Below are 144179 nucleotides of genomic sequence, written 5' to 3'. Positions count from 1 at the left end.
AAATACTAAAAAGTCAGATATGCATATAACTCTACCCCTACAAATAATCAAAACTAGCCACGCAAGTCCAGTGATACTCGATGATTATGTTTCTAGAAGCTGCTCTGAGATCCGGATTGGAGCTCATTCAGATCACTCTCTCATGCTAAGGTATAGTTTGTAAAGAATGATATAGTGCCAGAGTGGTTGCACTCAGGGACTTAAAACCTCAGCTGTAACCTCAGTGCCAGCCCCCTACATAAACAGTCAGACCATTGTGTTTATCCATGGATGCCACAAAGGCCTCCACTTCCCTCCAGATGCTTTCCTCTTAAGAACCTGGAGAATTATCTTTCCAGAGGACATGAATTAGAAGCTTTCCATCCCATTATGGAGGTTCCAAAAATATTGAGGGAAAAGAGGTCCTGAGCCTAATTGTTTTCTTCCTAAAAAGCTCCTTGAGCATGTTGGCAAAGGTGCCTATAGTTTAGTGTTCAGCACTCCCGATCCAAGCGTATTTAGAGAGACTAGCGCCTTCACTGGCCTACAAATGTATTGTTAGTTTGTTCTACAGGGAAATGAGTGGTTACTTGCTTTACATTTGCACAGCTATAAAAAAGGCCATTCAGCAAGCAGTTAACTCTGTGTAAGGAAAGGGTGGGCCTTGCTCTGGTCTGCTCTTTACGGAGAAACGGTGTCTCTCTCCTGTTGTTCCCTTATATCATTATGACAAAATAACTGAGAAGACCTGGAAACAGAACTTTATTTTAATTTTAATTTTATTTAAAATTTTTTTTGGCTGCACCGTGCATCTTGCGGGATCTTACTTCCCCCACCAGGGATCGAACCCGTGCCCCCTGCAGTGGAAGTGCAGAGTCCTAACCACTGGACCACCAGGGAAGTCCCCAGAGCTTTATTTTTTTAAATAGCTACTACATTTTGATATCTTAATTCAAATATTCTTAACATTAACTCTAACACTTGGTTGAAAATATGTGTATGAGAGTAAAGATTAAGGTTTAGATCAGGCTTATTAACAAAGCAGAAACTAAAATATGTTGAAAATATTTCTTTAAATTTCATGCAATTCAATGATCATAATTACTACAAAGCTGCATACACTATGAAAGAGAAAAACCAAAATTGTCTATTAACACTGAGACTCCTCCCAACTATAGCTAATATTTATTCTAAACAAAATTGTTATTGAAAACTTTAAGTTGCTTGGAATTTTATAAGATGCCTCCAACGAGCATCAGACTGGAATGGCTGTATTTTATTTCATCTGTGCCTCTTTGTTTTTGGTGGAAAAGGCCTTTGAATTATTCTGATTTGAAGATGAACCCAGTGGCTTAAATTCTTACAATATTTCTGAAGGTACAAACAAATTATGTTATTTCAAGTTAAAGCAGTAGAGTCATTTCCAAGTTCTCCCTCATAATGAGTTTATTTCAGAGAGAGAGCACAAAGAAATAAGAAAACAAAAGCATTTTTCAGGAATTACAGATGCAGGCTTTACCAACAACTTCAGTTCAGGTATCAAATTGGGGCTCCTGTCCTGGTGACACCCCCATCTTACCAAGCCAGCTCTCTCCTCCGTCTGTCTCTCTCCCCTCCTCCTAGGCTCAGTACTGATTCTACTGCCTTGCTTCTGGGCTTTCTCTCTGGGTATTATATTTGAAACTCCCAATCAGAGAGGATGTGGTTAAACTGTTTTGTCACTATCAAATTGAGATCATCCCTATCGGGTAAGTGTGTGTTTGGGCTCGACATTATCACACTAATATATATATATATATAATAGATAACTAATAAGGAGCTACTGTATAGCACAGAACTCAGTTCTCATCATTTCTGTCTCCTCGATGCCTAGTATGTGCTTCACATATAGTTGACACAATAAATGTTTGTCAGAGATGTTAGTTTCAATATAATTATTATGAGGTTCAAAGTAGACTAGAAACCTGTATAAACAAATACAGACATAACTGAATACAACAATTGTGTTAGACCAGAGAATGGGCAGAAAGAAGACTTTAATAAAACATTTTAAAATCGAGATATAATTGACATATAACATTATAGATTTGTGTCGTGTACAACATAATGGTTAGATCTTTGTATATATTGTAAAATGGTCACCACAATGAGTCTAGTTGATGTCCATCTTCATACATAGTTACAATTTCTTTCCTTATGATGAGAACATTTAGAATCTACTCTCTTAGCAGCTTTCAAATATTCAGTAGCGTATTATTAACTATAGTCACCATGTTGTATGTTGCATCCCCTCGACTTATTTATTCTATAACTGGAAGTTTGTGCCTCTTGACCCCCTTCACCCATTTCACCCCCTGTCAACCTGCCTCTGGCGACCACCAATCTGTTCTCTGCATCTATGAGCTCAGTTTTTGTGTGTGTGGGGGGGGGGGGTATTTTATTTTATTTTTATAGACTTCACATATAAGTGAGATTATGGAGTATTTGTCTTTTTCTGTCTGACTTACTTCACTTGACCTAATGCCCTCAAAGTCCATCCATGCTGTTGCAAATGGCAAGATACCCTTTTCTTATGGCTGAATTATAGTCCATTGTATATATATATATATATGCCAACACAGTTTTCTAGTGAAGGAAAACATTTTCATTAACAGAAGAAGTTCATTGCAGTCAATAATTATTATAACATCAGTAAGAAAATGTTGATTTGACAAGTAACATACATTTTTGTATTTGTAAAAGTTTTAACAAATTAATTTTTACTTTTATGTAAGTGCAAATTGATAATGCCTATGATACAGTGGGTCTCTTTCTAAACCAGACCCTTATACAGTAGATGCCATTTTGACAGGCTGGTGTACTGTGACTTAACCGTCCCTGGACTTACGTGCCTTTGAAATCTGAAGGAGTCCTTGAGCAATTTTTATAAGACCAAGATCTTCCCTGGTTCCCTTCTAAGATGGTGGGGTGGCAGTGCAGTTTTCCCAGTTCTTATGGGGCCTTTCCAATATTGCACAGAAACAGGGAATGTTAAGGAAACCCATGCTTTAAAATGTCTCGGCACAATACAATAATTTTTAATCAAATAATATGTCAGGGCTTCCCTGGTGGCGCAGTGGTTGAGAGTCCACCTGCCGATGCAGGGGACACGGGTTCGTGCCGCGGTCCGGGAAGATCCCACGTGCCGCAGAGCGGCTGGGCCCGTGAGCCATGGCCGCTGAGCCTGTGCGTCCGGAGCCTGTGCTCCGCAACGGGAGAGGCCACAACAGTGAGAGGCCCGCGTACCACAAAAAAAAAAAAAAAAGAAAGAAAGAAAATAATAAAATAATAAAATAAAATGCCTTAAAATATGATAAAATAATGTATCCTAATATACTAATCAATATAAATTTCCTTATAGTATATATCCTATTACTAACAATGAATTTAAGTCTTAATGATTATGTATTTCTTCCAGCAATTTGTTCTAAATTGTATTCTGAATAAAAATCCAGCTTCAAAAAACAGTGGTTAGTTAACTAACTTCTGAAATTCTTAAAGATCTCAATTAGCATTTTCCCTTATTCCAAAGTAAATACATAGAGATAGGCATTTAAAACCTAATGTAGAAAAAAATAATTTTTTGACATATATAAAATCAGTGAATGAATCCAAAGCAGTCCATTTCATTCTGCTACAAATTGATGAAAAGCAAACTGGCATAAACAGTAATTACATTTCAGGCAATGTTCTGCAAGGCATGTTCAGCTTCTGAAGAATAGAGTAGCTGTTTGTAAAATGTGACAATCTCTTCCACTTAAGAGAGGAGCAGAAAAGTCTCATAAAAGCAGAAAATCACATGAATGGAATAAGTGTTTATTCTTTTAAATCTATGGATGGATAATAAACTTTAACTTGAATAAGCAGGAAAAAATGTAATACTGGTTTCTACATGAATATTATAGAATGTTAGTATTTTCATTATTTCTTCTTATAAATTTTCAGATATAGCACAAATCATTCAGATATTTTAGAAACTGTAAACTCTATGTTTTATGCTATCTGTCACAAAATGTAATCTCAGAGTAGATGATATTCAACATAAAATCTGAAACCATTCCTGATACAGCTCCATAGGTAATGCTCACAAGTCGTTAAACTGATTTTCAGATTAAATCTGCTACAACAGTTTCAAAATTAAGTACCATATCTGAAATCTTAGCACATCTTTTATTTGAACTGAAACTACTTCAAACTGAGTCAATTTTCTCTGCTTAAAGCCTTGGCAACCCCCAATGAGAGCTTGCTTTTAACATGTCAGTTCACAGACTTCAAGAATTCTACTTTTTCTAAAGTTCACTCAGGAGTTAGCAAATAATTTTCAGATTTCAATTCAGGGGAGAAATGGTACCCAGAGGACCTATTTAAGGATGACAAGTTTTCCCCCTATTCACTACTCCCTGTTGAAAAACTTGTAAATATAAAAATTACAAACAAGTATGATTCAGAGGAGTTTTTCAAACTGGATTTGACTAACCCATCTAGTCTTCTGATGCCAAGATAAAGTAAGGATGCCACCACCAAAATAAAGTAGCCTAGCATAAGTTTCTCATAATTTCTGGTATTTCCCCTTTTTGCAGAAAAAACAGTAATTTCCTACACCATTTTAAAGTGCAACTAACAGAGTGAGGAAACTTGCTTAAAATCCAGCATCGGAATCTAAACACTTGACTCTAAGGAGGATTCCCCATGATGGTTATTCAGAATTTATTTACTTTTTTACTTACAAAACATGAATAACAGCTTTCTTGTAAGGCAGAAAGCACAAAAAACAAATTTAAATAGGATGTTTTGTAAAATCAGAGATAACTACAAGGATGGAAATGGGCAAGTACAGTTTTTCAGTATAACACCATCAGGTCAAAATGATAACCTCAATTATCAAAAGGGTGCCACTTCTACATTTTATTTAAGAAAGCAAGGAGGCACACACTAAATGATTTAGAAATATTTCAAAAATTGCTAATTTTTAGACTGTCATCAGCGGGAAATGGGCAGAAGTATTTACAACAGCAACAAACAAGAATGTTACTTCATCCTTACGGTTGCTTTTTAAATGAGCAGTGATTCCCTGTGGGAGATACCTTCTTGGAAAAGTTTGTGTTCTTAAGTAACCTATGGGATATTTAGGTCGTAAAGAGCATGGCTTTAGTGCATGTGAACCAGACTAATAATAAGAAATAATATCAATAACATATTACTCCCTTAGATCATTAATTTAGTCACTAGTCAACTGTAAATTGGGTTGATTTCTCCCACTTTGTAGAAGTACTTGAACCAAGAGATGAATAATTTCCTGGAATGGATTAAGTTAATTAAAATATCTCTTTTTGGTAATTTGGCATTTAAAATATAAAGCAGTGAAATTCAAACAAGTAGAGCTCAAATTGTGAGTAAGATACCCAATATATTTTCCAGTTTAAATAGATTTAGTCATAGTAGAAAGAGAAAAAAATGTCCTTTTTCCTACTTCCTTTCTCTACCTGCCATTACAACTGCTGGTCTCCAGTTTGGCTCCAAAAGAAGCTGCCAGTTCACAGTGGCAAGTTAATCAAGGCAATTTGATGAATATATAAACACAGAACACAAGTGTACCTTTGTACCACTAGCCAGGGCTTTAACTTTTAAGCACATTGTGGGTAAGTTTAAGAATGCCTGATTTTCAAAACTTAGAACCCAGGAAGGCAGAATCAGTGACTCAACACTTTAGTAACATTCATCACCCCATATAGTTACAAAATTTTTTCTTGTGATGAGAACTTATTAATTTATAAAATTATGATCTCCTGATATCTCAAAACAGAGGAGTCATAATATCAAGATTAATAACTGTCTCAGGGTATATTCTCTGTTCATCAAAAGAAGAATATTTGTAGCTACATGTTTTTCTTTTGGAAGCAAATGTTCCAAGTAAGATTCTTTTTTTAAATTAATTTTTACTGGCGTATAGTTGATTTACAATGTTGTGTTAGTTTCTACTGTGCAGCAAAGTGAATCAGTTATACATATACATATATCCACTCTTTTAGTCTATTCCCATATAGGTCATTACAGAGTATTGAATAGAGTGGGATTCATGCTTTGTACATATTGAAGAAAAGAAGATTCTGCATTGCTTTAAAAATTCAGTGAAACCTAAGTAACAATAACGTTAAGAATTACACATTCTAAAGTGAAAATAGTTTTTGACCTTCTACAACGTTGTCAGATTTTCTGTATCAGGAAGAGATCATTCTTCTCAGCAGGGTACCATATATATTGCAAAGTGCAGTGTCCAAATCATTTTTTAGAAAACAATTTTGTCAAATTATGTGCTTAGCCCTCAAATTAGCCCTTTGAGATGGAAAAAACTTTGGCTTATGAGTTAACCCTTCGTTCACTTGGATTCTAAATCAAAAGTGAATGTGGAAAAGAGTGAGAATAATAGAACTTCATAAAATTCTGAGAAGCCAAATGAATTTCTTCAGTGTGGAAAGTATCTTGAAAAGAACAAAGCACTACAAAATAGCTTCACTTTGTGACGATGATCACTAACAATGATTAAAAAAAGTGTTTTCTTCATGATTTTTACTATTGCAAGACATGGCCAATTTTCAGAACTTTAACAGTTACAAGACTATCTGAAAATATCAAGATGTTTAAAAGGAACAATTCACTTCACTACAGCCAACACGTAATGATCAGGCTCCCAAGAATCGGCATCGTGAATTAAATCATATTTAACACAAAATAAAGGTAACAAGAGATACATCAAGTAAGATAAAACAACTTTCAAGTTTTTTTTTCATATTGCAGTAACATAAGCAATTAAAAATTTTAGGAACTATATATAAATTTACATATGCAATAACAAAATGATTCATTGCAATGTTGTATTTAAACTCTGATGGTATTAAGTACATAATATCCCAATTTACCTAGACTTATAGAGGCCTTTAAGAAAACATGTTTGCCTTCATCCATGATGTCACAGAATTCATGCTCTCTTTGACCTAGAAGACATTCTTATATTTTATTAAGTGTATATTATTTGAGCAGTCATCAGTTTTCTTTTGAATGTGTTTAATTTAATGTACATATTTATGTGGCAGGCAGCCTCTAAGTTGATCCCTGATGATCCCAGGCACCTGGTATGGTATGGGTTCGTTGTACTGACCAGAACAGAAAAGAGTAGAATATGGTGCAAGTGATGGGGTGTCACTTCTGAGATTATGTTACAAAAAGACTGTAGCTTCTGCCTTGGGTGTTCTCTCTTACTCTCTTGCTTGCTCTGAAGGAAGTCAGCTGCCGTGCTGTGAGTTGCCCTGCTGAGTAGCTGCCCCGGCTGAGTACAAGGGTTGGAGTGCTGATCAAGGACAAGACAGTCAAACACTTGACTAGTATGCTCCCAAAGGTACTTCATCAAGGTCATGGAGAGCAAGAAAAGACTTAAAACTCGTCATCGAGGAGCCTGAGAAGACATGGTGACTAAATGCCATGTGATATCCTGGATTTGATACTAGAATAGAAAAAGGGCTTTAGCGGAAAAACTGCTGAAATCCAAAGAAAGTGTACAGTGTAGTTTAGAGTAATAGGCCAATGTTCCCACTTGAGTTTTGACAAAGGTACCATGGTTATGGAAAAAAATAGCATTTGGGGAAATTTGATAAAGTGTAAATAGGAACACTGTACATATTGTCTTTGCTACTTCCCTGTAAATCTGAGTATACATTATGTGTTATACCTATAATACATACTGCATATACCATAAAATTAGAAAGAGAGAACACTTGGACAATTAAGGTTTATTAAATGTCAGCTACTTATCAATTTTAAGAGAATGCTATAACTGTCCTTAATAAAATGTACTTTATGTCTCTTAAAGATTAATTCGTGAAATATTCTTCCATGGGGATTTCTCCATTTTAATTTGAACTATGATAACTGATTTTAGTCCTGGGATAAATCTGCTTCAACTCTATGTACTTTTAAATAGTTTTTATATGTAGAAGCTCATTTTATCTTAAAAGTACCTTGTTATATCAGCAGCAGATGTTTTAATAAGTCCATTTTAAATATAATAAAACTGAGGCCAAGAGATTTATAAGAAATAAAGACCTTTATGTGCATCCTCCTATTTCAGTATTCTCTCCTCTATGGCAGTGACTTAGGAGTTCTCTTCTTTAAAGCCTAGGGCTATACATGGGGTACAGAGACACTGATAAGCATGTTTTGTGTCTCTGATTACCCCTGATTATAATGTAGATGTATCATGAAACTTTGCTTTTAGATGATTGATGCATTTCAAGATGACTAGGATTAAAAGAGTTTGTTTAGTATTTTACTGAAATTTAAAATAAATACATGCTTAATTAGCTTCTGTCAGCTACAGGATTGGAACTGTAAGTATATTTTGTGTAAATATTCATAAAGATTTTTGACAGAGAACCATCCCTTTGAGTCCTACCTAACTTTCAGCACAGACTTAAATGATGATATTGTTTATTCATGTTTCATTCATTCTTTATACTTCACTGCCTTTAAATATGCAGGGAATCACGGAGTTGAATTGTCTTGATAGACTTATACTAATTGCCCTATTGCAGATTTGTTGAGTATGGATACATATACAAATAGGATGCTGTTGGGGAGTTTAACTATAATTAACTATATGGCATATAAATAGAGAAAATATGCTAAATATTATATTATAATATATTAAATAATCCTTATATGCATATATATATATATCTGAAATGCAAATATATCCATATATATTATATATAGTGTATATGAAATTGATAATTGATACTGATAAATATCAATTGTATAGCTTGCTATAGATTTATATAGTAAAATACAAATTTCCATAAAATGTGTGCTCTTATACTCATTACTTTGGAATAAATTTCACATTTTCTTTTATGCTCAGAAGTAAAGGAAAAATATTGATACAAAAATCTAAAGATACTCATTTCATTTTGTTTGAAATCATATTATCTTATTCAAGAAAATGTCATAGATAAAGGATATGCAATTTTTCATGGTCCTTAGTATTCTAACAAAAAGAAAGGTAAGTAAGGCTCCTTGATACTCAATAGTGAATAGATTCAGAAGAATGGAAATACTGAACAGGTCATGAGGCGTGACTTGGGATCTAACCTATACATAGTACTGACTCCTAACTACAGCATCCATGAAACACTTTGTATATGTCATGATCAAGTTCAGACAGAGACCCCTTTGTCACTCATAATTCAAGGATTATTTAGAATTGTGTTGGGAGATCCCTGGGACAGAAGATTTTTGATATGCATGGTGGTTAAAGTAGTTTTGAAAAAAGTGTGTGGGAAAGGAGATAACAAAAAGTTAAAGAATATTTTTTATAAAATATTTTAAGCATACCATTTCATTTCAGATTTCAGAATTAGAGAATATTATTAGAATAAAACTGAAATCCCAAACAACTAAAAGCAGTATAAAAAGGTCAAAAAAAGAATGTTTTGATCAATAAATCAAAAGTTTTTAGTGTATATTAGAGAATAACTTTGAAGCATAATTGGTCAAATTGCAATAGGCAAGTTTTTTGGTCTGTTTTCAAGCTCAGGTACAAAGTTCTGAGTAATTCCAAATGAATTAACCAGTTAGTTAGGAACTATGAGGATCAGCATGAATGCTTCACATGTTTCCTGTACAAATATAGTTCAGAAGCTTGGATAAGAGAGATTCAGAGAGAAATAAAATAATTACCTTTCTTTATGATACTACTGACAAGGATATAAAGCTTTATATACTTATAAATAATTTGCCCAAAGCCCAAAACATAATAATTGCTAAAGTCACTTCAAGAAAAATAAGGAACTCTAAATCATTTAACTTTCAAAAAATATAGGTCATCTAAGTAAGCGTAAAAGACAGTGTGATGGAATAAAACAAATGTGAGAGAGTCGGGGTGGGGTGGGGAGGTGTGTGAATTTCAGACTGAAATTTGATTTTTAGAGTTTGATTTTTAGTTTCTCTACTTATTTATGTGGCACTAGGAAAAGTATTTACTTTCTTTGGGACACAGGTTTTTCCTCTCTAAAATAGTATTGAGAATACTACTTTGTAATATTGTTGTAGGCATTCATGTTAGATGTAAAGTCCCTTGCTCAGTGCTTTCTCACATAGAAAGACTTGATAAATGCTATCAATTATTTTGAACATAGAAAATTACTGGAAAAAAAAACTAAATAGTAAACTTAGGAGATTTTCAATTCTTAAACACTCAATTATGTAATCATTTGCATTTAGGAAAATCTTGCTTATGATTGATTTATCTCCTCAATGACCAGGGAGATAATTTAGAAAGCCATAAATAATATTCTTTTGTCAAATATTTTCTGAATGTTTCATACCCATAGGAAATATAAATACTAAGGCAAGATAAAGTACAAGACGTGTCACATGGCAAAACTGCATATGGTTACTATCTACACTTAGGTACTCATAAGTTCCATAGTAATTTAGAATTTTTAAAGATGGTTTCACTGTATGTGTAGAATGATCACATAGTACAGTTCTGATATGCTTCTATTCTTCCTTTTGCTTCCCTCACCCACATATACGCTATTCCAGTCTTATAAATAATATTTCACTCTGAACACCCCAAGTTATTTCACAACTTGTGCCTTTAGTTACGCTCTTCCCTTGGCCAGGGATTCCTATCTTTACTATAGACTGTAAGCTACAAATGCGCCAGAATTGTCCTCTCCTTTGTAGGGCTCTACGTTCGCTATATGTCTAATAGTTGTATCATAAAATGAATGTCCCTCCAGAGAATCCCTCCTGATTTCTCAAGACTCGTCTCAAGACAAGGTTAAACGTCTTCACTGCCAAATCCTTCTCTCCTACATTTTTACAGCTCACTGTAGAATTATATACCTTATCCTTTGAGCTTTTAAAACATCCCATGTTTGCAACTAGTATAAAATTTAAGATCAACAGAATCTATTCAGAAGTGAGGATAGGAAGGGAGAAACATCATTAACCTCTTAGAACTCTCTCTAAAATAATTTTTAGTGATACACACAGCAGTTCTCAGATTCATAATTCTGTAGCCCTGAAGATGTAGTACTGTGTTGTTGACCTGTCTTTAATAAATCATGATCCTCCTTGAATTAAAGTCCATGTAAGGTAAATTATAAAAATATACCAGAATGTTTCTACATAGCTTTTGATGAAACCACACTTTTATAATAAATTGTAATAATTTAAATAGACCAGTTACTGTAGAATCCAAACAATAAAAACAGAATTATTACCCATGGAGTTTGAGCACTGCCATCTCCAAGTATCACAGATTTTCATGATTTTTTTAAAAAAGAAAATACCACCTAGTGTCCATCAACAGATGAATGGATAAAGATGTGGCACATATATACAATGGAATATTACTCAGCTGTAAAAAGAAATGAAATTGAGTTATTTGCAACGAGGTGGATGGACCTAGAGTCTGTCATACAGAGTGAAGTAAGTCAGAAAGAGAAAAGCAAATATCGTATGCTAACACATATATATAGAATCTAAAAAACAAACAACCAAAAAAACTGGTCATGAAGAACCTAGGGGCAAGACGGGAATAAAGACACAGACCTACTAGAGAATGGACTTGAGGACACGGGGAGGGGGAAGGGTAAGCTGGGACAACATGAGAGAGCGGCATGGACATATATACACTACCAAATGTAAAATAGATAGCTAGTAGGAAGCAGCTGCATAGCACAGGGAGATCAGCTTGGTGCTTTGTGACCACCTAGAGGGGTGGGATAGGGAGGGTGGGAGGGAGGGAGACGCCAGAGGGAAGGGATATGGGGATATGAGTATATGTATAACTGATTCACTTTGTTATAAAGCAGAAACTAACTCACCATTGTAAAGCAATTATACTCCAATAAAGATGTTAAAAATAAAAAATAAAAAGAAAAAAAGAAAATACATAGCCAGTTAATGATTGCAAGTTGAGTTATTAGTAGGAAAAAGAAAATCCAGAGATTATAGAAATTCATCTAGTGAAAGGAAAATAGCAAAACAACGAAATTAACTAACTTACAATGTAATAGCAAACTGCTTAAAGTTTATTTTAAGCAGAATTTACAACAGAACAACAAATCTCGATGTTTTCTGTTTTTCTAGAAGTGTCATTAAAAAAAAACATAACTTAATGCTTTTCTAGGTATTGAAAATGGGTCAAAAGTAGTTCTTTTGAAATTTATGGACATCACACATTTTGCAAATAGACCTGCTATTTCCCACTTGAGAGTAGAAAATGGAAGTAAAAATTCCTGGCTCTTGAAATCCTCTCATTCATTCTCTTTGGTTTTGTTCTTGACTGCATTAGCAACACGTCCCAGTTTATTATCGTCAGCTTCTATTTTTAAGATCATGTTGGTCAGAGTTTGTCACCGCTGGTCTCGGGGTTTTCTAAAGTGATTTACATCATATTTTCTTCCCTCCTCTGACTTTTATGGTTGTCTCACTCTCTCACTGTGACTTTTCCAGCCTGTGTAGGAAACAGCCTCAAAATAGTTTGAGAAGTTGTACTTCTAGAGGATTAGTGGGTCATCATAGCCATGTTTTCCTTCTTTGCCTGAAATTATATTTTTGACTGTAAACCTGTGGACATGGTGATAGGGATGACAGGAGAGAAGAGCCAATATTTATCAAAAACTGTCTGTGATACACACGACTTTTCCTTGGAGCCTCTCTTGATTTTCCATGTGAAAACAACTTTTCTTTTATGGAAGTGAATATTATAGTTTGAAAACTGTAGCAAATCCCAGATCTGTTCAATTCAATAAGGTCCTAAGCTTGGCTGTTCCTGAATAATTTTTTATTTAGTCCACTAGTGCACAAACTTTACACCATTACAGCAATTTCCCTTACTGTTTAAAACACTAAACTTTAACTATCAGCTAGTGTCCTATACCTTATATATTTTCTATAATTGATGCTATATGCTGTAAGTATTAAAATATAGAGTCAGCTAATTGGATAACAGTGTTACATTCGTTTAGTATTTCTTTTTTTACTTCAGTTTTGATTTTTTTTTTGTTTTTGCTTTTTCTTTCCATCTCAAATTTTCTATTTGTTTTTGTTTTGTTTTGTTTTGTTTGTGATGGGTATTATGGCTTTGATGCTAATAGATAAAACTGGAATGGACTTGATATTGATAACTACAAATGATTTTATGCTTGCCATGAGCTAAATTTAGCCAAGCTGATTGATCATGGATATCAACTAGTTACGAGAAGACAATAATTGGTAAACACAAATAACTTTTAAATCAAGTCCTAAATTATTATACCACTGTAATCGTTAGCAAAAGACTATGTTCCCCAAGTCAATCATTCATTCATTTATTCATTCATTTTTTCATTGAATAAACATGCTTTGAGCGATTTGACCAGTCACTGTGTCTTTGAGTAATGGCCTGAAAAGAATTTTATTTCACTCATTTATCTCTACCCTAAATTTAGTATTTTAATATGTGCAAAGTTTAGAATAGCAATTTCTTATTTTTATATGAAATGCCTAAATATTTAGGGTTGCATTAAGTAAGGGTTTACTACAATACACGATAGGCACTCATAGTTTACATCACTTTTTTTTTTTTTTTACAGAAGATGTTGGGCCTAGGAGTTTATTAATTAATTTATTTATTTTCGCTGTGTTGGGTCTCCATTTCTGTGCGAGGGCTTTCTCTAGTTGTGGCAAACGGGGGCCACTTTCATCGCGGTACATGGGCCTCTCACTATCTCAGCCTCTCTTGTTGCCGAGCACAGGTTCCAGATGCGCAGGCTCAGTAGTTGTGGCTCACGGGCCTAGTTGCTCCGCGGCATGTGGGATCCTCCCAGACCAGGGCTCGAACCCGTGTCCCCTGCATTAGCAGGCAGATTCTCAACCACTGCGCCACCAGGGAAGCCCGTTTGCATCACTTTTGTGTTGCCATAGTATTAACCTAATAATCTAGACGTTTTTAAACTCATTAGACTTAAATTAAGTCCCCCAAACTAATCAGCTATTTCTTATTTGTACTCATAGCTTATATTCAGGCAGTCTTACTCACGTTATATCCATTAATCTAATTTTTCTTTAATGATACTTTTATTCTTGATTTTTAACTCTGAAATTTTCTTATAAATATAGAAGTTTTGACAGGAAACCAGAAGAAAATTTAAATATCTGCAATCTCATGTACTAGACGTAAAACACATCTGTATAGATGCCCAGCATATGTTAGTATTTTGCTTACTCATAAAAATTTATTCTGCCAGGCAAAACAGTGAACATTTAGATGCATCCCTTTATGAGAATTTCACTACCCATAAATAAGCATATATATATAAAATTAAAAATTGGCATCCTCTTACATGTAGATAATCTGATGTCTACATCTTAGTATTAACATTATAATAATATAATTAATATATAATGTTATTATAATATATAGTATATATGATATAATAATATAATGATTGTGAGCACTTTCCAATTCACTAAACATTCTTTGAAAAGATTTCATTATCACCATAATACTAGTGTCCTGTACTCTAAGTGCATCTGTCCAAATTTTATTACAATTTTTATATAAAAACCTTTGCACCCATCTTTGTCCACAGTTCTGATTATTTCCTAGTTTTGTCTATGATAATATATTGGGTTAAAAGTGTAACTTTAAAAGCTTTGGTAGGTATTGTAAGAATAATTTCAAGTTATTCCTATTGTTTGTGCCACACTGAACAGTTTCCTTTCTCACATTTCATGATACAACAGTAAAATGCTTATAAGTTTCCCATATATCTTGCTATGTTTTTTCTTTGGATTTTTCCCTCCTTAAATTTTATTCAATAATCAAAATTTAATTCAAGAGTTACTCCAGAAAACTTTACTTAACATCCCCAGGCTGGGCGAGATGGTCTTTATTGACTCTCATAATAGTCTGTGCATATCCCAAAGTAAGACTTGTGTATCTGTGCGTATTTGTGTCTCACTTAAGAATGATGATCATATCTCTCTTTGTAGCGCCTGTGACCAGCACAATGCCTGGCCCATGGTTGACATCAAATAATTTTTTTAATTAAATAATCATCTGACTGATATACTATTCAATCAATAAATTTGATTCTCACAACAAACTTTTCATGTGGGCAAGTACTATTTTCCACTTCATATTGAGCAAAGAAATATAAAATGGATTACTTTCCTGGAGTCAGCCAACTAGAAAATGTATGCAGTGTGTTTCTGGAGCCAGAAACAGACTTTATGAATCCTATTATACTATTATATTAATTTTCTCAAATGTGACACAGGAAATCTATGATGGAAATAGCCAAAAGAACTGGAAAATCAGCTTGACAGTTAGGAAGTGTTAGGTTACAATAAATATCATTATTTTTGCCCATATGATATTAATAGTGGATTTATATTACCTTTTCCATCGTTTTTTATTTCCACATTTTAAATGTCTTTGTAATAAAAAAAACATGAACTGACTGTCATTAAATAATGTATGACATGATAAATCATTCTTAGTAATTTTTCATATAGGAATCTATTTAAAGAGAGAGGATATGAGACTTACAGTGTGATTTATAAACGTGCATCATTAAAATATTTGAAATATGTTTTTTCAAAAACATCTGGTAAGCATTTTATGTAAAATTGTCCTTTTTCTTTTAACTTGGCCTCAGCTAGAGGAGTATATCTAGGAAGTCCATTTTTTCCCACCACAATAACCTACATTGCTTTAAAACAGCATTCTTTATCGGTAAAATGGCAGAGTAGAAATAGCATGAGCTTTGGAATCAAACATACCATATGTTTGAGCCCCAGGTCACCCCACTTCAGGATGTATGATGTTAGGAAACTTATTTCACTTTCTGATCCTCATTGTAAAATGGAAATAGAAATAAATGTCCTGATAATAAACATCAGAGTCATATATTGTGAATATTCAGTATATGTAAGTTTCACTTTGTTTCCATCTCTCTAGGAGGAAAGATGGTGTTGCTGGACAAAAGGCTGGGGAAATAAATGTTGGGTCTTTTATACCCCATATAAGGAGTTTTCCTTCAGATGGTAATCAGATTTACAATAGAAGATTCTAGGGCCTTAATTTTGCTATGAATATGTAAGGTTGGTTTGACCTTTGAATAGGTGTGATTGATTGGTTGCGGTATAAAGCAGTGAATTAGCTGGGCCTGTTTAGAGGCAGCTGATAAAATCCACAGCTTTACCGAGTTTGCCTCACAAAGTTGCTTGTCTTCCAAACTGACTACTGGCCGAAAAGTTCTCTCTCTTCTGACTAGGGAAAGAGTAGTTCTTGGCAACTGAAGTGAGCTGCAGGCTGCTAAAATGAGTTCCAATTATTCTATAGTTTGTTGAGATTTCATGGGGCCAAAAAATAATATCATATAGGCTTACCGAAGCCCAAACACACTGAGATAAACACAGTAGTAAACTAAATATCAGTGTTATTACTCAAAAACAGGATTGGAGGATGTGGTGAAGATAAGGAGTCCCAACGGGCTTCCGCATCATACTCTCAGAATTAGACTTGCTCACGGAGTCACTGGCAGTCCTGGGAAATCACCGACCACTTCTCACAACGGCAAACAGCCGACTTCAAGGCCATGAGCAGACCAGAATGTTCCCAGTCTGCAGGCTGGCAGAGCCACAGGAATGAGAGCAGAGAACGGCTTTAGGAAGGTCAATTCCTTCTACCAGTTTCTGCAACCAGGTAAGTTATTTTTCTTTCCTTAGGAAGGAGTTTCCGAGAGGTGTGAACTGAGGCAAAGAGTATTATAGTAAAGCAATAGTTCTCGAAACGTGGTCCCCAGATAAGCAGCATCAACATCACTGGGAACTTAATGGAAAGGGAATTTCTCAGGTCCTGCCTCAAACCTATAGAATTAGAGACTCAGGATACAGAACCCAGCAATCTGTTGTTTGTTTGTTTGTTTGTTTTTTGCAGTACGCGGGTCTCACACTGCTGTGGCCTCTCCTGTTGAGGAGCACAGGCTCCGGACGCGCAGGCTCAGCGGCCATGGCTCACAGGCCCAGCCGCTCAGCGGCATGTGGGATCCTCCCAGACCGGGGCACAAACCCGTGTCCCCTGCATCGGCAGACGTACTCTCAACCACTGCGCCACCAGGGAAGCCCCAGCAGTTTGTATTTTAACAAGTTAGACAGGTGATTCTGAGATGTTAAAGTTTGAGAACCATTGAATAGAGGAAGTCTCCTGTGCTAATTTCCTATTTATTTCTCTATAACAAATTACCACCAATTTAACAGCTTATAACAACACCTATTCAATATCTGATGCTCCACAGGTCAGAAGTCTAGGTGGACTTAACTGTTTTCTTTTCTATGGGATTCAAAAGGCCAAAATGAAGGTGTGAACCAGGCCAGCATCTTATGTGGAGGATCTGTGGGTTGGGGGCAGGTATCTGATTCCAAATTCAGTTGGGTTTTTAACAAAATCCAATTCCTTGCTGTTCGTTTCCTACAGCCTGAGGTCCTCATTCTGTTGCAGGCTGTTGGCTGAGGGTTCCTCTCTGCTCATAGGACCAGCGCTCAGGTCCTTCCCATCTTACCTCTTCCATCTGAAAAGCTGACAATGGAATATCCTCTCATGCCAAAATTTTCTCACACTTCCAATCTCTTTGATTTCTCCTTCTGTTACCAGCCAAAGGAAACTCCTTGCTTTTAAAGAGCCCATGTGATTAGATTACATCAACCTGAATATCTAGTACCTTTTATTTCTGCATTTTAAAATAATTTTCTGCATTTCTCAAACTTTCTATAATCAACATATTTATCTTCTAATAAAAAAAAACACAAATTCTTGTTTTGGAACAGAGTTTGGTCTTACTTTGTATAATTTTTAATTGGGCATTTAAATGAACAAAACCTTATTATTCCTGTGTAGCAAGAGAAAACTGATAATTTTGTAGACGCCCATCACATGAACTACTACTTAGATGCATGAAACTGTCCCACTATCCAGGGCTTGTTGAGAGACAAATATTTCAGCTACTTAATTTCTTAGCACCCACCTGGAGATAGACAGTTGCACCGAACTTAGGCTCACATTATCAGATGCCCTGCCCTAGATATTATATCCAAATATCTAACATTTTTAAAGCTAATTATGGAGAGATAGAATAGATATTTCACTCTGGCAACACAGTATTAACAGCAACATCTAGTCTCCAAATAATCAGATGTAACAGCAACTCCCCAATTTTCTCCCCAAAGTGTGACAGTTTTAGAAAAGTAATATCAAAGAATTTCTGTAGAACCAGTTCAATGAACAGGGATTTTACTACCATTATGACTATATGAAAATCATTTCTCCAAATATAACACCTAAAAACTCTTCACAAGATTTTTATAAATTGCCTGAAAATACTTTTCAGTAACCATAGCCATTCTAGTGAAGAGTGGAAATTCTGGAAAACAGAAAGGACAAGATGGTGAAACCCAAAATACGTCAAACTCTGATGATACTAACATCCATATTAGCAAATCAGTCCCTATAGAGTAATTTCAGATGCTTATCAAAGAATGGAGTTATTTAATATCACAAATTTTATTTAAAATAGGATATTAAATATTAGAATTGTTCAAATGAGCCTGTAATTATTGAATTAAAGTCTAACTTCAAAAGTCACAAGCAATCAGAGTATTTCTATAGCTAGTTCTCACATTTTTTTCTTTTTTCCCTGTTAATGGTAACTTTTACATTTTATTTTTCACTGAACTCTCTGTCTCCCCTGTTGGAAGCCACTGACTCTGTCCTATCTCTTCTCCTGCAAGTACAATTTGGTCTAAAAATGCCTCGAGTATTTGTTGATGTAAAGTCAACTTTACTGAAATTTCTTCTTAATATGAAGTAAATGAAATTTGGAAAAAAAATACCCTGGATTTAGGTTTTCTTTGTCTTCACACTGAGCTGTGTAATATTAATTGGGATGCCTTACCTGTCAAATTTTACTCCGTCATAAAATGGGAATTAAAACAGCCATTCCACAAGCTCACTGTAATATTAAATATATATGTCAAATGTTTTTGTACGATAAAACAATTTTTGCCTACAACAGACTCCTATTTGCCATTGTGTTATTTGATTTTAAATGACTTTGACTAACCGAGTGGACAGCAATTGCTTATTTCAACCTGAGTAATAATCCTACGACTTAAATATTGTGCTTTCCTATTTAGGAGTGAATGATGAAGAACCACACTAGTTTATCAGGATTCAATTCACAGGGTTCATTTACCTTACAGTTTTAAAATTGCAGCCTTTTCGCCATACTGAACACCAAATAGGAAATGTTCTTAAATAAATTATTTAGATCTCTAAAGAAGTTTCATGTCAATTCTTAGAATATTTGTAAAAGAAAAGAACCGACTATCTGAACTGAATTGTTCACCTCCTGATATGTCTTTATGAATAGGTTAAATCTTCATTTTTAACCTTCTTAGAGATATCTTTACCTCCGTTTAATATTAAATAGATGTAAGATGTATTATTCCTACAATTTTAGCATGGTTACAGTTTTTAAAACAAAACTATAATTCTCTGGTCTGGAAACATGAATAAATTGTGAAAACACTTCTTTAACATGACCATAGTTACATTCAAGAAGTTAGCTTTATATATATATTTTTTAAATTTTTGCTTCATTCATCATAATTGTTTTAACAAGTAATATTATTGACAAATATATATTTCCTATAAGGTGACTACAGGTTGCAGTATTAGCTGACCTAATAGCATTTTGAACTCAGAGAGTTATCCCATATTATTCTAGATCAAGTGAAATCATAGTTCTAAGTATCCACACACCACTCCTAGATGAAAAGCACATTATCACAGTTCTATCTACGAGTGAACAGGATTCTGTTCCTACTGTTTGGAATAGACCTCCTGCAGTTAATGATTCTACACAGGCATTAATCACATCCTCTATCAAGTAGCCTAATGATGCTGAGGAGGTGGAATCATTATGATGCTAAATTATATTTTGCCTGACAGGGAATGAAAATTCTCTTTTAGTAATTATTAAAGAGATTGGTAATAAGAACAAGAAAATGACATGTCAGAAGTATTATTTTAATTTTTCTTTAGAGAAAAAGAAATTATTTACAAAAAGTGAGCTGTCCTTTTCATCACTTTTCCCTTATTTCTTGTCAAGTTATTACATTGTCTATGTTACCAAAGTTACCTGTCCTGTTTGGAATATGTTGGAGTATTATACTTTTCTTACACTAAGCATCACTTGTAAAACTTAACTGGGTCATATCCTCGTAACAAAGGAATATTTTACTGTTTTATATATGTGAAAGGCTCTCAGAGCTACAAAGCCCTGTATAACTCATCTGGAACTCACTGCCAATTTTAAATTTTACCTCACAAGTAACTGAAGCCTGGTTATAAAAAAAATAACAACCAAGAGAAATAAATTAACTAAAATAGTCTTCAGAAGAATGTTATTCAGAAGAGGATGAATACTGCAGATTAAGAGTTCTGGGAGATAATTATAAGTGGGAATTAGCAATAGGTTGTCTTTGCTTTAAAGTGAAAGAATAGTAAAGCTTCTATTTTAAAATCCAATTAATTATGGGAGGATGGTAGAGTTTTATGTCTTCCTTTTTTTTCCCCTACATCCAATATACAATCATTTACCAACCCTTGTTAATCTTACTGCTTTTCATCCTTCAAACCATCCACATAGTCCTCTCCACCAAAACAAGAACAACCCAGTTTATCTCTATCATCTCTGATCTTTATTCATTCATCCTCCTCCTAGTGACATGTCCACCTTCATCCGTGCTCTCTTTCCGATGTCCTTCCATTCTCCAAAGATATCTTCTGAAACACAGGACTCATCTTGCCACTCTCCTGATTAGAAATTCAACATGACAGTTAATTTTATATGTCAGCCTTCTAGGATATAGTGCTCAACTGTTTAGTCAAACAATAATCTAGATCTTGCTGTGAATGTCTACTTAAAGATGTGTTTAACATCTAAATCAGGAGACTTTGAGTAAAGCAGTTTATCCTCCATAGCCTGGGTGGGATTCATCCCATCAGTTGAAGGCAAAGACAGATTTCCTGAAGAAAAGCAATTCTCAAGACTTTAATATAGAAAACTTGCCTGCAATCATAGGATTAAAAAGAACAACTTCTCTTTGAAAAAGAACTTTTCCAATTTCTTAAATCTATGTTTTAAATGGCAAAAGAACCACATGTTCATTGTAATAAGTCTGAAAATATAGACTATATATATATATATATATATATATATATATATATATAAAATACAAATAGCATCCCCATCTCCTACAACAAAGTTATACATGTTAGTAATGTGTTCTGCAGGGTTCCATACCTTTCCTCTAGTATATTTTCAATGTTGCACTCTGTAATTAGATTTGTGATTGTCCAGATTGTGACTGGTAGATCATTTCCAGATCATTTGCTACATTTTTACAGCAATCAATACTCGCAGAATTAGTACTTGTACAGTAGTATTCATGATAGTCGAAATATTTCTAAGATGATAATTTTCTAAGAGGATGGTGTTGATAAGTAGTAGCAATAATCACAGGTCCATAGGTCCTAGTGAGCAGAAATTTTCTGATGCCAACAGCAATCATCCAAGACTGTGGCTAAGTATGTCATGTGGTGCCTTTTTGCAACTAGAAACTGAACCGGCAGATGACCCAGAAGAATACTTGGAATCTTTTCTATATAATAAATGATAATTTCTTGAAAAGCCCTGTCATTCTCTTCTGAAATGGAGTAATACAATTTTTGAAAATTATTAACTCAAGAAAATACTTTGGACACTCAATAAATTATCCATTTAGCCAAGTGATTTTTGAAACTCTATCACAAATGAGAAGGTTTGGACTACTAGAGAAATCAAAGATGAGATTTAGAATAAAATATATATTAGATGCTCAATAAATGAATTTTGATGTCATGAATAAATGTATATGGACCAGAATAATGAGTAAAGATTTTAGCTATCATGTCATCAAAATCATACCTTTTATTTTGAAGGTATAAGCAAGAAACAAATACTTGCTAGCTTAAAAAAAATCAGAGATGGAGGCAAAATGGGAAACGCATTAGTTAGGGTTTAGTTTCGTGATATATATCAAAATAAAAATGACTGCTGGGTTGAATTTTTACCAAGTATATTAATTTCTAAGGTGGCTGTAACAAAATGCCACAAATGACAGAAATTGTATTCCCTCATGGTCTGGAGCCTAGAAGTCTGAAATCAAGGTGTCAGCAGAGCCATGCTTCTTCCGAAGGCTCTAGGGACAATCTGTTCTATGCCTCTCTCCCAGCTTCTGGTTGTTGCTGACAATTCTTGGCATTTCTATCTGTATCACTCCAGTCACTGCCTCTGACATCACACGGCCTATTTGCCTCTGTTTGTGTCTGTATCTCTGTGTTCAAATTTCCCTCTTCTTATAAAGACACCAGCCATTAGACTTAGGGCCCATGCTAATTCAGTATGACCTCATCTTAACTAATCACATCTGCAAAGACCCTTGCAAACAAGGTCACATTCACAGATCCTGCACGGACATGAATTTTGGGGGCACACTGTTCAGTGCAGCACCCCAAGTCTACCTTGTAAATAGACAGTGGTTTTCAACTGGACTCTATTACCAAAGTTCCTTTTAGGAGCATTTTGTTGTCAATAGTGTTTCTTTACAACATAAACTAGGTATATTTTAAAACTGTTGAAACTCTTTTTCTGTTTCTTATGTTTAAATGCTTTCCTCTGTTAATTCAAGTGAGGTTTATTCATCACAAGTAAATCGAAGACATATTATTTGTTAATTTTAAGTTACTAGTTATATAAGGATTATGTGTGTGTGTGTGTGTGTGTGTGTGTGTGTGTGTATTTCTTTTCTTTTTAGTGTCTTTATGGTAACTCTTAGACAATAACTCATGTCCTCCTTTCTTTGTAAGTAGATAATTTTGTTCAAATTGCAGCCTCATTTTCCCCCAAAGTTTTTAATACTACATCATCTTCAGATGATTTGAGTATTTTTCTTCTTTTATATTGATCCATCTTTAAAATAATGTGCTTTTCAGAGTGCTGGAAACCATGACTTCTACCGCAGCCCTACATTTTCTATGACTGATAATGGATGTGCAGTTGGGAATAACTTTTTTAAAAGATTTGAAGCTACTGTCTCTCATTATTATTGCTTTTTTTCTCATTCTATTTCTAGAGAGAGGAAGCTGGAATGTGTTAACGCAAACTTATTTTTACTGATTTTAGTAAGATGATAGAAGTAATACTTAGAGAGTCTCATAGTCTTGTCTGTGGCATTTTTAACAAAATGTTCAATAGTAATACATTAATTTCTTTTGGAAAATGTAAAGGCTTTTAAATGTATAACTGATCTTAAACTAAAATTCTTACTTCATTATTACTGTATGAAAATAAAAGACCCTTTTTCATTTTAGGTATTTTTCTGTATACCCAGTAGTTATTTTAATTTTTTAAAATGTCTTAAAATGCATGTCTTTTTATGGCTTGATAGCTTATTTCCCTTTAGTGCTGAACAATATTCCATTGTTTAGATATACCACGGTTTATTTATCTAGTCACCTACTGAAGGACATCTTGGCTGCTTTCAAATTTTAGCTATTATGAATAAAGTTACTATAAACATCTGTGTGCAGGTTTTTGTGTGGACATACATTTTCATCTCTTTTGGATAAATACCAAGCAGTGCAATTGCAGGATTTAATGGTAAGAATATGTTTAGTGTTGTCAGAAACAACAATTTTGCAAAATTTTTAATTTTAATGAAGTCCATGGATTGTGCCTTTGGTGCTGTATCTAAAAAGTCATCGCCATAACCAAGGTCATCTTGGTTTTCTCCTATTCATATTCTAGAAGTTTAATGGTTTTGCATTTCATATTTAGGTCTATGATCTACTTTGGGTTGTTTCGTTAAGGGTGTCAGTTTTGTGTCTATATTCATTTTCTTGCATGAGAATGTCCAGTTGCTGCAATATCATTTGTTGAATAGATACACTACTGTTTTAAGTGGAGAGAAATTATTTTAGTTATAAATATAATTGTAAGCATTCACTGCTTATTTGTGATTTGGTAAAAATATTTCTCTTAACTAGTTGGGAAACACAGGGTCTAACTATGCCACTCATGGTGAAACCTTTCTACTTACCCTATTTTCCAGCTTCCGTGTTTATAATGAATTACATAATCTCCAATCTCCTAAGAATTTTTGTCTCTAAAATTCTTTGAACATGAAGTATCAGATTTGAATTGATTCATACAAGTACTTGGGAAGACTCAATTATTGGAAACTTAAAATATCCTTTAGCGTAGTGTAGACACAACCTTAGAATCAGTGGGACATATTTTAGGGAAAAGTGAAGAAGCCCTCAGTGAAAAGATGGTTCATTTAGTTCTACTTCTGCCTTTTTCTTGCATTTTCCTATTGTATTTCGGTTTATTCCCCTCTGTCAATATTCTAATTTGAAAATTATCTTAGCAATGGTGAAATACAAATCACCACTGTTTTTATTACTTACAAGGACTATTTGAGACATCTATGTAAAATATTCAGGTAATTAACATAGAATTTTGAGGCTCATAAAAAATCACTACACTCAACAGAACTTCCTGACATCACATAATAGATTGATTTTTAATGTAGTGTAATGTTTAGTCTCAGTGAGTGAGATTTCTGACTATAATTAGCTTTGATGGCTCAGAAAAAATATTATCTATGGTGATTGATGATACTCTAGCTATGTATGTAAGAGTCAATAATTAAATTACATTCAGAACATAGAGGTATTTATGTCATTTTATTTGTGCTTCATGAATTTACTGTCCTTATCTCAGAATTCTTCAGTAATGTTTTGGCCACTCCAATTTTATTTCCATGCATTTATATAAAATGTTTACTTGCTATTAATTATTTGGAAAATTTCAAGTCTGAGGTGCAGTGCTGCTTTACATATACGTTTTTGCTAGAATATTTCCAAATGACTATTCTGATTAAGGGCTATTTTACAAAACGTTTTCTATTGCAAACAATCTTGTTATTTTTTTTTCCTCTGAGACTGTGATAATGTCAGTGCTAATTTAATAAACTAGTAACTTGATCCTTCTAATTTCCTTGATTCGTGCTGTAGAAGCCTCTGCCTAATAGAGAAATCATACAATTTGTTATCTTGGTTGACTCTACATTCCAGATGCTGAAATAATGAGCTCAGGATATTTCAAATTTATCTGAAAACAGTTTATATAGTCTCCCTTAGTTAAAGAAGCTACGAGCAGGATAGAATGATTAAATTATGATGTTCCAAAATATAGATATGCTCCTGTCTTCTCCTTCCCAGATTTCTTTTCCTATGTCTCCTTTTCAATTCTAAGAAAAGGACACCACACAAATTTTGCATGACACGTAGAGTCCTCACTGAGCTGACCTCACAGGTGTTTCCATCGAATCCTGGAATATGTGTCAAGCTCATCTCACACTAGATCAACAACCTCCAACAGTCTATGTACTTTCACATTCTAATGCCCTTACTTATGCTTTGCTTTGTAGTCATAACAGGGTAATATGTGTTCTAGTTCCCCTTCTTCTCCAAGAAAATGGTAACACTGTACTTTTCTGCTCCATTTGAAGAGTGATGTGGAAATATGATATAGCTTGACCAGTTAAACATGAGCAGAAGTCAATTGCAGGAAGGAGATGTAAGACCTAGTGAATTAATATTTATACCCTCTCCCTGTGCCATAAGGATCTTAGATGCATGTGTGTGAAGATGAGTCTCCATCAGCGTAAATCCTAAGTGTCTACAACGGGCAGAGCTTCTGCATCAGTCAGCCTTCTGGCAGGAAAGAAAATTCAACTCACTGGGTTCAAAGAAGATAATGTAATGAAGGTACGACTTGGAGAAGCGGGGCCAGGGTTAAGGGGAATCACCATAAATGTCAAGGCCCCCAGAGGTAAGGGGGGGAAAAGAACATTCCAAGTAGAGGAGGTAGCAGGTACAAATGAAAGGGAGAGGGGGCACTGAGCATGGGTTTTCAGCACTAAAGCAAATTAAAAAACTACAGAGATTGAGCGTGAGATAATCATGAAATGAGAAAGAAAAGTAATACTAATACTATGGTAAATTCATGTCTAATTGAGTGAAAGCCACTGCTCAAAGTACTTGATCTGTGTTAGCTTATTCGAGTTTTTAAATGATTATATGAAGTAGGTACAAGTAATAACTTCTCTGAGAACTGAGGCTCAGAGAAGGAAACATCTTGTATAGTTCAGCCGGTTAAAGTGTGAAGGTGTTTAGGTTTGAACCCAGGCAGCGTAGCTCCACAACTCTTGTCTATAACAACTACACTACACCCGCTCACACAGCTGGGTGAAAGATCGTGCAAGACTTGTGTGGCAAATGAAGGATTTCTTTTTCCCTTCCTCCTAAGAGAAATAGGAATCCACTGTAGGGTTTTAAAGGATAACCTGAACATATGTGATTTCTAAAATGGCTATTCTTTTTGTAGTGTGGAGAACTGGATGGAGAGCAAAAGGTACACGTTAGTGAAACTATTTAGATAGAATCAGTATTAGTCTAAGCAAGAAATGGTGGTTTTTGGCTTAGAGTGAAAGTGGTACTGATGTTGAAAAATATGAATGCCTTTGAGACAGATTTAGAGAGTAAACTTGAAAGATCCCAATGTGAATTATATACAGAAGAGAGGATTAAGGACAAGCATTAAGGACAATGCCTATGTTACTGTCTTATTCAACTGGATTTACTATGGGGTTGTTCATTAAAATGAAAATAGTGAAGAAAAAAACAGCAAAAGAGAGAGATGAGTTTGGTTTAGGACTGGCTGACTTTGAGTTGGCTTTTAGTTATCCATATGTAGATACTGATTAAGCAACTTTTGGTGATGTCTGATTCTCACTAGAGCTACTAATTTGGAGCCTATTTTTCTAGAGATGACATTTACAGCAATAAACGTGGATCAGATTACCAGGACAGAGAAGGCAGAGTGAAAAAAAAATGGGGTCTCAGACCAGGTCTTAATTGCTCCGACATGTAACAGCTCAGGAGAAGAGGTAGGATTTTAGCGAAGAAGAGGTAGATCCCCAGCAAAGAAGAATATGAGAAAACACTATAAATAGTGCTGAGAAGAGTACAAGGATGAACATAACCAGATACTTAGGATAGAAAGCAGGATGAAGAGCTGTCAGTGAAACCAAGAAGAGATTGTTTGAAAAGAAAGGCCACAGTGTTGAAAGTTGCTATCAGTTCAAGCAGTTAGAAAAATAAACGAATGGCTCTTGGTGTCAGATATGACCTTAAAAACCAGTTATTCCAAATTTATTGTTGTTAGTGAGATCCAAAGAAATTGAGGGATATGAAATATGTATTTTATACCATGTTATACATAGTGGCCATCATTATTTTCTCATTTAATTATCTAAAACAGTTAAAGTGCTTACATAATCACATCAGGAGGCATATATTGTCCTTTATTAGGAAAAATTATCCACAATTTGCAAATAAGACAAAGGGAATGTGGTATGTCCTTTCAATGTCATGCAGGGGCATTGCTTAAAAGAATCACCCAAAGATTATGTAATTCTCCAGGAAAATGTACTTGAGTTAGATTTAGCTCTTTGCTATTTGATTAGTGCCCAGACACCACTGTAAAGCCACGTCTTAGTTTACAGGTTTCTCACCAGCAAAAAACGAAAGAAAAAAAAAAACAACATAAACCCAAATTTATGATTTTATTGCCCCAGAGAATTTTAATTAGTGTCATGTCTTTCATGGTATTATTTTTATTATTTCTTATTCCACTATTTATAAATGCCTTAAAATGTTCTTTGAACCAGCTCTACTATCTCTCTGCCCCCCCAATAATGAAATAATTTTTAGTTACATTTATATTTGTATAAGTAAGATAATTTTTAAGTTATACTTTCGCATAATCAATTAGTTTACTAGATTAAATCACTGTTTTACTGTAGCAAATAGCCCAGTGGTAGCCTGAAAATTATTGGTTCACTACAGATTATGTGATGAAATATCAAAAAAAGCTTACCTGAGGGCTTCCCTGGTGGCGCAGTGGTTGGGAGTCCACCTGCCGATGCAGGGGACACGGGTTCGTGCCCCAGTCCGGGAAGATCCCACATGCCGCAGAGCGGCTGGTCCCGTGAGCCATGGCCGCTGAGCCTGCGCGTCCGGAGCCTGTGCTCCGCAATGGGAGAGGCCACAGCAGTGAGAGGCCCGCGTACCGCAAAAAATAAATAAATAAATAAATAAATAAACTTACCTGAAAATATTTTTCTAGAAGTTACATTGTATTATGCATAGTAGGATAACAAAATCGAACTATTTCCTTCTCAGACTGAGACTGTAGCACAATAAATGCCAGTTGTTCCCACATCCCAAGTTGAATTGTGATTCGACTATTTGAAATGGAGTAAAAAGCAAACTTTTTTTTTTTTAAATCTAAAGCTTCTCAACTACATAGAGACAACAAAAGTGTCAGGATTTAGAGATTAAGAGAAGATTTTAAGGGAGAGTTCTTGAAGTGCTGTGAGTCCCAATCGCAGTCCTCAAGGAAACAAAGTGGAAGGTACTTCCCTCTTCATATAATGTGAAAAAATAACAAGTTTAAGAAGACCACTCAGATAGCTTACTATGGCCCCTCCTTGAGCTTGAGGCGCACAGTGTATTCTTGTCTGACTCATATCCTCCTAAGGAACAAAAGACTGGATAGCTAGGTGGTATTAGGTCAGATCAAGGACAGAGGTGTCTGAGTTGAAATCAGCCTTCTGACAGTTTCTTCACGCTGCCACTCTGGAGGCTAGAGGCTTCCAATGATTAGAGCAACATGAGCGCTGTAAATATCCTCTCTCAAAATCGCACAACCAGGTGAGATGTTACAGCGAAAGCAAGGCTTAGACCAAATTCTATCACTCATAGAAAAATGAATTGGCAAATAGACCCCAGACAGTCCTGAGCTGTACTGTTGCAGCCATATTCAGTCCTATATCCCATAAGTTCATCGGTATTCAGTTCTACATTTAGTACCTTTTCCTCTAGTACGAGGACAGATTCCTTCATATCATGGTGGCACCGAAGGAATAAACACCTGGGCTAAAACCCCCACTTGGGAAAATGTTACACCTTGAGTTCTCTAGAACTTGTCCAAAGGCCAAGTATCTGTACAAATTTGCTAGTCAATAAACATATCTCAACCACTACCCGTTTAGCAAATACGTACATATTTGTAAGTTCCCTTAGGCTGTTTAACAAGTCCTCTATTGCAGATCGAGGCAATGATAGTTCAATCGTTTTCAGTTGAAATCTACCTCTTTATGATTTTTCCAGGGGTTCCTTATTTCTCTCAGTAGAAATCGAAAGTTCCTAATTTTCAAATGCTGACTCACTACCCTTAGGGTGAATATTCCTGATTAAAGTATTTCAAGTGTCAACCAAATACCTAGAGGGTATAATACAAATATGTATTCCATAAATGTCACACATGTGATGATGAGTTATTTTTAAATAAATTACTGACATTATAAGGCCTAAATTTCTATAGGGTTTCCTGGCAATGGATTGGGTAGGCTGTTTGCATAGGACAAGATATAGGCAATGGCTAAAACTAACCATCCAGAATAGAGTTGCTCTTGGTAACCCTAAAGGGAACCACGTGTGAGAAATTCCCAGTGATGGGGCAGTGGGCTCGGAAGAACCCACGCACCATAAGAGAAAGTGTCAGCTTTAAGCATCTACCAGGCACACACAACATTATTAATCTAGTAAGAGCTTTCATGCCACACTCCAACAACTAGTGTGGATTGAAAACTTCTCTCTTGATGGGGGATGGGTGGAATTTCAACTTTAAATGAAATTCATAATGTTGAAATTAATACAGTGGATTGAACAAAATAATTATTGAACTGAGACTGTGTGTGGAACTGGAAGTTACTGGTGGATTCTTGTTACCTGAAAGTGACCATGGCAGGTATGGGATGTGCACTGCTTTTCACCCAAGGAAGCAAAGGCAAAACAAGTCTCACAGCACAAGGGGAATGGACAGTGGAGGATAAAAATAAGGCTCCTTTTTATATGCTCTCAGTGAGTCCCATTCTTCAGTATAATGATTCCTGTCATTCAGATGATTCAGAGTGAGGCACCTTTTAAATAAACTTATTTTTTTTATCACTCAGTCTTTTATAGCATAACCATAATGAGTTAAAGGGAGATTCTCTTCCTGTAAGAGTGAGAAAAAGAAAGAAAGATAAAGTAAGTGAGGGAAACTGAAGACACCATCCTGCCTCGTATGTTTTAGGACATTTTATCTGCAGTTGTTCAAAATTTCAGATTTAAGATGATGTATCAGGGCCTCCCTGGTGGCGCAGTGGTTAAGAGTCCGCCTGCCGATGCAGGGGATACGGGTTCGTGCCCCGGTCTGGGAGGATCCCATATGCCGTGGAGCGGCTGGGCCCGTGAGCCATGGCCGCTGGGCCTGCGCATCCGGAGCCTGTGCTCCGTAAGGGGAGAGGCCACAACAGTGAGAGGCCCACATACCGCAAAAAGAAAAAAAAAAAAAAAGATGATGTATCAACTTGTTGCCTGAATAATGTCATTCAATAAGCCTGCCCCTAGCTACCTATTGCATGTAGGTTTTCTCTGGGCTATAATTCCTCTCTCATAATCTCTAAAATGACCATTCTAAGTGCTTTTGGCTTAAAAGACTATATTCCAGAAAAAATATAGTTGGAGAAAGGATTGCAGATTGGGTAGGAATTTGAATAATGTTATAATTTCTATATATTTAATTACCTTTTCTTTTTGCATCAGCTCCAATCTTCCACTATTTAACATCATTATGTTCACTTATCATGTACATTTCTGTGCAAATTATCAAATGTGCCAATCAAATTATGGGGAAAAAATTGTCAACTAATTTTAGAGTAAAGTAAATGATTTATAAAATATTATACTTAACGTATGATCCTTGATAAATTAAAATTAGTTTTTACTATCCTCAGTGATTCTTTTGTTCACATAACATAGAACTACCTAGAGTGACCTGATTCTGCCATGGAACTAAGAGAATCATTAGATTTTAGAGGAAGAATGATGGCTGTAGGGAGACACAGTTGACTGGCTAAGCTGCTCAGATGTTCACACTACCTCCCAATAGGTGAAAAATTGTGCCCTGGAGTTATCACGTCAGAGCTGCCTAATGCCATCCTGACGTTGTCATAAACCAGTGTCATCAATGATCAAGTTTCCCTCAGTTAAGTATAAAACCCCCAGCTCCCCTCCATAAGCTTACTGAGTCTCACTGTACTCTCTCGCTTTGATATCTGTGATGAATTTAAAACCTTATAATCAGTAGAAAAGTGTGGTTTTGGTTGGGTGAAACAAGTTATAACTAGAGCTGAGTATAAATGCTGTTATACTCAGGATAGCTATCAGTAATACATGAACTATAAATGCACACATGTCTCCTTTGAGATCAACTCAAGGAAGAAAGGAAAAATGTAAATAACCAGATGATGTAATCTCCAAACAGTGCATCCTCAATTAAAATGAATATAGTACATAGCTTACCTTCAGTATAAAAGGATAATCAAGTTCCCTTAAGGAAGACTGCATGTCAACAAAAGCAAAAATTAAAATTGCAAACAGAATGAGCTTTCTCATGAATTTGTAAGATATAAAGGGAATGTATGTGTGTGTGTGTGGTTGAGAAATATTAAAGGAAAAAGAAGAATCTGTGACCTTCTTGTTTTCCTTTCTAAAAAGAATATATTCAGAAAGTTCTGAAGGTTCTGCACTTTAAAAATAGATTGATAGAAAGAACTAGTAATACTCCCAGTTATAGGAAATGTAATTTTTAGGAACTTCCCAGCAGGAACATAATAAGTAGGCGAAAACTTGCAAAAAATACAGAGAGTCAGTCTTGAGGATTAGTAATCATGTGATTTTTCCATGAAGACTTTGAGCTGCTGAAATGAGAAGGTTTGTATTTGTTGTAAATAAAACAAGTAAGTACTTATATTAAAACTTGAGAGAAAAATCACTTTTTCTTACAGCCTAGTAAGTTGCAATCAATAGTCTGCTTGCCTAATTGAAATATTTTTACCAATTTATCTGCAATTACCAAAGAAATATCATGTAGAGGTAATTACGTGCTGTTCTCACTTTTTGAAAAATATGTTTTATCAAATAGTGCTTGTATGTATCAATTGACGCTGCACAAATTCAAAGGGAATCTGGAGAAACTACTGAGGGAACTGCATTGTACTTTGCAGCTCCATTTCAAAGTTATAGAGAGTTAAGGATCCAGCTGCTAGTTATAAAACAGTTATGTGCATCTATTTGTCTGACATTTATTATTTTAGCAATATTTCTGTGTAGAAGCAATATCTCTATATTTAAAAGATACATTATTTTACTTTTATTAACTAAAGCCTTTACTCCTTTTTTTTGGTTAATTATAAGCCTTGTCCTTTAGATCCATATAGTTTCATAGTTTATTGGCAAGCACAGAAGACAATATTATTATGGGTAATATCTATTGAGCATTTGCCAGGTGCTATGTGAAGGACTTTACATGAACTAGCTTATTTAATCTACAAAACAAATCTTGGAAGTGGATATTTTGTTATCATCTTAGTTTTTCCAATGAAAAGAAATAAGGCACAGAGAGGTTAAGGCATGCTGTTGGTTGCAGAGCAGGCTGGGAGCAGAGCTAGACTTTGAAGTTAGTAGTTTTCTCTGAAGCCTGATGCCTGACCACAGTGTCATGTTTCCTCTGTTACAAAATACTCAGCCAAATAAAAGGAGAAGAATGTTTCTTACCAACAGTCAGCCTTTCAGGCAAAATCACCAGCGGCTTACAAAAGATGATATTATTTAACATAAATAAGTAAAAATTACTACAAAGCAAAATGTTTCAAGTACCTTAGGGGGAAAAAAAAGGACAAGAGTATAAATAAAATATTTCTGTAGATGTACCATATACTGAGATAATGCCGAAAGCTCACTAATGGTGTGCTCATAAAGCATTGTTTTAAAACACAATGCATGGAGAACTTAACACATTAGGAGGTTATTGTTCCTTTGACATGATGGCTGAGGGTAGGGCGGGAGGGTGACTTTATCCACAGGCAAACCATTGTTTTCCAAAGACTACAGAATTATTTGTTTCCATGTTATGGCATATAATTATTTTTAAACAAAAATACTCTATTTTTAATCCTGTGTTTGAAAAATGTTGGCACATTTTAGGACTTGAATGCTTTGCAAATATTGGAGAAGTAAGTGTGAGAGCACCTCTCTGTGGTGGGAAGTTATTACTGTTTTAAAAAGAGAAAAACGTTTTTAAAAAAGACTTTTTCAGGAGCTGACAATTATTTTGTGTCTTTTCCAAGCCGTTTGTCTTTCTCCTGACTGCAAAGTTATCCCTCTTTTTCTCTGTTAAGTATTGCTAGCAAATAAGTAACATTTAGGGTGTTATGCTACTTCTGACTTTCAAAGAAAAAGGCACAGCATAATTCTGGATCTTTAGGAAAGTTAAGGATAAGTTAATGACATCATATTTCTTTCTTCTATATTTCTAAGAAAGAATGTATTAATATTCATTTCCAGAATACAAAGGGAATATTTCAGTATAGGTCCCCCAGAAGAAGCAGAACTACTAAGAAATGAGGCCCATCTGTCTGTCTTCTCTCCCTGACTTCATGTCCTGTGGACTCCAAGCTCCAGTATCAGACACAGGCAACAGTCTGACCTAGACAATTGTGTAAGGCTGAATTCTTAGGACTGTGTCTGATCCTGGAGCTTGGGGGTCACAAAGTAGGCCGCGAGGGAGAGAATATGGATGTAAAGTAAAGTAGCAACAATCCGGAACCCATACACCAAAAAAAAAAAAAAAAAAAGCTAGAGGCCACGAAAACAGAATGAAACCTATGTGAGCCCTTATTGCCTCTGACCTTGACTGTGTAGTTTTCCTGCAGAAGTCAAGCCCCTTCCTCATGGAACTAAATACCCACACTGGTCCCAGAGTAGAAGAAGCTGAAGGAAGGCCCAGTGGAAGGTGGGCAATGGCAGACCTGGCCACTGTCTCTCACCAATGAGATGAGCCAGCAGACCAGTGAGGACATAAGATGACTGCTGCTTCATTTCCCCTCCAGTCCCCGTAAGAAACTCTGCTATATCCCACCCTAACCAGAGACATACAGAAAAGGAATGCTGGAAAGTGTGGTAAGGCCTAGCCAAGTGGCCACATCAAAAGGCCACCATAGCTCACCCCTTGTCAACCCATGCAAATCTCCTTAAACTGTATTGATCTCCAAATATTGAAAACAGCCAAGTCGTGCTTCCACCTAACATGGTACAAATATCCCAGGTCCAACTGAAAACAGATGAATCCCTTCTTCAGAAGGGATACAAAGTCCCTTTTTTGTCTTTGCATGATAGTCATTTTCTATTAATTTGTTCATACTCTCTCATTGATATCCTGCAGCTTAAATACAGAGATATAGTTATGTGGCAATGGGTCCATTCCCATGGAATTAATTAGTCTAACCATGGTTTTCCTTACAGAGCCACAGATGTAATGGTGGAATGGTCTAAGGGAGACTCAGTTATGGTGCCAGCTAGATGGCAATACCTTTCAGGGCTGAGGTGATATCTCCAGAGTGTTCTGTATGATCACCATTCCTTCACATATAGTGCTATATCTCCCATAGTCAGAGTTACTGGGTCAGGGAATCAAGGGAGGAAAATGGGAGAGGCTCCTCCACTATCACTGCAAGTGATCCACTAGCAAAATATTTGCTTCTCATCTCCATGATGTTAAGTCCAGTGAGATCTTAGTACCAAGGAAAATAATGCTTCTGCCAGGGAACCTGACAATACTTTCATTGAAATAGAAGTTGAGAGTTTGACCTAGCCAGATGGGGCTTCTGAATTAACAGGCAAAGACTGGGGTTTCTGCACTAGTTGGAGAGATCCTTCTATCAAGATGAAATTGGGTTGCTACCAAATAATGTGGGTAAAGGAGGGTCTGTTTGGAATGCAAAACATCCTCCAGGGTGCCTTTTTTTTTTTTTTTTTTTTTTTGCGGTATGCGGGCCTCTCACTGTTGTGGCCTCCCCCGTTGCGGAGCACAGGCTCCGGACGCGCAGGCTCCGGACGCGCAGGCTCAGCGGCCATGGCTCACGGGCCCAGCCGCTCCGCGGCATATGGGATCCTCCCAGACCGGGGCACGAACCCGTATCCCCTGCATCGGCAGGCGGACTCTCAACCACTTGCGCCACCAGGGAGGCCCCAGGGTGCCTTTTAATACTTTCATTTCCTATGATTAAAGTCAGTGGAAAACTATCATAATTCAGGTTGGGCTGCTATGGTCCAGTTCCTTCAGGAATAAAGGTTTGGGTAAGTTTAGCAGGCAAGAATCTATGACCAACAGGAGTGCTTGCTGAGGGTATAGGGTGTACAGGATGGTAGTGGAAGAAGCTTGTTATACATACCAGCTATGATCATGTGATCAGCTGGAGAAACACAGGCTGTAATAGTTATGAGTACTTCTTCCTTATTTTGATATGAATATGTTTGTGTGTATGTGTGTGTGATAAATCTCCCCCCTCCCACATACACACATCACATCACACATTTTTTTTTCTTTTTGTTCTCCTCTTTCTCATACTCTAATCATGTAAAATAAGATATGTTAATAATATCTAACTCTATATAACACAAAGAGCTATAAATGAGAATCCATAAAAAGTAGTATTTTATTGGCAAATATAAATGATGAAGAAAATTGAATGTTGACGATTTAGCCTATAAAAGAGAAAGCTAAAGGAACTATGTTTTGAAGAAGATGTAAAATTTCTTCTAAAGTGAATCTAAAAGAAAAAAAAAGGAAATAGAAAGGAAGTATGGAAAGGAGGAAGGAAACTCGGTCCAAGCGGGGGAGGGGAGGACAAGGGGCGAGGGGGACGCCACCCAAGTGGTCTGGGGTTCGAACCCAGATAGGCGAAACGCGCCGGGAATCGGCTCGGGAAACTCGGGCAAACCTTTTTGGGGAATCACCGCTCCGACACCCCACCGCCCAGGCGCTGCAACGGAAGGTGAGCGGAGGCTGGGGCAGCTCAAACTTGCGAGAGCTGGAGGCGGCGGCGGGCGGGCGGCTGGCTGTCGCCCGAGCGCTGCGCCTGCGCGGGGAGGGGAGGCGGCTGCTGGGAGGGAGGGAGGCCGGGCGGGCGGGCGAGAGGGCGGAGGGAGGGGGAGGAGGAAGAGGAGGGAACCAGGGAGGGGGGACGCGTTGGGATCGCGGCGTGCGGCGGCAGACGGAGCCTGGGCCCCCAGCGGCGAGGGGAGGCAGAGCTACGCTCCTTGCTGAACGCGGACCGAGCTCGGCGGCAGCGGGGAAGACGCGCCGGAGCCCAGACCGCGACCGAGAGCGGGAGCGAGGCGGCAGCGGCGGCGGAGGGGGAGCCCGCGAGCTGCCGGGCGGTGAGCCCAAGCCGCGCTGTCGCCGCGCAGGGAAGACTTGGCCAACACACTCACACACACATACACACCCAGCCCGAGCGGGCGCTCGCGGCTAATCGTCAGCATGGCGCTGGGGCTCCTGCCCGAGCGCGGGCGGCAGCAGCGGCGACGCGAGAGCTGCTGAGCCCGGCCCAGCCGCCGGAGCCCGGAAGATCGCGCGGGGCTGTCGCCACCTGCCCGGAGGCTTTGAGCCCGCCCCCGCCCCCACCCGGCCCAGAGCCCACCCCTCGGCGTGGCCGACCCCGAGGGCAGCCGGCTGGCAGCAGACGGCGAGGGAGGCGAGCGAGCGGGTTGCGGGCAGCGGGGGACGGCAAACTTTGCTGTTCGCCGCGCTTCCCCGGCCCGGCCCCTTCTCCCATCGCCAACGTCGCCACCCCACTTTCCTCCAACCCCGCACACCTCTCCCCACCCACCCCACCTCCCGTCGCTCCTCCTCGCCGCCTCGACTCTGCTCCGGGGAAAACTTCAAAGCGCCTGATCGCAGGCTCCCTGCTTACTCCCCGGCTGGGGATTTCAGGTCAGTGCCCGGAACACCTTTCCCCGCGGAGGCCGCGCGGGCTGGCGGGCGTGCGTGCGGCGGGCTGCAGTCGGCCCCCTCCCTCGGGGCCCAGACTAGCGGCGGGTGGCTCCTCTGACTCTCTGGCGTACCCCTCGAAGCTTGTGCCTCGCGCTTCACTTTGGCTGCTTTGCTCGCTTTCGTTTTTATTTCCTAGCTGTAAGTTATTAAAAATGCAGCCAACCTAAGCGGCCCGGCATGGGCTTCGGGGAGGGAGGGGCGCGGCGGGGGTGGGGGGCTGCCGCCCCCCTGGGGGCTGAGAGGAGAGCAGGGAGTTCGCGGATTGGAAGTTTGCAGGCAGTGTGTGTCTGTGTGCGCGGGAGCGCGGTCGTCGCTGAGTGCCGCGAGTCGGGCGGGGGGTGGGGCGGGGGGGTGAGCTGGGCTGGAAGCTGGGAAGCTCGGCTCGGCGTTAGCTCGCTAGCAGGAAGGGGAGGGCGGCGGGTTCCCGTCTGCTTTCTTTTTCGACTCGGGAAAGAACTGTAAAAACCTCCAGCCGCCGCTGCCTCGTCTCACCTCTCCGGGGGCAGCTCGTTCTTGCTCGTGGAACGACGGCGTGTGCGTGCGCGAGGGTGTGTGTGGCGGGCGCCCCGGGCCGAGCCGAGCTCGACCTGCCGCCGCTGCCGCGTGACTCGGGAGGGGAGTCCCGGTTTTCTGTTTTATTTTTTTTTGGATTGCTCCAAAGCGTGAATAACATGGATTAAAAAAAAAAATACTAGGAAATCGAGCAGAGCGAGGGGTTCCGACTCGGCCCGCCCGCCAGCCAGCCAGTCAGGTCAGACGCTTTGTTTTGTAAATGTTCTTTAAAAATTTTAATGTGCCACCCTGGTCCACCCGCACCGTCCCCGCGACGTCGTGGGGTTGGTTTTAAGTTGGTTTTAAGTTTAAGATCTACCCCCAGGGGTGGGGGTAGATCGTGCGGGGGCGGGGGCGGCGGCGGGCGGGGGGGCGAGACCTGGGTCCTCCTCTGGGTAGCGTGGAGTCTGGTGGAAAGCCCTGTAGGGCGTGTGCGAGTCTGCGGCCGGAGGAAGTTGGTCCCACTCGGAGGGCGTGCGGCGCAGAGGCTGAGGGCGAAGAGGAACTTGCGCACCCGGGCGCGATCCTCGGCCGAGGCGGGGAGGGCGAGGTGCCGCTGCGCCGCGGGGCCCGCGCTCGGAGCAGGCGGGCGGCTGCGCTGCAGAGCCTCCGCCAACTAGGGGGCTAGGGGCGGCGGCGACGTGTTCCTGCTGTTGACCAAGCAAGCCCCGGGGCGCCGTGTGCGGAGTAGGGCGGCTCGAGGCACGCGTGGTCCCGACGGGCTTCCCGCCGCCTGCACTCTCGAGTGGGCACGTCCCCGGGTCCCTGAGACGGCTGAGCCTGGCCGCGTGTAGGCCGAAGCCGGGGCGAGGCTTAATTTGCAGTTAATGAATCTTTTCCAGAAAGTCCGCGATCTCCAGCCAGAGGCTGTGAGTGCCCGCGCGCGAGGGCGCGCGCCGCCGGCGTCTAAAGGGTTGGGGGGTTGCGGGGATGGAAGAGCGAAGGAGGGGGGAAGGTTATGTGTATTTAAAAACAAACCTTAAAAAAAGAAACCAGCGCGCTTCAAATAGGTATTCGTACAGCCTCTTGTATCTAGAGTAGACAGCTCAGGGTTTTAGCTGGGTTTTTTTGTTTGTTTGTTTCTTTTTTGAGAGAAGGCCAGAGGAGGGGTAGTGGTATTTGATTCTAGGGGTAGTCTCTGGAGAAAAATCCTTAAAATGACTTGGGAATAAAAACGAGGAGGAAATGGCCCACCCCAGAAGGTGGTGGGTGGTGAACGCAGACAGACTTGGGTATTTGTAGCCATCTGACACTTCCTGTGGCACTGGAAACGGATACCGCGGGCCGAAATCAATCCTTAGGAGGTGTTGGATTCGGTTTGGCCAACAGAATTGCTTGTGTGGAAGTCATTTTAATTGTCGGCCTCCGAGACTCCTGTACGTGGACACTTGGAAAATACATTTGCTTCTCGACCCTTCCCACTCCACCCCCGACCTGTTATCTGGTCTGGGCTTTGCAGTGTTGGTTCCCGTGTTTATTTTGGGCATGATTTCACCGCGAGGAGGAAGGGGGGAGATGGCGGTGATTAATATGCCGTCCAGGTTTAACCCGAGGCTGGCCTTTAGTGTGCGGGTTTACGCCGCCACTCACCGGGATTGCCTGTGGTAGTGGGGGGGGGGGGGCGCGCGCGGGGTTCGGGCGCCAGGCGCTCCGCGGGCAGGTCGGGGTTGGGGCTCGGACGGCCCCAGCGCTGTCCTTTGAGGCGCTGTCACCAGTAGGTGACTGAGAGTTAATTGGGAAGTGTTCTCCGGATCAATGGGCCGCACAGCTCATTAGCGATTCTCTCCAGCCCTTTGCAGGGCCGGCCGGGCCTGTGCCTCCCACAGAGGCCGGGGCCCCGCGGCCCGGGCTGCGGAGAGCGCCTCTGGGAAGTGGGGAGGGATGGGCGGCGAGGGGCGACCGGGAGGCGAGTGTAACTTGGCCGGGCGGCGCGTTGCGTGCGGCGCCTCGAGGCCCGCGCAGCCCGCTCTTTCTTCCTGCTCTCGGTCGCCTCGACTGTCTTTAACTCGCTCCCGCTCGCGTCGCTGCCTGGCTGCTCCTCCCCGCCTCCCTCGCCTATCTCTTGTTCTCTAAGCACGACGCCTGTGCTCCCCGCCCAGTTTGGGATTAGACAAGATAAAAATAGGGCTGCCCAGCGCACAGAGCTGTGACTGTGCCCCGGCAGCCGGGCTGGCGGGAGCGCTGTGGGCCGGACCCGCTGTGCGCTCGGGGCAGCCCGAGCCTGTAGAGTCCCACCCCGACCCTGCAGGCGCGGTCACGCTCCAGCGTTCTGTCCACCGGGAACCGTGCGGGCAGGGGGACCTGGGTAGGGTCTCCGCGCTCTCGCGGGTGTTGTTGGTGTGCCTGTGATAGATGGGTCTAGACAGGCATGCAGGCTCCCTCCAGGCTGAAGGACGGGAAGGGGGGGGCGGGCCGCGGAGGCGGCGGCGGCAGACTCCCGTGAGCGAGCGAGCCTTCGGGCCCAGCGACCAGGGTGGAGGGAAGGCTGCGAGGGTTTCTCTTAACCCTTTAAAGACGATAGGGAGAGTGGGGGTGGGGAGTGTAGTAGAAATTCCTGGAGGCAAAGTAGCTCCCTGGGGAGAGGAGGCGGGAGTCTGGGCTGAGGGTTTTCCTTTCTCTTCTGTGTATGCAGTCTCACATCCTGGTACATTGGGCTCGATTCTTCGACGAACCAAACGCAGCTGCTAGGTGATCTAATTTGACCCGATACTTCTCACTGGGGAAGGTGTGAACACACACAGTGGGCACCCTCACTTAAGGAACTGAGTTGGGGAGATGCAGAGGTTAGACCTTACCGTTCCCAGCGGCCCAGTATGTGAAGGTCTGCTCAGAGCTTTAGTCAGTGGGGCCTCTGACCGAGAGTGTTGCCTACCAAAGACCCAAGCCTGAAATGCCTGGCCAGTGCGTACAGGTATGCGTCGGAGAGAGCAAAGGGGTCCTTGAGTTGTCTATGTAAATAAAAACACTTTTAACCATGAACTTGTGGCGAGTTCAAATAAGATATGTGCAGGGAGGCAGCCTCCAAACAGGAGTTGGACAGTGATGTGTACAAGATCGATCATTTGTATACACATCCATGGGGTCAACATTGAATGGGTCTAAAAATTTAATACAACTCTGCAGGCATTGGTCTCGTTCTTTCCCTGAGGTAGAAATTGGTGGGTGGGTTACCCTATAGAGAAATGAATCATTAGTCACACTCCTCTCTCCTTCCCCCTCCTCTTCCTTTTAGGGTTTGGAGTCTTAGGGGATCCTCTAGTTACATTAAACTGCAAACCCATATTGGTCTGGGAACGAGCCCCATTATAGGCAAAGCAAGAATGTAAGTCGTGGGGAGGTGTACGTGTTAGACAGGAATGCACAGATTAAGATGTGCGCCTGAATGACATGTGCTGAGACAAATCAAGACACTTGGGCTCTGGTGCCCACATGGAACAAGAGATACAGAAGAGAGAAAGAACTGGCCGCGAGGAATGTAAACATGGGTATGCAAATACTGAGACCTAGAGCGAGATTCTAGGAGAAAATCCCAGACTTTGTTGAGCTGGAAACTGGAGCAGAATTTCTGTAAGTTCGTTCGAGAGACAAAAGCCCATTTAAAGGTGTGAAGAGGGTCACTTGGAAACACAAAAAGCATTCACATGCATACATCCATGCTTAGATACACAGGCTGAATGACAAAAACTCCTCAATGCCTGATGAAGATTTTCCTGCCCGGTGAGACAGAGCAGGGTACGGAAGTGTGGGCCACACAACCACATTCGCACACTCATTCACTGGGAAATACTGTGTCTTCGTCTAGAGGGAAACTGAGGGCGACGGTGCCTAGCTAAGGGTGGATGGCCCTTGGTTACTAAGATTGCTTCTGGTTATAGCTTCTTCGCATCTAGAGTGGGGAAGAGAGTATGTCTTGAGCAGGTAGGAGGATTTCTGAAAGATTTTTGAGTTCTGGACCCTGAGAGGATGGATGGTGGAGGAAAAAGAGTAGCTTTGCACTCTGGGTCGGAAGCAAGGGATGTTGCGCTCCTCTAAGCCCTGTTTGCTAAGGTGGCGCGGGGCCTAGTGAACTGAGAGAGACTGAACCGAAAGAAGTGCGAAGCTCGGCCTCTGGGCGGAATCAAGGGGAGGTATGCTTTCTTTCCCTTTTTTTCCCCCCCTTGAGGAGACCGTGCGGGGACGGCCAGCGTAGGGAGGATTAGCAGGCGCCTCTGTGACCCCAGACGCGCGCATAAACTCGGCTTGGGTTTGGTTTGCCCGCGGCGTCGATTTGCCGCGGTCCCTCTTTGTCTGAGCCCAGCCGGGAATTCCAGCTTTTATGGGGAAGACCGCACTCGGGTGGAGCTCGCGCTGGGTCGGGCACGACAGCCGGGCCCGCGGGGCTGGGCAGGAGGCTCGCCGGCCTCCGAGCCGCCCGAACCCAAGGATGGTCCTCGGGAGTGGGCGGCGGGCCCGGCAGACCCAGCCCGGCGGGGCGGGGGGCCTCACTTGGGCCGCCGTACCGCCCCTCTCCCCGCTGGCCCCACCGCTCCCCCGCCAGCCCGAGGAGCTCTGAAGGCCCTTTGTTAAGCTCCAGGGTCACACCCGTGCCCCGGGGGCCGCGCGGGGGCGGGAGGACCTTTCTCCTGGCTGGAGGCCTCCAGTCCTGGCTCACTCGGTTCGGGCCTGGAGGGGCCTCGCCCAGTCAGGGGGCCCGGCCCGACCGGGCTGCCTCGCCCGAGTGTACGGCCGGCAGGATTCCGTCTGTTTGCAAGGCTGGCTGCGCTGCCGGGGCCTAGATGGTGGCGCTGGCTTGAGAAGCAGCCGGGGCAGGAGTGGAAGGTCTTCTCAGGCCACCCCCGTGGCAGCCAAGACGCCTGTGCCCCGAGCACTTGGCCGTGGACGTCTCCCAACCTCCAGCCCGGCCCGACGGCTTTCGCTGGTTGCCCCCCATGTGTTCCTCCGGAAGGGATAGCTGACTTTCTGTTGGATGGGAATTAACCAACGAACTTTTCCCCCCCGCAACGTTTCTGTAGAAGGCCCCCTTTCCCAGCGCAGGCTCATTTCCGCCGGCCCCTAGTCGAGGGTGTTGGAAATGGGGGGGGGGGGCGTCCCCGCACTTTGTTATTTCTTAGAACCATGTCTCCCCGGCCAGCCATCGCCCCTCAGCACCCATGGGCTCCGGCGCCCCGTGATTAGACTAGCGGGGAAGTCCGCTAGGAGAAGATCCTGACAGCATAAAATAGAATTTGATCTAAAAGACAGTTTCCAGTATAATCTCATTATGCATCACAGACTCCCGGTGTTATTTTGTGGAAGGCGGACAATGATCAATTTACATTGACCCGGGGCTGGGTGAGCTTTTAGATGGTAATTGCCAAATTGATGTGCATGCAAAAAGGAGACCTGCTAAAATTAAAGACCGGAAGCTAAATGAAACTAAATTTCTTGTCTAGGTGCAAACCAGAGGAACTACTGGGGGGAAGAGGGTGAGTCAGGTCAGGGTGCCAGGGGCAAGAGCAGGTGAGAGGCCCAAGAGCTCCGGGAGGTCACAGATTTGGGAGCGATCTTTGCCCGGGTGATTTCAAAACGTGAGGAGGGGGCTTGTATAGGGTATGGGGACCCAGCAGGGAAAAGTTATAAACAGGCACTATTGCATTGAAGGCACTGGGATCTTTTAATGCTAATAGTAACTGCGAGGGGGGAGGAGAGGTTTATAGGGTTATAGGGGTCTTCCTGCACCATTTCCGGCACCCCCCATTTCTATTGTTCTACCCGAGCGCTCATAACCGTGCCAAGAGCACCCAAATTCTTGCATCTGAAGAGTTAAATTTTTTTTTAAAGACAGGCCTTAAACTTCCCCCGCCCCCCCTGCCCCCGCGTCTGGTCTTTCGAAGAGAGCGAGAGTAGGGGGCGGTTCTGCATGCTGCTGCGGGCAGGCCTGGACCTTTGGAGGCTGCGGGAGTTCCTCCCCGGACGCAGCAGCAGCCCCAGACTCGGCCGCACGCCGATCGCTTTGGGAAGCGGCTCGCTCCAGGTGGCCCAAGTGGCGGGGGCGGGGGAGGGTCTGCCGGGGCCGGGGACTCACGGTGCCCGGGGGCGGAGGTCACCTCCCTGGAGGTTGGAAGGGCCTGCACGGAGGGTGTGGAGGCGGGAAGGCGGGGGCTGGAAATCCTGTCCCAATCGGCGGTGATCGCCAAGGCCGGAAAGTTTAAAAAAGAGAGAAAGCCACTGGCTGCGAGCCAGGGGCTGCCGGGCCGCCGGGGCGTGTTTGGCTGACTAGAGGGGTGAGGACCCGGCTCCGCCATCGCCTCGGTCCCTCCCGCTGCGGAGGCCCTGGCCTGCCCCGGGCGCTCCTGGAGCCATTTCACACATCCGGAGCCTCGGCCACTGGAGGAGCCACCCGCCCGGGGCCGGGAAGCCGCAGGGGCGGCTGAGTGTCCGGCGCTCCTGCCCGTTCCCCTTCCCACCGAGCTGAGCTGGAGACGGCCCTCGGTCGTGGAGCCTGTCGCGTCTGTGGCATCGGGTGTGGATGGTTCCCGGAGCTTCTGAAAGCCCGGGGCAGAGCAGGAAATTGAGGATGGGGTGGGGAGGGCATGTGGAGCGCTGACCCTGCGCTGCTGGGATGAGAAGTTGGGGAGAGGAGAGAGAACCCCAACCTCCGGCTTGTCTCGGGACTTGGCTTTTCGTGGGGACCCCCAGGAGTCCAGGAGGGTCCAGCATCTTGCAAGCCGCTTCCCCCTCAGTTGCCTCCCCAGCCCACTTTGGTCTCTGGGTTTTTCATTAAAGTCCTAGGAAAGGTAGATGTAGGCAGTCTTTCCAAAGGGCTTTTGCTCTGTCTAGATAATTTGATTTATTGCTTTATGTGGCAAAACTAGTGTGGCAAGCCTTCTTCTAGTTCCAGGTGTCAGCACTTTTTATAGAGCCCTAAGAGTAGCACCCACCTCCCACTGCCTGTTCTGGGCTCCTGGAGGAGGGGAAAGTGGAGCCTTGTTGGGAACCCCTGGCCTCACACCAGGGTGTTCCAGTGTAGGGAGATGGGTAGGATGTTGGCAGAAATTTCGAAAGACTTCACATGGACCAAGAGATTTCTGGGTGTAGAAGAAACTAGGGTGCGGGCTCCTTGTGGACCGAATTTCATAGGTGTTAAGTGCTATCCTTTTACTCTGTATTGGAGTACAAGGGCTAAGGAAGCCTTCCGAACTTCTTGGGGATTCTGGATGGCACAATTTGACCAATAATTGGCTCCTCTCCGCAACTCCAGGACTGAGTTTGACCGTGGCCCATTTTTACTAGCTGTGTGACCTTGGGGGCAGGTTATTTATGGCTTCTGAGCCTCAGTAAGTTTCTTCATTTGTAAGACTGGGAATAATTTTCCACCTTTAGGATCAAAGAATACTTGGCACATAGTAGGCCCGGAGGATTAGTAATTGCTTTGAATGACTGGTCAGATTCCTATAGGTTGCTTCTCCGTTCCCTGCTGCCCCTGAGATGCCCGCCGCCCCCCCCCCCAAGACCTGCGTAGGCCAGTGTCTGGGGGCCAACCTGCGGGTTAAGCTCCCCTCCAAGGGTATTCCTGAGGCTATTCCTCCAGGTCTGCCTCCGTGGGTTCCTCTTTCCCTTTGTTACAGTTCTTTGCATTCTGGGCTTTAAAGGAATCCATATGAAAATGCTGGGATTTTTTTTTCTCCCCCTAAGTGGGGTCATTTATTAGGAATTAGGAATTGATTCCAGAACCGGTATCTAGGTGCTCTTTGGCAAGTCCTCCCATCATTCTTTCGGGGAGAGGGAACAGCAGCGGCTGGAGGGGAGAGACCTGGTGGGAAGAGGTGAAAGGGTCTGGCCCGCTGCAGAGGCCAGAGGTGCTGTGGTTTGTCTGATAGGGATTAAGTCTGGATGTTATGAGGTCTCAGTGTGGTTTTCAATAAAAGTCTGTCAGGGATTGCTTCTTTTCTATCGATATGTATTTTAAAAAATTACTAGCATGAGAAGAAAACCAGACCTGAATGGATCCAGGCCGGTAGTAAGCTACTGTGATCAGGTTTCCTACTAGACTCCCAGAGGGGAAGTCAGCGTTTGATTGAAGCTACACTTGGTTCTTGACTCTCTGGGGATGCCTGCTCTGAAACAGGAGCCCTCCCTTTCTCTCCTCCCCCCCACCCCCCTTTTCCCTTCTTCCCCTAAAAGCCTTTGTGCTGAAAGAGCTTCAGTAGGCATGAGTCCCTGGTACCTCTCTAAAGAATGCCTTTCAGCCTTTGCTGACATTGTTTTGTGAACAGTGGGTTTTACCAGGCCAGCAGTTTTCCCCCCATCTTAGCTCACTATTTTAGAGGTTCGAGTATGCCCAGGATGCGCCCAACTGCAGTGCTTTCCAGTGTGTGTAGCCAGGGCCTTGCCTGTAATCTGAAGACACCTTAACCTTTGCCCTAGGTGCCCCCACCGGGGGTGGGGATGGTGAAGGTGGGGAGAGCAAGGACAGGGGATCGTTGTTGAGTGTCTGTTTGTTTTCTCCAGCCACAGAGGCAGAGGGGTGGAGTGGGGCGAGGCCGAGAGTACGTTCCAGCCTTGGGTCTGATTTAAAACTTGGTTTAATTGGAGAAACTCTTAGGCATTTAACAGTTGTGTACAAATGCAAACTTGAAATAGCTCTAGGCCTACGTCAATTAGGAAAGAATAAATGAAGTACAGAGATGTCCAAACTATGTAAATCCTAGAGTTGTCTGCCCTCCCATAAACACATGACAAGTGCCAAGGCATTTCCAGTCAAAACACCCATGGAACCAGCAGCCTCCATCCTTTGTATTTATTATTTTATTAACAGCATTTTACACAGCATTTAACAAGCACAGCCTGCCTGCTTCCCACCACGGCTCTCAGCAGACTGAGGGGTGGAAAACAGATGGGGGTGGCGAGGAGTGGTCTCTAGAAGAGACTTCTAAGCTGGAGAAATCTCTTCAGATGGGCAAGGAAAAGGAACATTTGGGGTTCCTTTCTCCTGGCCCCAAAGAGAAGACAAAAGTAATGCTTTGGAGGAAGAAATCCCCTCTCCCTTCTCCGGAGGAAAGTTGTGCAGTTGTGGTCTGTCTAGTCTCCACTTGGATTCCAGAAGGTGTGAAGCAGGGTCTGCTTTCCCAACACTCTGCCCATCGGTTATTGGTGCTTTTCAAAGAATAAGTATTTGTCTGCTATCATTATTCTATATCCTGGTGGAAAGTTTATAACGAAAACTAATGCCTTTCTTAAGTCATAAAATGAGCCTTGTATGATTATTTAATTAAAATCTATTTAAGGACCGATTAGGCATGTAATTTGCGCTAATAATGACGATTATGGAAATGTTCGACTTAACCAAAAATCATAAAAGGAGACATTTTGGTCAGTGGGGCGACCAGGAAGGATTCAGGGAGTTGGACGGTTTTCCGAAACACACGAGGCTTTGGGCTGCAGAAAGTGCCGGGCTGCCTAGCCTCTGGGACCACGGTAGAGAGGGCTGCAGGACCAGGGGCAGGCCGACCCACACTTTGCTGAGCAGAGAAACCGACCCTGGGAGTCTGAACAACCTTTATTCCCAGCTGAGGAAATGGGGGAGGGGGCCTGGGAGGAGGAAACTCTGGGAGAGCTGATGAACCGCACAGAACTCTGCGCGAAATGGCTGTGTTCTCTTGCTTTAACAATCAGCAGCGACACACGCATTGCTGCCTCGGCTAGCCTTGGCTGGAGCCTGGAGGGGTGGGGGGAGGGGGGTCTCTTGTTCCGGAGAAACCTGCCGGCTGCTGGGCTTGGTGCGAAGGCAGACACAATGCTGCTGTTGTTGGTTTGATCTCTAACTGGATTGTTAGTCTGGCTTTAACTGTGTGGTAAGGGGGGAGTGTGAAGGCTGTTTACAGCGAGTGCAAATAACGTGACAGCTGTTGGTGCACGAGCAGCGCTGTGCCTCCTCGGCGCTCACACAAAGCGCGCACTATGCAGGCCCGCGGAGAGCTGCAGAGGTGGCCGCCCCTTGCTGGCCCGGGAGCCCTCGGAGGCGCTGCGACAGAGCCCTCGGCGGCGGCACCCGCACCCCCGCACCCCCGCACCCCGCGACACGCATCTTTCTGGCTCCTGGGATCGTGGTGGACGTGCGCGCTGGCTGGTGTGCTGTGGTTTAGGGAACTTGTTAGGCAGAGGTGGCAGGAGAAGGCCTGCGGGGTCACGAGTGTCAACTGTCTGGAGGGGTTTGGCCGGGATCTGTTGACCTGGGGCCTCAGTGGCTTGTGACCGGGTTGTTAAGATTTGGGAAAATAACTTTCCGCCCTAAAGCAAGCCTGTTGGAAAGAATGTATTATTAACTGAAGGCTTTCTGGAAATTGCAGAGGCTCTGAAGGCCGTTGTTCTTCCTCTGAAATGGCCCTGTTATTCAGACAAGTTCAAGAGACAGGCGGCCGCTGTGTTCTATGCCCTCGGCCCCGTTTCCTGGATTGGAAACACAAGTGTGTAGGTTCAGGACCCGAAGGGGGGTGAATGGGGGTGGGGAGGGGTGCAAGTCGGCTTTCGATCACCCTCCTCCCTTTGCCTTCCCGCTTTTTTAGAGCGCGCTTGCCTTTCAGCTGCAGGACCAGCGGTGCTGTCTTGAGCTCTGCCCACAGCGCCACCCACTGTGTGACTTAATCAACGAGATGCCCAGAGCCCGGCCTTCTCTGAGTTCCTGGTCCTCTGCCAGGCACTGCGGGGAGGCGCCAGGGTGGGAGGGAGAACAGTTGGTGGGTGGCAGCAATACCCCGCTGGGCCGGTCCAAGCTGGCTGGGCTCAGGATGGTCCAGAAGATGGGCCTGCCCCTGGGCTGTCCTGGGGCAAGCTGGGTGTAAACACCACTCCCCTCAACCTCAAGGTTGAAGGCTTCCGCAGCCCTGGCCCCCGGGCTTTGGAGGATCATTTAGAGCTGACTTAACTCTATATCGTGCCCTTCTGTGTGACTTCGGCCCCTGAGTGTACAGCTTGCAGGATATCTGCAAATTATGGGTCCACCTCCGCCCCACCCTGCCCCCAGATCTACTCTCTGAGTTATAATGTGGACTTCTACATCTAGTTGGGTTCCCTAGTGGGGAGCTGGGAGATGCTTCTGGAATGATACATGAACTTCGGTGCCAGTTCTATAAAGTGGTCTCTTTTTATGACGTGTGCCATTTTCTGTAGGAATGTTGCTTGCAAAACGAGTTTCGCCTTGGAGGAAAAGGGGAAAGATAAACAAGCCTGCAACGCCAAAGCGCTGGCAGTCTTTCCCTCCTTCCAGCTCTCTTAAAGCAGCCGGGCTGCATTTCCAGGATTAGACTCGTGCTTGTGAAGAGGGACTCTGGTTGGCTTTTTTTTCCCCGGAAGCAAATGCAAATCAGAGAAAAATAATTTTCTTTCAACGATATGCAACGTATGAGTCTCTTGTTATCGTGCTCCGAGGCAGGCCTCATTTGCCCGTCTGCCAGCTCGCTCACATCTGCTGGGCGCTGTTTGGGGCATTTTAACCTTGGTGGTGTCGTGTCTGGTCCCACGGATCAAGGAGGAGTAATTAAGCTCTGAACAGCTAGAAGAATTCACGGGCCCCCACGTCTACCGCAGTTTCCCCACAGCTTAAGTTTGGGGTGTTCCGGGTTCCAAGATGAACAGACGTGGGGTTCCTATTGTTCCTCGTAAAGAAGAAAGTGGGAGCCCCTGTCCTCCTCTGACCCTCATCCCCAGCCTTCCCAGGACTCCCAGGCTGCACACAATCAACAGGGAAGCCGGATCACAGGACCCTGTGTTTTATGCATCTTTTATTCGTAAAAAGTTCCTTTGTGCTTCCTGTGTGTACTAATGATAGCTGTCGTTAATAGCTTTCTGGTATAGCTTGTTCCTTGTGGGGGGAGGAGTTTGCAGTGAGTTCACTTTATTTCTACAAAGCCCTGATGGAGGCTGCAGTGCAGTGACACCCCCTCTAGAGTTGTGGTCTATGGATCGTTTATTCTGGATTTGTTTCCAGGTTGTGTAGACTCCAAGTGGGATCCCAGCCTGTAGGGACCAGACCCGGGGGGGGGGTGGAGGGTGGGTGGGCGGGGAGGAGTGGAGTCAGGTCGATTAATTGCATTCAACCTAGGTTTCCTGTCCTGGGCTGCTGCCTCCTGTTGAGGGACACCAGCTTCCAAATGGGGCCCCCTCTTGCATACACGCGTGGTTGTGTGTGGCACAACCGTGAAAGAAAGTGAAAGGAACAAAAAGCCGAGGCCTGGCGTCGGGGGGGGGGGGAGGCGGGTTGGCGGCGGGGAAGGCGAAGTGTCTGAGGTTGGTCCAAGAGCTGACGGGGGGCCACGGCTCTGCTTTTGGGAAAGGGGGTGTGTGGCGGGCAGCCCCGGTTTGGCAGCGGCTCTCCCGGTCGATCCTTGCTGGTGCCCCCCTCCCCAAGCCCCCGAGCCCCCTTTTACAGTTGGCTACACCTGGCTTGCATCTTTGAATCGGGGAAGGTGGGGGAGGCGTCCACGGAGAGAACACTCCAGACTGGCCGAAGGGAGCGCAGGACGATGGGCCGGAGCGGTCTCCAGTCAGTGCCCACTCCCCTGGGGCGCGCCGCCGCACATCCTGGGTTCTCCGCGCGCCCACCCAAAGTTGCTTTTTGTCAGAGATTCAGCGGCAGGCGCCTGGGAAGGGGGATCCCAGAGGAGCGCGCGGGCGGGGTGAGCTGGGGTCGGGGGCTGGCCGAGAGAGCCGGTGGTCCTGGAAGGTCGGGCAGGGGGTGCGTGTGCGGGGTCGGCCCCGCGCGCGCGGACCTGGCGGAGGAGGGGCGAGGAGCCTGCGGCAGCGCGGGTGTGTGTGGTGGGAGAGAAAATCCCTTTGTTGCCGACATCCGTGCTCGGGGCTGAGGCGGGGGAGGGGGCGAGGGGGCGCCCCTCCCCGACTCGCCGCCACCGCTGCGGGCCAAGTTCACTCCCGACTGACCCGAGTGGCTCGCGGCGCTATCCTGGCGCCCTGGGAGGAGGCAGGGAAGGTTCTGGTTGCTCAAAAGGTCAGGGCCAGCCGCGTGAGTTTCCCGTGCCCCACCCCGTCACACCCGCACTCCTGCTCCGCAGCTCTGTTACTAATGCAAAACTTGGGTCGTGAGTGGGGACGCCTCTGGAGGCGGCGACAGCCATGGCTTGGAGTGTGCCAAAAGACAGCGCCTGGGCAGGCTGGATCACTCCTCCCACCCCCCACTCCCCCCCAGCACCCATGCCCAGCTGCGGGACCCAGTCGGGCGACCTCCTTCAGCCACACCCCAGGAAGCCTGCGACCCTCCCCCCGACCTGGGGGCATCCTTGGGGTTCCCCTCTCCCCACTGCTACACATAACTGGGGAAAACATCCCAGGAGGACTTGCCCCAACGCTGCACACCCTGGACCGCTTTTTCTCATCTCCCACCTCCTCGCGGCCCCCAGTGCTAAAATGGGAACTTCTTCATCCCTCCCTTCCTTGACGCCAGTAGAGAAGTGCCTGTGTGTGACTCAGTCTGCGCTTGGAGCAGTCCCAGGAAGGGCTCCCGTGCCATCAGTTTTGGGCGTCCATGAAAGCCACACACTCTGCAGAAGGTCACCCCTCCCTGGCCCCCTCTGTGTCCCTGCCTCAGCCTTCCCTCTGCCGCAAGGAAACTATGTAGCCATTCTGGGGTTTGTTTGTTACGTAGAATGTTTAGTGGAGTCAGATGCTGTTTAATGGGTTAGATGTGGCCTGCACCAGCTATTGCCAGGCAGAACTCAAGTCCATAGTGCAGTTTAATCCTCTGGAAAACACGGTGCCAAAGATTTACAGATGAGGGGGCCAAAGTTGAAGAGGTCCGGCCATCTGCCCAAAGACACGCCGTGGATGAGAGTGGGAGCTGGGAGGCTGTGGTGACTGCGCGCGCGCGCGCGCGTGTCCTCCACAGAGAACCAGCCATGCCCGTGCAGTGAGAGACACCCCTTCCCCAGAGAGGTCCCCAGCCTACGGAGGACCGTGGCACATGGCATGCTGGCTGGGAGCCCTGCCGTCTGCCCGGCCTTCTGAGCCGGAAGCTCCCCAAAACCCGTCCAGGTCTTCTTGGTCACTAACTGGATAAGTGCCTGATGCGGCATGGGGTGCCTAGAGAGTGAGGCCCTAGGAAGGGGCACCGTTAGTATTGGAGTGGAGTTGGGATGGTTTGGTGGCGCTGCTTCCCATTCCGTCGGTCGCTGTCACTTGACAAGCGTGCTGTGCAGACTTGAACCAATCCATCAGCGCCTCAAGGGCGGAGGCAGTGGAAAGTGGCCCGGTGCCAGGAGGAGCTGGGGTGGAGAGAAAGGAGAGGTGGCAGGAGTGGCCTGGTGCTGCCTTCCTCCCTGCGCTCACGCCAGCCTCTCACGGCCACTGCTCCTTCCTTTGCAATCTGTTTGTTGCCTGCCAAGGGAAGTCGCCTTTAAAGAAAAAAAACAAAACAAACGTTCTCTCCTTCTCCTCATTCCATAATGGTGTCTTCATGGCAGGAATCGGCAGAACGGTGATGGGTGCAGCTGGGGACCCGTGTGCCCCCTCGTGTCTTTTCACAGAGGGCCAAGGTGCCCTCACTCAGGGATGCCGAGGGTGGTGGGACAGCTCCTAATCTTGGTCCCTTTGACCTCTTTCTGCCAATCAGGCTCTTCTCCCCAGCGTCCAGGCCAAGCTCGGATGCTAATCATAACTCTTGGTTCCCGGACCAGATGACTGCCCAAGTCTGTCGAGGGAGACTCAAGCTCTCCTGTGCTTGCCCCTAGGGCCAGACCGAAAGCCGGAGACCACGCGGCGAGTCTGCGTTTTGCAAGCCGGGTCTCTCCCAGAACTGGGTGTTCAGCGGGCAGCCACCACAATTCCTGGTCTGTTCTTCAGAAACCAGATGCTCCTCCGTCTCCCCGGCTGACCCCTTCTCTTGGCCACCTTCCCTCTTCATCCCTATCCCACATCCTTGCCCCCTTCTCTCCACTGCTGGAAAAAAGGGTTAAAACCCAGAGCCAAGGTGTAGCTTAGCAGCTCCCACTGGAACCAGGTTGGTGCTTGTAAAGTGCTTTTCATGACTGACTTCACACACCTTGGCACTTCCAGAAGCATCACCCACCTGTGGAAGAAAGGGGGGGGTCGTTGAGAAATAAGGGCAGATGAGCCTCTTATATACAGCAGCAAAGCGCCTGCTCTGTCTGTCATCTAAATCACGTCATTTGCCCCCTGCAGCGTGACCCACAGCCAAGGGTGAGGGAAGTCACTTTTGAAGAACTTTTCCTTGGAGGTTAAAAAAAAAAGAAGAAGAAGAAAGTAAGAAAGACCCCCAACTATTTCAATAGCCGCTTCTAGAAGAGGAATGGGGTGAGCGTGGCAGTGTCTCTGACCCTATCTCTGTGTCCCTTGTGCCCAAGATCCCCTTAGTTAGTTCTACATCCCAGAGAGATGGGGGGTGGGCCCGTTTCTCAGTGATGGTGGGGTGTACGCAGTACGGCCTTTGCCCAGGATGAGGGTGTTCCTGCCCAGGATTTGGGCTGTCACTCTGGAGAAGGGCCTCACGCCAGGCAGGGCCCCCGGCTCCTTGGCCCTTTCCACTCAGGTCCATCTTTGGCCTGGAACCTGAAGAGTTAAAGAGTCTTTAGCTCGTTGCAATGAAATTATGGCTGGCAGTGGCGCCGCTGTTTGTTCAACAGCCTCCAGTTTTAAACAGTTCACAAAAAGTTCATGGGGCAGCTAAAGATTATGTGTGTGTGTGTGTGTGTGTGTGTGTGTAGTCAGCAGGATCCAGTACTGAGCCTTGCCCCTCCTCCTCTTGTTTCTTCACGGCCAGCCCCCCGCCCCGCCCCGCCCCCACTCCCGTGACACTGGACCACGCTCGGGGCCTCAACCCTCCATCTGAACCTGTGCACGTAAGAACACTTCATCCTGACACTGGGTGTTATTTCTCTGTGCGGCGTTAATATTGAAAACCCCACCAGACAAGACCTGGAAGGGCGGGGAGAGGCTTTGAAAGCACCCCGTGGTCCCAGGTGTCTCTAAACTGCATTCCCCTCTCATGCTAAGTCCAGGCCGCCCTTTCTAAAGAAAAGCCCTTTCAAGGGAAGGGGGCTGCTGGCCCTTTTTGAGGGGAGGGGAGAGGGCTCAGTAGGATGATTGTGGCAGCGGCCTTTCTGTTTCCTCAGTCAGGTGCTCAGAGGTCCTTGTCCCAAGGTGACAACTAAAGGAGACATGTAAGAGGCAGCTTGTGTAAGTTTTGAAGACTGGAGCACCAGAAGATTGGGGCTTCGAGGGCACACATGCTTCGTCCCTCATCCTTTTCTTAAGGGTTTGGTGGAGTGACCCTTTGGCTTCTGGTATAATGTCCAAATTTCATCATGACACCCAGCCAGGGGGTGGCATGGTGTGGCCCTCCCGCTGCAGCCACGGCCAGGACACTTGCACCGAGGAATGTTGCTCCTCCACCTTTTAGATGAGGCTTCCCTGGACATCTTCCTTGTGGTCTTCCTTTTGTTAGAAGGGGCTGCAGGGGTTAGGGAGGGGACACTTTGTTGAACGTGCCTTCTGGTCGGCCCTGCACTAGTGGTGGCCTGCCCCCAACTTGATTTGTATGTTCGAAACACGGAAGAACAGCCCGTGAGCCCCCCACAGAAACTTCCTTGATGCCCAAGTCCATCTGAGTCCACCTTTTCGGGGCACTGTGGCCAGCCACTGGAAATGCCCCAGTCTGTCTAAAGAAAGGGACGCTTACTAAAGAAATAGCTTCTCTAGAATCCCACCAGGCCAGACACAACTGGGAGATCCCTGCCTCTCCTCCAGCTTCATCGTTGAGCCTCTAACTCTGCGGCGTGGGGCTCTTGATGAACAGACGGTGTTCTCTTCTGTATAGGGGCCGACGGGGGATGCTGGTGGACAAAAGCCTGTGTTAGGACAAAGAAATGCAGAGGGATAGCCTGGCTGGCTTTGGGATTCATAACATATCTTTGGGCTCATAACATATCTAACAAGATATAGCAATCTTTTTTGATTTTTTTGAAGTTTAAACAAATAGTGTACTCTGCATGAATCTTGTCTTTCAACTGAATCATTCTACTGTGGAATTGATGATGCTATAGTACTAGTTTACGAAGAAAGTGTAGTAGGCTTCACATATCTCCATATCTTATATTGATGGCATTTAAATTCTAATACCGAACTGTTATTGTTTCATAAACTAGGAGAAAATTGCGCTGATAACAAGCAGGAGAAGCTGGCAGAAACAATAGATTTTCCAGTCTTTGCTTTCTATTGTTTGTAAGCCTAATTACCCTAGTTGATCAGTTAATGACAGCACATGACAAAATTTTCCTGACTGCTAATTAATTAGCTCCAATTTCACCAGCTTTGTTACTGCTAAGGCTTCCACTAATTCTATGTGTGAATGTCTTCTTACCCTACTCATCCTGTTTTCCTCTCTGAGCTTCCTCATATGTAGAGAACCCATTTGATTGACTTAAGAGTCAGAAGATACTTATAATCAGAGAAAAAGCAAAAAAGAATGACTATAATGCCAACTAGTATAACTATTAATTAGAACTTATGTTTTGAGGATTTTCAGACAGAAGAGGGGTAGAAATGATAATAGTTTAGTTTTAGGAAAGCTGTAGTACACAAATAGAACCCCAAATCACACCACAGATAATTTTCCAGGAATTTAATATATCTGATATACACTCAGTTTGTGCCCATGAATGGTGAGCAACTGGAAGTAAAGGAGAATCACATAGTTACATTTCTGGACAAATCAGGTTATCAGAATGATGCAATAATGACAGTCTACCTCAGTCACTTCTTAGGCTTTCTTATTTACTATGCTAAATGTTAAATGAGATTCCTGAGTAAAAGCATTACAATGACTTCAGCATTGTGGGACATGAAACACAGTGAGAACTCAGAGCAGGGAAGGAAATAAGTCAGGTAAGCAGGAAAAAGAATTGAAAGAGCCGAAAGATGTATTACTTGGCTGTCAGGTGTTAGGAGAGTTTATTTGTGCTTTTTCTTAATCTTCATAACGCTCTTGTCAGAATGGTAGTAACATACCCATGTTTTTAGATGAGCGACCTTTAACTGTAGGTTGCACTTGATTGTCTGCCAGGTTTTCAAGTCTGTGATGGGGACAGTAATGTCAGAAATTTCAATCCCAGTCAAATCAAGAGCTGGTAGAAACACCATTAAGGAAGTGCATAGTTTTGACCCAAATTTAACCACATTAAAATGTTGTCCTTTCTTCTCCAGGATGATAGTCTGTATTTCAAGAAGAATTCTAATTCTTGCCCCATAACAATTTCTCTGAGTTCTTTGTGCCAACTAAAGCCTTTGATTGATTTTCGTATTAGCAAAGCCCTGGAATTCTATGCAAAATGCTATGAATAGTTATCTACCTATCTAATTATTTTTAGCAAAAGGATGCAGAGCCGTTATCAGATTCTCAAAACTCAATCAGATTATCTAAGAGTTTACATTAAATGAGGTAATGAATGCCCTTTCTGGATCCAAACATTATAATATTTTTAATCCTTACCGTGGTCCCTGAAATGTCTATTTTTTTTTTCTTTTTTTTTTTTTTTTTGCGGTATGTGGGCCTCTCACTGTTGTGGCCTCTCCCGCTGCGGAGCACAGGCTCCGGATGCGCAGGCCCAGCGGCCACGGCTCACGGGCCCAGCCGCTCCGCGGCATATGGGATCCTCCCAGACCGGGGCACGAACCCGTATCCCCTGCATCGGCAGGCGGACTCCCAACCACTTGCGCCACCAGGGAGGCCCCCTGAAATGTCTATTATCTCTAATTATCAGTAAGGGAACTGAGGCGTCGTAAAGTCTTAAGTAAGTGAGAGGTCTGGAATTCAAATCCAGGTCAGTTTCAGTCTTGAACACCACTAATTCTATAGCCTACACTGCATTCTATACTCTTACTGTAGATAATCAATAAATGTTCATTTATTTCCTTTACCCCAGTTGGGGACAAAGAACATGGGTGTGTGAAAGAAAGTACAGATCAGTTTTAATGTAAATGATATAATAATAATGCTAGTCAGCAGTTACGGAATATTCATATTGTGCTAGGAGTTGAGCATTAAGTACTTTACAGGCATTCTTTTATTTAAAATCTCATATATATAATACCTAACTTAGGAAGTAGGTAATATAAATGTGCCAAGGTGATTGAAATAACGTGGTCATGTACAGGCAATGAAACTGGGAAAGAGTTTCCTGGGCTGATGGTTGAATTTTGGCCAAGACATTAAGGGGAGAAGGGATGAGCACTGGTGGGGAGACTGAAAACTTATTCATCGTAGGGAGAAAGCACTGGTGGAAGCATTGTACCGCTTGCTTAAGAACTGTTACCCTCATAACCTGAAAACTGAGGTTTTGCTGAAAGCTGAAGGCAGATTTCTTGCAGTGTGAAAAAGAATTTACTGATATCTCTTCATCTCTTCACGTTTGAACACGACTGTTTTGCAGATTGGTTGAAATGACTCAAGTTCTCTTTCAGATCAGGACTAGATGTCTGTATCATAGCATTAGGGCCCATGGAACAGCATTTGCAAGCCCATACTCACCTCCCCCCTTTTTAGTGTTTTGCACTCCGGAAAAGCAAACAACAGCAACAACAATATCTTATTTCCTTTTATCTATAGTTATTATTAATCTTTTCAAGAAACCCAATTTGATATATTTATGCTAAAATATAAATGAGATTTTTCCAGTTTTATTGAGATTTAATTGATTTCTATCTGTCCAAGGTGTACAATGTGATGATTTATATATATATATATATATATATATATATATATATAGTGTGAAATGACTACCACAATAAGTTTAGTTAACCTTAATTCACATAATTACAAATTTTATTTTTGTGATGAGAACTTTCAAGATCTACTCTCTTAGCAACTTTCAAACATAAAATACGGTATTGTTAACTGCAGTGACCAAGCTGTACATGACATCACCGTTACTCACTTACCTTATAACTAGAAGTCTTTATCTTTTGATCATCTTCACTCATTTTCCTCACCTCCAACCCCCAGCTCTAGCAACCATCATTCCATTCTTTCTATCATGAGTTCAGTATTTTAGATTTCACATATGAGATCCTAAAGTATTTATCTTTCTCTGTCTGACATTTCATTTAGCTTAATGCCCCCCCAAATCCACCCATGTGGTCACAAATAGCCAGATTTCCTTCTTTATCATGGCTGAATAATTGTAGGTTGTATGCACCCTATTTTCTTCATCCATTTATCCACAAAAAAACAGTGAGGTTGTTTCCGTGTCTTGGCTACTGTATTGGGTTGGCCAGAAAGTTCATACAGTTAATGAATACACTGTTCAATAAAACTTGGTGAAAATGAAAAATGTGTCTTTTATTTTTACTTAAAATAAATCTTTGATAAAGCCAGCTAGGCATCCCTTTGAGTAATGACTTATATCACACTGAAATATTTTAAACATATGAACAGTAATAGCTTAAATGACAAATGTTACTAATATTGACACAATTGATCAAGGAGAATATGTTAGAATATGTTAAAATGCAGATGGACAGTGAAAGAACAAATATAACTTTTAACTAAATATTGTCTTGATATTTAGACCGTTGGTTAAGAACATAACAGGTTTCATCCATTTCAAGAAAGCAGAATATTTGCAGATCACTTAACATTTACTAGGTATGTTCTCAGTCTGGAAGGATATATTTCATTTACATGTGTCATTTAATTTAACCCCATCCCTCTGTAATAGATAGTGTTATCCCTATTTGCAGATAGGAAACAGGCTCAGAAAGATTAAGAATGTTACCTAATTCTAGTAAGTAGCCAAACCTAAACTGATCTAATTCCGGGGCAAAGCTCCTTCTGACACATCAGTGTGGGTCTTTATCTCTTTGAGAATTGTTGAACATTAAAAGCCTTCTTCCAGGTAAATGCATAAAGAAACAACATGAGCAATGATATAACAATACAAGTCTCACTAAATAATTAGTGTGTTTGGCCTTGCTTTTGCTGATAGATCTTTTGCAAAATTGCTTTTCTCTGAGATAGTGGACTTCAAATATTTTCTTTGAAGACTTTCCTAAATTATACCTATCAGAAAGCTACTTTGCTTTAAGGCTAAAGAAAAATGAAAGCTTACTTAACTACACTTAGGTGCCACGGTCATACTATGGACTCTATACCTGCCAGGATTCACGCTAAGATAGGGTGGCTCCGCAAACTGTCCATAGTACTGTGATTTCTTTCTGATACTTTGAAGTAGAAATAATTTAATAACTATTCACAAAAGAGAGAAACACTGTTTCTTGGTCCTCAGTATCATACTGCTGTAGGCTAATTCTTTCTCTCTTCTGTTGCCCCTTAGTATAGAGAGTGTGTTTTGGGGACCCTCCTTCACGATCTTCTCCATTCCAAGAGCATCTTACATAAATCCAGGACTTCTCAAGCAGCCAGTTTTGCCAGATGGTCTTAGGGTTGGTTGTACCCATATATGTATAATCCTGAACTTCTCAAGTAAGGTCCTTATAGAGCATAATGGTTAAGAGAATTGGTACTGATACCAGACCTGAGTCCAAATACTGCCTATGCCCCTAACTAGCTGTGTAACCTTGGAGAGATAACTTAAGCCCCTTAAAGGGATTAGATTTCTCACCCGGAAAATGGTATAATAAATGCATCTACCCCATACGGTTAGTGTGTAAATTAATGTAACTTGAGATGGTGCATGTTAAGCATTAGCACAGTGCCTGTCTCTTGTTAGTAATACCTGCTTTTATTATTAATTATTCTCTTTATATTCCCAGTTTCAGCTAGGTGCCTAACATATAATAGTTGTTCAGCAAATATTTACTGGATTGAACTAGCTCTGAAATTTAAGCATTGGGTCAACAGCAAAGTAGCCACCCCACCATCATTTCTCCCACAGAAAGGGAGAATAGATGGAAGCCAGCCATCATACTTTCTTTTCTTATTCTAAACTTCCCATCCAGGCCCAGCAATAAAATAATCTTCCTGAACCCCAACAATTTCGAGAATTTTTCAAATCACACTATTTGAAAATAGTTGGGTTTCCCTAATCTAATATGTCCCCAGACCCCAAGGTCACCAAGCTTATATTAATGAAGTCTAGTTAAGAGAAATGATTACAGTTAGTAAACCAACTGCTTATGAGCTCATTGGGCTTTTTAAAATTTACTCTCTGCACTTCATAGAGACACAGGTAGTTTGCTTTTGTTGGACTCTCCACAGTCAAAGTAGTCTTTCAAAAAGCACAAATCAGATGCTATTATCGCACTGCTTCTAACCTCTAAAGGCTGTCTATTGTAAAGAGATTAAATTTTCAACTACTTAGCCAGGTTCACAGGGACCATGTGGTCTGGTCACTTACTACATCTTTCCCTGACCTTCATGGGGTTCGAGGCACAGTTGTCTTTTTCAGTCCCTCAGATGCAACAAGCTCTAGTTCTTGCTCTCCCAGCTTTAGATTGGCTAATCCTTCTACCCAGACCAATTTCCCTCTGATCACTAAGGCCTCGGTTCAAACGCCACCACTACTATCTTGACCAAAGAGACCTGCCTCCTCACTGCCTCTCCATCCCATTGTCCAGTCGTATTTCTGTCGCTGTACAAAATGTATTTACATGTTGACTCTGTCTTCCTCCACCACTGGACACTTGCTTAAGAGCAAGGACTTTGTAATTTTTTGCTCACCACTGAATCTTCCAAAGCTTGCAGGAGACACTGGCACATAGAAGGTGTGTAGGAAATGTGCGTCTAATAAATGAATATATATGTGAATGAAAAAATACTGTGAAACACTAACACAAGAATATTCTTCTTTCAAAAGAATAATGAAAAATAATTTCATTCAATAACAGTCAATCTTAGTTACTGATACATGACTTAGTAGTTCCCATTCAATTTAAAATGTTCCATTTTTTTTCTGATACTTCACAAGTCATTAATTAAATGTTGCTCGCTTTTAAGGCTAATCTGTGAGACATTATTTAACTTGTCTACTCTAAAGTTCCGGCATTAAGTCAGGCGGGGCTTCAGCAAGTACTGATCATGTGACCTTGGCCTCTCATTGCCTCAGTTTTCTCATTTGTAACATGGGTATAATAATAGGCTTATTTCATAGGCTTATGAGGAGGAAAACCTCATATATATATATATATATATATATATATGTCTATGTATATGTATTTAAACAGTGTCTTAGAAGAGTGTCTGGCACATGGTAAGCATTATAGAGTATTGACTGCTGCTACTAGTACTGTTATTTTGAGAACTAACTGTTGAGAATAATCCTTCATATAGTGGTTTATTCCACTGAAGATAAAGGAAACTAATAGAATATTAGAAATCAGATTAAACACAGAAAGCCAGTAAAATATACCAAGACAGAAGATGATGAGAGTGTAAAAGCATAGAAGAAAAAAAAACGGGTTTTGTTTTTCTTATTCTTTTTCTTTTTTAAAGAAGGAAAGAGCCTAGAATTAGGACAAAAACTATTCATTGGCTATACTGACATGGAGATCGCTGGTGACCTTCATAAGTAAAATTTCAGGAGAGTGGGCAAAGAGATTACGGTGAGAGAAGTCAGATGGATGTAAATTATAGAGTAAATGGGACGTGAGGAAATGGAAACAGTATATGAAGATAACAATTTTGAAAAGTTCAGACAGGAATTGGCTAAAGAAGATATGCAGGGATTAGGGGAGAAGGGAGGCTTTCATGTTACACGTATAGTTTTTAATATTTTAAGTTGGAGTTACTAGTCTAGAATGAGGTTGAATTTTGGCAAGAATCATTCATAAGGAGTAGATGGGCTGTAGAAAATGCAGTGCTGTGAAGTACTTGAGAAGATGAGAGAAAATGAAATGCTGTCTGTAGTGCACATGGCCTTTTAACGTTCACTCGTGTAGTAAAAGGGAATACAAAGATCAACGCAAATGCTAATGAATTAATGGATTTGGCAGTGGACTATTTACTTACTGACTTCTGTGTTCTTAGTGAGTCATGAAGCACCTCACCAGCTCAGAGTGAAGGAAGTAGAGAGGATGGAGGGACATTTGAGGAGGGCAGGTAAAGCTTCTCAGAAAATAGTCTGTAAGGAGAATTAGAAAGAACGTACTGTAAGTCAGAGCAATATTTCCAGTCTTGAAAATCCATTTGAAGTTGGTGATTATTAATTTATTGGAATACCAATTTGCCCTGCCACATGATTTTTCTCCAGCTACCTGGATATAAGTTACGCAGAGGCAGAAAAGAGTGAGAGATAACAATCGAGGGAAAATACAATTAATATTTTTTTTACCTTTTTCCACTTCCCCGCTCCAACTCTGGGGAGCCTTCACGGACATGGCTGCCTTCCCAGCCTCCAGCAGCACTCTGTTATCAAAGAATTCAAAGAAATGGAACATAGGTTTCCAACTTATTAATTTAGCAGAATCAAAAATTATATATAATGTCTTCTGTTGGCAAAGATTTTTGCAATATAATTTGGTTCCATCTTTTGACAAGTAATTTGGCAATGTCTAGCAAGATAAAAATGTTAATAGCTTTTTACACATTAATTCTAATTCTGGAAGCTTATGCCAATAAATAATCTATAATCCAGAAAATTATTATATAAAGATGCTCATTGTCATGTCATTTGTAATAACAAAAAATTGGAAACACCTTTAATTGTTAACAATAGGAAAATAGTTAAGGAAATTATATCCACTTAGTAGAAAGCTACACAGTTACTATATTATAATTACAAGATGATGGAGCAAAATAGAATAATGCTTAATAAAGAAAGAATGAAGAAAGCTGACTTAAAATTGTCTTCCTTATGACAGTAATTATGTAAACATATAAATATTTATTAACACTTAAAACCAAAATAAGGTTTTAAAAGCTCTGTACCAGTAATGGGGATTTTATGTTTGTTTCAAAATATTTTTTAACATAACTCTTATAATTTTGTTTTTTCTACTCCTTAAGAATTTCTGATTATTACCTCATTTTTCATTTCATAGTTTCAAATAAAGTCAGCAATTTTATCATCAGAGGAGATTAGACTTATTTGACAGTTCATAATTCGAAGTTATTTGGTATAAAAAGACCATATACACTTGTAGGTGCTTTCAAAATAAAATTTCGAGAATTTTTTTTTTTTTTTTTTTTTTTTGCTTAGTCTTTCCTAGTATGGAGATTAAGCAAATACCTAAAATTGCTAGCCATGCTTTTTTCATTTTTCTCATTTTGTTCATTTATCTTGCCCTTCACAAGAATGATAACAAATGAGTCTGCAGTTGCATCTGCCAATTTCTTAAATCCTCTATTATCCACAATATGAAACCATACTAATATGAATGTTTCCAATATTTTCAGAGCTCTTTAGTTATTATACTTTAGCATTCTGTATGAAGTATCTTATGTAAGTGTAAACTTTAGACTCAACTTCTGGAAGCTTTTGATTTCTTAGTTCAAAAGTGAGAGATCCTTAGTTCAGCCCTATGATTAACAATTACTTGTATAGTAGGAAGCTCCTAAATTATTGTTTTATGGATACCTGGTAGTTTTCTTGCCATTTCTCAGAAGTTCTCTATTAAACACATTCTCTCTGTCTCTCTCTCTCTGTCTCTCTCTCTCTGTCTCTCTCTCTCTCTCTCTCACATACACACACACACACACACACACACACACACACACACACATTGTGATTAAAAGCACAGACTTTGGCATTATGAAGTCTAAGGTTCAATTTCCAGTTCTGTAGTTTCTGGACCACTTCACTTTAGCAAGTAACCTAATGTCTCTGAACCTTGTTATTTTCATCTGTAAAATGGAGATTACAATTATATCAGACAATCCTCAAAACACCCGTAATAATTTTAGAGTTTCAGAGTCAGGTACAAGCAGGCACTCAGTAAATGGCTAGTACTTTTATTACTTTATTATTATTTAGGTCTTGGTTTTCCTTGAGTCTGTGAGTCCCCATGATTAAATGTAATTTCCAGTAGATTGAATAACACCTGTTTTCACCAAAAACTTTAACTGAGTTCATTACTTTCTGTGAAACCCAGATTAGTTTTCTGCCTTCTTTTCTGTGCCGTATGTAGGTGTTCAATAGATTTATTTAATAAATGTATGAATGCATGAACACGTAGATGAATTTTTAAATGCTTCTTTTTGAGAAGGTAGAACAAATGTGACACAGTAAAACAGATAAGAAAATAGTGCATGGAAAAAATGGCAAAGTCATGTATGTACCCAGGGCCAGCCTAAGAAGAATTGCTTTTTTTCTTTTAAGGGAAAATGTGTTGAATAGCTTATTTTAATTATTTCTAAAAGTTAAGTACAGGGACTTCCCTGGTGATCCAGTGGTTAAGACTTCGCCTTCTGATGCAGAGGGTGTGGGTTCAATCTCTAGTCGGGGAGCTATGGTCCCAACATGCCTCACAGCCAAAAAACCAAAACATAAAACAGAAGCAGTATTGTAACAAATTCAATAAAGACTTTAAAAAGTGGTCCACATCAAAAAAAAGAAAGTTAAGTACAAAAATTTGCTGATGATTTACATATTTAGCACCAATAAAATAATGTGAGATTAGCTGTACTAAAACAGAATGTTGAGCTACATTCACATTAAGTGACATTATATAGTCTAAATTTGTGGAAAACTTCTGAGATGGCTGAGGAAAAGTAAGATGGTGAGTGACCTTTGAGCAGAAAAAGACAGAAAGAGAAATGGCCTTTTCTACATCCTATTGCGCCTCCAAGTAAAATGCTTGGTAATCTAGCTACAAAGCTATATGTCATTTGGCTTTACGCACCTACTGTGATTTACCTTGTGAAGATCAGATTTTGCCATGGATAGGATCTGTAAAAGTATCACACATTCCAGTACCATTGGCAACCACAGCTACCAAAAACTCCAATTTAAATCGATGAACCTAATATCAGATGATAGTATCATTTCCTTGTGGGTGTTTTGGGAAAAGGTGGGTAGGAAATGTATAAAATTGAGTACTTTATTAACTGAAAAAACAATTCATCATTTTGAAAACATAAAATACATTAAAGTTGTTATAGCATCAGGCATTAATATTTCACTGTACTTTAGTCATTGCCTACAATCAACATTTTCTGCCCTTTGAAACAGAATCATGCTTGTGGTATGCATTAATCATATAAAAGATTAAACACTGAAAAGAAATTCAGCCTTTAAAGACAATTTGCTTTGATTTATTCAGTGGGTTCTTCCAAAAAGTTAATACCAAGAATTATTGCTTGTTGAATTGGAGTTACAAATTCTTTCAGAGTTACTTAGTATTTTCTGTAATATCAGTATCAAGGAAGGTAAAGCAAATTTACATATTTATTAGGAAATACAGGCACATAATCATAAAACAAGAAAACACAGCGTTTTTATAGACTTTATTTTTTAGAAGTGTTTTAATTTTACAGAAAAATTGAGAAGATAGTATAAAGTGTTTCCATATACACTATACCTATTTCCCTCTATGATGATCCACTTACATTAGTATGTTACATTGTTACAATCAATTAACAAATATTGATACATTATCATTTACTATAACCCATACATTAGTCCAGTTCCTTAGTTTTTACCTAATGTCCTTTTTCTATTCCAGGATTTCATCCAAAACATCACATTACGTTTAGTTGCCATGTTTCCTTAGGCTCCTCTTGGGTTTGATAGCTTCTCAGATTTTCCTTGGATGACCTTGACAATTTTGAGTAGTTAGGTTTTTGTAGGATGCCTACTACTAGAATTTGTTTGATGCATTTTTCATGATAATATTGGGATTATGTGTTTTGGGGAGGAAGACCACAGAGTAGAAGGGTTATTTTGTCAGATCACATCAAGTGTACAAAGTATCAATATGCATTATGAATGCTGAGGTGGACCTTGATCACCAGGCTGAGGTAGTGTTTTTCAGGTTTCTCCATTGTAAGATTACTGTTTTCCCTTTTTCATACTGTACTTGTTTGGAAGGAAGTCAATATGCTCAGCCCACAACTAAGGAATAGGGAGTTATGCTTAAGATGGAGTACTACATAAACTATTTGGAATTCCTTTGCACTGGAGATTTATCTGTTCTCCTGCATTTATGTATCCAATTATTTATTTATATCAGAAGAACTCATGGATTTTTATTTTATACTTTGGGTTATAATCTAATTCTACTTTAGTCACTTTGTTCCTCAAATTGCTCTAGTCCTGACCCTTGTGAACTCTTTTCAGTTGGCTCTTGTGCCACTCTGTGGTATCCCCGTCCTATATATTTTTTTTTTGGAACTTCCTTACTTTCTGACACTATAAGATGGTCTTGTATATAAATCTTGTATATTTACTGCCCCAGTCCTAGAATCAGCTATTTCTTCAAGGATAACTAGGTCTTTTTAGTGGAGAACGGTATTAGACAGCAGGATCTGGGTGTGGGGTGTGCTAATTGCTGCTCAGATGTCATTGCTTCTAGATCTTCTCAGCTGACAGAGCAAAGAGATAATATCTGTGTACATTACCCATGTATATGCACATATCTCTAAGTATCTCTCTACATGACCATGTGTATTAAGGTAATATGAAGCAATATTAAGCTAAACATGAATGTATATTGATGTTTCCAACTTTAATCTGTTACCACATAGATCATCTTAGCCTCATCTCTTGCTTATCTTTAAATTTAAACTCCAGCAAAACACTTGGCTTCTAGAAGTATGAAAATCAAATTGTAGCAACTTTGGGAAGCCACATCATCTAGCAGAATAATTCTTAAAGGGCAAGGTGTATATCATCAAATTTTAATATACAGTCAGCAGTACTTTTTAACATCAAAAGACCTCCAGACCTCTGCTTCCAAGAAGATGAAGTAGCCCATTTCTCCCAGGTTCTCCCACTTAAAACTAAAACCCTGAACATAACAACAAACAAACATAGGAAGACGCTGAAAGGTGGAAATGAGAAGGCAGACTTAACTAGGGACTTTGGGACTTGAGGAATAATGTGGTGATGAGTCCCCTGCGTTTCCTGTTGCTTCCCATACATCCTGGAGAGGGTATTACAGGACCCCCAATCAATAACCACCAACAGAACAACAGACAAAAAAACTTGAAGAAAACCCCACAAAACCCTGTTCCCCCTAGCCAAAGTATGAGGAAAGGGGTTGCTAAAGACAGAAGACCATTTGGGCAATAATATACACACTACTCGAGCCAAGTGCCAGTGGAATATACACACTACTCGAGCCAAGTGGAATATTGCACCCATCCCCTATGTCCTGTCGTTTCAGTTGGGCCAAGGTAGGATTTGATCTTCCACACCACCCCACTCCTGCCCTCCAGAAGAGCCAGCGCTCTGATTCCCCACCAGGGTTGTTTCAGTGTGGTCCAGTGGTGAGCTGAGCCTCCACCCCTTTCCATGAGCAAACAGACTTTAAAAGGTGGTGCCTGACAGGCTAGTTAACACTGGGCTGCCCTCACACAGTCGTGGGGTCCAATGGTGGGACTTAGCCTCCATCTCTCCCTGATATCAATAAGAATAGGGTGTTACAGATTGGAGGGAGTAGGCACCCCACTAACCCCCAACACATGATGTCAGTGAGACCCACTGGGGTGCTGAATCCCCATAACCATCCTGAGGCAGTAAGACAGAATGAGATGGCACAAGCAGGGCTACTTGGCACTTCTCTTCCTCTTACCCTGGTGTCAGTGGGGCCAGCAGGTAGCTGACCCTCTACCCACACCCGGCATCAACAAGAAGGAATGAAGCGGGAGGAAGGACAGCAAACACTTCACTTCTCCCCTCCCCTGGTGTCAAGAAAACTACTGGGGAGATGAACTTCCACTCCTACTAAAAGGCAACACAATGATATTAATGTTCCCACTTTTGGGGGGAAGGTGTCAGAAGGGCCAATAGGCTAGCTGAACTTCTACTTGATCTGTCTGCAGTGAGACAATGTAAGTGCCCACTTTTGCTGCGGTATTGTCAGTAGGGCCCAATGAAAATCTACGTAACCCCCCAGTCCTCATACTACGCCTCAAATAGGATGACTTCCTTCTAAAAAGTAATAATAAAATTAAATGCGATACACAGTCATGTAATAACTCACAATGTTTAGAATGCAATGGAAAAATACTCATGACACCAAGAACCAGGAAATCACAGAATAAATGAGAAAAGACAATAAACATACACCAACACTGAGATAAAACATCTATTGAAATGATCAGACAAGGATTTTAAATAAGCTGTCACTTAAATGCTTCAATTAGCAATTATGCGTTCCTTGACAGAAATGGGAAAAATAGAAAATGTAAACAAAGAACTAGAAGTTATAACAATAAAAACAAATGAGAACAGTAGAACTGAAAAATACATCAAACAACTTTGCTCAAGAGTAGAGTGGAGATTACAAAGCATAGAATCATGAACTTGGAAGAGATCAGTACAATGTACCAAATGTACAGAGCAAAACAGACTGAGGGGTAGAGATGGGAGAAAGAACAGGATCTCAAGAACCTGTAAACAGTAACAAAAGCACTAACTTTCATATCATCAAAGTTCCAGAATGAAAAAAGAGAGCAAGTAGGACTGACAAAGTATTCAAAGAAATCATGACTAAAAAGTTCCCAGGTTTTTAGAAGACATAAACACAAATTCAAGAATCTGAACAAACCCAAAGAGGAAAAACACAAAGATATCCTTGCCAAGACGCGTCATAATTAAACTTCTGAAAAGTAGAGACAAAAAAATTCTCGCAAGTGGACAGGCAGAAACAATGCATCACTTATTGAGAAACACCAATTCCAATGACAGCATATTTCTTGTCTAAAACTCTGGAGTCAGAAGCATTGACATAACCTTTTTCAAGTGCTAACAGAAAAGAACGCTCAGCCACAAATTCACACTTTGATCTCCACTTTCTTGTTTGACTTACATTAATGGACTACTAACTCATCTTTCTATATCCGGGACTGCCGTCACCCTTCTCCAAAAATCTAGTCACAGTATTTCCAGAGTGATCGTTCTGAAAATGAAACAAATGTTTCTTATAAAAATACCTGATTGTGTTATGAAACTTGTCTCTCTTCTAAGTTACCAGTTAAAATCCTTCAGTGGATTCCCATCTTTCTTGCAGTAAAATCTCACACCCAAACTCTCTTTGTCCTTTTGGGCTGCTGTAAGATTATACTGCAGGTTGGGTGGCTCATAAACAACAGGCATTTTTTTCTCACAGGTCTGGAGGCTGCAAGTGCAAGAATAGGGTGCCAGTATGGTCAGATGAGGGCCCTCTTTTGAGTTCCAGACTTCTCATTGTAACCTCACATGGCAGAAGAGCTTCAGGAGCTCTGTGGAGTCTCTTTTGTAAGAGCACTAATACCGTAATCATTTCCCAAAGGCCCCACCTACTAATACTATCACCTCCGGAAATTAAGATTTCAACGTATAAATTTGGAGGGGAACACAAAGACTAGACCATAGCACTTACTATACATACATGGACCATTCATGGTCTGGCCTCTACCCTCTCCATTGTCTTCTTTTCTTACACTCCAGTGAGCATTTCTTTTTTTTTTTTTTTTTTTTTTTTACGGTATGCGGGCCTCTCACTGTTGCGGCCTCTCCCGTTGCGGAGCACAGGCTCCGGCCGCGCAGGCTCAGCGGCCATGGCTCACGGGCCCAGCCGCTCTGCGGCATGTGGGATCTTCCCGGACTGGGGCATGAACCCGTGTCCCCTGCATCGGCAGGTGGACTCTCAACCACTGTGCCACCAGGGAAGCCCCAGTGAGCATTTCTTATACTGATTATGAATGGAACTCCTTTCTGGACTGATCCTTAACCATTCATTTTCTGGCAAACATGAATTTATCTTCTCTTTTCCTCAAAAATTCACCCTTCCTTCATGTTACATACCCATTTCAATTGCCTTCTACAGGAAGCCCTACTGATATCCCCCATATACTACTCTCCACAGCATGCATTAAGGTCTTACCGTGTCTTCCTATAGCATTCTGTAATAATCTTTATGGTAACTATGGATTTTCTTATTTGAATGTCACAATACATTGAATTCTAGGTGGCACGATAATGATTTTAGTAACAGTAACACTGGTGCCTGCCTAGTTTAACCCATGGCATTCTTTAGGTGTTCAATAAATGTTTGTTGAATGAGTGAATGAATGAATGAATGGTCAATTTGAAATCTTAATCATGTTACTTTTCAAAAATCTGTTAAAAGATACCCACAGTTTTCCAGAAGATTAGGGACTTAGGATCTTAAACTTGATTTAATAGAGGAATTTTTACTCATACATCATGTTTAAATACCGCAAAGTAAAACCATTAACCCAGGAATTTAAGGTTATCCATTTGGACTTGCAAGCCAATAATTAATATATTCTGCCCCAACTGTATTAGATGGTTTCATTGCTCCACTCATATCTCCCCAGCACTCATCATTCCACTATATGCTGATAGAATCATGCTACCACCTGCAATTATCCACCTTAGGGCAGGCCAGAAGTGTACAGGAGTTAATGTATCTGGGTGTAGCTTTCAACCAAGGACAGAGGGGACTGGAAGATAAGTACTTCAAGTTTCTCACCGATTCTTGGGATAACTCTGAGACATGTTCTGTAGAGTTTCACAGAACTCCCCTGAAGTACTGGCAGCAGGTCCCTGCAGGAGTAATTTATTCAGTAATGCACCTCTTTTGGCTTCCTTCCATGCCTCCATTCTCAATTCCCACTCCACTTCTGAGTTTTCTGGAAGCACCTCCCAGATGAACAGTTTGCATTCAAATTATTGCCTCAGGTTCTGCTTCTAGGGGAATTCAATTTATAGCCTCCTAACAATCCGGTGCTCCTTAGAGAGCCATCACTGGTACAAGTACCAAGGCATGGCACATTATGTATCACTCCTCCTAAATCCTAATATTTTTAAACAGATAGAAAAGAGTATGACCTTGAAGAGAAAAATCGTTTGAATGAGAATGGCCAATGGATAAAGGGAAGGAGAGACTGCCATTTGTTTTCCATTAATGATAGTGTGAAATTTATGGGCAGATGGTCTAACAGGTGTGACTATAATTTGAGGAGCCTGCTCCCTTGGTTACAGAAGACTGCTATTGTTATTATTATGGAAGCACAACCTCATGACTTTATTGCTTCGCTTGACGTAGCCTTTTCCTTTACCCTTAAATCTTTCTACATCACTGAATTGCAGCCAATAGCTTTATTTTCTCCCTATGGCTCCATCACAAAAAAGACACACATGTGCACACACACACACACACACACACAGAGTTTTGTGTATGCCAGTGCTTGAAAAGACAAGCTCATGGTGCATGTATGCAATGGATATTGTACATTACAGGTCTCTGTGAAATAGTCTTCTGCAGGTTCCTATGTTTATTTTATGAATAATTAACTTTAGTAAAGTTAATTTCCTGAAGATCTTGATGAAGACTGAAGAAAGGAAGTAAATTTTAAAGAAAAAGACTTAGAAACTTGCCCTTTTTGCCCTCTCTTTGTATCTTAATGAACAAAGGATAACTGGGCCTTTTTTGAAGTCTTTGCTTGAGTTGAAGACACAAAATGCAACCTGTACTCTTATAATATGTTCAGTTCATGAGTACACAAACTTAGAAACCGTGAATTTCCCTAAAGTTATTATACCATTTAGAAGATGTTTGCTTGGACGTTTACTTAAAACCAAACAATTGAGGTCTATATGTCCAAATAATTTCCTTCTCTCTTGCTGTTTCCATTTCAGTTTCCTGAGTTCCTGGGAAGGCCTTGTTTCCCCAAAGGAACGATTTCTGGTAGAAGTCTGAAGGTCTGACCCAAGAAAAATAATCCAGTATAGCCAATGAATTGAGGACAAGAAGGTTTCCAATCAGGTAGGAACATTTAATCTCATACATTACAATCACCTTAAGTAAGGTGTGCTGATAGCTGGATATGATTTAACTTCTTGGAAAAAGATGCATATATAACCTACCTCACAAGGAAGCTGGTCTCAATTCCCTTAGAGGTTGTGGTGTTTATTAGAGAGTGCCTTGGGGGAAGACGAATACAATAACAGTATGATGCTTTTTTTTTTTCATTTTTAGCTCATTGTTGCCACGTACACTTGGTGATCTTGGTGCCTGTGGTTTAATCCCAGGAGGTTAGACATGTGGAACAGCACATTGACCCTTTTTAGTATTTTCTCCCAAGACAAATCATTTTTATAGGTTGTCTCCATGGTCTTCTAGTTGCTTATCAAAACTAAGCATCAAGTCTTCTAAGTGAGCAAAGCCCCAGTCAGTGTGAGGAAATCAGCTTAGTTCTTATTGGGGCACATCTTCTTGGTCTTGGCACAAAGTGAGTTCACATAGGGAGTTAGAAGGAGGAGAATGGGGCATGCGAAAGGGGAGTTCTCTGTTCTCATTTACCTATGCATGTTGAAACTCCACTAACAGTTTTATTTTCATTAGCAATTTGTGATAAAAACTTAGGGTAAAGGGAATAATGAAGCTGTCCCATTATATGGCAGGACAAAAGATAGTAGTGACATCAAAATCAGGGCCTATCCATCTCATTTGCAGTTATATACTCAGTGTTTAGCATGGCATTTGACCCCTCATCAGTATTCAATAAGAAGATGCGTGTTGAATGACTTAGGGATGAATTAATGAATGAAGAAAGTTAATATGGTAGAAAATGTGTTTTATCCTTGTATTTTTGTGTGTTGACTTCTATATTCCAAGACCCAGAACTGTAAGTGACACATAGAATATAATCAATAAAATTTTGTTGAAAGAATGAATGAGTCCCCACAATTCTAAGAATAATTTTAAGACCAACACAGACCCCATATCTGCCAAGGTCTATGACAGAAGTATCCAGAGATGAAAGCCTGGATCTCAGCTAGTGGTAGAGCTGACAGAATTTATCTAGTTTTAATAATTTACAGCTCATCCCATTACATCTAGGCATAGTACCTACGTGAGCCATACAATTAAATGTTGACTGGAAAAAAATGCACAACCTGAAAGTTGAGAATTATGTTGTATTTGGAGGACATACTGAGGACTTAAATCAGGAGACAGCCTCTCAGATAGCTCTGAGAGACCCTTCTGAAAAGGTAAGGGAGGGCACAGGATATTTAGGGGTTGTTGCAAAAAAAAAACCCCAGGTAGTTGGAACATTAAAAGATTACTGTTAATTAAAGAAACTAAGTTAAGTTAAGTTAATTTAGCGCTTTCCTATATATGGTGAGATGCAGGAATCTGGTCTCATGGAAATCTTTCCCTTGATATGCACTTTAATTATCTAGGGCCAGTATCCTGTTTTCTCCATCCTGAATCCCCTCAGGGTGCTGATGGCTTGATGGCTGTAACATCCTTTGTTACTGATACCGCAGGCTACATTCTTTGTCCACGTAAATGACTTGAATATGCATAGTAAATCTGTGGATTTGCAAAACGTAATTCTTGGAGCATTTTTAGAAGGGCAAAGTTAAGGGCAATTTCAGAATCACTAGCAGCTAAAATTGCTGTTTATACTTTTCCACCGGTAGGTAGTAACCTGCTGTTGCTATCTTCAGTATTCCCAAGGGATAACAAAAGCCATTTAATTCAAGAAAGAAATGTAAAATTTAGCACAATGCAACTTCCACAAAACCAAACACACAAACACACACCCAACTCTCGCAGATATGAAGTAATAATCTAAAATAGAATCCTGGAACTAATTGCAAAAAAAGAGCAAATGTACTCATATTGGATAATTGTATTCTTTTATTAATGTTTGATATATATACATATATGTATTTATTAATAAAATTCAGAGTTGCTATATGGAGAAATAGCTCTGTACCAATACTGTCTTTGTATGTGTTTATCAATAATGTATGAGATTGCCTCCTATGCTCCTTTTCCTTTATTCTCTTGCAGGCAGTAGATGTAGTTATCGGTTGTTTTTAAAATTTCTAGGCAGCCAAAGGACTAGTATCACTTAAATAAAGAAGGCAAATTGTCCCAAAGTAGGAACAATTTTCCTTCATTATGGAACATAAAGTCCTCATATGAAGGGGGAAGAATTTCATAGCTAAAAGCTTTCAACTACAGAAGATTTATGAGTAACTATGTATGTTGTTTCAAAGTGGACTCTCTATAATTAATGTCTAAGGGTTATCTTTGGTATACAATGGATTTTGATTTTTTGAATATGATTAGATAATATACAAAAGAATATATTTAATTGTATGTAAGTTATGATAAATAATAAAAACTCCTGAAACACACCACCGAAACTAAGAACTAGAATCAAAACTGCTGAGTCTTCTCTCTGTTCTCTACCCTGATCCCACCTTCCTGCTTTCACCAAAGAAATCACTCTGATCTTGGCTTTATGTTCAACATCCACATAATTTTTATCTGATTTTGCTTATTATTGAGATTTATAAAATTGATATCATACTTTAGTCTTCTGTGCTTGCTTTTTTTACTCAACATTATATTTCTAAGGTTCACCCACTTTACTTTAACTAGTGTTCATTCATTTGTACTACTGTATAATATTTTATTGTATAAATACAAGAAAATGTCTTTATTATTCTATTAATGATATTTGGGTTGTTTTGGGCCTATTACGGACAGTACTTCCATGAACATTTATTTTAATGTTTCCTGGTAGACATGTGCAAGATTTAGCGTAAGTAAAAGAGTAGACATACTAAGAGTAGAATTGCTGAGTTGTAGGGAATTCAAATATTCAACTTTAAAAAATAATGTCAAAATGTTTTCCAAAGATATGGAATCAATTTTCAGCCCTTTTGCTCTATAGCTTCACCAGTTAGAATGGCCATTCTAGTCTTTTGTTCCTTGTATTAGTCTGCTCAGGTTGTCCTAGCAAAATACCTCAGATTCAGTGGGTTAAAAAACGAGATTTATCTTCTCACAGTTCTGGAGGCTGGAAGTCCAGGATCAAGATGTTGGCAGTTTTGGGTCCTCCTGAGGCCTCTTTCCTTGACTTGCAGGTGACCACTGCTTCCTTGCTATGTCCTCACATGGCCTTTTCTCTGTGTGTATACATCCCCCGTATCTCTTCCTCTTCTTACAAGGACACCAGTCATATCAGTTAGGGCCCCACCATTATGACCTCATTTAACCATAATTATGTTTTTAAAGTCCCTGTCTCCAAACAGCCACATTGGGAGATGGGGCATCAACATACGAATTTTAGGGAACACAATTCAGTCCATAACAATTTTAATTTGTATTTCCCTAATTACCGATAGGTTGAGAATCCTTTCATTTGTTTAATAGTTGCCTATGTTTCCTATTCTATGAAAGTCCAGAGAATATCTTTTGTCCATTTTTCTACTGTTTATCTTTTTCTTACTTATTTCTATTGTTTTTTAAATACAAGCAAATAATCCTTGGTCAGCTATATATGACACAAATAAGTTACTTCATGCCTTCTCGCTTTTTCAATGTTGTCTTGTGATAAATAGCGGCTCTCAATTTTAATGAAATCAAATTTATCTTTTAGCTTAGTGTCTTTTTGTTCTACTTAAAATGTCCTTCCCTAGTTTAATGCTACCCAGATATAGTATATTTTCTTCTGAAAGTTCTAGTGTATCTTTGTTTTATATTCAAGCCATTAATTCACTTACAATCGACTTGTCTGTATTATCCAATTTCTTTGTTTTCTTATGAATAATTAAGTTTTCCAGGACCATTTTGGAATGAATGGATTTTTTTAGGTGTGTCTGAGCTGTTTTTGACCATTCACATAAATTTCAGAATTGGCAATCCTGTAAAACCTCTATTAAGTATTTTTATTGTAATTGTATTGACTATATAAATTAAGTTGTGGAAAATTTACATCATTATGATGAGTCTTTTCTCTCCATAAACAAGATGTACCTCTCCATTTATTTAAGACTTCTTTAATATCTTTCAATAAGGTTTTATTTTCTCCATAAATGTCTTGCACATTTTTATTGAGATTTATTCCTAGGTAGTTTTTTTTTTTCCATTTTAAATAATTTTTAAGCTCTCTCTTTGTTCCTGGATTATAGAAATCCAATAGACTTTTGCATCTTGAGCTTATATCTAGCCATCTTGCTAATATTGTTTTTTTAGTAAGAGAGAGGATTTTCTTAGCAAAGAGGAATAAATGTAAAATTAAATAAAAATGTTATGGGTCAGCTCTGGTCAATAGAACTTTTCCATGATAATGGAAATGTTCTTAGTGCTGTCAAAAACTATAGCCATTAGTCACATATGTTTTTAAATTTTTAAATGTAAGTTCAATAAAATTAAAATTTAAGTTCCTAAGTCAAACTTGCCCACATTTCAAGTATTTAATAGCCACTTGTGACTAATGGACACTATACTGGACATTGTATCTCTAGACTATTAAACTGTGAAGCCATGGCGTCCCGGGATTTTATCTTTGTCAATGGCATAGTGAGATCTTTCATGTGACAGTTATTCTGTTATTAAAAAGAGAAGTTACTTAACCTAGTCATCCCCAACTTTTTGAAATAATCCAACATAGCTTTCACCATCCATGAATTTCTTGAATCATATTTATGTTTCTAAGCTATTTCTTGTGTCAAGTGTTCACTTTGTAGCAAGTTCATTGTCCTAAAATGGCACAAGAGGTTCCCTTATTCCTGATAGGCTGTGATTGGATGAAGAAGACCTTGTTACCCTGCCTATCTGGTTTTTATTATAATCAGATGTTAATCTGTATCAGTCTCCATATTCAAAATTCACCATCAAAATTATATGTTATTCACATGATGGTTGTCTTTATTTCATTTAGCTAGTATCATGACCTTATAAATGCAGTTTGGGTCATTTTCTCCTAAAATATCATATTTATCCATGTGGAAATACATCTCCTACTTCTTTGGCCCCTTTAAACTCTTCCTGTAGTTTAATCCTCATGAGCTTTATTTCCCCTAATTTTAATTACTTAATATTTTGTAAACCATTTAAGAGATCACTGGTATGCTCTTTTTTTCAATCATCTATACATTTAAACAGTGTGTTGCAATAAGAAATAGTACTGGTAATCAGAAGACTAGAGTCCTAGTTTTACCCATAAAAATGAACTATATGTGCATTTAAATAAGGCTTGTATAAGTTTTATTCTGACTCTAAAATTGTTATGATTATTTAGAAAATTATGTTTGAAATATGACATTATTCAAAACCAATAGAGGTTTGAAATCTATTAAAAATCTACAAAGAATTCAACTATTTCACCTTTTTCCCTGATTTGATATTCAACTGTAATCCTTCATCTTTCACTTACAGCATGCTGTAGCTGCTGTTGACACAAAGACAAAATATAATGTCTAAGTATTGTGTACTTGTTTTTTAAATGAAGACTTTTGTTTAAAATTGTCTTTTACATAAATTCTTGATTCCCTTTTCACAACTTTTCCATTCCCCATGCTACTGCAATCAATCACTCATGATAGAAAATTATTCTCTTTTCTGTTTGCTAAAGCTCTTTTTAAAATACCAAGTTTCAAATGATCATCAATTCAAGAAACTTTGGAAAATGAACTTCATAATTTCCAGAATGAATATTTTGTTTCACTGGCTACCAGGACACCATCCTCTCCTAGATTTCTCCCCTCCTCACTCACCATTCCTTGGAAGTCTCCCTTGGTGATGCCTCCCCTCCCTCAAAGTCTGTTAGAATGCCCTAAGGCTCATTCCTGGCCCCCTTCACTCTCCATCTACCTTAACTACTCATGAGTTTTAATCTAGTCCCATTACTTTAATGGGAAGATGACTTATGACTCCCCAATTCATACTTCTAGCCCTAACCACTCACCTAACCTCCAGACTCCTAATTCCAATTTCCCACTAAACATCTCCAATCTATGCATACTAGACATTTCAAACTTAGCAAATAAAACTAAATATTTTGCTTTGATCCATCCATTGCACTCCAGTTTTTCCTGGCTCCATAACTCATCCAGTTGCTCAGGCCAAAAATGTTAGATTCATCCTTAAACTCTCACTTTCCCACAATTCCTATGTCCAGTCCATCAGAAATTCTTGCCAGTCTAACTTGAAAATACATCCTGAATCCACCTACCTCTCACCTTACTCTTGCCATCTTTACTTACTCCAAGCCATCATTGTTTGCCTCATCTAATGCAATAGGCAGCCTCTTCCACAACCTCCTTGCTTCTTCCCCTCTTGCCCCAATCCTTATAGTCTATAAGCAATACAATAGCCAGAATAATAAAAAAAAAAACACCATAAATCATATCACATTATTTTGCAAAACCCGTTCCCATCACTTTAGAATAAAAATTAAACTTCTTACGTGTCCTACATGCTTTATTCAGTATTTCTTCTGCCCTACTCTCCAAGCTCGTTTACTACTGCTATTCTCTCACACACACATCCAGATTTTCTTTCTGCAGTGGCTTTCCCAACATCAGCGCCTTTGCACTTGCTATTCCCTACAACCTGGAAGAGTTTAAAAATCTGTAAGATTCCTCCAAGCAAGATCTTAGAAGGTATTTACATTTCATTTTGTAGAGATATTTGGTAGAAGACGTTTTTGCAGAAGATAGATAAATTTTACTTTGGCGGCTATCACACATCTAGCAATTTCCAAGTTGGTTAAATAACAAATGTGAATTGATGAAGCTAAAATAAAAGAACTGCAGTTGGTGAGACCTACGTGTTTTAAACCGTGAACTTTGAGGAATTGTAGACATGCAAACTACACCATGGTTTCCGTGTTAATGTGTGAGAATTAGCTAAGGTATTTTCCAAATACTCATTACTCTCTAAAGAGCTTCTGAGCAGGAAATCAGAACAGGGCCTGTGGACCTGAATTTTATCTAGTACCACAGTTGATTCTGTTGCAGATGGTTTTCAGTCAGCCCTTTGAGAGACACCAAGCTGGGGTATTTGCCCAGATATGATTAGCAAAGGTCATGCAAGTCACCAATGAGATACAATCGAGAATCAACAAATGACCGAAAAGAGTGACAAAAGAAGAAGAGGATCCAGTAGGACCAGTAGAGACGCTATCCCAAGCACTCTTGGCTAGGAGTTTTACAAATCCATTCATATAAATGGACTGATAGTTAACAGCCAAATGGCACTGCATATTTTTTTAAGTTGCTGAGTATTAAAGTGTATGGCTAAGCATCATAAGTTTCGTTAAATTATATTTTGGTTGCTATAAAATTAGGTGTACATTGTGTGTCATAGATGTAGGGATATAGATGTGTAAATATATGTCGTTGTTTCAGTTCTTCAGCTGATACTTCATAATGTCTTTGTAACTTCTAAATGAAGGACCTCTTCAAATATTGTTTAGAAAAAAAAGATACCTGTTCATCCCTGTCCACCTCCCTTCATCCCCTTCCTTGTCCCTTCCCTTCTTTTTTTTATATCTTTATTGGAGTATAATTGCTTTATAGTGTTGTGATCCCTTCCCTTCTTGAACAAATTAGTCCATTAAGTGAGGTAAAATAACCTTTGTCAACATGGGGTAGGTGGGCATTCAAGGAACCACATGACTTGGCATTGGGTCTCAGAGTCTGAGAAAGGGGAGAGGATGTCTGCATAAGGGAGCCTGGAGTTGACTGCTGAAGTCTGATTCGTGTGAAAGGGCATCCACGTGAGGAAGTGGCCTTGGCAACCACTCTGTACAGATAGTCATAACCCGTGCCAGGTGGAGAAAATGTGTGGATGGGAAAGTGGCAGCTACAAGAATTTACTTAAATACAGGAAGATTGATCAAATAAGTCAGGATATTAAGGATATGGTAATCAGTGTTATTTTAATATCTGTGGAGGGAGTTAAAATATGAAAAGGGCAAAAGCTAGAATGAAAGTGTGTTGAAAGGGAATGGAGGATGTTAATGTGAACACATGATTTTCAATATAGAGACATTATAGAAATAAACATAGACAATATGTTTGCATATGTTTATGAATGTGCTTGTGAATATGTGTAAGTGGTTATGAATATGTGTTTTCATATGTGTGTATGTATATATGTACCTAAATCCCCTAGCTCTGCCTATTGAGAGTACCTGGGACCACTACTTCCCAAGAGCAATGAATATGAATACACCTAGTGTCCAGATCTTGGTTTCTAAATACAGCTCTCCAACTGAAGGAACAAAAGCTCTTTGGAGAAATGGCTGATTCTAGAACCACTACAGGGAAAATATAAGATGACCCTAGAACATATTATTGTTTCAAGAAGTAAGGGATCAGCCATAAAAAGAAACGAAATCGAGTTATTTGTAGTGAGGTGGATGGACCTAGAGTCTGTCATACAGAGTGAAGTAAGTCAGAAAGAGAAAGACAAATACCGTATGCTAACACATATATATGGAATCTAAAAACAAAAAATTGTCATGAAGAACCTAAGGGTAAGACAAGAATAAAGACACAGACCTACTAGAGAATGGACTTGAGGATATGGGCAGGGGGAAGGGTAAGCTGTGACAAAGTGAGAAAGTGGCATGGACATATATACACTACCAAACGTAAAATAGATAGCTAGTGGGAAGAAGCCACATAGCACAGGGAGATCAGTTCGGTGCTTTGTGACCTAGAGGGGTGGGATTGGGAGGGTGGGAAGGAGAGCGATGCAAGAGGGAAGAGGTATGAGGATACATGTATAACTGATTCACTTTGTTATAAAGCAGAAACTAACACACCATTGTAAAGCAATTATACTCCAATAAAGATGTTAAAAAAAAAAAAAAGAAGGGAGATATCACAGAATAATTGGGAAACATCAAAGGATATAGAAGCCAAACTGAAGGGGTTTCCACTGGACAAATCTTGAACAATCTAAGCCTCAAAATAAATAATGGTAGAAACGTATTATAGTCAATTGAATAAAATAGGAGTCTATGAGTTCATACTGATTTAAATAATTAAATTGAATAAATTATGTTTGATGAGGAACAGGATATTTACATAATTACAAAGTGCCTTACCACAAAAATTATTAATAATGAAGGAGAAAAAAATAACTTTACAATGGAGAAGACTGGGTGATACACCTTAATCAAATGAGTAACATAATATTCCAGTAAGGTTACAAGTTAAAAGTTGGCCGAAATTGTTTGATAGGAAGCAGTGAGAAGAGCAGAGCTTCACCACTGTGTTATTCCTGCCAACGACACATATCCTGAATAATCATGAGACAAATACAAACAGCTAAATCCTACAAAATAACTGATCCGTATTCTTTAAAATTTTCTAGTTCATGAAATTCAAGGGAAGCCTGAGAAAATTTTCCAGATTAAAAAACTAAAGAGACAGGACAGCTAAATGCAACATGTGACACTGGGCTGATCCTTTTATTATGAAGGACATGATGGGGATAATTGACAAAACTTGAAAGGGGTCTGAGGATTAGTAGCTCTGTGGTCATGTGTCAGTGTTAATTTCCTGATTTTCATGATTATATTTGGATATATGTTTGTAGGAAATACTAGAGGATTTGGAGGAGACATTGCATTGTGTTGGCAACTACTCTCAAATGGTTTGAGAAATAAATTATTTTTATTGTCATTTCAATCTTTCTTTAATTTTCGAGATTGTTAAAAGAAGGCAAAGAAAGAGGAGAAGACCCCTGAGTCAGGTAACCCTCCTTTTCCTGGCGACTCCCGTAGTTAAAAGCTCAGTTTACAATGGTGGTCAGTTTTTCAGTCTATTTGTGCTAATTTCTGTTACTAACAACATAGCATCTTATTTTCCATTTGAGGTTTTTGGATTTTTCCTAATTATGCTTTTGCTTTTTATTCTATCAAATGTCTATGAATTTGATAAAGTCCTCGGTATTAAAACAAAATCAGAAAGAGTCATAAAAATAAAAGTAAGTTCTTGGAGAAATTTATAAATTTCTACCTGCATTCAAATTGGAGTAAGTTGGCAAGAAATTTTTAAGGGGAAAATACTATAAGGAGCACTCCCATTCAGAAACTCAAAATGGTTGCACATGTTTATCTTGTAAGAGGTCTGTGATGAAACAGCAGGATGAAGGCTATATGTCCAAACTTAAATGCAATCTTTTAAATCACCTTTCATGTCAGGCCATGTAAGAACTGGGCAATTCAAGAAGTAAATTAGAACAATTCTTACTTTCAATAATTTCTTAGGTCAACACTTAGAATAATGAAAAACTTATCTTTAACTCCAAGAAATCTGGACAGTTATTAAAGCAAATGTGTTGTCCTACTGGCCTACACCTGGTCATAAACAGCAGTACGACTTCAGAAAACCTTGGACACTGAGTGGACCTTCTAAATATAGCTTTTTCTTTCTTATAAAGGTGTTTTACAAGAATGCAATTTTTTGTGAAAATGTGGCCTTTATAAAGGGTACACTAAGGTCTGTGACTTTTAGACCTGGAAAAGATTTGAAATATTTTCTTAGCCTGGGAATCCACCTTTTAGAGGCATAGAAAGAGAAACCCAATGAAATTAAATATTTTGCCCACCATCAAATGGCAAACAAGTAATAACGACAGCACTCAAGCCTCTGTCTTCTAAATCCATCAAATGCAGCATAAATAGATTGCAATAACTGCTTATTTTCATTGTCCTCAACACTACATTTCTTCTGTGCCTTATCCCTCTTCTTTTAAGAGGGATGACAACATTATCTGCAAACTTTATAACTATTTTTTTTTTAATTTTGCTGTTTTGTAACTCATTTTTGAAAAATTCTGTTTCTATGTTGAAAATGTGTAAGGACATTTACCTTCTTTCTTGAAACACCTTTGCCTGCATTTATCACATTTTATTGTTGAACTATTGTGTAGCAATAAGTACAAAAGGGCGTCTAGTAGAGGAGATAATGTCGGAGGCAACAAGGTGTATGTATGGGGGGGTCGGGGTTAGAGTTGACATACCTTAAGGGAGATGAGGAGAGAGGGAAGGGAATAGAAATTTTATTTATTTGAAAAAATATGATGGCAAGTTAGACGATGTTTGGCTAAACTTAATACAATATAGCTTTCCATAACTTAAATTCCGGGTTAACTTCCACTGTTTACATTGCCACAGACTAGGGAATAAACAAAGCCAAAAGATTTTTGGTACCACCATTTTGTGTTAATTTCATAAAGATTTCTACAAGACTTTTTAAAAATAAATTGAAGAACGAAAGTCTTGTCTTTAGCTTATTTTCCCTGCATGCTTGCACTTTAATAAGTTGATAAATGACATTTAAACTCAATAGTTATGATTAATTCTGTCCCACAATTTTTAAAAACACTAGGGATTGTGTGCGCGTGCATGCACGCACCTTTACAACCAGTAAAATAAAGTTCTTGATCAAAAAATTATTATCACTTAGACTATTGAATAAAATCAGATATGATAGAGGGGCCAGCTGTTGGTAGGTTTAAAAGTCACCCTAGGTGATTAATTCATGCAGCAGTGTTGCACGTCTCTCTTTAGATGAAGCACTTAGAAGTATAACCAAGCATGGCTCTAATTTCATATCTGACACCTGTTTTAGTTAGAGTTCTTTGGCAAGTGCTTGCTCTATGTGTTTTTATAGTCTTTGGTTGTGCTATAAAAATGTCAAAATTATGAATTAACAGATATGCAAAAGTGAAATCCTAGAAGATAGGATAAACATGAAGTCCTCTAATTATCACTCAAATAAGTTTGGTTGACACAGAACTGGGAATCAGATAAAGACATTAATAATTCATAATGCTGAAGTTAAAATCTTCTTGTTACAGTACAAAAGAAATCCTAATTTGTACCACAAGGTAATGAATTCAGTACTTTTCATTTGTTAAATATTTGCTTATTACCCTGCACCGTGCATATAACACTATTTCCAAATTTGGAGGGCAAACAGGAAAAACAAACACTCTCTACCCTCAAGTTGTTTATACTGCAGTCAGTGAAATTTCTCTACTTTGAGATCTTTTAATTCCTCAGTTCATTGTAACATCTTCTTCAGATGAATTGTTTTTTGTTAAAACCAATGTTTAGCACTTTAGTTTCTTCAATGTTCCTGATAGTGAAATAGTCATTATGCTAATTTCCAATATTAATTATAGAGTTGATGGGAGAAATGCTTAAGATTGATAGTAAAGTGACTTCGATAATCTACAAAATATCTTGAGGTTTCCCAGATAACAACTTGTCTCCCAGACAAAAATGCACTTATTATTTATATTCCAAGCTTATAAAAATTTTTGTACTTTAATCATATAGAGATTTTACAACATCTTTTCATTCTCATTTTAAGATATTTTGTTCAATAGATTATCTCATTTTGAAACTATTGATTTATATATACATACTATGTAAATATTATATATTTCTCAATGACTAGATTAGTGCTTTCTTAACTACTTAATTTTGTTTAATTCATATTGTTGTTCAGCATTTCTTTTACTCAGTGGAGCCTATCCTACTGACTTCAAAAAGCCTGAAAAATCTGAAAATCCCATTTGAAGTAACTGTATGGAAAATCGTTAAAATAACATATAATAATGGTAGAGAAGAAGAGTATTTAACATTGTGCTGAGATCATTCCATTAATAAAGAGATTAATCAATAATTCTAACATTCAGACATATAATAAAAATGAAAAATAATCATAATACTGAGCAATGACATTTTCAATAAAGGGAGATATTAAATATTGTATAGGAAACTAGTATCTGCAAAGCAGATAAGTTGGCAATGATTATACATATATTTAAAATATGTTGAAGCAGTCATAGACAGTTTTTCTTTTTGGCTGAAAAGAGGCATATTGCAGTGTTTAAGCACTACTTCAACTGGAATAGATATTTAGACACTATACAGAAAACACATGATTGCAGAAGAGCAGATATTAGCAGATGTGTGAACGAACGTGTATGTCTTTAATTAATGCATTTTCATTCATTCAAAAAGAAGAATGCCAAATTTACTTTAAAGGTGGCATTGTGATATGTTAAAGTTCCATTCTTAGGCTTTTGCTGCTGTTGCTGTTCCTTTAGTATTCACCAAAGAGTACCGTCCTGTCATTTATCCAAGTTAGAAATCTAGGAGCAATCCTAGGATTCTCATTATAGGGTCCACTACCTTCATGCTCCCCACTCAATAAGTAACAAATTCTTGGCTCTCCTATATAGGAAAGCTCTCTCCAATGTACGCCTGCTCTGTAACTCTCTGGGTCCAGCATCTCTGCCTCAGCCTCCCATTCAAGTCACTTCTAGTTCATTCTGTGCAGGGCCACTTTTAAACCTTCCTCAGTCCTAGGCAATTGCCCTTTTAGAAGCTTTACCCTAAATGTTATCAAATGCATTAATATGTGCCCAAGTCACATATCCAATATAATTTATAGATAACTATATGAAAGCTGAGTAACATTGCTGTTGTAGTAATATTAGTTGAAAATATTAATTACACAAGTTTTGATCTCAATTTTGCAGATTTTTTTTTCATATTCTGGAGCCATTTTTTTCAGGTGTCAAACAATTTTCTAAGTCCTTCTCAAACTCCTAGTCCCTAGTGAGTGTGCTTTTACTGTCACAGGGTTGAACAGCTCAGACAGCAAGATGTCTGAAGATGAAGACCATCACATGGTTGAGTAAATAAGGTACGTGGAAGATGGAATGCAAAGTGTTTGTAGAAAAAATATACAAATCAAGGAAGAAATTGCAGTGTCAATTAATATGATGTATATCAGATGATAGTATTAAAAAGCCAGGTTAAAACAAAATAACTTAATAATGTACATATTTGTCAGATTGTTCACTAGTGATATACTGCTCAGTGTAAGGTGAGAACCACAGATATTATCTTCTGGAAAAAAACCCTTTAAGCCCTAACAGATTCAGTTTATAAATTTCCTCTCTAATAAATGAGGAATAAAATAATTTACAATAAATTAATTATTTCCTCTTCTGAAGGTACTAATAACACAAATTCAGTCAGAAGATGGATCAAGTTTTTCATACATTTCTCTCATTTCACATTTTTTAAATAAATGAGACTATATTTTGTCTAATGACTACCAGAACAACTATCTGGAAACTGTGCCTTCATTATATGTGAGACAGTATTTTAGGAGATATAGATGTATATTTAGATGGAGATATAAATACATAGCACATATACACAATATTTAATAAGACACAGGAAATGTGGGATAGCTCCAGACTGCTACACCCTATGTTCTGAGCTGCTCCGAAATGCAGTTCCTTTTTTTTTTTTTTTTCTTAACATCTTTATTGGAGTATAATTGCTTTACAATAGTGTGTTAGTTTCTGCTTTATAACAAAGTGAATCAGTTATACATATACACATGTTCCCATATCACTTCCCTCTTGCGTCTCCCTCCCTCCCACCCTCCCTATCCCACCCCTCTAGGTGGTCACAAAGCACCCAGCTGATCTCCCTGTGCTATGTGGCTGCTTCCCACTAGCTATCTGTTCTAATGGGAGTTCTCTGGGCACAAAGAGCAGTATTTTCTGTAATGAGATTAGAAGAAAGGATTTGCTAATAATTGCTTCTATAGCAACTAAAAATCTTGGAATCCCACCTTTCAGCATTTTGAAAATCTTAAAGGGGATGTTGTCAGTAACAGAAAAATTGAAGACTGATAATGTATTTAAATTAATCATTCTTTAAATTCATCTGCCCATTCGCCTTTTAAATTGATTCATGCTTCTCAGAAAATAAAATATGCTAATCCATATATCATTTTTCCACTGCGTAGAGCAACTATATCTAAAAACAAAAATACTATTTTACTTTCCTTTACTATATTCCTCCACAACTTGTGGTGTACTTTCATATCTTCTTTTCATTCTGCTAGTGAGATATATATACATATACGTATATATACACATAATATTTAGATTTTAGATATTTGCATTATGCAGGGCAATCCATAAGATGGATAGATGCTTAGTATTAATACCATTGAATACAATTTTCATAATTTTATACTTTAATTACTTTTGAAAGGGTAAAGCAAGGGTAAAGCAAATTCGAAATGAAAAAAGGTGACCAAGCTGGCATTTTTCATTTCAGACTTTATATTTGGACTACTCAGTGGGACAGATTATAATAACAAAATTTTGCTTTTGCAGGGAGGTCAATCTTTGCTTCTGCATTGCCTCATCTCTTTTAATCCCATCCAGTTTATTTTTCATCTCAGAAACTATATTTTTCATCTCTAGGAACTCAATTTGGGTTATTTTTAGATCCTCTATATGTCTATTTAAGATGTTGATGCTTGCCTTTAACCTTTTTGAACCTATGAAAATTAGTTATAATAACTGTTTGAATGTCTTTGTTTACTGATTGTACCATTTTTCAGTGTCTTTTCATTAATTAATTTTTCTCCTTGTTATGGGTTATATTTTCCTTTGTCTTTGCATCCCTGGTAATTCTAGATTGCATGTCAGATATTGTGAATTTTACTTTACTGGTTGCAGGGCGTTTTTGTATTTTTTTAAATATTTGTAACTTTGCTCAAAGAGGTAGTTAAGAAATAGTTTGATCATTTTGAGCCTTCCTTGTAAGCCTTATTAGGTTGCAACTGAAACAATTTAGTCTAGGGCTAATTTGGTCCCACTACTAAGGCTATACCCATTGAATACTCTGTGTATTGAATACTCTAGTTGATGCTGCATGTATTAAATTATATCAAAACATATTTGTATAATCTTAAAGCAATAAATGCAACACATAAAAATATTTAAAAAATTTTAAAATTAACTTTTATTAAATAAAACAAAAATGTTTTCTTCTAGTAACTGTAGTATTTTAACATATTTAAATACTGTATCCCTATGAAATTCATTTTGTTAATAAATATGAAAAGAGAATCCACCTTTATTTTTTACAGGTGACCAGGGACTTGTTCAAACACCAACATTTAACTGTATTACAGAAAACATTATGCCACTGGTTTTTATGGGTTATCATTATAATTAACAGTTTTATACAACCGTTGTCTTGTGCTGTTTGTTGTTCAATGTCTAAAATTATTGTTTAATATATATATTTTTTTACTTTTAGCAGTTTAAGCCAGGAGAGTAAATCCAGTTCCTATTACTCCATCCTGTCCAGAAGCACAGGTCTTAAGTGAAATTGAATACCAAAGAAACAGTTCCAAATTTTACAACGGATCTATCACTGGTTGTTAGCATATCTTCCCACACCCAAGACACCAAGATAACTTCTACTCACTGTTAAAGCTTTATGATGAGCAAAACTTCCACCACTGTGCTTCCTTAGCATGTGAGTATATTTTTAATTTACTGGTTATATATATTCTCTAATTATCCATTACTTTGTCCTTCTTTTTGATTAGATATTGATATCCACATGTTCTTTTCTAATAGCTCACAGAAATTTCTCTCATTAACAACACCAATAGAAATCACAATAAAAATCGCCTTGGGGGACCAAATTTATATCACATTACCAAGTTTTTAATTTGCTCCCATAAAACTTCTGCAAAATACAACCACTATCTATCATCAGTATCATTAGAACAAAAACAAGGCATTCTAATCTCAAAAGCAAAATATTTTATTTAACTTAATAAATTTCACATTATAAAACTTTTCTCATAGCAGCATCCTTAATTCCTCAGTATTCACTAATATTGGGGGATTTTTCTTTCAGTTATTTGAGACTAAGGATGATTTTATTCATCTCTACAGCCTGGTACATATATGCACAATGTTTGTCAAAAGGTGGATATTCAAAAAAATTCTTGACTAAATTATGGTAATTCATGTGATCAGTTCTGCAGTTCTTAAAACTTTAAATTACTTGTTAATTCTAAGAGAAAGTCAGATAATTTTTAGAAGGATTTCCAAACCATGCTAACGTGTCAGCCTTCATTTCCTTGTCTGAGGGAAACAGGATAGAAATAGATGGTTTTAAAGTTCTCCAAGCTTCTGTGTCCTTTATACATCCACAATTTTAATCCTTATCATTTTCAAGATTTGCTAAATTATTTGAGGTGATCCATTCTCTTATTAAAGTTACATATTTTATGGCACATACTGAGCATATTAACAAATAACCTACTGATAAATGACAATGCCCATAACACCAGGTTAATCTGATTTCCATGAAATGAGCTGTAACTTCAAGAATATTAATTCATCTAATAAGGGTGATGATTTACATAATGTTGCCTAAAATATTTCTCTTGATTATTTAAGAGAGTTTTCCTAGGGGTAAATAGCTGGGAAGTCAATAGAAAAAAAATACAACCATGATTAATTTAATTCCAGTCTAAAGGACTCCATATATAATGTATTTGAGAAAACCAAGTCACTATTATAGATTCAGATAAATGGCTGTATATATGAGATATTTTTAATGTAACCCAAATTATAAGAAATAGTTTTTTGGTATAGAAGCAACCACTCTTTTACCTAAAGGAAACTATAAAATCTGAGTTCATTGTAAATTTGCCTCATTGCCCTCTGTTAGTTTGTGCCTGCCCCATCCTTAGGGGCCCAGTTAAGGACTATTGTATCATCCATACATCAGAAGAGGATGTCTGTGTTCTATGTTGATAGTCAGTCTAAACAAATATTTATACAGTTGAGATCAGAGATATAAAATGTCAGTTCCAAATCCACCCATGATGGCACATATACCAGACAGATGACAAAGGTTATAAAGGCCTGTGAAATACTTGAATCATATTTTGCAACCCTTGAAAGAATTCAAGTCGGAGATTAGCAGAAACCAGGCTCAGTTCTGTCCATAATCCCCTTTATCTGTCTTCTAGCCAACAAAATGAAAACCTGAAGCCAAGCTGACAAATAGAGTGTGAAGGGCCTTCTACTGCATTTAAGAAAAAACTGAGACTTGCTATAGGTAAAAATTATCTTTTCTATTACTATTATTGTTGATGTTGTTGTTATTCATAGAAATAATGAAAAAAAACCTAAATAACATTATTCTGCTGGATTCTTTATGTAACACAATAAATTAACTCGCTTCATATTACACTGGGCATATAACATGAAAACATGTGCAGAGAACAGAAATCAGTATCTGTAAAGACAAATTCCCCTGTGATAGAGAAATCTATTATTTTAAGTCCAGACAATTAGATCTATTAAGGTGTAAGAGTGTTTCAGTACAGTCCTGCTAAAAGTAAAGCTTAGAAGTAAATCGGAAAAAAAACACAAAAAACGGAAAACTGATGCCAGTTGGATACAAAATATAAGATTATGCTATGTATATGGGACAGGATAGAACTCTGAATGAGGTCACATGTAGGGAAAGCAATATTAGTGACAAATCAACTAACGTCCTTATTGAGCATAGACATTCCAAGAAGGGTGAAGAGTACTGTATATTAGATGTAACACTCATAATATTCAAGTTAGTTGTAAAAGAAACAAGGTAAATGCTTTCAGTCAATATGATAGGCTGAACTGATATTGAGAATCCTTTCTTCCAATCTGAACACACAGTTTGTTATACTTGTGTTTTCTTTTATATGTTGCTTTTACATGTAGGAACACATAAAAAGCAAATGAACAAGCTTACACAAAAGGGGGGGGGGGATCCCCAGTCTCAGGATTTAAGGGGAAAAAACAAATTCAACATTAGAATAGTGAGGAGGAGTTGAAACCAAGAAATTCAAGGGGGCCCTGGAAATAATAAGCCTTGTTTTTGAGGGCTGGCTTTAAATATTCGTTGTCTTATCAGAAAACAGGTAGATGCTGGAAAACAATAGAATAATATCTTCAAAGTACTGAAGACATATAGCTGTCCAAATTAAAATTCTACACCTCTACACCTCATTTTAAAAAACTACTCAAGAACAAGAAGTAAAGAAATTTTCATTCACAGACAAAGAGGAATTACCACCCACAAACTGTAACTACAACAACAAAAAATGACTAAAGCAGTAGCAGCAGCTATTGGAATTGTCTGAAGGCATTAAAAAATATTCTGATGCCTAAAGCCAATACTTTGAGATTTTTTTTTTTAACCAAAGTGATCTAGGCTGTGTTTCAATAATGGGAGCTTTAAAAAGTTCTCACATAATTCTCATGTGTTTTAGGCAAGATTGGAGACCATTGTACAAAGAATGTCCTTCAGTAAGAAAGAAAATAAGCATAAAAAGAAGTAGGAAGGTGCACTGAACAGTGACCAGCAAAGAAATTTGTAATGTTGGAATGAATCTGAATAACGGTTGAGTGTAAAAAATAATAGCCAATGGGGGTATATACAAAGTAAAACTAAAACACTAGATAATATACTGAAATACTGGAGATCAGATTTAAAATTTGAGGGGTCCATGAACCGCTTAGGAGGAAGATGAGATAATTAGTTTTAGACTTTTTGAAGTTAGAAATATATGTCAAATTTTTCAGAAAACACTAAAAATGAATACTTCATATATGATTCATAAAAAGGTAGACCATAAAAAGAGAATGAAAAATGTGTTTAAACGAAGTTAGTACCAGGAGGGATAAAACATGGAAAAATAAAGGAGAAATAGATCAATAATCACAATACATTTGATCACAGAGACAATAAAAATAAATTTAAAAATTCCAGTTTTTGCTGCTTACAAAAGACATATGTAAACTATTTTTAAGATGCAATGCAATACTTCACTCGAAATAATTAATTATATACATGATAAATGATTTTCGAGATTACATATTTGGCATGATGACATGTATACAAATTTTTAAAACTCAAAGCAATCATGTATTTTTCATGGATTCATTTGCATATAGTAAAAACTTCAAGCATGGATTCAAAGTATTTATATTAAATTCATGATACCAGTTACCTAAGAAAAGGAAAAATGGGACTGAAATGAGAATAGAGAGGAGAGAAAAGAAATGTGTGTGTATCTGTGTGTTTGTGTGTGTGTGTGTGTGTGTGTGAACACATGTACAACAGTCAAATATGTGCTTCTTTCACAGCATGATTCACTGTATTCCATCACAATATTAATAAGATTTCATACGATATGGGCATCTCTGCAGAAATTAAAATTGTCACATGCTTATGTGTATTGGGCAATGAGCTCACCTTACTATTTCCATCCATTCTTCAATTAAAATCTAGAAATGTGAATGGGCTGTTAGAATTTAGTTAGTGAGCCAATTATCTTTACGGAACATGCTAGTTATGCATAGCTTTTCCTTGGCTTAATTATGTTTTAAAATAGCAGGCATTCATTTTACATCTTTAATTGATGGCTATCACACACAATTAGTTTGAAATTTCTTATCAATATGCTTGAAATATATTTGGTTGAATCATTGGAGTAATCTTTCTTGAACTTACCCAAAAGTATGTGTTTAGCCTTCCTAAACACAGTGGCACATTTCCAAATACAAAGTAGTTGCATTAGAATTATTCCTAATATGAAGACATTCAATATTTGTGGAAACAAATTTTCTCTTGAAAACTTAGCTTCCAGATGGAAGAAAAATAGGGGTAGACATGTATTTAAAGGCAAATTTGAAGATGAGAAATCAAAATTCCCATTCCATAGTGAAAGAAAAAGGGTTAGTAATTACAGAGAGAAAGGCAAATACAATGCAAAAATTATTGGAACATATTTTGCTCAATTACAAACAAACTTACATGGTAAGTTGTAGCTTCCATTATTGCACCAATCTGTAGCATATTTTAATATTTTCATTTTGAAATGAAAATTTTAAAAAGTCATCTATTGTTTTTTTAGAAAGTATCTAGAGTGGTTGAAGTGAAATAACTTTCAGAAAATGTGTTAAAATGGGGCTACAAAAGACTTAGGAGGACATAAGCTTGGTTCTTATTATTGACAGTTTGCAAATCAACCATGGGGATACACATTATTTGCCATTTAAAATCAATGATGATTCTATATACATATATATGCATCTTATCATATTGATTATAAACCAAGTAAAATCTCGTGAAATCTAAGTATGTTTGAAAAACTTAAACCTATTTTTATGTTTTTCCAAACACTAGAAAATGAAAGCAATTTCTGTTGTTTGTCATTTTCTTTTGGACTCCCTTGGCTTCCTGAAAATGATTATGTCAAGATATTGGAGAAATATTCATAGGAAGCAACAGAGGCCATGAGAATAGAGACCTACACTGCTTCCTCATTAGAAAAAATAAAATAAAAATTCCTGTCTGTCCATTTCAAATTACACTCAGGGATGCTTATAATATAGAATTTGAAAGTTGAATACATACTAGTTGTCAAGTAGTCAGCCCCGTTGATTACTCATGCATTCCCTCCTAAGTATGTTGTTCTTAGAATTCAGAGGGGTCCTTTAATCACAGCCCCCATCTTGACCACTCACATCTCCAGATTTTCCTACTTCACGGCATATTGGTGTTTAACTTATTAAACAAATATTTGTTGAACAATTACTATGCATGCTAAGCAATGGGGATCAAAGATGAATGAATATTCATTTGTCTTTAAGGAGACACAGTCTACTGGAGAGAGGCAGAACTGTGAACAGATGACTGCATAAAGAGGCAAAGTCAAGTCTTATTTATTCAGAGGAAGAAGTCCCCGTGATCAAGCAACTAGTAAAATCATTTCATTGTGCAAGACATGGATTTGTGATTGAAAATGCACAAGCATATTTATCTTATTATCCATCATAGATGATCACCTATTATAATCAGTGAGATTTCTTAATGGCACAGCATCTAGAGGAGGACGTCATGCATGAACCTGTCATATTCAGAAAGTAAGGAAGTGGCACAGTGGGAACAATTCAGGAAAGTAAATAAACACGACAGTAGATTTAAAATCTACTTTAACTGTTCTTACTATTATTAATCTATTTGGGCAAGTAGTCGTTTTCATTGATGTTAGCATTTTTTCATCCACGACTTGAAATCAGACATTAAATATTAATATTATAAAAAATGTTACTAATTGAGTTCATTCACAAATTTATAAAAACAGATCAGCACCAGAGACCTATTTATTGGAAACAAAGTAGGTAGAACAATTAAACTCACTTATAGTTCCTTCTCAACCAAAGTGGACAGAAGTTTTATATGTAGAGGTCAATCCTGGGCCAGAGGCTATTTAGTATTTTCATCAAGTCTAGGATGATAGAAAAGCATGTGGATTTAGTAATTTACAGTTCTCTTTAGTTGACAAGACTGATTAATACTTTGTCAAGATCAAAATTCAACATGACCATAATATGACCTTGACAAATTGGAGAAGTGGTTTAAAACAATGCAATTTAATAAGTCTAAGGGTCAGATATGGGCTTTAAAGGGATTGGGAAGGAAATGGAAATTATAATAATGTAGGTGATACCATGCCAGTGAGAATGCATTTGTGTGTGTAATATAATATGTAACAAATAATATTGAGTATGACTTGAGTCAAGAATATAGCAATAGCTTTTTTTTCTCTCTCTCTCACCATGGCATAGTGCTTACTCACTCACAAATATTTCTAATACATTTCATCAAAATTTCCTCATTTAATCCTGTATCCCTGCTGATAAAATTAAAAGTAATTCTAAGATACATAAATGAAGAGAAGGGTATAAAGGTACAAATAAGTGGGTGAATATTATGAAATTACTTTGTATTGTGCTTTACAAATACGATTTATGCATTTATCTTGTTACTAACACATTCGTTCATTCATTCATTCATCAATCATTACATATTTATAGAACTTCTACTATGTCCCAGGCACTGCATTAGGTGCTGGTAATACAAGGTGTGGAAAAGCAAGCATTGTCCATATTTCTTAGAGCCTGCAGTCTAAAGAATAATTACTAATTGTAGTAAATATAGACAGGGTACTATGAGCCATGGAACAGGGAGCCTTTCTCACCTGGAAGGATGAGGAAAGGCATCCCTTGTGAAATGTCTTCTTAACTGATGTATGACGTAGGTAGCCTAAGGGGACAAGGGAGTAAAGGAGTAAGTATTTCTTGCAAAGGGGAAAGCAAGTATTAAGAATTTGAGCTTCAAAAAAGGAATGCTTCACGTTGATATTACAGTCTCAACAATTACAATTAAATTTCTGGTTGTTAATACATTGCATAAAAGTGGGGGAGTGGATTTCTGCCAAAATTAGGGCATATAGTTAGGATTAGAAATGTGCTCTGTGATATCAGTGACTTTAACATTGCAGTGAGACTGGGAGAAAAAAACGTACAAAGAGGCTATCCTCTGGACCCAATGGCACTGATGGACATCAAGGCTTTTGCTGAAGTAGAAAACCTGCTATTGATATTGAGATGCTCTTGAGTGAAACAATGACTTCAAATAAGAGTTCCAAACTGAAACTCAGAAAGACCACCAATCTGACATGACTTAAATTTGAACTGCTTCTCAGATAGGCGATTTATACTTTGGGGTAAATGGAAACTGGGCTTGGTTTCACTAATGATATCAATGACATTTTGCTATTAAATTTGGTTTAATATTTTCATTTTACAAATCCCTAACTTCAAAAACTCTCTAAGGGAAAGTAAGGGGAAAAGGATAGGACTAACTTGTTTAGTTACATTACCTTGAATTTTAAATTTAAATTGAGCTGCGCTATCTCCACCAATGCTTGACTAGAAGCCTGCACAGTGAGTAGTTGTAATGGAGGAGGTTGGCTCATTTTAATGGCCACATCTGATGGATCTCAAAGAAATTCAGGTAAAACAACTCTCTGCATAGTTCATAGTCAATTATTTATACTTACTTGAAAAATGCCAAAGCCTAGAAAACTTTAAATGGTGGGTAATCAGCAACATTCACATTTTTCCTTGAGGTTTTCAGGCTTGTACAAACACATTTAGGCTTTGAAAGACACGTTTTGGAACTTTACTGGAGGTATTCTAAGAAATATCTTCATGTTAAAACAATCTCCAAATATTTTAGGAATAACTAGTATCTCTCCGTAAATAATTCATGCCTTAATTAATTATTATCATTGTTAGAAATTAATACTGAAGTATTTCAGAAAAAGATGACATATTAGGAATGTGACACTGCTTCCATGTCGTATAAGAGCACGAGGATATCTCTTATGAAACTTACTGCATTTTGCTACAACATTTTTGTCTATCTTCTCTTCCAGATTACAAGCTTCTTAAAAAATAGACTGTGCACAGATCTAACTTTCTGGCCTACATTTGCAGCACTGGAGACTACTATTGAAATATTAATTCAAAGGATATTTTAGAAAACATTATAGACAGAACTCTACCATAAAAGAGCATATATAAATATAGCATATTTTCTGATGTTATTGAATCATCTTAAGTATTGGTTAATGCAAATTTCAATCTCTAAGGCACTTCTACAACATACCTGAAAAATGATCGTCATCTTGTACTTGAGTGTCCTCACTGAGAAAGAAATTGCAACTCAAAATAGGTTTATTTCATTTTTAGGAAGCTCTAATTGTTAGAAAACTCAACTCTTAAAATAAGTTAAAATCTCTATTCCTCAACTTCTATGCATTTTCTTGGTTTTTAAATTAGGGGCAACTTGATCTTTTTTTGATTTTACAGCTCTAACATAGCTAAAGCTGGCGTTCAGGTCCTTTGCCCACTTACCTACTCTTCATAATTATTTTTATTAAAAGAAATATATTGTGGTATAATATAAAAAATATACTAACTTGAATGTACACTTTAATGAATTTTGACAAATGTAAATATTTTGTAACTCTGTTTCCATCAAGGTAGACAATTTTCCTATTACGCTCCTTTGCAGTTTTCCCTTTCCTCTTTGCAGTCACTCTCTACTCCATCTTTGATACAGGCAACTGCTGATATGTTTTCTGTCACCATAGATTCATTTTTCCTTTTCTAGAAAGTCATATAAACAGAAACATAAAGTACATACTCTTGTGTGTCTAGCTTTTTTCTCAGCATAGCGTTTCTGAGATTCATCCTTGTTGCATTCCTCATAATTCTATCCTTCTACTGCTGTATGATATGACATTGTATGGATATACCACAACTGGTTCACCCATATAAATCTTGTTGGAGATTTTCTGATGATGGCCATTCTGACCGGTGTGAGGTGATACCTCAATGTAGTTTTGATTTGCATTTCTCTAATGATTAGTGATGTTGAGCATCCTTTCATGTGTTTGTTGGCAGTCTGTATATCTTCTTTGGAGAAATGTCTATTTAGGTCTTTTGCCCATTTTTAGATTGGGTTGTTTGTTTCTTTGATATTGAGCTGCATGAGCTGCTTCTAAATTTGGGAGATAAACCCTTTGTCAGTTGCTTCATTTGCAAATATTTTCTCCCATTCTGAGGGTTGTCTTTTCGTCTTGTTTATGGTTTCCTTTGCTGTGCAAAAGCTTTTAAGTTTCATTAGATCCCATTTGTTTATTTTTGTTCTCATTTCCATTTCTCTAGGAGGTGGGTCCAAAAGGATCTTTCTGTGATTTATGTCATAGAGTGTTCTGCCTATGTTTTCCTCTAGGAGTTTGATAGTGTCTGGCTTTACATTTAGGACTTTAATCCATTTAGAGTTTATTTTTGTGTATGGTGTCAGGGAGTGTTCTAGTTTCATACTTTTACATGTACCTGTCCAGTTTTCCCAGCACCACTTATTGAAGAGGCTGTCTTTTCTCCACTGTATATTCTTGCCTCCTTTATCAAAGATAAGGTGACCATATGTGTGTGGGGTTATCTCTGGGCTTTCTATCCTGTTCCATTGATCTATATTTCTGTTTTTGTGCCAGTACCATATAAATGCTGGAGAGGGTGTGGAGAAAAGGGAACCCTATTGCACTGTTGGTGGGAATGTAAATTGATACAGCCACCATGGAGAACTGTATGGAGGTTCCTTGAAAAACTAAAAATAGAACTACCATACGACCCCACAATCCCAGTACTGGGCCTATACCCTGAGAAAACCATGATTCAAAAAGAGTCATGTACCAAAATGTTCACTGCAGCTCTATTTACAATAGCCAGGACATGGAAGCAACCTAAGTGTCCATCATCGGATGAATGGATAAAGAAGATTTGGCACATATATACAATGGAATATTACTCAGCCATAAAAAGAAACGAAATTGATGTATTTGGTAGTGAGGTGGATGGACCTAGAGTCTGTCATACAGAGTGAAGTAAGTCAGAAAGAGAAAAACAAATACCGTATGCTAACACATATATATGGAATCTAAGAAGAAAAAAAAAAAGGTCATGAAGAACCTAGGGGTAAGACGGGAATAAAGACACAGACCTACTAGAGAATGGACTTGAGGATATGGGGAGGGGGAAGGGTAAGCTGTGACAAACTGAGAGAGTGGCATGGACATATATACACTACCAAACGTAAAATAGATAGCTAGTGGGAAGCAGCCGCATAGCACAGGGAAATCAGCTCGGTGCTTTGTGACCACCTAGAGGGGTGGGATAGGGAGGGTGGGAGGGAGGGAGATGCAAGAGGGAAGAGATATGGGAACATATGTATATGTATAACTGATTCACTTTGTTATAAAGCAGAAACTAACACACCACTGTAAAGCAATTATACTCCAATAAAGATGTTTAAAAAAAAATCTTGGATATTTTGGTCATATCCAGTTTTACCTATTATGAATAATGGTGTTACACATTTTTGTGAACAAATTTGTGTGACATAAGACTTCATATCTCTTGGATAAGTATGAACTCTTAGGTAATTGCTTGGTCATACGTAAATGTGTATTTAACTTTAAAGCTTTCATGCTACAAGCCCATTAACAATGTATTCATGTTTGTCTAGGTCCACACCAAAACTTGATATTAGCAGTTTTTTAAATTTTAGACATTATAGTGGTATGTAGTGGTATCTCATTATAATTATAATTTGTACGTCTTTGATGGAGCAATCTCTAAATATATATAAATTATATATACTTAATATATATGTTGTATACAATATATGTAAATATTTTAATTAATTTTTATTGGAGTATAGTTGATTTACAATGTTGTGTTAGTTTCTGCTGTACAGCAAAGTGAGTCTGTTATACATATACATATATCCACTCTTTTTTAGTTTCTGTTCCCATCTAGGTCATTACAGAGTACTGAATAGAGTTCCCTGTGCTATACAGTAGGTTCTTATTAGTTATCTATTTTATATGTAATAGTGTGTATACATATAAAAAATATAATTAGGCACTTAAAAATAAAAGGAAGACATGCAAATAGCCAATAGGCATATATTCATAGATACATATACTTTACATTTATATATATAACATATCCATAAATATATTTTTGCCATTTTCTCCCATTGGACTGTCTTTTTATTTTTGAAGTGTAAAAATTCTTTAATCTGTATATAAGTTCTTTGCCAGATATTGATATTGCAAACATTTTCCAAGTTTGTTGATTTTCTTAATTTTGATTTTTATTCAGCAGAAATTTCCCTTTCCTCTGTGGTTGTCACTGCCTTGTCAGGGTTGGGTTCTGACCCCTAGTCGTTGGAGTAGAGGCCGTCAGATCTGTTTCTTCGCTGTGTTTCTGATCTGCGGTGTGAGGTCGGGAGGACTGGAGCACTCCCACTGGGATAGAAGCCATTGAGTATTCCTCCTCTGGAGGTGTTCACCTGTGGGTATGCTCTGTTTTGTCCCCTTTCGCCCATTGTGTGGGCTTACAAAGTACACGGCTGTTGGTACTGCTCTCAGTCCCACCTTAACCATGGTTATGCCGGCAACTGGCCCTGGTGACTCAGGCATCCTTTTCACCAGGCCACTGGCCCAGATCCACTGAGGTCAGGTCCCAGGACTGCAGTAATGATGTACCTGGACCCACTATGTGAGATACGGCGGCAGCTCAGACTCTGGCCTGGCCAAACCCCAGCATGTATGTGCCCACAAAACCCACAGCTGCTAGAGCCAGACCTGTCTCAGCTGCAGGAGCACTTGTCCATTGGGATGTTCCCAGGTGCTGAATTTAGGAAGCCATCAGAGGAAGGGTAATGCCATGATTTGCACAGCCATGAGGAGAGATTTCAGCTCTTCTTCCTTAGTTGCATGTCCCCTGGAACTCAGCTGTGGTTTCAGCCCCATCTCTGCATGTGGGCCACCCACTGGCGTCTGCTCCCAAGGCTGCTGGAGCACACGAGCTTGTCAGGCAGGAGGATGTAGAAGCGGCAATCAGGGCAGGCAGGCTGCCCAGGTGAGAGGGTGCTGGGTGGCTATGGGATGTACGAGCCTGTCAGGCAGGAGGGAGTCAAGGTGGCAAGCTGGGCAAATGGGCCACCCAAGCAGGAGAGTGCTGAGGTGATGATGGCTGGGGGCATGTGAGCCACTCTGGCAGGAGCCCTTCCTAGTGCCTGTGGAGGCAGGGGCCGGTGTGTGAGGAGAGAGGCTGCAATGGGGGCCCCACCCTTTGTGCATCACTCAGCAGTGGCACTTTGCTTCTATGCTGGTCTGGGCTTCCTCCAGGAGCATTCCTTGTTGTGGAGCTCCTCGCTCCTATCCCCTTGAGCTGTCTCCTCACAGCCAACATCATTCCCCTTCCTGGGTCTGCTCTTCAAACCCCACATTCCAACACTCAGCCCCCGTGTGCACCAGTGGTCACCAGTGGCTGGGGCATGCAGAGCTGTGGCCAGACCATCTGTGTAGGCCTCACTCTCTCCTGCCTGCCACAGACTGGCTGCTGCACTGTTCTCTGAGCCACCAAATTTCTCCTTCTGCCCCAGCTTCTCTCCCCGCTGCTTCCCCAGGGAACCTCTTCTCACCTTCAGCTCCGCTCCCCCGCCCAGGGTCACAGGTCACAGTCCCACTTCATCTGCTCTTCCTTTTCCCTTCTTCTTTCTTTCGTCCTACCTGGTTATGTGGGGATCTTTCTTGTCCTTTCAGGTGCCTGAGGTCCTCTGCTAGTGTTTATCAGGCGCTCTGGGAGAATTGTTCCATTGTAGATGTTTTCTTGATGCATTTGTGGGGAGATATGAACTCCACATCTTCCTACTCCTCCGTCTTCTTGACTGACTAATCAGCAGTTTGAGTTTTAAAAGGCCACTTTTCCCCCTCTTTTAACCTTGGTTTCAGGTTCTACCTAATTTAGCTAATTAGGCTCAGTCTCAGGTCATTGTGGTCTGTATTTACATTTCTGATTTGTACCGATTTGCAAGACAAAGACAGTTGCTTTTAATTCCCCAAAGAACTGGCCTGTCACCTAAATAATATTGAAAGATTGATTTGCCCAACTACGTTTTCTTTAATTTGCTTTTCTGTATCAGTGAGAAGATTTCCAACTAGACTGAAATTTCAGAATTCTATAGTCTAGAACTTTATGGTTTAATTTATCATACCTTCAAAACTTGCATAAGGCATTCAACAAAGACCCTCTTTCTGAGTGCACAGATTAGACCCAGAGTAAAGTCTCCATTCTTTATTTTTATTATCCCTTAAATATTAGCTGTCAGTTTTTACTTTATATTGTATAGGCTCAGGTAATCCCACTGGTTTCCTTTAGTATGTTTAATTAATAGTTCCTTCATATGCCGTCTTATAATATCAAGCAGGGGAAGAGTTCCCCAGTGAAACATGTCTATCCCACACAATATAATTAGGCAAAAGAGAGGTAATTATCTTATACAATGCCCATTTAAACATACCAATTTTTTTTTTTCTTTTTTTTTTGCGGTACGCGGGCCTCTCACTGTTGCGGCCTCTCCCGTTGCGGAGCACAGGCTCCGGACGCGCAGGCCCAGCGGCCATGGCTCACGGGCCCAGCCGCTCCGCGGCATATGGGATCCTCCCAGACCGGGGCACGAACCCGCATCCCCTGCATCGGCAGGCGGACTCTCAACCACTGCGCCACCAGGGAGGCCCTAAACATACCAATTTTTATAAAGACTCTGGGGTCCCCAGAGAGTGGTTGAGCCAAGGGACTCAGGCACTTTTGTCGATCTTTTAACTTGATTAATTGGTCCAACTTTTGCCCCAAGTAATTGTTGGTCAGGTATCTCAGTGTAATTTTACGTGTATAAAATTTATATGTAATAAAATATACGTATTTTAAACTGGGGTAAATAGGGCAGACTTGTTTGGGTCTGGCCCTTTAATGTTGATGACAAGTAGGAGATCCCTTTGGCCCATCCAATCTTAGGTAGTATTGTATCCAATCTTTGATTTATCTCATTAATGTCTGTTTTATTTATCCCACTTTAAAATAACCATCTAAAGATTTCTTACTCATTTAGGAGAAGTCCCTTTAAAATTTTCACCTTGTTGGGAAAAAGTTTTTAGACTTTTCCTTCAGTTTTTTTCCCTGTTACTTAACCTAATTAACAATAATTATTCTAATGTTTTTATTAGCATCTGTAAGACCCATTTAGGGGAAGCAGAGACCACAAATAAGGTTTCCCAAACCAATTTTTTGGGTTTGTTTGAAACTAAAGGAGTTTTTAGGTTAACCATTATATGTCTAATTTCCCACATTTCCCCCCCATAGGAGCCAATGAAACAGCTGTTTATAATGAGAGCTCTCTAAAAATTTACCAATTTAGAAGTTTCTCCAATTTGAAGGATCCATGATCTGCCCATAAATGAGGTATACCTTAATAGTGACTCAAACCAATAAGACGCAAGAGGCTTCCCCACAAAAGAGTGTAAAGGATGCTGTCTAAATAAGATCCAGAAAGTTTACTCCCAAAAGTAGTTTAAGAAAGTAATGGTCTTTGTGGTACAGGCTGACACAATGAAGGTTAAGATGGCAAAAAGCCCCCGAGAGTTGTACAGTCAGACAAAAGCCTGCTCAGAATCCCAGTCTATTTGACTGGCTGCCAAATGTACACCATATAAGTACTTTTGGATGGTAGTGACCAAGTTCTCAAAACACACACACACACACACACACACACACACACACTGAAGAATATCAGAACACTTACATTTCAAAGACACAGGAAGAGAAATGCAAGTTTCCCCTAGAAAGCCTTTTGTTTTTTTGAAGTCAGAATTCTGAAAAGATGTTTTTATCAAGCCAGCTTTTTCTAACTTAACTGCATATGCAATCAAAGAGTCCTATCTTAGTCATTTTTAGGGCAAGATTTTCTTTAAGTCCCAAGTAAGTAAGCACTTGTAAATGTAAAGTTTGTATGTACATAAACCTGGCCAGGATATCCGTTGGAGGCTGGAAATCTGTTGTTCCTTTTTCTTTTGTATTGAAAGCTAAGTTCCCCATTCTGAGTTCAATTTGTGAAGATCACTTTTATTTTGACAAACTCTATTAAAGTAGCCAATTCAAGGAAGACAGGTTAGTCTTCCACCTAATTACCCAGTCCAACTTTTACTCAGTGTCTTTCACCTGAGCAAAGTCTCCCCAGTCTTTCAACTGAGGATAAACCACGCAGTGTCTAAACTGAGCAAGATCTTCCCAGTGTCTTTTAAGTGAGGCTAACCCACTTGAGCAAAAGTCTTCCCAGTGTTTTTCTACTGAGGATAAGCTCTCAGTGTTTAAACTGAGTAAAAATCTTCCTAGTGTCTTTCACTGAGGGTGACCCAGGTACTTACTTCTTCTTGAAACCAAGTTTCAAGGATAACCTACTACTCAAGAGAAGAGTTTAACACCACTGAATAAAACTTAGGATCATCAACCAAAACTGGAGATCCAAGAACCAGGAGATACTCACCCAAATTCGTCTGGACACTCTGAGAAAGCGGACAGGCCCAAGAAGCCTCTGCTGGTGCCGGGACTCTGGATCCTCATAGAGTTCAGGCAAAGAAGAAAAGTCTGCTCTGGGCCCCTTCATTGGTTGCCAAGACTGCTGACTGAAAAATATGCACAACCCAAAAGGAGAATTATGTTTTATTTGGCAGATTTTCTGAGGACTTAAGCCCAGAACACAGCCTGTCAGATCACTCTGAGGAACTGCTCAGAAGACCTAAGGGAGGAGTCAACAAAAACCAGGTAGTCAGAACATCAAAAGATTACTATTAATTAAAGAAAACTAGACATCTCAAGTTAAGGACTTTAGCACTTTTCTATGTATGAGAAGATGAAAGAATCTGGGCTCCGTGAAATCATTCCTTTGATATGCACCTTAACTCTAGAATCAGTACCCTGTTTTTCTCCATCCCGAATCCCCTCAAGGTATACAGTTGAGAATTATGTTTTATTTGGAGGACATACTGAGGACTTAAGTCAGGAGACAGCCTCTCAGATAGCTCTGAGGGACCGTTCTGAAAAGGTAAGGGAGGGCACAGGATATTTAGGGTTTTTGCAAAAAAAAAAAACACAAAACAGGTAGTTGGAACATCAACATCTAGCTCCCCCAAGGTAGACTGCAGTGTGTTACCCTTTCTTCGGCCTACCCTGGGGCACGCTGAAGGGTCTACGGGTCTGAGTGTGGCCCAGCAAGCCCAGGGGAGCCGGCGGGTCCTCAGAGTTCTTGTCCTGAAACTGGCGCTGACGCGATGGGGCCACGAGTCTCTAGACGCTTACTGCCGTTAAACGAATGCAGAACTGCGACTAAGGCCTCAGGGAACGTGCTTCACGCCTACCCTTCTGGATGGCAAATCAAGACCTTACGTCGAGGCTAGGGCCCACGTTGAGATTCCCCTTAGCTCTAGAGCAGGGCAGGAAGAGCTCCCACCCAGGACCTGGAAGCACCCTCTTTCTTTCGAGAAAACTCTTTTTCTTCTCAGAGCCATGCCTACACGGATGAGCATCCGGGCCACATCAGTGTTTTTCACGTAGCTTCAAGGCCACATAAATGCAGCTTTCAAGGCGGGAAAACAAGGCCTGTCTCAAACGGCCGACAGTTCCAGGTTGACATGGGGCAGAATCTTCAGTGGCTTGTACCAAGCCAAAAAGACCAAGCTTCTCACTGAGTCCTTCCACAATCAACTTTTCTAGGCAGCGTGTTCTTCCTGAGGTGAACTGCCTAAACGAAAGAATGCGCTAGGGCTCCTAGGGTCCTGCGAATCTTCCAAAAGCCTGCAGCGTTACAGTAGACACTGTGCTCTAGATGCACTTGGACCGCAAGCCGACTTTCTCCTTGAGGCAGGTTGACTTCAGGTATGAAGTACTGGGAGGAATTGTAAGCAAAGTGTTTTTCTCAGTATAGCTCCGACTGTGGCAACGGGGCCAGCGATGACAATGAGGCAGACTTCCATGGCCTGCTGCAGCTGCTACAGTCATCTTCCTGAGGCTGCTGGTGAGCTGAGGAAATCGAGCTCCCCCGAGGACGTGTGCAACATGCTGCCGTTCACTCGGCGCACACGCGGGTGCTCCGAAGTGTCTCCGTGTCTGAATGTCGCTCCTCAACTGAGGAGAGCCTGGGGGTACTCAGGGCCCTGGCACGGAAACGGGTGCTTTCGCGAGGAGTCTAGGAGTCCTGAAAATCTTACTACAGTTCGACTAAAGCAGAACGGCGACTACTGCCTAATGGAAACTGCTGCACGCCTTTCATTCTGCATGCAGTTCAGGGCCTTATTTCGGGGCTGCTGCTCAGTTGAATTTCCCTTTAGCTATAGAGCAGGGAGGATGAGCTCCCAACCAGGAACAGGAAGCACTGTGTTTCTTTCTTTAAAACTCTTTTTTTTCTCAGAGCCATGCCTGCAGGGACTAGAAACACGGCAACAGCAGTGTTTTTCAGTTTCTTTCTGGCCACAAGAATGGAGCTTTCAAAATGGGAAAACCAGGCTTTTTGCTATAGACGCCATGTCTAGATTGACACACAGCCTAAATACGTGTGTTTTCTAACAAGTAAAAGAGACACAAGCTACCCACTGTGCCCTGAACTGAATCAACTTTTTAAAGCAGGGTGTTCTGCGACTAGCGAACTGCCTCAATGAAGGAATGCCTTCGGTCGGCCGAGGGGCCTGTGTATCTTCCAATATCCGGCAGTGTTACACGAAGAACTGTTCTTTAGTTGAAGTTGCAGTGCAAGCTGAATTTCCCCTTGAGGTATGGTGACTTCATGTATGAGGTCCGAGGAAGAATTGCCTTCCTCCCCTTTGAAGTCCCAAACCACTACACCCAACATCTTTGTCTTTAGTTGAAAGTGGTATTTAAGGTGAGCATTTCAGCCATTTGGGAGATTTACTGAGTTCTCCTGGGTCTCTTCCATGTATACATATTATTAAATTTTGTTTGATTTTCTCCTGTTAATCTTAATCTGTCTCATATCAATTTAATTCCTAGACTAACCAGAAAAACCTAGAAGGGTACAGGAAACTTTCTTCCTGCCCAACAGGCATTATAGTGCAGGGCACATTGCCTGCCTTTGAAAGCATCTGAACTTATACACACTGAGAACCCTCTCCTTTCCATGCCCGTTTACCATAGGCATAAAGATTTCTGTGCACATCGAGGCTGAGCAGAACTCCTGAGTCCATCATTGTTTCTCAAGGCAGTCATGAAGACGGTCAGAGAGAAAGAACTTTTCCTCTGCCCTTCTGTAGGCAAAGGGAGTAGGGGGTCCCCAAAGAAAAAGAATCAAATATAACTTTTTGACATAAGAGAAGCCATTTTAAGCCTAAATCATTGGTGATCTCAGCCTGGTCATGATGCTTGCTCTTGAACAGGTCTCAGTAATTAATGATCTTGTGAAATAAAATTGTCCCTTACCATCTGGTTCTATAAGAATGAAGTCACTAGCCACTGTAGTCTCTGACCTTGACAAAAAGTAATCACTTGATCGAAAAGAGAACTGGAAATTTTTCTTTGAGCCAAATTTGAGGATTATAACCTGGGAAGAGCATCTCAGAAAACTCTGAAAACTGTTCTGCCCATTAGAAATCCAGGGAGGTGTATAAGTTTTTTTTTGAGACAGGGCTGTACATCAAATGACATTTTATTGAACGTTTACATAATTCAGATCTAAGTGCCATCCTGCTGGTCATGTAACCCCTTACAAGGTCAAGAAGAAGTGTTATCTCTTAAGGAGGGAGTTGTCTTGTTGATGTTAGGAGAATGTTGCTCTTTATGGTTGAGCAAGTGTTCCTGCCTATGGGGGAGTTTTGGTCAATGTATAATGCAGATGCACAATGCACAGTGTGGGGAGAGAGGAGACCAAAGGGCAGAGAAGAATTTATGTTTAAATTTCTCTTGTCTTGCCATAAAATATAAATTTTGTTTCACAACCTTCAACACACCCTGAATGGAATTCAGGACAGAGATCAGGAATGAGGCAGTCTATGCTCTGGGAAAACCCGGCAGAACAGGCCTTCAGATAGTTAGATATTTTCAGAAGATTTTTTTTTTTTTTTTTTTTTTTTTTTTTTTTTTGCGGTATGCGGGCCTCTCACTGTTGTGGCCCCTCCCATTGCGGAGCACAGGCTCCGGACGCGCAGGCCCAGCGGCCATGGCTCACGGGCCCCGCTGCTCCGCGGCATGTGGGATCCTCCCAGACCGGGGCACGAACCCGCATCCCCTGCATCGGCAGGTGGACTCCCAACCACCGTGCCAGCAGGGAAGCCCTTCAGAAGATTTTATGAGCCCAGTTTCTTTTATCTTCTCATATCTAGAAAAGCACTAAAATCATTAATGGAGACATCTGCTCCTTGTGACTAGCAGCCACCATTTCGTGACTAGCAGCAAATTTCTGCCAAAATGTGTCCCTGATTACATGTGTCCCCCTTCGCCAAAATCACATACATACTGTGACCTTCCCCTTAACTCTTTTGAGCAGTTCCTCAGAGCTATCTGAGAGGCTGTTTCCTTGGCAATAGTCCTCATTTTGCCCCAAATAAAAGTTAACTCACAACTCTCAGTTTGTGCTTTTTTTTTTTTTCAGTTGACAGTTTAAAACTTTCCCAATTTGGCTGTTCAAGGAGACACTGTTTTGGGAAAATCCCTGGTGTTCTCCTTACTTGCTGCAAGTAATAAACCCTTCCTTCTCCTGCCCTTTGGCTTGGTTGTGTCTTTTGGCTCAACAAAAGAAGTGTTTCAGGTAACACTTTTAGCTGGTCTAAGAATTAAATTGACATGAGACTGATTAACAGGAGAAAATAAAACAAAAGTTTAGTAATATGTATATCTAGGAGTCATTTTTGGCCTAAGCCATTTTGCCATCTAAGCCTGGCCAGGATGCTTGCCGTTGAAAGGGTCTCAGTAATTAATGATCTTAAGGGAACAAAATAATGCCGAATCAAAGGACTGTTTTCAGGTAAAAGAAGTAACAATAACAAAGATAATTGTAAAGACTCCCAGTTCTCTTTCAATGGTAAAGATTAGCCTGATCAACTGGGAACATAAGGAATGATGATATTGACCTTTTCTGACCCTCATGACTTCAGTCCACTAAAGCTTGGACTCTGTGGACCACCCAAACCCCTTCATGAATATGCATATACCCTTAGCTTAAAAATTCCCCAATTTTGCTGTTCAGGAAGACACTGCTTTGGTAAAGACCCCCGGTGTTCTCTTTACTTGCTGCAAGTAATAAATCCTTTCTTCTCCCAATCTTTGTTTTTGATGTGCCTTTCAGCTTGACACCCACCAAGAGGCAAACCCAGGTTTTTGGGTAACATTAGCTCTTTGGCTGGCAATGAAAATGACATAAGGCAGATTAACAAGAGAAAATTAAATTATTATGTGCACATGGGGAATTCACATAAGTATGAAGAATTCCAAAGACAGCAAGACAAGGTGACATATATATATTCTTGACTAAAGAGAAGTGAAACTGAACAGGACCCTGTGGGGCTCCTGGGCACTAAAGTCTTTCTGTGTCCCCCATTTCTTGTTTGCAGGGACTAGGCTTCAGCCTCCACAACCTTCCCTGAATTCCAAAGGGTAGGGTCAAGTAGTTGCTAATCAGGGAAGGGAGGGGCTGCAGAGACAAGGGAGGAACTGTCAAGAAACAATAGTGCAGCTTTGGGACAAGATCCTGGTTCTGCCTCAAGGGAAACATATAACAATAACTTTGAGCTCTTCTACAGAACTAAAACCCCCAACAAATGGAAGATGTTAACTACCTGATGAAGCATCCTTCATTCTAGAGAGAAGGTCACAGTTTGATAACCTTGAGAAGCATAGAAGCTCATCAGGAGACCACCTGAGGCCAGATTAAAGGATTGCAGGCCCTGAACACACCATAATCCTTATCAGCAACCCTGACCTTGAACCATTGCTATAAAACTCCTCACCAAATCCCCCCAGGTTGGGACACACAGTTTTGAGGGCATTAGCCTGCTGTGTCCCTCTTTGCCTGGCAATGCAATAAACCTATTCTTTTCTACTTCACCCAAACTCTGCCTCCGAATTCGATTCCATACCAGTGCACAGAGGCCAAATTTCCGCATCAGAAGGAGGTATGGGTCTGAAATTTCAAGGGGAAGTAAGGTAATTCACAGGAAGTTAAAAAGTGTTAATGTTTGGTAAACAAATGTTTGCTGAGCCATCCAAAGACAATGAGACAGAGAGGATTTTTTATTTTTATTTATTTATTTTTTTTGTGGTACGCGGGCCTCTCACTGTTGTGGCCTCTCCCATTGCGGAGCACAGGCTCCGGATGCGCAGGCCCAGCGGCCATGGCTCACGGGCCCAGCCGCTCCACGGCATGTGGGATCTTCCCAGACCAGGACACGAACCCGTGTCCCCTGCATCGACAGGCGGACTCTCAACCACTGCGCCACCAGGGAAGCCCCACAGAGAGGATTTTGATCAAATGGGCTTTTCAATGTTCCTCCTGTTCTACCACACCTAGTATTATACTACATTTATCTCTAGTGATAGCTTCTTCCTGGGACAGGCCTCCTGTCTTAAATTATTTTAGGGAATAAGGGGGAAGTTCAAAGGCTCTTCCTGAGTCTTTTGGGCCTTGATTGTTTTCAGCTCAAAATAATCCACATGCCATAGTGGCACATCTTGTGGTGGCCTGCACTTAGACCCATTGGCTCCCACGTGCAAATGAGAACCATGCAATGACTCAGGGAGAGCCCTGAGCACATTATTCAGATAGACACCAACATGATGCAATTTTTCTTCGGTGTGTTCATTGAGAGAAAGCAATACAAGAGGCACTGCCCTTTTACTTTGGGGGAGGTTGAAAGTCCCTTCTTGGAAAGGAAAAATAAGTACTTTTAGAGCATTTAGAAAACCTAAAACCTGTGACTCAATTTTTTTAAGTGCAGAGTTAATTTTACCCAAATGTGTTTTCTTAAAAATTGCAACCAGTCAAGATCAGTATCTTCAAGGGGTGCACCAGTTGTGATATTTGCTGACTTTACACTGTTCTGAAATTGAGGATACCTTCCCTCTACTCAGTTAATGTTTATTTTATTAAGTTTTAAAACTGTTTTAAGTAGGAGATCTTTTACTGGAGCCTGAGGATTGATAATGTTAACCACTGTGACACTGCTCTGTTACCTCACATCAACCAAACAAAGAATGGTGCAGGAGCTGATCACATACCCTGTGATTCCCCTCTCTCACCTGGTATTTAAAAATGCTTTCATGAAACCCATCAGGAAAGGGAGTTCAGGGGTTTTGAGCACTAGCTGACCTGAACTCCCTGCCTGGCACCTGCAGTAAACGCTGCACTTTCCTTTGCCATAACCTGGTGTCAGTAGATTTGCTTTACTGCACATGGGAGAGCAGACCCACGTTTTTTTCATCAGCATATTTATATATATATTATTATATATTGTAGGCAATGGAGATATTTTACTTCTTTCCTATTGTGCTGTTTTATTTTTTAACTGAGTTAACCATGAAAGTCAATTTTTGTTGATAGGAAAGAAAAGGTACAAATTAATTAGCTATAGTTAAAAATTTAAAGCTTTCAAAATGCTTGTTATTTATAATGAGATTTATATAACAGAGAATTAGGAAATAATTCTGTATTTAAATGGTTAGATTGTGATTGTGAAACATGAAATTGGTAGTCCACAGGACATATACTAAATTTTCACGCTTAGTGATACTATATTTGTACTGTCCATGTCAAGCTAAAATGTTGTTTTTCAACAATCTTTAGCAAACATATCTTAGTTTTATTTTTCAGAGGGAATATAGGAGCTCAATTTGTTATAGGGAACTTGAGCATTCCATCAACATGAATTTGAAGAATACACTAAGAATATCTTCTACATTACATTGGAGTAGTGAATTACTGATAATTATTTAGGGAATTCTTTTGAACAATATAGTCATCAGGGGCCGATAATTGAATTCTATTGAAATATAGAGATAGATATTAATAAGAATGGAAAATCATATTTTCATTTTATATTGCCCATATCTTCATTTTATTTGTAGTTTTTGAAAGTTTGCAAGAGAAAGATATCAGAATTTATACTTCATTCAGCAGAATCCCTTGGACCAAATGATCACACACTCAGAATACATAAGTGGAGACATTACTGACTGTGGCCCAGGAGACAAGGACAAGACCTAGAAAAGACACAGTAAATAATGGAGGGAAAAAAAGATTGGAATAGACAGGCATTTCTCTTAATGAAAAATGTTAACAGTAGAATCCTTGAGGGAGAATCTTTGAAAACATTGGATTTCTATAACAATAAAAAATTGAGTCCCAAAGTACAATGAGAAATAACAATAATGAATAAATAGGATAAAGAAATTATATGTTAACTGGCATACATTCCAGGAGATTATCAGACTCCTGCAGAAACCAGGGCTTTCTGGCCTTTAATTCGCCTTGGGCAGAACTGCAGCGCCCCTGTCCCCAGCCTTCAGCCATCAACTCCAGGACTACAGAGGCAGAGTCCTGGCCCTCAAGTCAGGCTGCCTCACTGACTTGAATGCCCATGGAAAAGGGAACTTTGATCCTGACCTGAGACACAGCCCTCAGATGTTTGTAAGCCGGAAAGTCTGCGTCAGACTTCCTCCTTGCATCTCTCTAGGGTGAACTAGGGAATACAAGACATCACAAAACCCTTTCCCACAGAAGAAGTCTGGGAAAAAACACATGACGAGGTTGGCCTTGGTGCCAGGTGAGGCTGATATAACTAGAGCACACCTTCTCCTGGGTTTGGTACCAGAATCCAGGGCCCTGGTGGGAGGACCTGGGCTCTGCCCTGGGTTCCATGGACACAGACAAGCAAGTATGATCTCAGCAACCTTCAAGGACCCAGATGTAAGAAAGAGGCAATGAAGACACGATGGCTGCTTCAGGGTGGCTTGGTGTCAGCCTAGAACAGCTGGACTTCATAAGGAGTAACACACTGTGGAGGGAAATAATAAAGAATTTATAATAGGAACAGAAAACAGTTTTATTTGAGCCAAGCTGAGGGCTATAATCTAGGAGGCAGCCCCTCAAAAGGCTCTAAGGAACTTCTCCACTGAAGCATGGTAGTCTTATACTTTATCAGAACAAAGAACATATATCAAACATGACAGGGGTCTATTCCTTAAAGATTTCAAAAGAGACAGATTGAGGACATGTATAGTGAGACAGTAGGATCCTGGTACCTGGGAAAGGAAGCTCGTCTTCGAGAGGGTGTTAACATGGGCATCGTAAGAAGGGAGTCATTTATCCTTATTTTTGAATCAGGCATTTCTTTTCCTTAATGGTTAAAGCAGATGTGCTGTGTGTGTTTGACAGGCTCTTTCAGTTCACACAAAGTTTAGACTGAACCATGTATAAGCCTAAATGACTTCCCCATACCTCACTACGTGAAAAATTTCTCCCTCAACACTATAATTTGGGGCTTGACTAATCTTGGCGATAAACCAGACACATAATACCCTCAGCTCTCTAGGCCTCTCCACCTGCAGATCCTGCTGTCTCCTCCCTCCAGGGCCCAGCACCACAAGAGGCTGTCAGGTGAGGGGTTTGGGACTCAGATAATTGACTCCCGAAAGTGTTTCTGTTTTCCAAGATAAATAACAATACAGTTTGGATTCTAAAAATCATCCAAATAAGTGGAAAAAAAATGCTAGACCAACAGTGAATCACAGCGTTTTTCATAAGATAAATGAATGTTATATAATGAAAGAGTAAATAGAGCCCAGAGGCTTTAATACGTAGAATTAAAATGGAGTTCAGTAGTGTTTAAAACACATCCAAAGGTCATATTTATGAGCTGCAAGTCCAACTGTATTCCACAAGAATTTAGGCAAATGCATGAAAGATGAGTTATGAGTAAAGCACTATCCCCAAACTGTGGGTGTGGGGAAACTCATCCTAGCACTTTGTGCAGAACTAATACATTGCAACCATATCTGGTTTCAAAATTGATATTTTCTGTAACTAAAAAGGCAGAAATAAGCTAAATAAGCTACCTATCCCCCCTCTGTCCTTCACTTATTAATTAAGACTCCTATTTCTTCCTCTCTTATCTATTTTTTAAATTCCAATTTCAAATGCCAAAATATTCAACTATTATATATGTTATTGTTCTCTTAATTTAGTCTCTACACAGCCTGAAATTTCTTTTTAATTTCCCTATTATATAATTAGTGTTATATTCATCAATTATGCGATATTTCCAGCAGGTACTGAGCTTTTATGCTCCAAATGTATGCCCTTCCATACTTTAATGCACATAAATATACTTTATACTTTTACATCAGTTTAAAAAGTAATCTGTTGAGTGCAAATTCTGTCTTCAGCATTTTGTTGGGGTCAGCAGTGGGGAGAGAAAATGTAGAAGAAGGAAAAGACATGGCTTATTGTTCTCAAAAGAAGTTACAGAGAAACCTCTGGCTTCCTTATCAAAAGGAGGCCCATTTCTTTTTCAATGTCTTTTCTATTGACTTCAAATCTATCGGGCTTTCAAATTATTTGTGTGTGTGCTCATATTCTGACTGTCTCTCCCAGCAGATTGTGAGTTTTGTGAAAGTGAGGCAGGAGATAGATGGGCCCCAGGGTAAGCAGCAGGAGTTCATTCCCTCTGGACAGAAACTCCAAAATATCAATAACAGGACAATCGAGAAAGGAGGCTGTGCCCTGCCCAGATAAGAGATAAAAGACTAGATATTCCTCATTCTCAAGTCAAGGAGACCTTCCCAGCTACACATGTGCAGAAGGGTTCCTTGGAGGTCAAAAAGGGAGAGGGCACCACCCCATAGTAAGTGATGTCAACTACCCATAGGCCTCTTCGCTAGAATCCATCTTGGCTAAGAGATGCACATGAACACGGGAGGACCCTGAGGTATACCAAATATGGACTCAGAACCAGGCAAAGCAAGATGATTGGTCAAAGGAAACCTGGAAGAAATTCCCCATAAAAATGATTCAAACTACCATGCGAGCACAACTCTCTCTCTGAGCCCGCCCATGTGTCTATCCACATGTATTCTTTGTCCTCCTAATAAACACTTTACTTGTTTCACTATCCATCTCTGTGGAAATTCATTTCTACACAGCAGACAGGCCAGGACCTTGTCACTGGCCACTAGTTCCTAGTGGTCTAGTGGCTAGGATTTAGTGCTTTCACTGCCCTGGCCTGACTTCAATCTCTGGTCAGGAACCAAAATCCTGCTTCAAGCAGCTGCAGGCTGAGGCCACCTGAGATGAAAACAGGGGCAATGTTTATCTTGTTTAAGGTCATGTCTTGTTAAAAAACAAAATTCAACTGAGTCAATTTGAAAATCTGATTGGCCTTATTTGATGCTTTATGAATTGGGCAGCATCCCATCTAGTAAATAGAAGGGCACTTTGAGAAGTTATATGGAATGGAAGGTTTTTATAGAAAGGAGGGCGGGCAAGAAAGTCATTAGCAAAAGAAAAAAGGTTATTTGGGACCAGTACTATCTTCTCTTTGTAGGGAAGGGAAGCCTTGAGTTTTATCTTGCAGATTGCCTCTTCTTCTTGGGTTGGGGGAGATGGAGAGGGCCCCTGTGACAGATTACCACATTGGTGCTGACCAGAAAATTCCAGATTTCAGAATTAAGATAACATTTCTGGTGAAGGTCGAAATTGCAAGTAGGTTAAGTATTAAATATATGCGTGGTATCATGGGCTTTAGCACAAATGAAACCATTTTGTGTCAGTGGTTTTCCTCCTTAATAGTCCCTAATGTAGAACTAGCAGAAGCACAACAAAGATTTGTGGAAAAGTAAATGAGTGCCTAACTCAATTGATCAACTGGTGTAAAGAATGTGGCATAAGAATAAAAAGATCTAGAGAGCAGATGAAAGAAGCTTTTGTGTATATTTTTAAAAGGAATGTCTTCTGTGTTTTCAAATTACTGCAAACCTAATCAGCAATGTTGATGTGACTATTAAAAATGATGCTTTTTGAAAGGTTAGAGAAAGGAAAAACAAGAAAAAAATAAGGATGTTTGGCATTCTGGATGTTGGCTAAATGGCAATTTAATCACTAAGAACATATTTTCTTCTATTGTCATGATATATATGTAATATATGTAAACATTTATTTATATGTCATACATAATATATATTTCTTTTTAATCACCCCTATTGGGGTACAATTTACATACAACTAATAGTACTCATGTTAAGTGTATAGCACAGTTAGCTAAATTTTGACAAATATATACAGTTGTGTAATCACTACCACAGTCATGATACAGAAAATTTCCATTACCCAGAAAGTTTCCTTAGGCTCCTTTGTGGTCAATCCTCACCTTCCTACAAAAGTGATATGATGATTTGCTTTCAGTGACTGTAGTTTTCCCATTCTCAAATTTACATAAATAGAATCTAACAGTGTGTATTTGGTTCCTGTTTTCTTTCACTCAGCATGTTTTGAGATTCATCCATGTTATGTATATTAATATTTCATTGCCCTTTACTGCGGATGTGAATTACTCATTCACTTGATGATGAACATTTGAGCTGTTTACAGTTTGCAGCCTTAACCTTTATGAAACCACTGGGATTTCCATTAGAATTCTTTAATTTCTTACCCAATTCAACAGTATGATTTGAAAGTTATCAGAAACCTGCACTTGTCAGAAAGTCTTTAGTATGAATCTTCCTGAAGATGAAGCATTTTTGCAAAAGCATCTATGAATGATAAAAAGATTTAAAAAGACACAGTTAAAGATCTGGTTAAAATGCAATTGACAAAAAAAATTTGTTTACTGCTGTAACATACAAATTTGACATATTCAAATTTTAGAAATTTTATTTAATTTCATATAACTTATAAGAATATCTATATTAATGATATTTAGTATAATCTAAGTGTATAACCTAAGAAGGTTGGAGATACATTTATCTCTAATCAATTGACAGTGCCTCCTATAACATACCAAATAATCCTAATTAGTTTAATATCTCTCTTTGAGATGACTTAGGGGTCCTCTGAAACATCCCAAAGCTATCTAGAGGTCAAACTAACTTTAATTAGGATTCTATCCTTGAGAAGTTTATCCAAAATGTTAAAAAGTTTCAAAACACTTGGTCAAATAGGATTACAGATCACTGTGAAACAATGCTTATCCATTTAACCAAAGTGACAATGAAAGATTTTAAAAGCAAATACAGAAAGTTATAACAGATTATTTAAAAGGTAAAGAAAATTTACAATCTGTAATCAAAAGCAAATCAGTATTCCAAGAAAACTTTTTTCTCTTAACAGACAGAGAAAAAAATTTCAAGTTTTTGTACCACTTTACTTTTAATCTTAAAATTCATTTACTCAATTAAATTCATTCTAATCTTAGTGAGTCCTGACAACACATAGAATTTCTTTCTAAAGATTACTTTTTCCCCAGAAATCTACAACTTTCTATATTCATATTAACTTGTCCTTTATTTTATTTCATATTTAGAAATAACCAGCATTAAGACAAAATTACTTCCTTTTTCTTTAACAAAATAAATTTCTATTCTTCATACCTTCTTTTAATGAAAACACACATCCTAATACCCTGTATACTAAAATGTTCTCATTATTTCTAGTAGCTTTAATTACATATTTAATTAGAATTCTCAAGTCTTAAAAACCTAAATTCCTAGTGAAAATTAAGAAGTAAGCAATTATGAGCTGTTCTTTACATTAGCATTCTGTAGATTGGCAAATTTATAAATAAATGCTATTTATAATTTCTAAAAATATGTGCTTTCTTATGGAAAATGTCTCAGTGTGACAGCAAACATATTTATTAATAGTCTTAAATATCTTTACTTCCTCTGCAAAAGGAAGCCAATGTTTAGTAATTAATATTTCAGTATATTATTTTATTTGGAAAAGACCTCGATATTCAATGAATTCTCATCATTTAGCTTAATTTAGTTAAACTCTAAAATTTCAAGTTACTAAAACTTCCAGAAAAGCTATTTTTAAGTAGACATTCCTAAAACATAATTATTCCCAGAGTTCACCTAAAAACTCTTGTCTCATTTACCTCTGTTTTATTCACTTGTTCTCAAAAATTATGTTTAGATTACCCAAGAAAACTTTATGAGACATTAGACCAAGTCAGCCATTATCCCACATTTAATATTGAATATTTTTCAGATCACATGAATCTGAAATTCATTCAAGTTAGTTTCTTTTATATTTCTGAGAATTTCTATAAGTGCTTAATTTCCTTTAAGTCAATTAAATAGAGCTCATTTACAAACTAACTTTGATAATACCATCCAAAGGAAAAGAGACATATTTATAATATACACACGGACATACATCCATCCAGACAAACAGAGATCTCACAGTTTTCCTGCCTGAGTTTAAAAAGGACTCTTCTTCCCTTTTTTCCCCCCTCAGTCTCAGGAATTGGCGATGGTATAGACAAGAGTGAGTGAGAGTACATTAGAGCCCAGGGTAGAACATTTACATTTCAAAGGCACAGGGAGAAAAATGTAAGTTCCTCCTAGTAAGATTCGTTTCCTTCTGGTCAGAATAGTGAAGAGATACTTTTAACAAGCCAGCTTTTTCATATGCAAAAACAAGTTTTAGAATGTCAAAAAGTGCCCCATCTGGGTCATTATTCTCCAGAGCCTAAAGAATACTGTGACCACGTGATTTTAGAAAAATATCACCTTCTCCTTTTCATGGGTATGAGCCCATGAAACGAAGAGCTAAGAATTTCCCAATTCTGCAAAATACACCGTAGGGAATATAAGATGAAACAGAGCTCTGATTACTCATTCTCAGTTGTTTATGGCTGGTAATCTTAAAATCTCAAACAAACAAACAAATGTAGTCTCTCAGTGTTGCAAACTCCTCAGCCTAAAAGGGAAAATCCCAAAAATGTTTAGCCACTGACAGACCCAAATGGCTAAGAGAATGAATACCCTGGTATTATCACACACAAGTTCCACTACTTACTAGAGAAATCTCAACCAGCAAAGCATGTGTCTTTTTCCCTTTACCACAGAAATGAAAAGTGCCATGGGCCAATGATGCCTGGTCAGTGGCAAGTGTTCAGGGCCATCTCTGAGACAAAGGTGCTCAAGCAGCTGGTGAGTAGTATCCATGAGCTGCCACTGGTCAGGGGCCAGTGCGCTATGGTTGAGATGCCCACTAGGAATGGTGGCCCCTTCATGGTTGCCAAAATTATTGCCAAACCAAACACAGATTCACTCACCCAATACAGAGCAAAGCCAATCTACTGATACCAGTTGTGGTGAAGGGTTTTATTTGCAGGATGCCAAGCAAGGATAACAAGCAGCTAATGCTCAAAAGACCCAAACTCCCTGAAGACTTTTGGGCAAGTGTTTCTAAAGGCAACATTAGGAGTGAGGGTCTCAGGGTGAATTATCAGTTCATGGACATTCTTTTGATTAGTTGGTGGAGAGGTGACAGGGTGATGTTTTGGGAACCTTAATCATCAGCCTTCTTGTTCCAACCAGTCTGGGACCTACATGCTTGTGATCAGCATGTAGTAAAATCCTCCATCAGGTGGAGAGCCTTAGTGTCTACAAAAAACGCTCAAGTGTCGTGGTCCAAACGTGGGTTGGAAAAGAATTTCCAGACACAAGGCAGAATGTAAAGAAGATAGAATTTATTGGAGGAAAGTGTCTCTGCCAGAACAGCAGGCTGACTTCCTAGTAGTCGGGGGGAGTCGACCCCAAACATGTGCTATTGATCAGTTTTTATAGCCAGAAAACAAAGGAATGGTCCAAGGGGAAAATTTCGTTTACTAATTGGTGGAGGCACATATACTTTCCTTCTGTAGGGTGGCAGTGGGACAGGGAAGATGCCTTTTCTTATTTGGGACAGGTCTCATGGCCCAGCTGGGCTCAGGAATTTCATAACCATCACAACATGGTGGGGAGGGCAATTAAGGGTCTGATAAGGGGTGTAACGCTGACACTTTTTCAGAGAGGGTTGTCCTTTGTCCTTGAAGCACCATTGTCCTTGGAGCACCACATCAAGGATATGTGTCAAACTGTTATCTATATCCCTTGAGGAGAAAGGGATATAGATAACACTGTTTTTCAATCTATTGTTACTTTTCTTGCTTGACTGCTTTTCCTTTGTTTCTGAGTTTTGTCAGTTCTATAATCATTAACTGCTCTTTGGAAATCAAGGAAGGCCTAGGAGACTAAAGCTTTTTTCTACAAACAAGAAGCAGGGAACACTGGGAGTCTGTCACTGGGAAGGCCCCACAGGATTCTACTCAGTTTCACAATCATGAATAAAGTTGTTTCTATGAACGTTCATGTACAAATTTTGTGTGGACATATTTTTCTCATTTAAATTCCTAGGGGGTGAAATTAGGGGGTTGTATTAATGCTAAACTGTTTTCGAAAATAGTACATCATTTCACATTTTCTTCAGGAATGTATGGGACTTCTGGTTGTTCTCCATCCTTACTAACATTTGATGCTATCAATCTTTTTAATTTTAGTCATTCTAGTAGATGTGAAGTTATTTGCATTGTGGTTTTAATTTTTCTTTGATGACTAATAATGCTGAACATTTTAAAAAGTTGCTTATTTACCATTCATGTATCTTCTTTGGTTAAGTGTCTTATTAAATTTTTTGCCCAATTTAAATTAAGTTGTTTGTCTACTAAGTAGTGTTTTAGTAAAAGCTGGAGAAGAAGCAAGTTTGGCTGGATTACAGAAAACAAGGGGGAGAGTGGTAGGAATGAGGCCAAGAGGGACATGGGAGAAGGGGAGAACAGATCAAAAAGGACTTTGAGGCCTTGGTGCGAACTTTGGATTTATTGTAATTAAATTGAATTCACTGGATGATTTTGAGTATAGAGTGGCACAATCAGGCTTAAATTTTAAGGGACCACTTTGGCAGCTCTGTGAACAGGCCAGAGGAATGGGAGTAAACACAGGATAGACTAGGAGGTTATTGCAGCAGTCAGAAAGAGAGAACTGGTTAGTTGCAGTTCTGAATGACCTTTCCCCTCACTCTTGTTCCTGACATTCCAAACTGTATAATTTCAGATGTGGAAGACTGAGAAATTTCCTGGATTTTCTCAACCGAATATTGACTTACTCAAGGCCTTTAAGTGGAACACACTCTACTGAGGGTTGAGAGAAAGCTGACAATAGTGGCTTGCTTAGCTTAACTCAGTGGTTATGGTTGTTAGTTGTGGTTGCAATATTATGGTTGTGTGACTCTTTGGTTAGTATTCACTTTCTCCATCTTGGAATATAAGTTTGATGAGGATGGAAAAATTATCTCTTTTTTTAACTCACCACTGTAGCCTCAGTTTGAGCACAGTGCCTGCCAATTAGCATTTAGTCAATGGGTTTTTTTGTAGGGGAGTGAATGTGTGTATGTGTGAGGGAGAGAGAGAAGAGGGGCAGAAACAGAGAGGGGAAGAGACAGACATAGGGACAGGGGAGCAAGTCCATATTGCAAAAGAACAGGACAATATTTTCTGTGAGTAGAATGCTCAGAGCGTGTGTACTGTGTTCTTTTCTACTTTCTCAGGTTAGATTTATCACTTCATAAATTTTCTTTATCTTATCCAAAATGAATCTACATTTTTTTTCTTATAAGTATAAAGAAAAAGATTTTTGGGGGGGGAAATTTTTAATGTCTCACTACAATTCAAGTACCATAGATGTCTCTTTCTATTATTTGTATATCTTGAAAATATACCAGCATTATTGTCTAACACAAAGGAAGCACTAAATAAAACTTTTTCTTTGAAACATTGGTACTATAAATTATAAGAGACAGGAGCTATGTTTTCACAGCTCTGTTTCTTGAGCACCCAGCCCAATGGTATTGTGGAGATGGAATAACAATCACCATGAGCACAGGTCACTGCTGACATAGGGACTTGCTTTCTCTCTAAACCATTTGACTTTGTTGGTGCCCAGGGCAGGATGCTCCAAAGTATGCCTCAGTGGAATATTACTTTGAATTAAAGTTACTGAAGAAATGACTGATGCAAGAGAAACACACTGACCTTCCTATCTGTCTCCATGAAAGCAGGAAATTAATATCTCATGTGAATGGTGCCCTCCCTGTACCAGGAGGTAGAAAGACATCATTAGCACCAGAGATAGGGAATGCAGGGTCAAGAAGACTGTATAAACCTTGTTACTTCTTTAGCTCAAGAAGGTTGGCAGGGACATTTCTTCCTCCTCAACAGCTGACAAGACAACCAGGAGGCTGGCTAAACCCTGCTTCCCACCACAAGACTGCTGCAGCTGAGAGATCCTAGGACACATAACAAAGGCCAGCAGAAGGTAAAATTTCTTATCTCCTCAACTTCCCAGGCCTTGAAGGTCTGGTGGGAGGGAAAGTGCTTAAGAGTCTCCTTTTCTCTATCTCTAAATTTAGATTAGCAGAAGAAAATACTTATGGAGCAAGATCCTTGTGACATAGAAAATCTGGTATTTGGAAATGAGTAATCTCGTCTCAGTTTTTCTTAATCCTTTCCTCCCAGAGACAGTCACTGTTTGTCTTTGTCTCTGTCTCCTGAGTCATGTTTCATAAGAAGAAAGAACCATAGGGCAGAATACAGGCGTAGGCCCTATAAGCCTGCTGTCTGAGACAGCCTCACAGACTGGTGAGTTAACAGTTCTCTCCAGTCCAGTGCCTATTAAGACAAACTTTGCTGTCAGTCCTCTGTATAAAAACTGGATGAGATTTTTCCTTCTGTATTTTTCTATGTCCTGAGAGTTTGGCTTTTTGTCCAGTGAGAATATTCTCTCTGGTCTCCACCATCTGGATGGTGTATTTACTGGGGTGCATCTGGTAACCCGTTGAATTGACTGGGGTTCTGAGACACAAAGTCATAAACAGCACACTCTAGTCTTGTTGTGCCAGCTGTCAGAGGAGTTTGTCCTAAGGGGACCCAGTCCATAAGGGGCCTTTGTTGTTTCAACCTTCATTGCCTTGTTAGTGTTGGAAAAGTCCCATTCCAGCAGCATATGCCTGATGTCACAGATTAGTAGGTTTGGGATCAGAGGTGCCTCAAATTCCCAGGAGAGACCAGGGACACAGTTTGCATTATACCACCCTTACTGCCTGTGCAATGAAGGCCTTTGCTTTCTTAGATTATCCTTGGAAATGAATTTTCACATTATAGGGGCTATATCATCTGTGCCCTCTCCATCTGAAAGTCTGCTTATTTCATCCATGGTAAGGATTTATTCTAAGCCTGAAAAGTTACCTCTGGGTCGTTCCATAAAAAGGCTTACTGATTTGAGTCACTATTTGAAATTAATGTAAGGTCTGACTCCTCAATGGCCAGATGATGGATCCTTTAAATTTGCTGTATTTAAAAGATTGCCTTTTTGAGAGCTCTCATCATAAACAGCTGTCATATTGATATTTATGGAAGGATCAAATTGAAAGGAAAAATAATGTATAACAGCTAGCCTTAGGGAATCATTATTAAGATGAAATAACAGAAATTAGACTTAAAGATCCAACATGAATTCCCCTTTTTAAGAAAAATTTTAAAAATTGCCCCATCTCCTCAGCAATTCCTTAGGCCCTCCTACAAATAATTAGGAAAAGATCAGTTGGAAGCCAATATTCAAGAGCTAATAGAAACAATTATCTTTGTCTTCCAAATCTCTACAAAACCAGAAATGCAACTTAGGAACAAGTCAAGGCCCATTTATCTTCACCAACCCTGAAACCTATTCCTCTCAAATTCTTGTAGATATTATAAAAGTTGAGGATAATTGGAACAAAATTGTCCTGTACTTAAGAAGAAAAAGTTTTTTAAATAATAATTACCCTGAGACTTATGATAATAGAAAAATACACTCCAAAACTCATAGAAGAAAATTTACATTTTTTTTCCTCTGTCCCTTAAAGTTATAAATCTTACCATGTCTTTGAAATGTAAACACAGCCACATTGGCTGAGACTGAACCCAGATTAGCTCAATTGTTAGAACCTGAAACTAAAATTTAAAGAAAAAAAGAAAGAGGTTTTTTTTTAAAACAAAAACCCTCTCTTGCTCAAACTCTAAATCACAGTCTCCTTAAAATTGTTTATCAAGGGCAAGTACACTTAAAGGGCAAGAAGACTTAAAAGTCTTCTCCATAAATAATAAAAGACTGTAGCTATCTGAGTGAGTAAACTTAATTTATTCCAACAAGCAATATAAAAATTCTCAAAAATATAACAAATACAAATATTTTTCAAATTCACATGATCTAGGATAATTTTTGGTAAGTAAAATCTAGTTCAGGTTTAGGTTTAATTAATACAGACATATCTTAAGAGTTATCAGCATTAAGTATAATAGCTTTATTCTATGTAGTTTTACTAAAAGTCAAATAAGCTCATGTTATCTCTTTTACAAAATTTCTCAGAAAAAAGTAATAATAATAATAATTTAAGATGATAGCTAACACTACTTTAACATCTTATGAAATTGTCATGAGTAATCTGAGTGATTGTTAAGAACAAATTAATTAAATAGACATAAGATAAGAATTCTTTTAGGTAAACTTTTTTTAGCAATAATTGTTTTTGCTATGTCAACTTAAATAGTTTTCTAAATGTCTTTGATAAATTGTACCCTTAGAGTTTTGCTAAGTTAAATTAAATGAATTGAATGTCTAGATCATTTCCAACTAAGACAAAATACTGAAATATTAATTGCTGAACGAGTCTAAGTTTACCTACTTTTGACCTCTTATTACACACTAAATATGTTTGGTTCTATTAGTAAACATGTCTTGTGCTTCATTAAAAGCTTGTACTATGAAGTAGAATATGTTTCTAGAAATTATGAAATGTATTTATAAGTTTGCCAAGCCACAAAATACTTACACAGTTAATAATTTTAACTTTATCTTTACAAAAAAATTAAAGCTTCAAAGGATTAAGAATTGTAAATAATATATGTGGTTTAAGCTACTAGGAATTATAAGGAAATTAGAATGTGTTTTGGGGTAAGAAAAAGTGTAAGGTATGGAGATGTTTTTGTTAATGTAAAAACTTTGTTAAGTGATTTTTGTCCTAAAGCCGGTTACTTCTAAATGGGAAAGAGAACAAGGGACAAACCAAAATGGACATAGAAAGTTGTAAGAGGTTTGTTAAAAAGGAATCTTTAGAAAGGAATTTTATGTGTAGTCAGGTCTAAGATTGGAATGAATTTAATAAAGTGATTGAGTTTTAATATCCAATGTAAGCTGGTAGAAAATTAAAATTTGTTTTTTCTCTCTTTTTGCAAAATTTTCATAATTATTAGTCTGCTCTTAATGAGAAATTGTAAACAAAGACTTTTTTTTACATTTAATGTAATCTGTCTAGCAAAACAAATATTGTTCATTTTGTCTTTATGAGTCTTTGATAATTTTGAAGAAAAACTGAGTGCTTTCAATATTAAAAGAGCTAAGTCTTTGTACAACTATTTAACTATCTGTATTTACATGTGAATCTTTGTCACTTTGATTAAATTGATAACTAAATATTAATTCACAGTGACATATGATCATATTTGACAAAGTGTTTTAAAACATTTTTATTTTTGAAAAAGTAGATTTTCCCCCAAATCAAAATCTAAATGAAGTCTTATTGACCTGGAAATAACGTTCAGGTTTTCCAGAGGCCCCCTGGAACACCTTAAAAGATTTGTTTTATCTTATTAGAAAAGAGAGCTATGAAACTCATTAGGCTTATTTGGTATGTTACTTACATGGGAAGCATTGCTAAATAAATGATCATAAACTCTAGGTTATATCATAAGGGTGAATGTTATTAATATAAATGTTCTAGAAAGTATATGAAATTCCTAAAATTGGATATGTCTTGTATAATGTTATCAGTCATAATTCTAGTTATTATCTTAAATGTTTTGTGTCACAGAGATAAATTTTCTTGTCAATTCCATTAGAATGAATCAAATTTTTAGTAATGGATATTTGTCTTTTATTACTTAGACAATGGTTTCACTCAGATGCTTTTACAAAAGCTTCCTGAAAATGTGTTTCATGTTCAGAGAAATTCTTGGAAAAGGATCTAACAAGTATTCTAGAGCACAAGTTTCTGATGAATTTCAAATCATTACACTGAACTGAGTAAGAATTTACAAAACCCTAATGGAGAAATTGATGGTTTCATAAAACTTCTAACAAAAGATCAAACAAAACAAGAATTAATTACATGGGACTAAGTAAACTGAAGAAGATGGTTATAATGTTTTATGATTTTAAAAATAAATTTATTTATTTTATTTATCTTTGGTTGCGTTGGGTCTTTGTTGCTGTGTGTGGGCTTTCTCTAGTTGCGGTGAACGGCAGCTACTCTTCATTGTGGTGCGTGGCCTTCTCATGTTGTGGAGCGTGGGCTCTACATGCATGGGCTTCAGTAGTTGTGGCTCGTGGACTTCAGTAGTTGTGGCTCATGGGCTCTAGAACACAGGCTCAGTAGTTGTGGCGTGTGGGCTTAGTTGCTCTGGGGCTTGTGGGATCTTCCTGGACCATGGCTCAAACCCATGTCCCCTGCACTGGCAGGCAGATTCTTAACCACTTTGCCACCAGGAAAGCCCCATTTTATGATTTCTTTTTCGTGGTACATGGGCCTCTCACTGTTGTGGCCTCTCCTGTTGCAGAGCATAGGCTCCGGACGAGCAGGCTCAGCGGCCATGGCTCACGGGCCCAGCCACTCCGTGGCATGTGGGATCTTCCCGGACCAGGGCACGAACTCGTGTCCCCTGCATCAGCAGGCAGACTCTCAACCACTGCACCACCAGGGAAGCCCTATGATTTTTAAATTTGAAACATTGCTGGTTCTTTTTTTTAAGTTTTGTTTCTCCAAATTTAGGAAAATTTGTTTTTCTCTCTTTTTTTTTTTTTTTTTTTTTTTTGCGGTATGTGGGCCTCTCACTGTTGTGGCCTCTCCTGTTGCGGAGCACAGGCTCCGGACACGCAGGCTCAGCGGCCATGGCTCACGGGCCTAGCCGCTCCGCGGCATGTGGGATCTTCCTGGACCAGGGCACGAACCCGTGTCCCCTTCATTGGCAGGCGGACTCTCCACCAGTGCGCCACAAGGGAAGCCCTGTTTTTCTCTCGTAAGCTTAGAGCAATTTGGTAAATTATACCCTTGTAAGCAAAATTGAATCATTTGTCTTTTTCTCCCTACCCGATTCCTCCAGAATTCAGAGGCTTTCAGTGAACATTCTTATTTTCTTGGCAATATAGTTATTTGCATGATTTCAATAAGAATCTGTTCTCCTTATAATAGCACATAATTTCAAACATTGATTATATTACTAAAGTTTTGCCTAGAATGTCATATTTGAGAGAGATATACATAAACTTAGATTTGACCAAACAGCTTTAAGAAACTAAGGTTGACTTCATGGAGCCAATAAAGCCCCTTGGGAAAATAGTGTGGTACCTTGCTTACAGAGTTCCCAGCAGCCTTACTAGCTGAGTAAGGAAGGTCACTTCCTGGCAAATGCAAGAACCTCAGAATATTTGGGGGACATTGAGGAGAAAAATTCCCCCAAATCTATGGATGTCAAATGATTGGCTTGGCTTCTTAGCCTCAAGGGACTATTAAAAGTTTAATCTGGAGATTCCTTATAAAAAGTTCCAGCAAAGCAGATTGAAAAGAGCCTATATGGGAGATTTCCCTCTAACCCTGGAGATATTCTGCATAGATAGTGGTTGACCAGAGGTAAAGCCTGAAGTCCTTCATGAATTTCAATCAAAATTGGACTTTAAGAAGCCAGAACCCCTCACAGTGACATTCAGGAGAGAGGGTAGAGACAAAGATGGCAGAGTAGAAGGACGTGAGCTCACCTCCTCTCATGAAACCACCCAAATCACAACGAACTGCTGAACAACCATCAACAAAAAAGACTTGAACATACAAAAAAGACACTCTACATCCAAAGACAAAGAAGAAGCTACAACTAGATGGTAGGACGGGTGCTTTCGTGATATAATCAAATCTCATACCTACTGGGTGGGCGACCCAGAAAGTGGAAAATAATCATCATATCACAGAGGTTCTCCCACAGGAGTGAGAGTTCTGAGACCCACGTGAGGCTCCTCAGCCTGGGGACATGGCAATGAGAGGAGGAGATCCCAGAGCATTTGATCTTGAAGGCCAGTGGGACTTGAGGGCAGGAGCTCCACAGGATTGGGGGAAACAGAGACTCCACTTTCGGAGGGTGCACACAAGGTTTCATGTGTACTGGGACCCAGGGCAAAGCAGTAACTCTGTAAAAGCCTGGGTCAGACCTACCTGAGGGTCTTGGAGGGTCTCCTGGGGAGGAAGAAGTTGGCTGGGGCTCACTGTGGGGGCAAGGACACTGGTGGCAGAGGACCCAGGGAATATTTTTTGGTGTGAGCTCTCCTGGAGGTCACCATTTGGGCACTGAGACCTGGCCCCACCCAATAGCCTGCAGTCTCCAGTTCTGGGATGCCTCAGGGCAAACAACCAACAGGGTGGGAACACAGACCCTCCCATGAGCAGACAGGCTGCCTAAAGTTATTCTGATCCCACAGCCGCCTCTAAACACCACGTGACACAGCCCTGCCCACAAGAGGGAGAAGACCCAGCTCCACCCACCAGTGGGCAGGCACCAGTCCCTACCACCAGGAAGACTGCACAAGCTCCTGAACCAACCTCACCCATCAGGGGGCAGGCACCAGAAGTGAGAGGAGCCATGATCCTGCAGCCTGAGGAAAGGAGGCTACAAACACGGAAGGCAGAGAAATGTGTTCCAGATGAAGGAACATCATCAAACTCCAGAAGAACAACTAAGTGGAGTGGAGATAGGCAATCTTCCAGAAAAAGAATTCAGAGTAATGATAGTAAAGATAATACAAGTAACTGGAAAAAGAATGGAGGCACAGACCAAGAATATAGATGAAATTTTTAACAAAGAGCTAGAAGTTTTAAAAAACAGAGATAAACAATAACTTAAATGAAAAATACCCTACAAGTAATCAATAGCAGAATAAATGAGGCAGAAGAATAAATAAGTGAGCTGGTAGACAGATTGGTGAAAATCACTGCTTTGGAACCGAATAAAGAAAAAAAATGAAAACAAATGAGGACAGTCTAAGAGACCTCTGGGACAACATTAAATGTGCCAACATCCACATTATAGGGGTCCCAGAAGGAGAAGAGAGAGACAGAGGGGCTGAAAAAATATTTGAAGAGATAATAGCCATAAACGTCCCTAACATGGAAAAGGAACAGTCACTCAAGTCCAGGAAGCACAGAGAGTCAAATACAGGACAAACCCAAAGAGGAACATGCCAACACACATGAATCAAATTGACAAAAATTAAAGACAAAGAAAACATTAAAAGCAACAAGAGAAAAACAACAAATAACATACAAGGAAACCCCAGTAAGGTTATCAGCTGATTTTTTCAGCAGAAACTCTGCAGGCCAGAAGGGAGTGGCCCACTATATTTACAGTGATGAAAGGCAAAAACCTACGACCAAAAATACTCTACCCAGCAAGGCTCTTATTCAGACCTGACAGAGAAATCAAAAGCTTTATAGACAAACAAAAGCTAAGAGAATTCAGCACCATCAAACCAGCTTTACAACAAATGCTAAAGGAACTTCTCTAGATGAAAAAGAAAATGCCACAACTAGAAAAAAAGAAAATTATGAATGGGAAAGCTCACCATTAAAGGCAAACATACAGTAAAGGTAGGAAATCATCTACTCACAAATATGATATCAAAACAAGCAATCATGAGAAGAGGAGAGTACAAATGCAGGATATTGGGCATTTGAAATTAAGAGACCAGCAACTTAAAACAACTTTTCGTATATATATATATATATATATATATATATATATATATATATATATACTCTGCTATATCAAAACCTCATGGGAAATGCAAACCAGATACCTACAATAGATACACAAAGAAAAAGCAACCCAAATGCAACACTAAAGATGGTCATCAAACCACAAGGGAAGAGAACAAAAGAGGAAGGGAAGAAAAAAGAGCTACAAAAACAAACCCAAAACAATGAACAAAATGACAATAAGAACATACATATTGATAATTACATTAAAAGTAAATAGACTAAATGCTCCAACCAAAAGACATAGACTGGCTGAATAGATACAAAAGCAAGAACCATATATATGCTGCCTACTAGAAACTCACTTTAGATCTAGACACCCACACAGACTGAAAGTGGGAGGGTAAAAGAAAGGTATTCCATACAAATGGAAATCAAAGGAAAGCCAGAGTAGCAATAGTCATATCAGACAAAATAGACTCTAAAATAAAGACTGTAACAAGGACCAAGAAGGACACTGCATAATGATCAAGGAATCAATCCAAGAAGAAGATACAACAATTGTAAATATATATTCACCCAACACAGGAATGCCTCAATATATAAGGCTAATGCTAATAGCCATAAAAGGAGAAATTGACAGTAACACAATAGTATTGGGGGATGTTAACACCCCACTTTCATCAATGGACGGATCATCCAGACAGAAAATCAATATGAAAACACAGGCCTTGAATGACACATTAGACCAGAAGGACTTAATTGATATTTATAGAGCATTCCATCTGAAAGCAGCAGAATACACATTCTTCTCAAGTGCACACGAAACATTCTCCAGGATAGATCACACACTGGGCCACAAAGTGAGCCTTGGTAAATTTAAGAAAATTGAAATCATATGAAGCACCTATTCCAAACACAATGCTATGAGATTAGAAATCAACTACGAGAAAAAAACTGTAAAAAACACAAATACATGGAGGCTAAACAATATGCTATAAGCAACCAATGTATCACTGAAGAAATCAAAGCAAAAATTAAAAATATACCTACAAATGAAAACAAAAACATGAAGATCCAAAACCTATGGGATGCAGCAGAAGCATTTCTAAAAGGGAAGTTTATAGTGATAAAATCTTACCTCAGGAAACAAGAAAAATCTCAAATAAACAACCTAACCTTATAAGTAAAGCAACTAGAGAAAGGAGAACAAACAAAACCCAAATTTAGTAGAAGGAAAGAAATCATATAGATCAGAGCAGAAATAAATGAGAGACAAAGAAAACAGTAGGAAAGATCAATGAAACTAGTAGCTGGTTCTTTGAAAAGATAAAATTGATAAACCATTAGCCAGCATCATCAAGAAAAAAATGGGGAGAGCTCAAATCAATAAAATTAGAAATAAAAAAGAAGTTACAATGGACACCACAGAAATACAAAAGCTCATAAGAGACTACTACAAGAAACTATATGCCTGTAAAATGCACAACCTAGAAAAAATGGACAAAGTCTTAGAAAGGTACAACCTTCGAAGACTGAACCAGGAAGAAATAGAAAATATGAACAGACAAATCACAAGTACTGAAATTGAAACTGTGATTAAGAAACTCCAACAGGGCATCCCTGGTGGCGCAGTTGTTAAGAAACCACCTGCCAAGGCAGGGGACATGGGTTTGAACCCTGGTCCAGGAAGATCCCACATGTCACAGAGCAACTAAGCCCATGGGTCACAACTACTAAGCCTGCTCTCTAGAGCCCACGAACCACAGCTGCTGAGCCTGCATGCCACAACTACTGAAGCTCACGTGCCTAGATCCCATGCTCTGCAACAAGAGAAGCCACCGCAATGAGAAGCCCATGCACCACAATGAAGAGTAGCCCCCGCTCGCCACAACTAAAAAAAGAAAGCCTACATACAGCAACAAACACCCAATGCAGCCAAAAATAAATAAATAAATAAATAAATTTAAAAAAATTTATTTTAAAAAAAGAAACTCCCAACAAACAGAAGTCCAAGATCAGATGGCTTCACAGGTGAATTCTCTCAAGCATTTAGAGAACACTAAACACCTGTTCTTCTGAAACTATTCCATAAAATTTCAGAAGAAGAAACATTCCCAAACTCATCCTATGAGGCCATAATCACCCTGATACCAAAACCAAACAAAGGTACTACAAAAAAAGAAAAAGAAGTCAATATCATTGATGAACATAGACTCAAAAATCATTTACAAAATACTAGCAAAGTGAATCCAACAACACATTAAAAGCATCAGACACCATGATCAAGTGGGATTTATCCCAAGGATGCAAGGATTTTTCAATATCCACATATCAATCAGTGTGATACACCACATCAATGAATTCAGTAAAGTCACAGAATACAAAATTAATACACAGAAATCTCTTTCATTCCTATACACTAAAAAGATCAGAAAGAGAAATTATGGAAGGAATCCCATTTACCATCACATCAAAAGGAAAAAAATACCTATGAATAAATCTACCTAAGGAGACAAAAGACCTGTACTCTGAAAACTCTAAGATGCTGATGAAAGAAATCGAAAGTGACACAAACAGATGGAGAGATATACCATGTGCTTGGATTGGAAGAATCAATACTGTCAAAATGACTATACTACTTAAGGCAATCTACAGATTCAATGCAATCCCTGTTAAATTACCAGTGGAATTTTTTTTAAGACTTTTTTCATGTGGACCATTTTTAAAGTCTTTATTGAATTTGTTACAATATTGCTTCTGTTTTATGCTTTGATTTTTGGTTTTTGTTTGTTTTTTTTTTTTTTTTTGGTTGCATGGCATGTGGGATCCCAACTCCCTGACCAGGGATCGAAGCTGCATCCTCCTCATTGGAAGGTGAAGTCCCAACCACCGGACCGCCAGGGAAGCCCCCACCAATGGCATTTTTCACAGAACTAGAACAGAAAAATTTAAAATTTGTATAGAAACACAAACCCCCAAATAGCCAAAGCATGCTATGAAAGCAAAATGGAGCTGGAGGAATCAGGCTCACTGTCTTCAGACTATATTACAAAGCTACAGTAATCAGTATGGTATTTGCACAAAAACAGAAATATAGATCAATGGAACAGAATAGAAAGCCCAGAAATAAACCCACACAACTACGGTCAATTAATCTATGACAAAGGAGGCAGGAATATACAATGGAGAAAAGACAGTCTCTTCAATAAGTGGTGCTGGGAAAACTGGACAACTACATGTAAAAAAAATGAAATTAGAACAATTTTCTAACACCACAGACAAAAATAAACTCAAAATGCATTAAAGACCTAAATGTAAGATGGGATATTATAAAACTCTTAGAGGAAAATCCAGGCAGAACACTCTTTCACAGCAGCAATATCTTTTTGGATCCACCTCCTAGAGGAAAGAAAACAAAAACTAAAATAAACAAGTGGGACCTAATAAAACTTAAAAGCTTTTGCCCAGCAAAGGAAACCATAAACAAAACAAAAAGACAACCTACATAATGGGAGAAAATATTTGCAAATGATGGGACTGACAATGGAATAATCTCCAAAGTATACAAATAGCTTATGCAGCTCAATATCAAAAAAGCAAACAACCCAATCAAAAAATGGACAGAAGATCTAAACAGACATTTCTCCAAAGAAGACATACTGATGGGCAAAAAGCACATGAAAATCTGCTCAACATCGCTAATTATTAGAGAAATGCAAATCAAAACTACAATGAGGTATCACCTCACACCAGTCAGAGTAACCATCATCAAAAAGTCTACAAACTGTAGACTACAAAAATGTTGGAGAGGGTGTGGAGAAAAGGAGTCCTCCTACACTGTTGGTGGGAATGTAAATTGATTCAACTACTATGGAGAATATTATGGGATTCCTTAAAAAACTAAAAATAGAACTACCATATGATCCAGCAATCCTACTCTTAGGCATGTATCTGGAGAAAATTATACTTCCAAAAGATACATGCACCCCAGTGTTCAGTGCAGCACTATTCACAATAACCAGGATATGAAAGCAATTTAAATGTCCATTGACAGATGAATGGATAAAGAAGATGTGGAACATATATACAATGGAATATTACTCAGCCATAAAAATGAATGAAATAATGCCATTTGCAGTAACATGAATTGATGTAGAGATTATCATACTAAGTGAAGTAATTCAGAGAAAGACAAATATCATATGATATCACTTATCTGTGGAATCTAAACAAATGATACAAATGAACTTAATTACAAAAGAGAAACAGACTCACAGACTTAAAAAACAAACTTATGGTTACTAAAGGGAAAAGGTATGGGGAGGGATAAATTAGGAGTTTGGATTCACATATACACACTACTATATATAAAATAGATAATCCACAAGACCCTACTGTATAGCAAAGGGAACTCTACTCAATATTCTGTAATAACCTATATGGCAAAAGAATCTGAAAAAGAATGGATATATGTATATGTATAACTGAATCATTTTGCTGTACACCTGAAACTAATCAACATTGTAAATCAACTATACTTCAATATAAAATAAAAATTAAATTTAAAAAAGAGATTAAAAAAAGAAGTGTCTTCCAATGCAAGGATCAGATCAAACAACATGAATGGAATATTCCTACTGGGACGATTAGGAGGATAACACATCCTTGGTAGGTGCAGAGCCTGTTCACTTATCCTCTGACTTTCCTTGTTCCCTTTCTCCACTACATCCAATTAAGCAGATAAAAACTTTGAGAAAGCTTCCTCTTCCTTCACCAATGCCAAGAAGGACAAACTCAAAGAGCCATTTGTCTGTCTGTCTTCCTCTGATGTTGCTTCTTCACGTTTGAGCTATTGGGAGGAGAGAGAGGCAATAAATTCTCTTAATAAAAGCAAAAAATAAAAATAAAAAACAAGCCTATATGGTCAGTCACAATCCTTGCTATACTTATATAAATAAGACCAAGTTTATTGAATCTAGACTTATTTTGCAAACAAATTTGTCTTAATTTGGCTATCTTTGATAGAAATGAGGGTGATTTTAGAGGGAAAAATTATCTTTCAATAGAAACCAAAATACGTATTGTGGATATTAGATTCTAGTGCTATTAATTTTCCTTGAAGTTTTGTTAATTACCTGAAAACTGGACTGTATCCTGAATTTTTCTAGTTTCCTCCACTACCTGACTACAACTCTCCAAACTAGTGTTTCCAAATTTTCTCCCACCCTTTTGACTTGGAATCATTGCAACTAAAACTGCCTTTTTTTCTGAAGTCCTGCATACTGAAGGTAGATACCTTAATATAAACTTCAGAGAAATCTCCACAGCAGCTCATGTTTAGACAATCTTCTTCGTTCCTGTTGCTGTATGGACCACTCAGAAAGTTTACCTGAACATCTGATGGACATTCAAACTACAAAAGATGCTTTAACCCTGACATTTAGAGATCTTCTCAACTGTCTACCCTCAGAACTCAAAAACTGATCCGAAATTTGCCTCAATTATTAACCATTGTTTTTTTGTCTCCATAGCAATGCCTCTTATTAAATACCTGATTGCTTGTACAGTAAGCTTAACTTCTACTTGGAAATACTGCTTTGGAAGAGAAAATTAAGGTAAAATGATCATATGGATGGACTCTAATCCAATATGACTTGTATCTTTATAAGGGGGGAATTTTAGAACACAGACATGCACAGACTGAGGGGCAACCATGTGAGGACACAGCGAGAAGGTAGCCATCAAAGGAGAGAGACCTCAAGGAAACTAAACTTGATACTTTGATCTTGGACTTCTAGCCTCTAGAACTATGAGAAAATATATTTTTGTTGTTTAAGCCACCTAGTAGCCAGTGTGGTATTTTGTTATGGCAGCCCTAGCAAACAAATACAATCACTATTAGGGAAAAAAAATCATGTGCTTTGTTATTCCAGTAGAATGATTTTAACACTGATTACTTCTTACCTTGAGATTATAAAAGACAGGGATAAACATTACTGTAGAGTATATATGAGTTGTGTCCTATGAAACAAAGCTAGTTAACAAACACCTCTCAGCTGTAGATGATGCCATGTGTTCATCTGATCAGCAAGAGGACATGAGTGGAAGGGAGAACCTTTTCTGCTTCAGACAAGCAACTTCCTGGGTTACCCTGAGTATGACAAAGAGGGCCATTGCTTGGGGACCAGGTCTCCAAGCAGTCACAACAGGCCTCAAGAACCCACAAGAAAATTGTGAAGGAAGAATATTACTAGCCAGGCCCATATGTATCTTTTCCTCCCATCACTGCTCTTTTGTGAAAAATTCTTCCAAATACATATTTTTGTCCCAAAATATCATGTTGGACGCTCGCTACTAGGAGCAAAATTTTCTAGCATCTCTGTTGGATGAATTTTCACACTTGCAAAATCACTCAGAAAAGAGTTCATCCTCCCAACACCTGCCCTGCACCAGTGTCCCCCTAAACAGCATCTGACCACAATATGAAGGAACTTACCTCCCAGGTAAACAGGTGCTTGAATGTGATTTAATTATCTCTGCATCCTCTCCCTGGTCTCCCTGTGAAATCTAGTCACCTCTTTGCATTAAAGCATTTCTGTGAGAAGCCCTGTAAGGTGCTGGATATTCTCAATTCTGTCCTGCTGGTTTCTCTGAAGTGCCTAGAAGCTGTCCTCTCCACACACAAACTGTTCTGACAAACTTCATTTGAATGATTTGGATTTTAATTCTCAATTTGCTTCTGTTCCTAAGCTCTTAAGGCTTTTTTTTTTTTAACAATTCAGAAAAAACATTAAAAAAAAGACAAGGTTGGGCTTCCCTGGTGGGACAGTGGTTGAGAGTCCGCCTGCCGATGCAGGGGACACGGGTTTGTGCCCCGGTCTGGGAAGATCCCACATGCCTCGGAGCGGTTGGGCCAGTGAGCCATGGCCGCTGAGCCTGCGCATTCGGAGCCTGTGCTCTGCAACGGGAGAGGCCACAACAGTGAGAGGCCCGCATACTGTAAAAAAAAAAAAAAAAAAAAGGCAAGGCTACTCGCAGATCTAACATGCTAAGCTTTAACTTAGTACGTTCTTAAGACTGATGTTTTCCAAGGAACAAACTTTCATGTTTCCTGTGCAATAATAAAGGTTTGTTATAAAAGTTAAGTACGAAAAGTGAAAAAAAATAAAAATAGTGGTATCTTCACAGTTGAGTTCTTAACATATTTTCTGATATATGTAAATAGAGAAAAATTGGCAAAATGAGTACCAACATTTTAAAAAATAATAATTAAGCCTAAATCCCTAGATTTACCGATTTTATAAAATAAGAAAATAACATTTTATAAAATACAATTTTATGAAATATGATTTTATAAAATTTGTTTAGCTAAGTAACAAATGATTTGCCCAAAAAACAGATTTAGCAGGTGGAGTCCAGGGGGCACATTCTACAAAATAAGTTTATTGACACTGTAAAGGGTTACTAGCATAAAATTTTGGTGGGAATAAAAAGGGCAGTGACCTTCCTCCTGAAGTTTAGGAGTGATCCCTGAATTGAGAGATATCTGAGTTGAAGTGGTCATTGGAAACAAATGGTAGAGAGAAATCACAGAGAGCAGACTGTATCAATTCCAGCTTCTGGACTCAGAGAAGGAAGGAAGAGCTTCAGATTTCATTGCAGAGAATGAGGCTGAGAAACTTTAAAATCAGATGCTGTTTCCCAGATCCAGGGGGCCAGCTAATGCACAAAAATGCTTAAAGCCACATAGGTATGTCACCTTTATTTCCTAGAGAAGATGTTAGCATTTTCTAAATCCTCATCTACCGTGCCTGGCATGCATTATTTTATAGCTTTCTGGAAGTTTCATCAGCACCACTTGTATATTTGTAGTACGATGTGTCTGTGGAGAGTACAGAATGCAGGTCTGGGGTGGGGGCAACGGACTCTTCTAGCTACCACAGTGAATGGTGCCCCTGCAAACCTGAGTAAGGAAGACAACTTGCCTTTGGGTGGGTAGTGTTACAATCTGCATGTCTAGGGGCACAAATGTAAAGACCAACCCTGTTCTGGGAATGATTATGATTCTGACTGACCTCAAAGGGGTAATTATGAAACCCCTGGATCATCAGGATCTGGATGTTCCCTACTTTTTCCATGGTGTGATCATGACAGAAAGTGTGGCTGTAGATATCTGGGAACATTTCCAGAAATGTCCTCCTGTAGGAGTTAATTATAAAGTAAATGTGTATAAAACAGAAAATAATATTGAAACCTATCAAGGGGAGTAGATCTTAAGTGTTAATATTGTAGGTGGACTACTTTGGAAAAACTCTTTTTCCCTTGGAGTATTAAGAAGTCATCACATAATTGCCATCTCTCCACATTTTGTTCTAGAGTGCCTGGTTTATTGATATCAGTGTGAGACCTGTTTTAAATAAAAATCTATCTGTAAAAATCCAGATCTGTAATATGTTCTAAATATCATTATAGTGTCTTTTAACTACAGATTAAAAATCACTTCATTTTCAACAAAATATTTTGATGTAAACATCAAATGTTTTGAAAACAAAGGGGATCTGTTTTTGTTGTTTTCTCTTTTATCTAATTTTTGTATCCATTTTGTCTGGGCATATTAAATGGTAAAAATATTTATAAGATTTGCAGTAGGTGAATCTTCTTAAAAAGAAAATACTGAAGGCCACAGAGTCTGGGAATATTAATATCTTTTTAATAGATTGATCCCCCTTGATTTCTTATTCTGGAGTAAAAGTACAAGTTTTTCCATGAAAATTAGACACACAAATCATCTGACACAATGTATGGCAGATGGAAAATGATTGATGGGAATTTTGCTTTAATGCACATTGCTCATTGTAATTTTGCCCAGCTTAATGAACTGTGAATTAATAATGAAGAGCAACACATTCAACGTATTATAGTAATAAAGTGCTTTTATGGACATTTTTCATGTTTCCAGACTTTCCTTGGCCACCCTGAACAATTTTAACTCAAAGGATTAAAAAATAATTGCTTATTTAACTGTGTTAAAATAGTCAACTTTGAAAAGGATATTTTCCTGTATGAACTTTTTCCTAAATGATTCCATTTTGTTCTGATCAGTAAAGTTACCTGAGTAAGCTGCACTATTAAAAAAAAAGTGATCTGATAGAGTATTAGATGACATACATGACCATAGTCCATTGTTTTCTGATTCAACGACATAAGGGAGTAAAGTGAAAAATTAATACTTATACATTTTTTAATTAGGAGAATAGAAAAACTAAATTTCTTGTAGAAATAAGCCCAAAGAGTCCTCGTGTCAGCCCTGCTCCTCTTAAAAGACCGTGATGCTGTAATGCCAATGGATAATCTGGGAGAGAACCAGCTGTCATTAAAATAGATTTTACCAAGGCAAGGACAATAGGTTGCTTATTAGCAGTGAGAAATCAGTAGTCTTTTAGAAGTGTACCCTTTGGAAAGTGTGAGATATATAATAAATGAAAGCCTTTCATTATTCATTGTTATAAGCCAAATGTAGATTAAATGTAGACTACCTTCAATTCAGATATTAAGATATCCTTCCCTCAGTAATTTTATGAGGTAACATGTATAATGTCAAGCATAGGCTAAGTCATATAATTTATAATCTTTCAAAAATTTTTAAAGCAATGTGTTAACCCTATAATGAATATAAAATGGATCCTAACTGCATGTCTTAGAAAATGTGCATTTCATAGAACTATTTAAGAATGAAGCCTTAATAGCCCATCTTTTTAAGTATGTTAGCTGAACGTTATGATTGTGTAATATCATTTTAGGGCATTGCCACATTTTAAGAAATAAAATAATATTCAGAAGCATAATTTTGCCAGAATGTAAAATTTAAAACCAGAAATTTGACTTGTGAAAAATCCTCACATGATTATTGGCCTGTTAAAAAATAAAGCAAACCCCACAAACCTGATGCAAGCTATTATGTGCAAAATAATGTGCTAGTTACACAGCCCTCTGGGAAGTGAATGTGAGTCCGGATGCTTCTTTCTTGGTTTATTTCATTCCTAGAGTACCTTTGTTGCAGGTTTTTCTTATGTTTCCAAAGGAAACAAGTAAGCCATCTCAAGTTTAAGTTTTGTCCTCAATAAAGTAAAAAATGTGCCAGATACCATTTGACTGGATGATAACTAAAACTGGACAAATATTTTCCCTCACTGGAGACTGACAGTGTTTTAGTTGTGCTTAAAATTTGTGATTCTCCTAAAAAAAAGGGTACAAATGAAAACTTATGGTTACCAGGAGATAAGGGGGGAAGGATAAATTGGGAGATTGGGATTGACATATACACACTACTATATATAAAATAGATAATAATAACCTACTGTATAGCACGGGGAACTCTACTCAATACTCTGTAATGGCCTATATGGGAAAAGAATCTTTAAAAAAAGTGGACATGTGTATATGTATAACTGGCTCACTTTGCTGTACACCTGAAACTAACACAAATTTGTAAATCAACTATACTCCAATAAAATTTTTTAAAAATAAAAAAATAGAGTACTACATGCATTTCTAAGAAATAAACATTATTTTCTTCATTCTTCTAAAATAAATAGAAATAAAAAAATGTAATTTGTGATTTTCAAGCTAATGAACACCTAACAATGAAATTTGCAAATCTACATTTGGAATGTATAATTCTTTTGTTCAGAGGCAGTGACATTACAAAAGAACAAAACTTCTCAAACATTTCCCCATTTAGAGTAATGCTGACAGTGAGTGTCTGGTGGATCTCAGAGGGGCACAACTGATGATATATTTATCATGCTGCCAGTTTGCTAAGTGGTTTCATATTCACTAAGAAAGACTTGTCAATGGATACTGAAGAATAGATGTGAGGTCTCTGTGAGGTCTTTGTGCCAAGTCTCTGTGTGTTGTCTCTGGGTGAGATCTCTGTGTGAAGTCTCTGTATGAGGTCCCTTTGGAAGGTATCTCTGGGAAATCTGTTAAATCTGTGCTAGGTTTCTGTCTGAGGGTCTGTGAAGCAACATGAGGTCCCTGTGTGAGGTCTCAGTATGTGATCTCTGAGAAAGGTGTTTGCGTGAGAAGTCTCTCTTGAGAGGTGTGTCTGTGAAATCTTTGTGTATTGTCTCTGGGTCTCTCCATTTCTTTTTTTCTTTTGGTCTCTCAATTTCTTGTCTTACTGTACCTTATGGATGACGGAGCAGCAAGAGAAGGGCAAAGGGACTTGCTTCTTTCTGTTTTCTTGCTGTTCCATCAGCATCACCTGTCTGTGGCACTCTCCCAGCAGGAGCCGAGGGGTCCAAGTCCAGCTTCCCCATATTCCCAGAACTCACTTCTGGGTGCCCCTGAGAGGACCCAGCAGCAGCCAGGCTCAGGTCCCAGCCCTGTCAACTCTTTCCTCTGGGTACCGACCCCTCCCACAAGTCCTGGCTCCACTCTCACTGCTGTGCCCATTCTGGAGGCTGCCTTGGGAATTGGGGCCCAGAGGTAGGGCCTGGCTCCAGGGAGAAACCAGGGGTGTGAGCAGTCCTGTGCTCACTCTGCCCCCTCCACCCCAGGTCACAGCATTTCCACGTGTTGAGGGGCCTGACAGGGATGGGGGATGGGGTCCATTTCTGTTGTCATCTGGATCAGGGGCATCAGCTGGAATAGAAATCTCCACACTGAGAAAGACACCACCTGGAGCTGTGTCCACCATGCGCCCTGCACATGGCAGAAAGCACCAAATCACTCTAGAGAAATTCTTCCTCATCTCCCTGCTTTTCCATATGGATGGGGGTCAGGAGACAAGAAAAGCTGTGCCAGAAGCAGATCAGTGGAACACTCCTGGATTGCACCCTGCCCCATCCACTTTGCACAGGTCACCTCCACACCACCACAAATCCTGTCTGATTGCTTCTTCACCTGCCAGGCTCTGGGGTGATCAAGGACTGGGAGACAGGCAAGGCTTACTACACAATCACAAGCCAGTCCCCACCTCTCCCCTGGAGCAGTCCTTGGGCCATGTGTTTATGTGAAGGTCACCAGACTAGGAGTCACATCCCAAGTTCCCTAGTCCTGGCTTTTACACCTATTGTTAAGTTATCCTTTCTAAAAGTCAAGAGGTGATGATGTGTAAGCTTATTAAATATAGTATTAAGAGATTAACTTTCCCTGATTTGCTTTACTTCTATAAGTTTGACTTTCTGTTTTGACCTAAAGGTGGTTTCTCTAGGTCTGTGATCTTAGAGTTGGAATAGGGTAGAGACCCTGGGGTGGGGCCATGATGAGCTACTGGACCCTTAACTTTTCCTCCCCTTTAGGCCTTTAGATGGTGGTTGTATGTCAGGGGGCTGCTCTTTCAGAATTGCACATTTATGGGAATCTGGTACCACTTTGCTTCCTTCCTTGGATCCAGTGATTTTTCTACACCTACATCCCACCCTAAATTCACAGTGTTTGACCACCAGATAGTTACTACCCACAGTCACACCCCTATTCCATTCATCCAAAACTCCTTCTCTGGGGTTAACATAGAGTGGAAGGTAGGTGACCCATGAACATAGCCATTCATTTATATGGGACTGGACTCAACACAGCCCTCAGCAGCCTCCCTGATACTCCCCCCACCTACACACACAGAGCTGGAAATGCCATCCTTGCTGCTGCTCTAAAGTATAGGAAAAACAGAGGTGGGGGAGGGTGATGCTGTACATTTTATTATGGCTAAGCTAAAAGGGGTTCATAGGGCATATCTCAATCCCAACCTTCATCAGAGAGAGAAGGAACTCTTAAGAGCAGATGTTGTATATTCCCTACCAAGAGATCCAGGGGCAAGCTTTCTCCTGTTTCTGAACTCAGAGCCCATACTCTATTCCCCCCAAACTTCCATCCACTTGGCTCTGACACTTCCTGGAGCCTGAATTGGAATCTCCAGCCCTATCGTGTAAACCTATCCACTACAGTTGCATAAAGTTCAAAGTAGCATAGAAGGAGGAGAAAGACTGGTTGAACCAGATCCTTGGGTGTGGGTTTCATAGGTTTTTCCCATCTCATTGTTAGAGTAATTTTGGTTTGTGTAATGACAGTATTATAAGGTGCAATGAAGGGACACGAGACAAGGAGCAAGCTTGTGATGCTACTGTCAACCTCCCTCCATGCCCTTCCCTTCTAGAAGACAAAGTGCACAGCACAGACAGCAGCCATTACACTATGCTTTTATTAGAAAATATATACATATATACATACATGTATTGGGGAACATTAAATATCTTGGATGTGCTAATGAGAAAATCATTTTCTCTACATGGACTGAATTTTTACTTGGAGACATGTTTTCCTACTAAAGGGAAGACTAAAGAAGGATTTTACTGTCGACCAGGCAAGACACCCCCCAAAGATGACAATGCCTTGGACAGTGTTGATGGCGGGCCGGGGCACCTGGAATCCTTGGCCCATACTGGCAGGTACTAACTGGAAACAAACCCTTCTTGGGGGGCAAGGATGGGAGGCACCTTAGGCCCAGCTGCTCATCTTCGAACCTTACACTTTTCAAACTATGTTGGTGTCTGACTTCCCTTTCCCTGATAGAACAACTCTGGCCCTTGGAGGTGGCTTTATGACTGCAGGCTGTAGAACCCATCATTCTCCGTTGCTCTGGGTAGGAGGTAAGCCTGTGGCAGCAGAAACGCCCACATACTGGGACTTGGAACTCCAGTTTGTGTCCATTTAACTTTGTGGCATGAAGTCCATGATGAATCGCTCTTTTTTCTTCTAGGATCTGTCCAACAGCTGTCATGCCTGCCCGACCCTCAGCAGTCTCACTCTTCAAGGTTGATCTGCTTTTGACTGATCCGTGACTCTGGGCAGTGGCTGATATGGGCTTTTTTTTTTGCAGAGCATCTCGACCATTGACTTTTTTCTTGGGGAAAATCCACTTTAAAAATAGCATCATCCTTTTTCTGAAGAGGCTTTCTGGAGGGCTATGTTTCTTCTCTGGCATGCGCTGGAGACATCTGCTCCCAATAGAGTCTGTTATTCCCCTGACCTGGGCAGGGCGGCTCATACTTCCAGCTTGAGAGGTCCCTAATTCTTTAAACCTTTCTTCATGCTCTCCTGGTTTATGCCTCCTACAGTCCTCTCTTTTGTAAGTAGGGGCAATCATCTTGCTCTGGCTCTTCCATGAGTCTTGGAGTTTTGAAGTTTTGGGCTCCTGCTGCCCTAGGTTGCTCCTTTGGGCTTCCATAAGGCCACTTGGCTCCTGGGAAGCTAACCTGTCTCTGGTGAGGACTCTCTGGGGATGGCACTGAGGCACCTGAGAAGCCAAGTTGTCTGCAGCAAGGAACCTGTGTTTGGGAAAGTCCTGAAGCTGGTTGTCTGACTGTACCTTTACTTTGGAGTTAAACTCACTAGCAACCTCCATGTTAAGGCATGGCTCACCTGGATGTTGGAAAACAGACATTCTAGGTAGTAGGAAACTTTTACTGGCCCCTGGCACCTCTAAACTCCTCATATGTACATTTGTGGTTTGGGATTTTGTCAACACTTTGGTTTCCAAGATAACACGAGACTGTGGTTGAAGAGCAGGAGACTGCTTGGCCTCCACAGCCTCCCTGGCCTCTTCACCTCTCAAAGACTGGGATCCTAAGTTCACCTCCATCACTGTTACCCTATGGCAGGGGTCTCCTGAGGCCTGACCACCACTCTCCTCTCTTGGCTCATTCCTGACCATTGCTGAACTTGGACCTGGCTCTAGGCTGTCCCTCTTGACCCATTCCACAGTCTCACTCTTCCAGGTTCTGCCCACAAGGCTGAGTGTGAGGGACTGAGAAGGTGGCCTGCCCTCCTGTCCAGTCAGAGAAGCCTTTGAGGGCCCATGGTAGTCACCAGATGGAATCGCTCCCAGGGCACTCTGGATTTCCTTACACACAGTTGAGGGGACAAGGAGAGGCCTCTTCAGGGTAGGAACTGACTCTTCTGTTATCACCTTCTCTCCTGAATGAGCCTGAGGAGGTTTCTCCAGGAACTCAGCAAACTGGACTGTTGAGTGGGACCCAGACACACAGGTAGCTGCAGGGGAAGAGGCAAACTGCAGAACGGTGGAGGGTTGGAACTTTTTCAACTTAAAGACATTTATGGCCTTGAGGACCTTGAGGGGTAGGGTCCACCTGTGCTTTACCCCAAACCTTATAATATGTGCTTCCAGCACCTCTCGAGTGTCTGGATCAAGGAAGGAAACCCTACAGGAGGTGTTCATGCAGGGTTCCCAACCCTTCGAGCAGTATCTTCCACAGGCTCCAGCAGGCACTGCTTTGCACGCCTCACCAGGAGGGTCTTGACATGAGAGCTGATGAAAGTTGTCCTTGCCAGGAAGCCTCCCCAGGCAGCTGTAG

General features: G+C 39.6%; 2 protein-coding genes across 3 annotated transcripts in view; one reads left to right on the top strand and one right to left on the bottom strand.

Annotated features, from left to right (window-relative positions):
- The first annotated feature begins 36054 nt into the window (after positions 1 to 36054).
- On the top strand, positions 36055 to 95260 carry LOC132499911 (WW domain-binding protein 11-like). The gene is made up of 6 exons (XM_060114576.1): positions 36055 to 36312; positions 36410 to 37187; positions 37943 to 37998; positions 87853 to 88074; positions 89591 to 89679; positions 93267 to 95260. Exons 1-4 carry the CDS (start codon positions 36055 to 36057, stop codon positions 87871 to 87873), a joined length of 1113 nt encoding a protein of 370 aa, XP_059970559.1. The 3' UTR covers positions 87874 to 88074; positions 89591 to 89679; positions 93267 to 95260.
- Positions 95261 to 141994: 46734 nt separating this feature from the next.
- Positions 141995 to 144179, bottom strand: part of LOC132499767 (putative spermatogenesis-associated protein 31C1) — a 13100-nt gene continuing 10915 nt past the window's right edge. For both annotated transcript variants that reach the window (XM_060114364.1, XM_060114363.1), the window contains exon 4: positions 141995 to 144173. In XM_060114364.1, coding sequence (XP_059970347.1) covers positions 142142 to 144173 — 2032 coding nt within the window. In that variant the 3' untranslated portion in view covers positions 141995 to 142141. The remainder of the gene's footprint in view (positions 144174 to 144179) is intronic.

This window comes from Mesoplodon densirostris, chromosome 12 (genome assembly GCF_025265405.1).
Source record: "Mesoplodon densirostris isolate mMesDen1 chromosome 12, mMesDen1 primary haplotype, whole genome shotgun sequence".
Taxonomy (NCBI): domain Eukaryota; kingdom Metazoa; phylum Chordata; class Mammalia; order Artiodactyla; family Ziphiidae; genus Mesoplodon; species Mesoplodon densirostris.
This window is presented reverse-complemented; position numbering and strand designations above follow the sequence as displayed.

Excerpts from the sequence above, each read along its gene's own strand:
- LOC132499911 (XM_060114576.1), top strand. The coding sequence starts at position 36,055 with ATGGAAAGGAGGAAGGAAACTCGGTCCAAGCGGGGGAGGGGAGGACAA. Across the intron at positions 36,313-36,409 it reads CGGCGGGCGGGCGGCTGGCT|GAAGAGGAGGGAACCAGGGA; the intron begins GTCGCCCGAGCG and ends GAGGGGGAGGAG. Across the intron at positions 37,999-87,852 it reads CCCGCCAGCCAGCCAGTCAG|CAGTTTAAGCCAGGAGAGTA; the intron begins GTCAGACGCTTT and ends TTTTACTTTTAG.